Source organism: Trematomus bernacchii, unplaced genomic scaffold (assembly GCF_902827165.1).
Source record: "Trematomus bernacchii unplaced genomic scaffold, fTreBer1.1, whole genome shotgun sequence".
Classification (NCBI taxonomy): Eukaryota; Metazoa; Chordata; class Actinopteri; order Perciformes; family Nototheniidae; genus Trematomus; species Trematomus bernacchii.
In genome coordinates this window covers 1,091,416-1,235,594 of record NW_022987620.1, presented here as the reverse complement: position 1 = coordinate 1,235,594, position 144,179 = coordinate 1,091,416, and the positions used below count along the sequence as shown (strand labels likewise).

The window sequence follows — 144,179 nt, the reverse complement described above, 5'->3', positions numbered from 1 at the left end:
ACTTGGAGGAGTGTGAAAAAATGCACATTTAGGTGTTCATTTTGCCATCTTTGTCTACTTGTGTAAGTTAGCAATAAAGATTGCTTCATTTACATATTCAAACACAACATTAAAACAAAATGTATGTTAGTCATCCAAGGGAAAAGCCTATTACCTGTAATGTTTTGCAAAATGTATGATATTTTCAAACTAAATGTTCTCATACTCTGAGCCATCTCCACTTCTGTAGCACTAAAGCCAACGATCTGAGGGTTTTAAAAGGGGGTTTGTTCATTTATCATACATAATGTTATATCATATTTTATTCCTAAAAGCATTGTGAACTGATTTTCAAAATATGAACCTGAAAAAGAGCATAAGATGTCCTCTTTAAAATAATTGTAATAATGTAAAGCACCCTATTGAAAAGCAATTAAAGATACACATGTGATTCAGATTGTATCCCTCCAGATTGTGTATTCATGTTTTATTATGAGAAGATAACTCTGTCATCATAAACCTTGGAGACTTCATAAATGAAAACAGAAATTAGTTTATTTCTAATTTTCAGTTTCCTGAAGAAATCAAATAATATTACTTTTTTATAACAAAATAGCAATTCTTTATCACCCAACAGCATTAAGTGCTTAAATTGGTGTCCAATAATCCACCCTAAAGTCTTTGCCAAGTTGTGGCGTTAACTTTCTTTTTTTGAGCGAATGTCAGATGTACTTCTCTGCTTTGTGCTCTACTTTTCTTTTAACTGGAGCCAACAAACAATGTCATTTTGATTTAGCATGCATGTCAGTTTTAATCACACCTTACAGAACATAGCCCGACATGACAGAGGCTCCTTTAAAAATCCGATCCAGATCTGCAAGTAAATCAATTCAACGCGTTCATCTGGTGATTGATATGTGAATTGACGGGTTACTCCTGTCCGCTGTCTGTCTGACTCTCCCTGAGCCTATACCCTTGTCTGTTGGTATATCGGGCTGCAGAAGCCATCAAGTTAATGCCCTCTATCAACACCTTATTATCTGACGCCGCCATGCTCCCTGCAGCAGATGAGAACCATTTCAGTTGTGCCTAATGCCTGTGAGTGGAGGCTATCTGCATGGCCAGACAGGCTTAACAGGGACAGGTAGCATTTAACACCCAGTCCACACAAACACTACATCCCTGCTCTTTATGGCTACAGTATGCTGCCACGTTACGAGCCAAAGAGCGGCGATTGGATCGGAAATTAAAACCCTTTCAACCCCAGCAGATGGAGCTGGGGACAAAATGAGAGATGGCTGGGAAAGCATTACCACTGTGTGTGTGTGAATGGGTGAAGAGGGGGGTGTTCCCAATACTGCCCTCCCGCCGCCACCTTGATTTCAATGCCAATAAAAGCATGGCGGGCTTGGGCACACACAAAGCCAAGGTTAACACAAAGATGGAGGGGGCCGATACGGTCACTCACGCTCGGATGAAAGGGAACCCTGATGACTTTTCATTTCCAATGTTCATCTTGTTATCTGTAATTGTTAAAAGGAATGAGGGTCTTTATAGTCTGAGTGTTAACCGCCACGCAAAAATTGATGCTCGAGGTTGGAAGTGGAAAGGGACGACGGACGTGTGTGTGGGAGGTAGGGAAGGAATTTTTCACACCCTGAAGTGTATCGTAGGGTGATGGGGGTGCGACATGATTAGGAAAATGGCCCTTACGTCATGCCCTTTTTTTTCTTCCAGCATGATGAATATATGTGCTGCTGATGAGGCACAGGGATGGAAATGAAGATAACGTAGAGACAGGGTTCGTTCCAGATTCATGTGTTTACACTCACATGTAGATGGGGACGCATGGGTTTGAACACGAGATAGGTAATGAACAGAATATTGATTTAAGAATTTACTCTTGCATCTCCCAGCCTAGCCATTAATATAATTATTGCAGATGAGCCGCAAAGCCAAATGCTGTTAACATTCATCTCTGGGGATTGTCCCTGCAATCATTAACAGGTTGGGTTGAGTCAGTGAGCAATATCACAGAAAATTGCTTTGTTCAGCACTGATTGGAATTCAGCTTTTACTCTTATTCAGCAGTATTAACCTTACTTTTAAAAAAATTGACAAGCAATGCAATTAAACAATGGCTTTGACAGGCTTTTCCTCAACCAAAGTTTTAAGACTATAGAAGACCCTAAGATCCTGACGCTTTTATATCATCTCCAGGGGAGCATCATCAACCCTAAACAATGAGATCACTGTATTTAGTTGTGAAAAATTGAGGTATGATTCCATTTTGTGGTTAACTGTCACTTGGCCTGTCTTGTCTACCTCTTTATAAGGATTGCCTCCATTTCCTAAAATGTCTTAAGATAATTCCTATGAAAAACAGCTCTGCTGCTGCTTTCTTCAATGATACAGTGATATCTTTATTAAAAACATTATAAGTAGGACTTTAAAATGTAAGACTTTGCTGTGGAAGGCTTTGAAACAAGTAAAAAGCCATGCTAGCAGATATTCTTCATCTCCATGTTGTTTGGACTCAATGCTATCAATGCTATCATTTGGGCAGGAACTTATTTGAGGTAAAGGGACTTGATAGGCTGAAAACCAGTTTATTTCTCCTGTGAAGTTGGACATTTAAACACATCGCGTTTGGAGCCAGCCTCAAGTGGTCATTTGCAGAACTGCAGTTTTTGGTATTTCCGCCTCTGCTTTTCAGCATTGGAGGTTACTTGTAGAATGAACTGATATAATTTTCACAGTAAACTTTAGAAAATCAATTACATATATCAAAATAATAATATAGCAGAAAACCAAATAAGCCATATGATGGAGGAATTGTAATTGTACAACAAGCTGAATGTCAAGAAAGTGATGGACCTGTCTTAGATGTTTTTGCTTATAAACCCTTTGGACATATATTAAAGTGGACCTATCATGCTATATTTAAATGATATATTGTAGGGCCATACCTATATAAGGTATATTTATACGTTTCTGTTTTCAAAATACCAAACAGATCATGCATTTTAGCCATGCCTCATTTCGCTCTATGTGCTGTTTGCTGTCTACGGGTCTGATTCTGCTGACCACGCCCCCCTGCAGGAGAGGTGAGCCATGATCTGATCAGCTGCTGGGCTGTCAGAAGAGGGGGAGAAAAAGAGATCTCCGTCCTCCGTGTTTTATTATATAGAGTCGTTATTCATTTGTTTTAAAGCTCAATAAATAACAAAGAAGACCTTTGACCGGCACTTTTCTAATTTTGTCCGGAAGATTTAAACTTTAACGGACATCTTGACCGGCGAAAGAAACTGAAACTGAAACTCTGCCGCACGGTCCCCTCGTTCCTTGGAAGAGGCGGAGAGGTGGGTGTTTGTCATCTGCTGGTGGACTAACCGGAGAGAATTACAGTGCTTGCCTCGACGGGGAGGGATTGCATTGAGCAATCCCTCCCCGTCAGGGATTGCTCAATCCCTGACGGGGAAAAAAAGCCACAGCGGAGAATAAACAGAAGGGTAACCATGGTAACTATGGGCGGGAAGTCTTCTTCGCTGCTTTTGTGGCAGACTACAGCGCCACTTACAGGCCTGGCATATGTACTACAGCGTCTCCAGCGCTTTCGAGCGGCAATGGCCGGCCGTGGCCCAACCCCACATTCCCCTGATAGGTGGAGAGTTGGCCCAATAGCCGTAGCGCCACCGTCCTGACGTCAGTAACGTGTTCAAATCTGGATCAGTTTTTATCAGATCCGTTGCAGCCCCTTTTTTAGAGATTTGGGTATGGAGGAAAATAGAGAGGGTTGTGTTTTCTGACACTTGGTGAGTTCCCTGGAACACCGGGGACACATATTCATGTATAAAAGACGTACAAAAGTGCATTTTGCATGATAGGTCCCCTTTAAGTTTGACCTGATGATGGTGGTAAAAGGCAAAGTCTGGTGGTTAATAAAGTTATTAGTTATAGTTTTTCTTACAGAGACAAAATGTCATGGCAATCCATTCAATAGCTGATGATATATTTCAGTTTGGACTAAAGTGAAAAGCCCAGAGCCATGCTGCTAACATGATTAAAAACACACTATGGCACACTGTGTGGTTATACATGAGCTAATTTCACTACATATGCCATACTGATTTGCACCAGGACTGTCTAATATGTCAACAAGGAAACCATTTGCAGTCAGAACTTAAGGGTGTTCTGTAATGGATTTCTCCCTGTTGTATAGCTGAATGTTAGTACAATGTGGTGATGCTGCAAATAAGCCACTGTTCTTGAAGCTAAACAACCAGTGACGTTTCAAAAACCCTGAATCTTCTATTGCCAAATCACTTTGTACTACGATGGACATACAAGTAAGTAACATAAATATCTATACGGTAATTGTTAAGCCAGCTATTAAAGTGTGTTGTGTATATCCACAAGATACATTATTTGAAAGTGGTCTAATCATCCTAAATCTGATCAAATTTGTTAAACAGACCCATTTTTACAGAACACACTAACATGCTACCATTCTAATAAAAGTTCAATTCAGTACAATTTCATTGCCTCCTAGAAGTCTTTATGATAGGTCGTTAGGTGTTGTAATGAAAATACATTTGCTCACTCCCATTGACTCACCCATGCAGAGAAAAGAGAGTACACATTATATTAATATATGCACTTTTATCATCTTAGCTATTGGAAGGTTTAGCCAGTACATGTCTTAGAGGCCATTCGGTTAGCGTTACCAGAAGAAGTGAACCGATTCACTTCCTCCTGGTCTCAGGTGTAACACTAGTATCCATGTTAACCAAGGGGAAAGGTTGTTCCATCTCACACAGGCTCCACCCTCTACTGGACTCTATGGGTACTATTCTCATCAATGATACGCGAGCGTTCACACACTGAAGTTGTATAAACGTAGCGGGCCAATCAGGGCGAGCCTACCTGAATGCGCGGCCAGGCTCACAGTAAGGCAGCTACACCTCCTGACTGTCATCCTTTTCTCTTCAGCGAGCAGGACAACACCTGAGAAAAGTATTCGAAACATGAGGGATTTGGCGGCAGACCAGTCTTTAGCCAACCGCTTATGAAGCGTTTTTTGCAGGGGATCAGGAGACAGCGCCCAGTGGTGCATGTCTACACCACGCAATAAGAACTGCCATTGGTGCTCGAGGCTTTGGTTACAGAACCATTTGAGCCTCTGGAGCTCTTCTCCCTGAAAGGTTATACAGCTAGACGGCTTTAGTCTTCCACCCCATACAGGGGTGGAGGGCTCTCCCCGCCTGCCTGTGGGCGGGTGGGGAGAGCCTTTCCCCACTGGGGTCCGTGCACACTCTACACGTGGTGTGGCTGTGTCGACAGCCTTGTTCGACGGCGTGAGTGTAGAGGACATATGTACGGCGGCGTCTTGGTCTACGGCGCCGTCTTGGTCTACGCCAAGCCCGTTCATACGGTTCTATCTCTTGGACATGTCTGGCTCCTTCTCAGCTTGCTGGGGCAACACAGGACTGGTGAAAAGAGGGGGGCTGTGGGTCGGTAAGCTGTATCTGACCCCCTGGGACATAATACACTTACGTTTTCCCATGCTCCTTAGGGACCTGGGAAACGTGGTGCGCAGTAAGCCCAATACAGGGCTGGAAGACTCTCCCCGCCTGCCTATGGGCGGGGAGAGCCTTCCCCACTGAGGTCCGTGCACACTCTACACGAGGTAAGCGTGTGAGTGTGGAAGACATAGTACACTTACGTTTTCCCATGCTCCTTAGGGACCTGGGAAACGTGGTGCGCAGTGTGTAGTCACTTGCGCTGGCACCTGCAGGGTGGAGCTATGGGCTTATTCAGACCAATTAGGCTCTACCCAGCCAAGTAAGCTGCGGCCCCGACTTCTCCACGGTCACAACCGGGTGATAGGAAGTTGGGGTGCGATGGCTGTTAACCAAAGGCCGGTCAGGGGCAGTGTGGTGGGGCAGTGTGGTGGGTCGATGTGTGGGGCGACAAGGCGTTTATTCATCGGGGCTCCACCCACTGTACCCATAGAGTCCAGTAGAGGGCGGAGCCTGTGTGAGATAGAACGGGGGGTTACGTATTGTAACCCTAGTTCTATAAGCACAGGCGGAGCCCTCTACCTAAGGGCCCTGTCTTCCCTATGCCGCTCGCTGAAGAGGGTGTTGGTAGACAGTCAGGAGGTGTAGCTGCCTTATATACTGTGAGCCTGCGCGTGCATTCAGGTAGGCTCGCCCTGATTGGCCGGCTACGTTTATACAACTTCAGTGTGTGAACGCTCGCATATCATTGATGAGAGTAGAATATAGAGTCCAGTAGAGAGCTCCGCCTGTGCTTATAGAACTAGGGTTACAATACGTAACCCCCCATTTTAAGCAACACACAAACTGCAAGGGTCTCAAAGTGGGATGGAAGTGCTGCTCATGAAAAGTGCAAAGTTACTGTGTGTGTGTGTGTGTCGGTGTAGAGATTGTGTGCATGGGGTGTGGAGAAATTGCCTCGTTATATCAAAAAATCAAATCAACACGAATAATTCGGTACCTGGAGATTACCACTTTACTTTTGTGGATTAGTGTAGTCTTCCATGATCAAGTGTTGCTTGAAACATCACAGAGAAGATTTGATTTAATCTCTGCCACCCTTTGAAAATTGAGAAGCAAAGTAGCACATAGTGCCTTTTAACTTTTAATTCAGTCTTCTAGAGTTCTGGGATGTAGTTCTGAAGACATTATCTGTGGTAGGAAGAGACATTTTAAATATGTTTTTATATGAAATTAAACACCAAAGAGACATAAAGCATGTGCAAAATGATCCGATGAAAACGTTTTTGTACAGAACTAATTTGTTCTAAACCCAATAAAAAGAGCTGTCATTACTTTTTCATAAATGTCTTGAGTTGAAGGTCATTCGGCAGTTTGTCAATAGCCTTAGTGAATTTACATATGGTTATAGTTTATAAATGACTATACGTCACATGATGTATGCAGCTAGTACATGCTTGGTGTTGCCATGATTTTGGACTCATAAAGTTGTTGAAGTTGGGTTACCCATTCAATTAAAGCATTTGCCATTTGCTAATTTTTCAACTGCCAATGTAAATAACCTTGCTACGTGCTCCTCCTCGTGTTCTCTCTCTCCTCTACTCTTTGCTCCCTTAGCTCAGGTGCTTCTGATTTGATCCTGGTTCAGCCTTGCTCAGGTGATCCAGATCTGTTCCAATCACCCATATAAGGAAGGCTGGAGGAGTGGGATCTTGTTTTGCTGCCTGACTGATCAGTCCTCAGTGAACTTTGGTTCAAAATTGTTTGCATTTTCTTTCTTCTTGAGTATGGAGGACCTGGCAGTCCAGAGACCTGTACTACGAAGCCGGATTTTCGCTTAGCGTGGTAACTTCAGGGTTAACTCTGGGTTTCTGGTCCTACGGCGCTGGTTCACTTCTTACCGGGGTAGATCTCCATGGTAACTTATGCTGAACGGCAAACCTGGGGCCTATACTACGAATCAAGATTTTCGTTTAGCAAGCTAACTTCAGGGGTTTCCGGTCCTACGAAGCTGGTTCACTTTTTAGCAGGCTAGATAACTTATTCTGAACGGCTAGCCTCCGGAGCAGGATAGGTTCCAGGATAAAAGCACTGCCTGCTGACCAATCAGAGCTCAGTGTGCGGAGTTTAAAGCGATCAATTCATATGACAGGAGGAGAAAGGAAATACAGTTTAAACTGCCGTTGCAGGAAAGACGGCCGGCCAAAATCACCGACTGTGTGAACGTGAAAATGAATAGAATATCCCCTCCCATCTTCAGAGCAATCTGGCTATTATAACATTAGCGTTAAGAAAGCTTACTTAAATATCTGCCACAACATAAGTAACCGGATCAAAGTAACATTACGTAGCCTACAGTCCGCGGCACTGTGAGTGCAGACGGCGATGTGTCCCATTATCATTCATATCACATCATATCACATCATAATGTATCATATATTTCCTTATCTGAGTCAGCTTCTTGAGCCGTATCTGGCGTGCAACACTCACAGTGTCACATACTGTATGCAGAAGTATTATTTTAAGCAACACATTAAGTTGACGAAACACTCGAGTCAAATGTAATTAAAGTCAGATCCACTCGTGTCTTAGACGGGGCAGCAGTGATATCATAAAACTGTTAATGAACGTATTCAAACACTTTTTCTTTTACCAGCAGTATTCACCTTGCAGCTGCAACTATGTGGCTTTCATCCTGGATAAAGTGTTTAAGTCATGGATGTTTAAACTTTAACTTCTTCATATTTGTCTAATATTATAGTTTACTTTTCATCCAGGAAGTATGACGCGCTGCGCTGTCAGTACGCTTGTCTATGTTTGTGATTGGTCAAATGTTGCTAACCCCACCCCTTTCATGTGAACGCGCACTCAGCCGGACAGAGAAACCCTGGCTTGAGTTACCGAGTTGATAACCAGCGTCGTAGGACCGCTTAGCGAGATCGCGTTTGTTTTGGGTTAGTTAAGCCAGATAACTCAAACATATCCAGGGTATGTTGAACTGGATTCGTAGTACAGGCCTCAGTTCTCGTGGCTTTGTTTCTTAGTTTAGTTAATGCGTTTTAGTTTAGGGGGGAAGTTCTGGATCCGACGGCCCATTGTGTGGCTGGCCCAGACGTCCCCCATATTTTTGTTATTTTTGGCTGATCCTTCAGACTTACATGGCTCCATTTAAATGATTAAACACATTTTTCATTTATAAACAATCAACCGAGTTTGGCCTTTGGATTTATATGATGTGCCCAATTATTATCATTACTCATCATGGTGTGTCTAGATATTATCATTATTCAACTGCCAATTGTAAAAATCTGAGCAAAAAAAGTATGCTAACACGTTAAATGAAGATGTTTAGCATATTAAACATGATAGCAAATGTTAGCATTGCCATAGTGTTCATGTTAGTAAGCAGTTGAAAGATGTCTTAGGTTATAGGCAAAATCCAAAATATATTGTCTAATTTTCCCTAGGAGGTTTATGTTGGTGGCCTCTATTTTGAAATGTAGTCAAGGATTTGTTTTCATTCTGGTGATGAAAAGCTCATAGAAGCGGAGTACGCTGCTCCAGGCCATGAGGAATAATACAGTACACTGTACAGTAGCAGATGTTGACCAGGGAGGGAGACACTTAAGCTGTCATGGCCTGTCAAAAAAGAACAGCCTGCGATGATGAATGATGGTCCCTCATGCATCATTATGTTATATGACATGATGGTGGTTGTGTTTTATTTTTAAAAGCCATGTGTGGTTTATTGTCTATTTGTAGTACTGTGTCACACTAAGAAACACGTGAGAAAATGTAGATATGAGGCTGGTAAAGATTAGTTTCTAAATTCTGGAATATTACATTGTATTCATTACCATATTTTTTTTAAATAGGCAAAACAGCTTAGGTTATCATTTTCCATGTTACATTTTGGTCCATGTATTTTTTCTAAATATATGGGTCGATTCATTTAATAATGATTAAAAGTTATAATGGGGAAATAAAGACACAAATGCAAAATAAACAAAATCACACAAATGTATTTAAATATAATTACTGTTTTTGCAGTACATGAACGTAATTCTTTTTTTCTAAGATGACTCTTACCCTAGACTGTACGCAGTGGATGACTTTGCTTGATGAAATTGCCTTTTTTTGTAATGGTTAATACAGAACTTTGTCGCATCTTAACAACCATGATAGCACCCATTTAAACCTGGTCTGTCACACAGGCAACATCTCATTGGTCTACAATGTGTAGTCCATCAAATCCCAAGCATAAGATTTTATATTTCAAACATCTGACAAATTGTACACAACTCTCATTAGTCCACATGAAACGCCAGATACAGATCGTGCCACCAGTATAGGACAATAGAGAAGACTCACCTGTCATTGTATTACCAAGCCTGCAGTTCTGTCTTAACTCAGCAGTTTAAATCAATGCAGCTGCATTTCAGACGTTAAGATCACCGTATCGATTTGAATCAGTAAATCATTATACCACTAAAAGGTTCTTGGCTGAAAGAAGAGCCTGTAGTTTCAGCTTTAAGTGAATTATATTTGAGCTGTCTAATAAAAAGGTAATGAAACACCATTTAATAATTACATTGATGGTGGATGTTTCTAGAATATCTACTGTAATTTCAATATAACAGAGTGAGCATTGACCACAAGCTTAAAAGTAAACCATATGAAACAATTGCAGACATCGTTGTTTCCATTATTGGATTTCACGGCTTGCTGAGAAAAAACATCCAGATAATATTGAATACTCAGTTATGACCACATTATAATGACCCTTACCCTTATGTATTCCTATTCACGTCCAGTTTGTTGGGATATCATTAAATCCCATTGTGTGAACAAAGTCAACTTTCTTTCTTTCTTTTTTTTACCAATGCATACATCAAAGTGAAAACCACCATTTTATCTTTGACCTTGTTTGTTGCTATTCTTCGCCTCCTGCGAACATCAGCCCTCCAACTTCAGCGGCGCTTTATTTGTTTATCAAGGCTTTCGACCTGAAGCAGCCAGTTTGTTGTCATAGAAAACTCTTTATTTTTCCTCCATTGAAAATCATGACACTTGACATTTGTGTACACAGCTTTGCATTTAATCTCCCAGTAGTCTACTGCCAGAAAACGATTCTACCCATTTCAAATAGTGACTTTGTTGCCCTTTAGCATAAAGCCCATTTTAAGAAGTGAGTCTTTTGAAATAAGTACTCTTTTGATTATTTGGCATTAAAACAGAGCGGTTTACAAGCACAACGGTGTTGTTAACACTTGACTTTTGGTGGGTTGCTCTTTTGGATGAAAATGCTATGCTGTCAGAAACATTAAGATGTACACATACAACAAGCTTCTCCAGCGGCAGTCATGATTGACTTTTGGCAAGAACACAGAACAGAGAGCATGGAGGGAGAGGCAGGGCTCGCTGATTATTTTGGTGTGTGTGTGTGTGTGTGTGTGTGTGTGTGTGTGTGTGTGTGTGTGTGTGTGTGTGTGTGTGTGTGTGTGTGTGTGTGTTTTAAGAATCCCTGCATGTCAGTAAGCAGCTGTGCACTTTTTTTTCTGCCCTTCACATTGGGAGCTCAGTTCATGAATAGAAAACAGCTCATTTTTGATGTGGCTATTTCTTATAAATGGCCCTTGAATCCGTGAACAACACTTCAGTTTTCTCCCCAGTGAATGAGAAATCTATTTCTCTCTTTATCTGTCTTTCTGCGTCTTTATCCCCCCTCTCTCACACCCTGATCCAAAACCTTGAAATGGAGTGTGTGTATGTGTGTGTTGGTGCGTGTGCGTGCGTTACAAACACTCTCCCACTGTGACAAAGTGGTGTGACAGGCCATGTCACATGGTGGACAAGTGGTGGATGGGAGCTCACCAACACACGATAAAGCCTGTCAATCTCCAAGGCAACGTTACTAGCCATGCTGCCTGATGTGTGGCCACACACACACACACACACACACACACACACACACACACACACACACACACACACACACACACACACACACACACACACACACACACACACACACACACACACACACACACACACACACACACACACACACACACACACACACACACACACACACACACACACACACACACACACACACACACACACACACGCAGAAACACACAGAAAAGAAAAAACCTGTCTTAACCCCACATCACCCTCAGTTGTATTTCTTAGCCTGCAGGCCTCCTCACGCCAGACTTGCAGGTTAGAGAAAGTTCTCTCCCCAAACACACACAGCTGACACTTTGACTGCAACATATCCTTCTTCAGACCATCTTCCTCCACCTACACACACATTCTAATCTCCAACAAGCTACAAAATGGTCCCTGTAGATAGCAAATTGTCTGGGATGCCCACAATATGAAAATGCATAGGATATAGTGTGAGGAAATGTATTCCCCAAAGGATGAGCTATAATGACTTTGGTGAAGTGCCACCTTTTAAAGATCCACTACTTTAGTTTATAACCAGGATGTCTATCCACAAAACATATTCAGCCTCAGCTGTACTGTGTGCTTAGTGCAATTTTGAAGTCTGTGAAATTAAATATATCGACATGGTCAAATATGACTCTTATCTATTATTGTTTTTGGATGATCCATTGAGGTTTGATATTTTCAGATCTTTCTTTGAGTGATTTCAAAAATATGTGATGTCAGTGCAATGTATTGATTGTGTGAATTTGGGGGCGAGGCCAGCAGGAGAAACACTACTGTGCATAATGAGTGGGCCAGATAACCAGCAAGCTAACTGGGAAGATAGTAACTTTTGGCATTTGCACCAGGAAAGCAATTCTCATTGGGCTAAATAGGCCATATTTGGGTCTAGGATCCAGATCTTAAAATGTATCCATAACATGATTAGAAATGTAACTGCAATACTCTTCTTCTTTTTTTTATTAACCTGAGACAAAATAATTCCTTATTGACCTAGGAACATAGTTTTAAGGATACTAGGCTCTGCACTGAAATGTCTGATTAAGTTTGCTTACAGACTTTCTCTACACCATTATCCTGTAAAGTTAGACAAAAGTTCAGTAAATGTTACAGAGGTGAAAATGAATGTTGTTTAATGCTGTTGAATGTGGCGTTGAAGGTGAGAAAGCTACCAGCGTGACCACTTGGACTTGGCTTGATAGCAGACATTTTAGAGGAAGCCCGTGACCTGAAAGTGAGTTTGTGGGAATATCCTGTCAAGGAGAGAAAATTAAAAATTGGGGCAAGTGAATAAAGTACTGCAATGCCTTCCCTCTCACCACCACTAACATGCCTCTAGGCAGTGGGGGCTGCCAGCAGCAGCAGACTTGGGGCAGCTCCCAGTTCTAATCACGTGAATGAGTTTGAAGTCGAAGGTTGCTGGAAAAGACCTCCATCAGCCGGGCTTCCTTTGCATAAATAAGGTAAAAACGGTGAGCCTTCCCCTCTCCTGCTCTATTATACCTTCCTCCTTTTGTGCTCAAAGGCAGCAGCACGCCCATTAACATTTAACTATACACAGTTAATGATGCCATCCTCCTGTAAGTTTAATCCCTCTGCTTGTTTCATGGGCACATCATCTAACGACTGATCTGCGATGCAACACACAGTAAGAAGAGCACACACACACTTTAAAACACAGTTTTGACAAGAGTCCTATTAAACAGGCTTGTAAAATTATCTCTGAACCCTCCCTATCCTGCTTTCAAACTGCTTCCATTCAGTGGATCTTAACAACTGAGGAAATAAGGAGAGTGTGAAGTGAGAGCGCATTTTATGTCTACACTTAGTGTTAATTCATTAAATCTGTGAATGCGCTGTGAACGTCGGTCACTGCACTATAATTGTCTCTGTAATTGGGACAAATAAAGCAACCCTGAATTTTGAAACACACACACACACACACACACACACACACACACACACACACACACACACACACACACACACACACCTCACACACACACACACACACACCCCACACACACACACACACACACACACACACACACACACACACACACACACACACACACACACACACACACACACACACACACACACACACACACACACACACACACACGCAAGTGTGCGTTCCCTGCTGACAAGGTCATTTAATATTCGGAGAAGAAAACAGATAACAAGGGTGACAGCTAGAGACAATGAGAGGCGAGAGAGACAGAAGGAAAGTGGGAGACTAAGACAAGAGGGAGGCAAAAACAGAAACAAAAGCTCCAAAAAGGCCGTTACTGCCCTGGAGCAAAAATACCTCCACTAATTAGAGACCCTCCTACCTCGCAATTCACACAAACAAACACATAGGAACCCCCTGTCCTTACCTCCTTCCTCATCATATTTCTACCCCCAGACCTTTAAGAAAACATTCTACCAAACTGTCAAATTGCACCCCAACAAATGAGAAGAACTGCCTGAACTGGTGGAAAGGATTAGCCATCTTTACATTTTGTAACGGATATTATTTGTATTTTTCCTCAGTAAATGTTGTTGTTTGTGGGAGGAATACTATTAACTTCATCAGATTGTTTTTATGTAACTGAACACCACCCTATTTAATTGCTGATCATCATGGAAACACGCATGTAACCTTGGTTTTTACCTGCTTCTTACCTCACTGGACCAACAAGTTAGAGTCATTTAATTCATTTGAACAGATACTTGTGTTACATCGGCAGCATGACTAATGCAAAATACACAGTAAACATAACAAAACACCTAGCATTTCCTGTGGCTGGTCCACAATGGTAGCCAGTCTTTTGCTAGCCAAACACATTTAATGTGCAGCAGTAGCAGTTTGGATTATTAAAAACAAAAAACAAAGCAACAAGGCTGATTTCAATGAGATAAGCATTAGCGTATCATTTAAATTAATCATTTCCTGTGAACTCCATCTTCAGGCCAGCACCAGAAATAATAAGAAATACTTCCTAGAGAAAACGTTACAGAAAGAAAATGCATTGAACGCCAAACATTAAGAAGATTAACTTTTCACTTTTTGAAATGAGTATAGTTGCCATTTGTTTGTTTTTTAAGTAGCATTTCTAATTATTTACTGTAGTGAAAACCAGAGATATTGTACTGCACAATACTTTCTAGTGTTCAACTTGGCGATAAACAAGGTATCTCTCATTGTGAAGCAATCACATGAAACCAATGTTACCAGTGAGGTTTACACCATCATTCATCCAAAGTGTGCCTGAGCCCCAGGCAGTTGCCTACCTTGCCTGATGGCAAGGCAAGCATTTGAGGTAAATTTGCATTTATTGTGTTTTTCTGACTACATATTTCCCAACTTGATCCTACGGCTGTTTAAACAAGAAGATATCTTGAGAAATAATTTCTAAAAAACTTTCTCCTCAGCTCCCATCCTGAGTAAATTAGAAGGATGAGAAACTATTTCTGTCTGTGCTCTAGGGTCTTTAATAGCAGCTGATATCTGCCGTCTTGTCAGCCTTTTGTCATACCATTGTTTTCTTTTGTCGCTCTCACTAATCCACATCAAAAAAGAAAGCCCTCCAAGCATCGTGTCATTACTCTGCTTGTCACGCGCTGCTTCAAAATCCGTTTTATTCTTCAGTGTCGCTCATTTGTACCATGCGTCGTTGTGCAGAATTGGACACTTCAATCCATTTGTCTGTTTACGAGGAGAACGTTTTCCTGTTTGCTTTTGTCGAAGTGGTGCCATAAATGTAATATATTGGACTCCTTCAAACAGAGCAAGGTGTTGACAAAATTATCAACAAAATCACTCTGAACGGAGATCTGATAAACATACCGATCAATGCTCCTTATTGACTCTTCAAAGAGGACGGTGCAGCGGTTGATGTGGGAAGGTTTGCAGAAAGTGAGATTTGATGGGATGAACGTGACTTGGGTCGTATTTATTTAGTAATAACAAGGCACATAACGTGGTTGGATAAATGCTTTGCAAATTGTTTAGACTTGTGTGTCCTTGCTTGATTTTGATGCTTCCAACCTCTTGCTTTCACCGACCTCTCTTGGCAGCCACAGTCAAAGGCTTAGTTCAACCGAACAACAGCGTCCAATTCCTCCTGCTGCAGGTTCAAGGTGTTTGTTGCAACATTTATCCCGTAATCTTTGCCTCCCTTTTATTCTCCATCGCTCCCATCACCACCTCCCCCCTCCCTGTTTCTCTCCAGAGGGCTTGTGACAGCTGTAAAATCTTGTATCAAGGCGTTGACCTACAGCGTTCTGCCCCCTCGCCCCCTCCTCCCTCCCTCTACGTTTCGCCCCTTCGACACTTTCCTGAAGTGTAACCGCCCCCCCTTCCCCTCCTTCTCAGCTCCGGTTGCCCGCTCTGCCACTGCAACGTAGCTATCTGCAGCTGATGCTGTGGAGCTGATAACAGTCTCTTTTATCTGTCGCTTAGCAGCACAAAGGGACCTGGGCATTGATCAAATGCCAGCAGACTGATGGCTGCTCAACAGGCGGCTTTTTACGCCCGTGACACTGCCTAGGGGACAGAGGGAGGAAGAGGAGAATTCAACTAGAGCTGAAAGTACAAGGCCTAAACTGACAGCCTGATTCCATGGTATGGTGTATTAGATAATAGACTGTATTAAACATGGCTGTAGTCTCTGTAACATCACCGATTGGTTTCTCAAGAGCCGTCGTGAAGCGCCGCGAAAACCTGGAACCAGTTTTTTTCCAATGCTCTTTTGGTATTGACCATAGACTGTATTCAATATGGACAGTATTCTGAGCCACTGTGAAGCCCGATGTGGTTGTCTCTGGTCGAAACCATCTTGGCGGTGCCGACTCCGCCTTACTCTGTGCCTGTTTGGGACACAAGAAGAAGTACATCTCCCTGCCCTGCTGTGGTAAAGGAATACAACAGGAATATGGGTGGGGTTGATCTGCTTGGCTCACTGATTGCACTGTGCTGGAACAAAATCAGATCAAAGAAGTGGTACCACCAGCTGGTGTTCCAATTCCCAGATATGATTACCGTTACCACCTGGCTGCTGTTCTGAAGAGATTCTGAAGGCACAGGCATGAGCAAATGGTAAGAAAATCAAGCGGTATTCATTTAAGTCATACATTGCTGAAGGCCGATGTCAAAGTGAAAAGAGTCAGTCGTGCCAGAAACGTTGTCCCAGTTTCACAATTGCTAATGAGTAGGAGAATGTTGTTGGCCCTTCTGATGATAATGGCTGCAAAGAAAGAGGGATGCAAGGTACCACGGTTCTTTTACACCAAAAGGCAAGAGCCGGAGCAGAAGTGTCCACCTCTGCTTCACAATCATCAGAAACTAGTTCCTATTCAAATGGATCCTCGATACTCCTCAATGTTCCTGTCCATTAAAATAAAAGGACAATTCCAATGAAGAGGTTTTTGTCAGAGGTTGGAGAAACAAACGATTTGTGTCAAAGCACTGCCGATGAACTGTTCTCAACATACTTTTGAAGGAAATTATAATTGCATGACATTTTTAAGAAATGCTTTCAAAAGTGATTGACCTGCAAAGTCGTTACTAAGTGATAAGTGCCCCAGAAATACAAACTCATTATCGAAACACGATTTTTCAAATATGAAAACACATTATTTGTGGACACCATGATGATTTGAATGGATAAGCACTAAATCAACATCGCTGACCATCTGAAGAAAGAATTATCAAAAAAAATATGGAAATCAACTACAAGCCAGTTCCTGGTATTTTTTACAATTTTTTACAGCAAAACATTCCAAGTTCAACAAAAATATCACTTTTGTATTATTAAACCTCACTCCGACAGCTCGATACTTGGCTGTTATCTTGTCAGGAGATCCTTTCACACCTCTTCCTATTATTAGAGGGAGATGCCTGTGCATTCATGCATATTAAACTCGCAAAACCAGTATTAAAACCTTGTTGAATTTGATGTAATGTTACAGTGTCACATTAGTTCCTTTTTGGGATTTACACAAAATTGTGAGCTTTTGTGAAACAACACATTCCACTTCTCTGAACAAAGCTCGACATGTGGGAAATCCCTGCAGCAGTCTCGGCTAAGAATAGAGATACATAATGACATTTTAATTTTGTGCTGCTAACAAACCCGCTGCTTCCCTTCCCCCCGATTTTTGTGTGAACTACCGAAGCTTCAACATTGATGCTTCCAGAGTTAAACAGAGGGTGTCAAACAGCAGATTGTGAGAGTAACATTACATTCTTGGACTAAAATGTGATTGTTTTCTGGCTAATGCTCAAAAAGACTCTGCTCCAACTAAATAATGGTGGATGGTGGTCTATTGGTGTGTCTCTTTGTGATTGAAGCCAGCAGAAGCCTTGATGATTCTGATACTTTTCTGACAATTTGAAGTATTCAACTGCATTCTGTCCCCAAAGGGTGACCTACAGCCTTGCAGGTAGTTCTGGTTTTATCTGCAGTGGTTTGGAGATATTAGTTTTTTTGAGTTTTTCGACTGCCCCTCGAACACAATGGAGGTGAAATTGAATCAAATTGATTTTTTTAAAGCTCTGAACAGCTCAAACTAAATCCAATTCACCTCAATCAGGGTGTTGGCAGAACTTTAAGAATTGGATATCTCAAAACCATAGCAAGCTAAACCTACACTGAGTGGGTTTGGCCTTACTACGAGGTAAATGTATTTCACTGGCTTTTATGTGTAGTAATTCTGGTCTTTAAAGCTGCTATAATCAATAATTCAATATTGAATTAAATGATTACATGTAATGTGAAAGGCATCGCTCCTAGTGACAAAATCAGTTAAATTACCAACTGATTCTGCAGTTTTCTTACATTACACTGCACCAAAAATGGCAGCTACTAAAGAAGTTAGCGTATGCTGCAATAACTTCAGATATGTCAGAACCGGAGGGCAATGAAAAAAGAGCAAAACATGTTTTTTCTCAAAGAAAAAAGTTGATTTTGCTCTTCTCCTGGATAGATAATAATTGACAAACATGTCTGCAATGGGTAAGGACAACCATCATCCAATGAAATATATCTTTTAAAATAAGTGCTCTTTTCCTAACAGATTCTGATGGTTCTGTAAAACAAGCTGTCATGGTGTGTCAGGTTATGCCTCGGCTCTACAGGACGTTTAGGATCTTTCAGGTGATTGAAAGATCACCTGATCCCCCCTCTCTGGTGCTGAAAGATGCACAACAGCAGCGACATTCCAACAGTTTTCTTATTGGTATTGTTCATGTTCTAATTAATAAAATGATTAAAATCTAACTTAAATACTCATTAAATGTTGTATCTGGCATTCTCAACAACCACAACTATTGACATTTTATTCACATTGGTGCCCCTCAAGTATAGGCAATATGGATAATCCTGCACGAATAATGATTACATTTCTGGTCATTAAAAGGTCCGATATTCTTTGCAATATAATCTGCCATGTTGAACATGATTCCCTGTTTATATTCCAATGGATTTTCTTAGGTCGTGAGTTATTCTATTTTATTAAATTGCTCTGAATGTGTTCCCAACAATAGTTACCACTGCTGTTGTGATTGTAGTTGTGTTGTGGTATCAACTACGCCAACTACTTCAGTTGGATAAAAAAATATATGTATATATATATATATCATTCTCATCATAGTTTTGGTTCTTGGTATGGATGGCCCTTAAGCCTTTGCTGTCACTATGTGTGGCACTCACTCTCTGTGGTGTGAATGTTGTGCTCTACCCAGACATCACTTGTCAATCAAACAGTCGTTGGCCAATACTGCCACCTCTATATTATGTCCTTGGACTGTCTGCTGTTGCAGTATTGGTTTCTGTTAAATCATGCTTTGTGCCAAAAACAGGACAATTCCTGTTTACTACAAGCTTTTTTTGTATTAAATTAAATACAAATAATTTGTGCACTTAAATCGGGGTTCAAGCTTTAATTGGGTGAATGTTTGGTATTGCATCTAATAAGGTTGCGTCCCTATTGATTGTTTGACCAAAACATTTTTGAATAAACTGGATTTATTTTTGATTTAAAATGAATCTAACTCAAACCTACATGTCAAGAGCTACATAATTAAAATTAAATTTTAAATTTTAAATTTTTTAATAATTTCTTCACATTTTCAGGTAGCATTCTGACTTCATTCCCTTCTCTTTTCCTCAATTCCTTCATCAGTGTTGAAAACAGAACTAAACACAGTTATTATCTGTGACAATATGCTGCACACTATTTACAGGTAATTCTAGCTCTGATGCTGTTCTGACGTAAACACAGCAGCTGTTGTTTTTTTACTGGTTTTCTGTCCACCACATTACAGAGATGGAGTACTCGAGTCCTGGACTCGGACTGGAGTCGGACTCGAGTGCCGATTTTCGGGACTCGTGACTCGACTCGGACTCACACACTGATTGACGCGACTCGGACTTGGGCTGCGTTTCACTTCTCTTATTTTTCATTTCCTCGCTCCTCGGTCTCGGTCTCACCGGAAGTTGATTTGTCTGCGCCATCTTGAGTAGCGTCCCAATGGCCTTATTTTTGCCGGAGGACCGAGGAGCGAGGAGCGAGGAGCGATAATGGAGGAGCTATAATCGAGGAACCACCAGACCATCCTTCGATGAAATCCTCAGACACTCGCCCCGCCCCCTTACTGTGTATCGCTCACTGATTGGACGATGCAGCGCATGCAATGATCTGATGCTTCTTGACATGAGAGCAGTTTCCCAGCGGAGTGAAGAAAACACATGAAACTCACGGGACTCACTCCTCAGTTCATACTGTGTTTTGTTTCAATGCATGCATCATTTAGTTACCAATATGTGATATATCTGAACAACAAAGTGGACAAAAATCATTTCATTCATTTATTGGAAACATTTTCGTGATCGCTTTTTTCGTTTTACATTTTCATTTATTGTCATTTCCATTCAGTCAGTCATTAAGTGCTATTTAACATGTTAATTTGCTACATATCCACACAAACAAACTAAGTGTGCAATCCAATTAATGTTAATCTAACTGGGTTTTGATAGATAACATATCTCTTTTTCTTCTCTCAATTCTTTTATTTATATTGTGCACTCTAATCAATATTAATCAAACTAATATTCGTTTATACATTTTAAGAATGGCGTTTATCTTTTTTGAGAATTAGTTCTTATTTGATTTTATTTATTTGGGTCTACAACAGATGATACAAATGTTTGTGTCAGTAAATGTGTACTAACAGAGGCGGGGGTGTTTGTGAAAATAACGGGGACAGAGCTGGCTGCTGTCAGACGATCAGCTGTGCGGCGTCATCACAAACGGACGTTGCTTCACGTGACGCTCCGGAGGAAAGGACGTCCCATTGCTCTTAAAACTCATTTACCTGCTTCTCGTGGTTTCCTTGCGTCTCTCCATGCTTCCCTGGTGGGAGGGACTAGTCGCAGGGAAACGACGCAAGTGAGGGATGCAAGGAATCCATTTAACCGAAGTGAAACGCAGCCTTGGACTCGTGAATTCTCGCGCACGATGACTTGGACTCAGACTCGGACTCGTGAATTATCGCTGACTTGGGTTGCATTCGAATAGTCCATTTAGCTTAGGAACCTTCCTAACGGAGTGAAATGACCCGGAAGTCCCTCAGTGGCAGCCATGATAAGTGCCGTTCGAATTCTCTAAATTAAAAGGAAAGGAGGTTTCAAACTTCCTTTATAACCTCCTTTAGCCTAGGAACCACTGGACCTCCCTAACCGAAAGGAGAGGAGAAAATGCTGCCCCACAATGCCTTGCGGCCGCAGCATTTGCCGTCACTAGTGATGGGAATTATGGCTCTTTGAAGGGAGCCGGATCTTATGGCTCCGTTCCTTTCAAAGAGCCGTTCAAAAGAGCCGTTCAAAAGAGCCGTTTTTTTAAAAAGGGGGCGGGGTTACTAGGTTTATCTGCGAAATAATCACCAGGATAATGATTGACTGCATTGCCAGACCTAATGTCAATAATCTGCATTGTAAACATGACACAAGGTGGCGCCATATCCATGTCATTCATGTCAGTGAATGTACTTTGAATTTACCCTCTGCATGTGTTAAGTAAATAAAGTTGCCTTGCCTTGAATGAAATTCACGCAACTCTTAATATTAGTAGTGTGTTTTTAAGTGGCGATGGAGATTATTTGTTGACCCTGCTTTAAAGGATATTTTGCCTTTACAAATGGTGCGCTTTATCACTGCCTGGGTTTTGGTTGAAGTGCATCCAAATGCTGCTGCGTTTTCGCGTTTGGCTCATTTTACATCCGAAAAACACGTCGTCTATCTGTCCAGTACCACTTGTTATGACTTCTCTCTCTCGCGTATTCCGTTAAGACCCACCCCACCTAACTCCTCGTGCTGAAACCTACAAATCAGAGTAGGGGCGGGTCTTCACAGAATACGTTTGGGGAACAAAATCAAGCTTTTTAAAAGGCGAGTGAATTTTGGCAGGCAGTGAGTGCGGACCAACTTTGATTGAACGATAAGAAGAACGGCTCTCACCAAGTACGACTCGGTTCCCCTCGTTCGTACCAAAGAGCCGTTCAAAAGAATCGGCTCGTTCGCGACCGACACATCACTAGCCGTCACACAACAGTCGGCCGTTCACGGAAACAACCGATTATGAACGAGAAATGATATCGGTATAAAGTTACGGTGCTTATTAAGCATTTTAAAACGTATGTGGTAAGTTGCCAAAGTGCTTTGTTTTGAACGTTCATCAGTATTATAATCAAAAAGAGAAATATGAACGTTAGTTTTTACTGAAATGATCAAATAAAGTCAACATTTCAGTCTTTACTGAGCTGTGTGGGGTTTGTTCAACTTTTAAAAGATGTTTGAATGGTGATATACACAGTGATAGATGTTAAGGACTAACGTTTATAATAAATACATTTGTATTGATTTTAAGATCTTTTCATACAATCATACGTATTGGGATCATTTGTATTAATGTGGACCGGAGGGAGAGGGTGACGAGCATAAGTTTCACTTTCCTTTTTTATTTCAATTCCAACTTTGGTCATGAAGAATATGTTTCTCTGTTGTCCCTGTTCATAAAGCATAAAACAACAGCATCAGAGCACGGTGCAGAGTCTCTAGATGAGTTTACAGTAGTCCCTCGTTCTTATTAAACATCCATGTTGTAGTCCGCTGTATAGAAAACTGTAGTTTCCATAGTTTCCCCACAGCAGCAGGCGCACATTTATGACCTCCGCTGGCGCATCATAAACACGTCGGATAGTGAAAGTGCAGTCGGATTCTCTAAAGTGCCGCAGTCTCTTCTCCTAAATCCTTTTGAATTCTCCTATCCACTATCCCTTAACCCCATGACGTTTCACTCCGAGGTCAAGGAATAGACGATAGGGTTAGAACTTAGGAGCTGTTTTTTTGGAGTATTCGAACGCAACCCTGGACTCGGACTCGGACTCGTGAATTTTTCCCCCCATGATAACTCGGACTCGACTTGTACATTGACGCTCCGACTTGGACTCGGACTCGGACTCGAGCAAGTTTTCTATGGAGTCTGATGGCCTCTATCCTGGCGTGTGCACCGGCTGCGAGGCGAGTTCACGTACTGGGCCCCGCTATTCCAGTCTAAAGATGTCTAGAGACACACCCCGCATCGTGCTGTATGCTTTCACACATTCTGCTTCCACATTGAAAAAGAGCAGCGCAAAATGCTCTGTGGAAACAATATTGAAGAGAAGGCTCCGTAACACATTACTCTAAACATCGAGTTCAGACATATAGGCTGTCTTGAACACTATCATCAGAGTAACGTGATCTAATCAATAAATAAAGATTCAGCCGATAACACGAAAGCATATGGCTACTTAACATGCAGAATGACGTCATTTTGCATGCTAAGTAGCCATGTGCTTTCTGGGGCTAAATCTTTATCAGTAAACCGATTTAACCGGTAAAAGTTCCTTCAAAATAAGAGTCCCGATCTTATTACTATCAAAATAAAAGTGCAAAACGAAAACTTTACCATAGGAAAATATTGGCATACAAATATAATCACTTCTCTAAAAGGTAACTAATTTTAAACATAGTTTATTTATATATAATAATAATAATAATAATAATAATATTAATATTAGTAATAAGCTTTATATTTGTATAGCACCTATTACAAGAATTGTAGCCAAACTGGCTTCACAGCAGTTCAATAGACAGATTAGTATAACATGACAGGATAAAAGCAATGTAGAGGAGCAGCTACATTTCAACACATATATCCACGAAGATTAATACATGAAGACTTGTGACTCGGACTTGACTTGGACTCGGACTCGAACACAGGTAATGATGACTCGGACTCGGACTTGACTCGGACACTCCTTGGGTGACTCGGACTTGACTCGGACTCGAACACAGGTAATGATGACTCGGACTCGGACTCGACTCGGACATTCCTTTGGTGAGTCGGACTTGGACTCGGACTCGACTACGACTCTCCCTTGGTGACTCGGACTTGGACTCGGACTCGAAGAGTGGTGACTCGAGAGTGACTTGGACTCGTGAATTGGTGACTTGACTACAACACTGCCACATTATACCTGTCACAGTCACAGTGGTGATAATTCGCACAAGTATTCAGACATACTACATGCTCCTAAAGGCACGGTCACACACTCCACATGTCCCTACATTATTCTCTCTGATATGAATCAATACATGCCAATACGTGTTTAAGCAGGGGTTGGTAGGTTATGGAAAGCAAAGAATGCTTCAATTAACCCGCTACTGTATCAACACGCCACTACTTCCTCCTCCCACCCTTCTTCCAAAATGTATCCATCCATCTTTTGAGTTCCCTTTTTCTTTCTTCCTTCAAAGTGACAATGGTCCTCATTTGTCATACCATCATTGACACCACTGTAAATCTAAGCTCTGAGATGATTGGGAAAAAAACTTGTTTCAGCTGATTTATGAAACCTGCCTAACTATTGATACAAGTGGAAAAAATCCAATGTGAAAGGTAGCCCGGTGACATTTGTCAGAGAGCCAGGCAGTGGGTACAGTCTGGTTTCCCAATGAAAAGAGAAATAGGCCATCTTTGTTGTTTGCGAGGCTCGAGCTGAGGCTTTCCTTTGAAATAGTTTAGTTAATTCACCAAAGGCTATTCCATTCAAAGGGGATATGTGCTGTGACGGGAAAATACTCCCTCGGAATACAAATGTGTGATACTGGAGGTTGGCGTTTCTTGCATTAAGACAACTATTATAGCTTATTTTGGACATTCAGATTTAATGCAAGGTGGACACTTACAATGCTAGCTTAATTCAAATGGTACATTTTATAGATGCCTCTGTCTCGCTCTTCTCCCTTTGACTTCTTTCCAAATAAAGGTAAAAATAACACAAGGAGATGTGTACCCACTTGCCTCATGAGTATTCAGCTATCATTGCTAATTCCAGAATATTGCAGCCACTTCAGCCCGACGCTGCTCCCCATGCCACAAGTGGCTCTTACAGGCCTTTTTCATGGAAATTCAAGGAGGGTTTTCTGGCTTTTCGGTATCACACAGGTGCAGAGACAAAGAGCAATTATTCCAACCTTTTCACAAAAAGCCATGTTGGGACGTGGGTTGTGGAAACAGGCTGTGTAATTTTCTGCCCTCCAAAATAAAGGATGCATATCAAACCCTCAGAGGCTCTGAAGCCCTGTGAGGACACGAGTTAAGGTTCAGTAGATGCCTTATTTTAGGATACAATACTCTCGAGTATCCATTTGAAGCAGCAAAGTCAATGGAATATAAAGGCGGAAAGCTATTGCTGGAATAAATTACATTTTGGATTCGTGCATTTATTTCCCATTGCAGATATGAGATGAAAAGAGTCAAATTTAATCACACGGTTTTAAGTACTCAATTTGTTGCCCTTTCTTTTCTCTTTACTTTGCGTTTAAAGAGTCATGACAACATGACACACAAAACTCGGCTTCAACTCTTGATATTTTCTAATTCATACACAGAAAAATGAACATAAAAGACAATTGTTTGACTCAGTATGTCTATTATTCAAGAAATGCATGTTTAATTTTGTATCTATTTTAGGAGAATGCTTGTTAATAATTACTTCTGATTAATATGGACAAATCCTAGAATGGGGTCACCTTAATATTTAATGAGGTTGCAAGAAAGTTGCTTAAAATAGAGATTTTGTTTCAGTATTAAAGGAGAGGTGTCATGCTTTTCCGGTTATTACCCGTCCCCTTGTGTGTTATGAAGGTTTTTATGCATGTAAACGGTGTGCAGAGTCAAAACCCTCAAAGTACACCCTGTAGCGAGTAAAACTCTAACACAGAAAATACCTCCCCAAAACGCCTCGTTGGAGATACGTCACTGCCCATTTGAGTCTTCCATTTCGTTCCGGGTACGGCATGATGTCAAGCGGTACCCGGAACCAAATGGACCAATCCCGAAGAGCCGTTACGTTACGTCCGCGGAGCCGTTACGTTAAGCCCCCGCTGATTGGTCCAAATTGACCGATCCACGGACTTCCTCACACACACATCTGTGTGCAGGGAGCAGGCAGCTCAGCTGATTTCTCCTCCCTGGCTGCAGGCTGACAGACAGTTGGGATCTCTAAATTCTCTCTGCAGACCCATTCTCACAGCGTTTATCAACCTTTTTCTTACTCAATATCAAGCCACACTTATTGTTTTTACTTCGGATGTGAGCTCAGGATGAATTTGGCTGTGTTTCGCTATGTATCCTAAACAAGGAAACAACACCTCCACGGAGCTCAGCGCGATTCACAACGTCCCGACCAATCAGAGCACACTGTGCTCACAGGGAGGGTGGGGGCTGGAGCTTTTGGAGCTACAACGAGCCGTTAAAGGCAGAGAGTGAAATTCAGTGAATACAAGTAGTTTACAGAGATGCTGTATGAGAAACCAATGTGAGTTTGGAAAAATGCACAGTATAAATCTATTTTAGTAGACCTCAACAATGGAATTATGATCAGTGGAAATGGCCATGACACCTCTCCTTTAAGACCATATACAGTTATTCATAATTAATTAACTTAATATTAAGTCAAAATTAAATTACGGCTGTGCAATATATCAATATTACGTCAATGTTGTTATACGAGCCTAGAAACTCTTCATTTGGAATATCGTAGTTTGGTCTTTTCCTTGTTTTAAAAGCTGCTCAAAGCAAAGCAATGGCATTTTCTGAATTTACCAGAATTTTACCAATTTAGTTTATAAATCCACATTCATTTTCAGTGTGTAAATATTCTGTGAAAGCATCAATTGTCCACATTACAATATCGTAACAATACTGATATTGAGGTATTTTGTCCCAAACCCTACTTTAAGTTAATTTTTTTAAAGTTTAGTTACAATTAGAAAAGGTAAAAATGATGTGTCATTATGCAACCTATCCTAGCATTAAGGAGTTGTATGCAAAGTCACTTTAAGTAAGGACAAAGTCAGCACAAAGTTTGAGTAGCTGACCCACCGAACTGAAACCTCCTTGGATCTGGTGTGTCGAACACTTGATTAACCCGATCGATCGATAAAAGGAGTTTTAATTTAGAGCAAGAGGCAATTACTCAAAGGTGGCTCTTAAATCAAAGTACCTTTCCAGGCCAGATGTAAGAGGAGCTGTGCACCCTCAACTGAACCCAATGGTTTGGTTCTGGATGACAAAGATAAAACCCTGTCATTCGGAAAAAACGTATCCAATGGCATTTCGCATTTTTGGCATTCACTGTTGGTCAAATCAAATGACCCTTACAAGAACAGTAATTGCACAATACACTTGTGTCCTGTGTGTGTTCTGCCAAATGTGCGATGCGTTTTTTTTAGCATTGCTTCTGTTTTTTAAATCAAAGGACATAATCGAGCAGCCCTAATGTGATGTGTCTTTTGCTTGTGTTTTTTTACTATCATCTTGTCACATTTCTATCAAATGTATCAGGCTATTTATCTTTTGTGATGCGATACATAATCCTGTTTACATGTAATCCATTACAACTCAACAGGTGTGGCAACCAAATCAATGTGAATTCCCATGAGGTTTTTTCTTTTCATTTTGTGGCAAAGAAACATGCCAACCAGATCATTTTTTGAGGATGTCTTCAACTTACTGCATAACTCAGGGGCGGATGCATTGAGTCAGGGGTAGATGAGCCCTATGAAGTATCATAGTATACATACATTGACAGGATTTAGAAGAATTGGTTCAAAAGGGTTAGAAAAAAAGCCATAGCTTCAATTGAAATATGGTAAGCAATATGAAGTGAATTTCTGAGAAAGCAACCACAGACACTAAGCCCAAATGTAGGTGGAAAAAAAACGGTACTCTTCAAAAGTCTGTTAACAATTTTTGTGTACAAACTGTTACAAAAACAAGGCCTCTAAAGAAAACGTATTTCACAGCTGTGCTGTTGTTTCTGCATTAGGAAAAAAAGAAAAAAACATTATTCTCCCTCTTGACTTGTTGTAGGCAGCCGGAGGAGTAAATGAAAAAGAAAGTGACACTTGTAGCTCTGCGCCATTATAACAGCTGAATAACTAATCTGCATCTGCCTGCTGTTTCAACAGTGTTATATTCCAGACACCCCCAAACAGGACTGGGGGGGGGAGGGGTGGTGCTGGGTTTTTGGAGATGTCTTACCTTGCAATCAGTCCCCGGCAGCACGTGGAGAGCTGCTGTAATTAAGGAGCAGCGTCCCCCAAGAATCTCATCCGTGAAGCAGGACTTTAATTCCCTGCTAATTGAGGCCAGGGCGGGGGGGGGGGGGGAGGCAGAGGGAGGGGTGAGGGAGGGTGAGGCATTTGAGGCTCCTGCCGGGCGGACCGACCACTGAGTTAGATGATTAGCCGAGGTGTAGCAAAGGTAACTAGGAAACTGAACCTCGGCAGCACAGCCAGACACACCTGCCCACCTCTACCCCCTCCCCCCCACACTCACACCCCACTGCTCTCCGAAGGATACCCGACCCCGAATGGAAGTAAACTTTCCCATTTTTAGCTCCACTCTAACGGCAGCTGTCTACCCTGCCGGTGGGAGGCACGTGGGTGGGAGGGGGAAGAGATGCTTTGATTGATTTGCTTCATTTGGATTTGTCAAAGGAGGATCATATAACTCCAGAGTACAGAAGAAAGGTGGGGATATATTTAGCGAATACTCCAGGCGCCTAATGAAAGGAGTAATTTGTGAGAAAAAAGGGGATTTCATTATCGCGTTGTATGTCAGAGGACTTATCTTATTCTATCCGTTTAACTTCACTGTAAACACACTAAAAGTGAGGTGGGGGAAGCCGTCATATCCGCTTGACTCCGGATTTGGGTGACAGTTTTTTTGTACCCGTAATGGTGCCTTTCACCTGCGATGCCTCCTTCACTTTCATGTGTGTACTTCACCAGAGGCGCTGGGTAAAAAAGCACTGAGAAGTTGGCTGAAAGGCACATTGTCACTGAAATCTGTCAGACTCCTTTTTCCCACTCCGTCTCTGTCGGTATTGAATATAAATCTTTCTACTTCTGACAGCCACAGACTCCGCAGCAGGGTTGAGATCTACCTGCAATTGTCACTATTGACTTAAGAAAAGTTATGGTATATAATGTATTCATACACAACTTCGCGTGCATGTTAACTCACGTGTCTGCTGCACGTGCACAATGTTAACCGTGGTAAATTGCTTCTGCTCGTGCCGTTTGAGACGTCACAAAACACCACCTTCAATGCCCGTTTCGTGGACAGTAAAGCTTGCATCTTGAAATCAGCAGACAGAAAACAGATGGACTGCTTTGGTGCCTTTTTAGACCAATTTTCTGAAGCTCCCTATAAACATTTTGCTTATGAGAGCTGAGTTGTTAAGGCAGACTTTGTCTAAACTCTTCTCGGCTTGAAGGATGATTTGTATGAACTTATTCTGATCCATTAAACTCACGTGCGAGGATCAACTCTGCGAAGGATCATTTTTGTCCTTTAACAATGATTCAGAACATCTTTTTCCATTGAGTTGAAATAGCCGCAGCGAGTAAAAGCGAATCTCTCTGTGAAATGACTTCAGAGGCATTTTGTTCAAGCGCAGGGCCTTTCACTTTCAAAATGCAATCTGTTCAGTCTCATAAAGGCTTCAATTAGATGAAAGTCTCGTTGAAGGCTGCCTGATGTGGAGGCTCTTCATCTACTATGTGTGCCACTCGATACAACAGAACATACCGTGGGAGGTCAAGTAACGGGGAGTGCTAGCCGGGCGGTGGTTATGTATGAAGACATCGGCAAATAAAGTATGTCTGAAAATAATGTATCTGCTCTAATGTGACCACTGCTGTGTCCTTGTTTGAAGCACCAGCCATGCTTTGATTTATCGAGGTTTGTAACCTTGGCCAATTACCTACAAACACGCTGTTTTTTGCACTGTGAAGGAGAACAATTCACCTGCCCCCCTTTTTCTACACTTTTGTTGCTTGCCTTGCACTAAAAGAAAAGTAGTATTTAATTGGTAGTAGTTCCGACCTTGTTTCTTTCCGTCTGATGATGTTTCCCATGTATTATTTGTAATTCAGCTTTGCCCTCAACGCACCGGAGAGCACTTTATTTAGGAAATCACTGGTGGTAAAAAAAAATCAACCCTGGCTTGTTTTCGCCCATTCATCTTTTTACCCGCGAGGGGTGTAAAATGAAGGATCACCTCAGAGATTTTGGCTGGCATTCCCGGACCAAAAAAAGTCTGAAAAATTGATAGGTTTGGAATTTAAATGTGCGTTGGGCAATGGTATTCCCTGTGGCCAGCGTGAGCTCGCAGTTCATCAATAAAATATGACTGTCTGAGAAACAAATACTGGAAATGCGCCTGTCAAAACTGAAGTTTGGGGAATGTGCACACAGTGGTGGTGCGGGGAAGTTAAACCAGACGACAGAGGTCAGAGAAGTCAATCTTTTTTGTTTGGTGGCAGCGAGGAAATCAAGGGAAATATATTTGCATTTGTCTTTGGTGTTACAGAGTGTGATTTATCTTGCTCGTCTTTGTTTATGTTGTCGTTTTCATTTACAATGTGGTTTAAAATGTGCAGGAGGGGGAAGATGAAAGCAACATCATGGTGGAATTATGAGTGAGCAGTGCCCTCTGGTGGACAGGACAGGAACTGAGGAGGGCTGGATCTCATTTCTGAAGCAGCTCCTGGAGCTAAAAAGCCTGCTTCATTGTCAAACACAGCAGGATGCCATTTCAAAGCCTCCGTGCACACTCATATACATGTTTATATATCTGTACTGTATATGACGTTATGAATAAATTGTGTCAAGCAAAGCAATTTGTCTCCAGGGACGAGGAGGAGGGACAAACACACTCCCCTGAGAAAAAAGAGCTCTCTGCCTTACATTGATCAAACCACATACACACTCAAATCTGAAAAGACACGAAGGGCAGACAGAGAGAGTGACAAGTGGGGCCCTTTGGCAGCGGGTGCGGTTTCCTCAAGGTCGGAGGGTTAACCAGCAGGGGGGCACGGCTGCAGCTGGTGTCGACGGGGGCCTCAAATCCTAATCAATTCTTACATTTCAGGGGGAAAATTATGAGAAACCGGCCGCTCAAAGCAAGATGGATGAGAGAGTGTCTCTGCAAACACACAGATCAATAATATTCATAGCCTCAAGGAGAAAATACGTTAAGCAAAAGCTTCTTTTTTTTGGATCTGAGCGGGGATGCTCAATGACGCAGCTGGTGTGTCCACCTTTATGCTCTAGACTAGAGAATGAGATTGTATGAGCAAAAGAGAGAATTATTTAACTGTCAAGGTGGGGAACATGGATATGTGCCGAGGGATAGGAGGGAAAAAGGCTTTGTAATGCTGGTTTCTTTATTTGTACATTTGTGTGGTCGATAGAAAATGAGCAGGTGGTGTGTCGTTCATAAGAGCAACCAAAAGGAATAGTGTTGCTTCACGTGCAGCATCGCACACAGGGTTGATGCAGAGTTCTTAGTGCAAAAAGTCATCAATAAAAAAAAGATTCTCCATCAAGAGTCAAATTGGTGAGGTCAAAAGGTAAATTATAAACTATTTCCACAACTGCCTTCCACATAACATCGACTGCAGACAGAAGAACAAACACAGGGTTATAAGGTGATATTGAAGCTCTAAAATCCGACAAACTTTTCAGAGTTTACAAAAACATAAACAAGAGGTATTGAGATGAAAGGAGTGCGGAAAAGGTGATGAGGGTTGCAGATATCAAAGTGGAGTAGGAGGACCATGGTACTTAGAAAAGGAGAGGTGAAAAACAGACGGAGATGATAAAGAAGGAAGGGATTGAAAGGAAAGTCGGGTGAATGTGATAGGCAAGGATTGAGGGCGAGGGTTCAGAAGAGTAGAAGAGGTTCAGTAAGGCGAAAACAAGATATCCACGGATCTTTACCCTGACTCTTAAATCACCCAGCGTGACAGAGACACAAAGGCTTGGTTTGACGGCGAGCTGTCAGTCGTCTTTTGAGCTTTTAATCGCGGAGATCTGCGCAGGCCAGATCTCTTAACGTTTGGAGAGGAGACGCCCGGCAGCAACAAATGAGTGACACTGTGACTCCCACACTACCTGAACACCTCTAAAGCCCCGCCGAGGCCCGGATCCACCTGCAATCACCCTGTAGCAAATCCCAGGGAGACATGTATTCTCTGTGTGAGGAAAAAGTCAGAGTAAAAGGGTTAGAGTGTGTGTGTTATCTTCTTTTTTATGTGTGGGCACGCTCACTGAAGTCTGGAGGGATGAGCCGGGTGAGGTGGCGTTGAAATATGACAGCTCTTACTTGTTCTGAAGCCTGCCCTCAGAGTAAGCCCGGCAAAAAATAGAGAGATCAGTCTCACTTTCTCTCAGTCCTCTATAACACACTCACACACACACACACACATTCCCTCAGTCCTCTAACACACACACTTAGATAAAGCTCAGTTAAGACGTGATTAGGCTGACTGTCAGTCGTGAAGGGCCCTATCAGGGTTCACTGAACGCACACAAACGGCCGCCTTAGTTGCCTGACATTCGGCTAGTAGAGGGATGTTGGAGCTGGAAATAACTGCCGGCCCTGACTTACACTTGGACCGACAACCATGGGTGCTTTGCCAAGTCGAAAATAAAAAAGATGGTCCTGGAGAGCATGTTGACAACAGTATAGAAATACCTGCATCGATCAGCCGGGGTGGGGAGGGTATTAAAAGAGACAGGACTATTTGGAGTTGACAGACCAGGGCATCTAGTTTGGCTCAGTCTGCACGTTGTGTATCCTGTTTCTGAAAAGGGTCAATTGGTGCACTTGTGTTTAAGACAAGCTTTTTTTATAGAAGGAAGTTGTTGAAAGATGAAAAATATGTAATGAAAAGAGTATTTTGAAGCTTAAGATCAGCTCTTTAAGGGGTATTGAGGCGCCACAGTGGTTTCAGCTAAATGCTAACGTTGGAATGCTAACATACTCCAACCCAGTCTCACGGCATTTCGTGTTATAGTCACGACATTTAATCTATTGATTCGTGTTCACCATCACAATTTTCCCCTTTTTTTCGTGTCACACAGAACGATTTTAAAAGCAATGTATTTCTATTGGTAGTGTGTTTCGTGCCTGCACCACGTCTTTTTGTCCGGTCCGGTCTTGGAAGACCGGAAGCTGTGTGGTTCATAAAAACATGTTCTTACTCAATATCAAGCCACGATTATTGTTTTTATTTTAAATCGTATAATGTCGGACTTTTTTTGCCGTCCGCGAGGAAATGGGGCACAGAGCCTCAGAATACTGAAATCTGTATTTTTTAAATCTTTTTTTGGTCCTAATTTGTTATTCTTTTATAAATAACACACAGTTATTTACTCTACAATAACACACAATTATCCTTGTATTTATTTATTTGTTTAATTCTATAATCTCGGGCCGTTCCTCAGGAACTGAATTTCAAAATAAAGTCACCGGAAACAGACGTAGGCCTATAAGGGACATTTCGAGCATCATTGCGATACACACCCACTGAACTGATTACCCAAGATCCTCAGCTATGGTTTAAGCTCGGTGATTGGATGTTTTAGCCGCAATGCGATATGAAATCCCAAAAACATTTAGGAGTTTAGGATGGCCGAAGACACTACACTACCCATAATCCTCAGCTATCGTTTGGGACTACAGTCCCGTTCTTTAAAAAATCCGTGATTAATCTTCAAGCTCTGGGATTGGATGTTGGAGTGGCAGTGTGCCAAGGTTACGCCGAGCGCCAGACAGCTCTTTGAAATGGAATGAAACCCACGGCAGACTATCCAAAACTGGACTTGAACGGGTCCAGCCCTGAGGAACGGCAAAGAAAGCCAGAGATTATAGAATTAAACAAATAAATAAAAACAAGGATAATTGTGTGTTATTGTTGAGTAAATAACAGTGTGTTATTTAGAAAAGAATAACAAATTAGAAGGAAAAAAAGATAAAACAAAATACAGATTTCAGTATTCTGAGGCCCATTTATTTTCCTCGCGGACGGCAAAAAAAGTCAGACATTATACGATTTAAAATAAAAACAATAATCGTGGCTTGATATTGAGTAAGAAAATGTTTTTATGAACCACACAGCTTCCGGTCTTCCAAGACCGGACCGGACAAAAAGACGTGGTGCAGGCACGAAACACACTACCAATAGAAATACATTGCTTTTAAAATCGTTCTGTATGACACGAAAAAAAAGGGGAAAATCGTGTTGGTGAACACAAATCAATAGATTAAATGTTGTGACTATAACATGAAATGCCGTGAGACTGGGTTGCATACTTATACCGTCAGGGCCTTCAAGGTATTCAGAGAATACCCTGAAACACTCAGATAAAACAAACAAAAAAATCGATTTATGATATAAATAAAAAGGTACAACATGTAAATAAAATGAATAAATGAGAATCGTATCTGCGTTGTTGATCTGTAATATTACAGTGTTACGTTGATTTGTTTGTCTTTTCTGGATTGACAGTTTGATCCACCAATCATATAAGGTCCGGTAGTGATAGACATGGTTCGCCACTGTAACATAGTCATAATGACAATGTTAACATGCTCTGAAGTGATGTTAAGCATTAGTTTTAAGCAGTGGCGGCTGGTGCATTTTTCTCCAGGGGGGGCTCTACCAACATTTGAGCAAACTTATACACAAACTCAAAACATGTCATATTACAACGCAGGGCTAGCTCAAAGGCACACAGCACTTGATACAGTCTATTATTGTAGTGCCTGTTTTTGTCAACCTCCTTATTATGCTTACTGATCCCTATGCTGTAGCCTTCATTGGACAGCTGTGTTTACTTTCCTAAACATGGCTAGTCGCATAGCATCATCCATGTGGACTCTAGTTTGTTCATGCTTTTTAGTTTTTTTCTGATATGTGCTTTAAGCAGAGTTGGGTGTAACGCGTTACTTTGTAACGCGTTACACCCAACTCTGCTTAAAGCAATAATATTACTTTTGTCGGTAACGGAGTAGTGTAACGCGTTACTTTTATAATTCAGTAATCACACTACAGTTACTAACATTGCCCCGACACGCGTTACTTCGTTACTTTTATAAAGTCAGTCATAATCACACTGACAGACAAGAGGGGTTTCCGCCGCAGGTTTCACATCTCCACGTGCAGTGCTGCATAAACATGGCTGAGTCAGCGATAACTTTCGAGGGGTGGAGGTATGCCCATTATTTTGAGTTCGTCCGAAGAATAGACAGGAATGTGACGGTGAGGTGCAAACTGTGTCCAGGCCAGAAGCTGTTATCCACTGCTGTAAACACCACGTCAAACCTCAACAAACACCTGCAAAGAACACATGCTAAGGTGAAGCTAATAGCTAAGGACCCCCGAACCCAGAGTGAGGATGTTGTGAGTCGCCGCCGCCGACTCCGAAGCAGCACAAATTAGAATTTGGAGGACCGGTAACCAAAGCAGAGATGGACAGGCTTGTAGCATCCTTCATAGTAGAGGTAATGTTGCCCATTTGCACAGTGGAATCACCATCGCATCGTTCAGAGATATACTGCGCAAAATACAGATAGCAGGAGACAGAGGACAGCCATAGTCAGAGCCAGGGGCGTCGCCTGGACCTGAAAACATTCGGGGCTTAGCCCACAGTGGCGGCGGCACTACAGTGGCATTTTTTACTGCAACATTCCCCACACGCACACACACAGTACACCCGCGACTGTTACAATGAAGGCTCGATAATCAGCTCACGGCATATAGGCAGGGGTAAAGTGGTATTTTTTATGAGTGGGGGGCTCACCTCCTCGTGGGGGGTCCGGGGGGATGCTCCCCCAGGAAGATTTTTTTTTTTAATATTGAAGTTAAATGCATCAATCTGGTGCACTTTGAGAGCAAAATAAAGAGATCTATGGATACCTCTCTCAACACCCATATGAAGCAGAACTGTAAACAGATGTACTTTTTCTTTATGGATATTTTACTAATCACTCCCCTTTTAAACTCTATTCTTGTTTTACTGCCATATAGTATTTCATAACTGTTTTTCCTTTATTCTCTTTTTTTTAATAACTATAATGATCATATGAAGGTGTGCCGCGGAAATAATCTTTTGAATAATTTGTGACCAAACCGTTTGAGACCCACTGAGATAACTTAGGCGCCGTTTACACGAGGAGAAAACTGCTTGTATCTGCATAGTTTCTCGTGCGTATAGCCCTATTATTTACACGAGGCCGATAGAAACTGACCCTACAAACGATAATGGGTCCCAAGGTGGATAGATTTGCAAACAAAACGCTCTGGGGGGTCAACCGAGTCCGTGTAATCACCTCTATACGAATATTTCCTGAAAAAATAGCGAAAAAATAAATAAATAGCACCTCTCCTGCTCATTGCTGTAGCAACTATCAAAAATAGCTGTGTTAATTAAACGCACAAGGGGTTCTTGAATGAAATAATATTATAAAAGGCAGACCAGAATAGTTAACGCCCAATATACTCCTTAAACAAAATAAACAGTCAGATTTCATGCATTGATCCATTATATTGACAAAGGAGGATCTCACCCGGTGTTTGTAGAGAATATCTCTCTTTCTGAGCGCGTCCTCTCCACGGAGACGTCGGTCGATGCAATATCCACAGATTCGGTTTCTTTCAGTTAACTTCCCCGTAGCATTTATCCATATGCTGAGGAAATTACTATATCCCGCTGAATACCAGCAATCACCACACACACTTCCTCCTGTCAGTAGCTACTGCTAGTGCTACTGCTACTGACCATGCTACAGATATTAGTGCAAAAATATACAGCTCCTCTACCACAACCATCAGCAACAAGTGGACATGGAGAATTACATGAACTACATGTTGCTAAATACACGGCGGGGCATGAACAGAAGGGTAGCCATGGCAACATTGCGGCGGGGGCTGCTCTTCTTCGCTGCTTTTGGTGTATTTTGGCGGAAGTTACAGCGCCACTTACAGTCCCGGCATATGTACTACAGCGTTTCCAGCGGCCTCGTTTGAACAGACACGTTAAATGAAACAAATGCATGTGAACGGAAGACTTTTTTAAATACGCATACTGTGCATAAACGCAAACGGTCCCGTGTGAGCGGGGCCTTAGACTAAAGTTAACTATCTAAACACTCAGAGAGTCCTTTAGCTCAGGGGTTCCCAACCCCCGGTCCGCGGACCGGTACCGGGCCGCAGAGGTGTTACTGCCGGGCCGCGAAATAGCTGTGAGTTTATCGTAATATTTGCAGAATTATAAATATATAAAAATATTTTATCATAATGTTTTTTTCAAAAAGTGTTTAATTTTCGCACCTATGCCACCAGTCATATTATTTCATCCAGTAGCTAGTTAATCTTTCACCAGAAAACCATTGAAAATGGCTTTTATGATGTTCCGAGGGATTCGGCGGCTCAGCCTAAGGTCTCAGCCTCTTGTGCGCACGAGCATGTTACCGGTGCGCCAAGTAGGAAGAGGAGCGCACAGGAGACAACCGTTTGATTGCAGACTGTTATGTTTATGTGGGGAAATGGTGGTGCATACATTATTTGAGATATATTTCAAAGTCGGACTTCATTTTAAGGACATGTCGGCCAGGGGTGTAGAGCTATTTGTTTAAGCACCGGATTGGCAAAACAGGAGAGTAAACCAGTCTGCCTTGATCTATGAATTAATGTCCGGGACTCTCACGGTATCTGCTGCCCGCAGCTGTTTTATAGAAGGAAACCCTCCTTCACTTCATGAAATGGCTGCAGCATAAGGAGGCAGCGGGACGTATACTCGGTAAAGAGCTGTGCCTTTTTACGCACCGCCTTCGCTGTGTTTAACTTAATCAGAACAGGTTAAAAGTGACTGCAGGCTGCTACGTGTTAACCACACACACATCTACACACATCGAACTGCCCGATTACTCCCCCTTTTATTAGTTTTATGAAGGAGATGCCAGTCAGTCACCAAGGCGCATGATGTGTGTGTGTATGTGCTCTGCTCAGCTCAGCTCTGTGTGTTCGGTGTGTTTGTGTCTGTCCGACACCGGCATATATGCGGCTGTTCCCAAAATAAATTAGTTTAATCTTAATCTCGATGTAGTGCTAAATGCTGTCGGGAGTGCACCGGAACGAACGACACTATCATAATATCTTCTGAAAACAAATGCCAGTGACACACGCGCGCACACACACACACACACACACACACACACACACACACACACACACACTTCATAATGCGCCTTCTCCTCGTTTTCCCAGCATTCACTGGATTATCCGTAAATCATACAAACAAAACCAAAACGTTGATTTATCTGTTTTCCCGTTTTGGTTTAAAAACTGAATAACGTCGGTTCTTTTTTAAACTTTGTTAATATGTTTTGGATGCATATTGTTCTAGTATTTGTTCAGGCTGTTACATACAATTAGCCTCTGTTGCTACCTGCTGGTGGTGAGTAAATATTAAAATCAGTTAAAATTGACAACCGGTCCGCGATTTTTTTTTAATGTATCTACCGGTCCTTGGCACAATAAAGGTTGGGAACCCCTGCTTTAGCTCACCTGAGTCTCTCAGTCTGAGAGGAGAGGACTCTCCTCCAGCTTGATGTGGAACAAACCGCTCCTTATGTCCGTTAGTGCAGCTAGCTAACCAGATGCTAACAACACGGTCCATGCTGACACCGGTCTCTCTCAGAGAGAGAGAGCAGAGAGAGAGAGCCGAGAGGAGCGAGCCGAGAGAGAGAGAGCGTCAGCGATCGTTAGCGAAGAGAGAGCGAGATAGAGCGAGAGATCTATATCTGATAGAGAGAGCTATAGGCAGAGATCGATCGATCGCTATGACGTCAGCATAGCAGCTCTAGCGAGCGCGAGCTCTAGAGCTATCTCTGCTCTCTCTCTATCGAGCTCACTCTCTCATCTCTCTCGATCTCTATCTCTCTCTCTCTCTCTCTCTCTCTCTCTCTCTCTCTCTCTCTCTCTCTCTCTCTCTCTCTCTCTCTCTCTCTCTCTCTCTCTCTCTCTCTCTCTCTCACATGCGCTATTGCCACACACACACAGAGCCGAGCTTGAATGACACACGTTTATTTCCATGCAACTCTCTGATTGGTCTGGTGTCATGCCTCTGTTGCATTCACTGAACACGGGAAATTACAGTGAACACGGGAAATTACAGTGCTGCCGTCCTCTCTTGTGTCATGATGAGGTTCACGTAAAGCACGGTTAATGTATTATATTATTGAGGGAGAATTGTCCGGGGCTACAGAAAAAACATTCGGGGCTAAAGCCCCGGATGCCCAGGCCAGGCGACGCCACTGGTCAGAGCTATCTGGATCAGTCTGCGACAATGGAAACTGAACTAAAGAGAACATTTGAAACTTTAGCAGTCTGCGTGATCTGCCTGTAGGGAGGGGCGGGCCGGCCCTGCGAGTAAAGTAACGAGTAAAGTAACGAGTTACTTTATGTAGAGAGAGTAACGAAGTAGTGTAATATATTACTTTTTTTTAAAAGTAATATGTAATATATTACTTTTTTTTAGTAACGACCCCATCTCTGGCTTTAAGTCACTCACATCTGTCTGGATCCATGCTGGGTCTGGTCCATAGACTGGTCTGATCCTGACATTTGAAAAAGGAGGGAGGGGAAGCAAAATATAGCTTGGTGTTGCTACAGGTAGTTAGCCCAGCCTTCTTGCAAAACGCTCTTTGAAAGAGCACATATACTGCCTTCCTCTGTCCTTTACTTTCAGCTTTCCCTCCAGTGTCCTCCTCTCAAAGGGTGTTTCTTTAAGTGATTAAACATAATTAGACGAGAATAGCCGATCGCAGCCGGGGGAGGTCTCAAAAAGCTCGCCTGAAGTCGGACAGCTCGGAGTCGGCTTCTTCCTCTTCTTCTTCTTCTCTCGGTTTTTTGGCGGATTGCAAACAACTTTAAGGTGCATACCGCCACCTCCGGAGTCGGCTTGACTCGGTTTGCATTTATAAAGAATGCACAAATGTGTTTAATCGTTAATGTCAGATATGTACTAAGTAAATACATTTGTTCCTGCTCAAGATTAGATTCAACTTTATTGTTATTGCACAGATTACAGGTACTGAGACAACGAAATGCAGTTTAGCTTCTAACCAGGAGTGCATAACGCAGTAAAGTGAAAAGTAATGTACACAATCTACAGAATAAAATATAGAATGAATTGAATGATGAAAAAACAGTGAGGGGTATGAATACACTATATACACAGTAGCCTAGCCTAGTATGAACAGTGTGTTGTATGAATATGCTAAGATATATAAAGTATGACAACGGTAAGCAGTGCAAGTATAGTATAAAATATATAGATATATATAGCCAATGGAGAGTTTCATCACCAGCACGGGGTAAAAACCACCAATGAGCGCTCAGCTCGAGATACCAGCGAGTCGTTTCCCATCAAGCATTTCGCTTGATGGGCGTCTTTGTCCCGCGAGATTTCAACGTCTCATGTAGGCGAGCCTCCAGAGCAAGTCGGGCAAAATGACTAACCATCATGCAACGCACTAGCAAGACGTTGATCGCAATTGCGCAGGTCTGCGCAGGTCTCGCTTGTCTCAAACAAGCCTACTGTGTCCGAGCGGCCCTGCACCCTAAGGATTCCCGCCATAGCTGCCACTGGAGCCTTCGTTTGGAGTGGCTGCCGCCACGTCGCCTCCACACACTGCCAGATATCTGGCAACGGGGGCGAAACGAAGGCCGGCTGCGGCGATATCCTGTTCCTCCATTTCCACCACCTCGAAGTCCTGGTCCTCCGCCTCCTCCAGCGAGACATAAAAGTGCTCCAGACGGCGCCGGCAGCTAAGTCGTGGGAGTATACGGCAGGCATTTCAGACGGAGACTGGGTCAGGCCGTCCGCGGTGTGGTTAGGCCCCAGACACTCAAAACAGAGGCGGTGGGGATCGGCACCTGCGTTTATAGATATCTCAGTAGGTGAATGCTTGCATAGTATGGTTGAGAGGTAGTACCCCAGTGACGTGCGGTGAGGTTCGTGGCTGGTGAGGCACTGACTCTTTCAGAGTCAGATTTACAAATATTATATTTTGACCTTAATCGAAATATTCGGTTATTTTCAAAAGCTCTTTTAGTCTGATGCTTCGATTCATTTTAAACAGACCGTTCAACAAAAGGATACCCAAAATCTAAATATTGGATTCTTCTTTCTTAGTAAGATCCCATGTTCATTACAATTGTGGTCTTACCTTGACTTGAAGATGAAGTCCATGCTATCCTTCTGGACAACAATCTCCATTACTTTTTTGTAAAAGTCCTCCTTATCTTCCTGTAGTTTCTAAAGTCTAGTTTGTTGTTACGTCTACCGTCTCTGCGTAGAATAACAGTAGCAACAAGAACCTGTGGGCTCACGTGCGCCCCCTTCAGTGCGGCAGAGGTTATGGCTGCCTCCCCTGGTGCGTTTTTCATTGCCGTTGTACGATGAGACCAGCGAGCCTAAATATCATATATACGTGAAATAAGTTATTTAGAGACTATGGATGGCGAGGATAAATGTAATAAAGGGATCTACAAACATTACATTGGTGACATACAGTGAGATGGTAACAGGCATGCGCTTAGGGCCCGCTTTCCAGCCAGTTTCTGTGGGGTGACGCATTCTGAGGTGTGGCAGATCTCATCTGTGCCTCACCTCAGCCCACAGTAAATGGCTTGAGCGCGCTCACAAAATAAGTGCCCGCGCTACATTAGTGCCCGCGCTCCAGCCAGTTACTGTGGGCTTACGTGAGGCAGAGCTCGTCCCTGCCTCACTCCCATGTAGTTGTAGCGGAGCTCGGCCAATTTGCTGATTTTGACTATAAAAAGCGATTTGAATCATACAGAAATCACACTTACAACACAGATCAGTGGAGACATTTTATTATTATTACTATTTAGTTTTTCTTTAGTTGTTTTTCTGTTACATTGGAGTATGACAGGTGAGGCTCTGCCTCCCCTGCCTCCCCTAACTGCACGTCGCTGTAGTACCCATAGAGTCCAGTAGAGGGCAGAGCCTGTGTAAGATATAACCTCCTGTCTCTTTATTCCAGTCTTGGTCTCTCTGCTGCAGTAATGCTTGGTGTTGATGCGGCTCCCTCTGCTTGGATAATCAAAATATGTCATTATGAACCAATATGGTTGGGGGATATCGAGTCCCATCTGGAAATCAAAGCAATAGTTGAGAAATAGAAATTGTTACATCAGCTCAGCAGTGAAATTGCTGCCCCACTGAGAGATAGGCAGCATAAGCTGGGCTGTAGGAACATACCGTATGCATTGTGCGCGCGCGTGCACACACACACACACACACACACACACCTACAAGGCATGTATTCATCCATTGCAATGGGAAAAGATGCATGCACGCTCAAATTGCACTAAGCATGTATTCATCCATTGCAATGGGAAAAGATGCATGCACGCTCAAATTGCACTAAGCATGCTCTCACCCACACACATTACAACATACCTTCCTATACAGCCATCCTGATGCTCAGTGAACACGTTATATTTGTGTATATGCCTAGCCGACATGATTGTTGTGTGTGCGTGGGCCCCAGCTTGTGGTGTCTGGCTCACAGCGTGCCGGTAAACAGCATGCAGCCGAGACGATGGGGGGACTCCAGGCGCCATGATTCATGCAGACGGGTTGATTAAAGAGCAATCGCTGCCCCCGCGGCGCGAGAAAGGGTGGCATAATCACCGTAAGAAAACACTGTTTTGGGAGCACACGCTTTATGTTATGAAAGTTTATGAGGGGGGAAAAAAGTTATCGAATGTCTAACATTGACAAAAAGCCCAATTATGAGTGGCTTTTGGTTACATTTTTGTCATATCTGTTTTTACTTCCCGATTTGTCTGTTTTCCTGCCTTTTCTGATTGTCAGTCTTGGCCTTTTTAGTTTCACCTGTTCCCCATCAGCCCTGCAATGACCTGACCTCTTGAACACCTGCACTTCATCTCTTCATCAGTTCCGCTTGTGTTTAAGTCCTGGTTTGTTGGTTATCTGAAAGTGCTGTTCTGTTCTGCCGCTGGGAAAAGCCTGAAAGGAAGGCTAAAAGTTCCTGTTCCCTGCATTTGGGTCCACCCTGATCCACTTGCTGTGACACATTTTGTTACCTGCTTTTTAAATCGACAACATTGTTTCTTGGAACATGAAGAATATTCTAAGATTTTCTTCTGATTTAATATTTTTATGACCAGGTTGTTGGTGTGGATGAGTCAAGTAAAGCCTTTAAGCCATTGTTCTGCGAGTCTGGTTTTAAAAGTGGCATTGTCATTGCTCTTCTGAAGTCCTCCAGCCAAACTCCTTCACACTGTGAAGAGCAAACCTACACTGTTCTCTCTCAACAAAGCAGAACCTCGCACTATCTAGACTGCACCATGCACGCAAGCTCTGCATCATCCTCTCCTCTCCCCCTTTTCCACATCATTCCTTTAAGAAACTGGTACTGGCCTCCCATGCTGTGATTTGATCTAGTCATTCACACTCAGGACATTGTTAAACCATACACTCCAACATGTGCATTTCGGTATGAATTGGTCACTGCGAGTTGGGCCCATGTATCCGTCAACAACATGATCTCTGACCCCAACCATGTTCAGCAGGGAATATGTATTCTTACCATCATATCGGAGATATGGGGTCTCACAATTTAATAGGTTGGACTGAAGTACTCCTTTGTGCGTCACTCAATCCTCCATGCATTATTTCAGGGGATAAATCCCAGATTAAATGTACGTTAGAGGGTCTTGATCATCTTCTCTTCAGTGAATCTCGTCTTGCTGTTTGTCTGTGTTCATGTGGCAAGCAGAGCTGCTGAGATGCAATAAAAATGTCAACCTTGGTCTGACAATAAAATATGATCCTATCGTATCGTATGGCTTGTTTGCCATCATGGCTAAGAAATGGTGGAATGGCTCCTCATTAATTGAAAAACCCCCACCCTGACCCTAAACCCTACATTGGCCGATAATTAAAAAGCAGTTTGAAACCATTGCAGTAGCACTTATAAAAGGTTTGGCTAATTGAAAGCTAATGTATTTACAGGATTTTCGCAGTTTTTAGTTTGTATCTTTGTTTGATTGTGCTTATTGTAAGTTGCTTTGTCATGTAAAATTCCCCTCCAATGCTGCTGTGATCCATCAAAAAGAAAGGAAAGACAAAGTAGATTATCAAGTTGTATTACCATAACCGTACAGCAGAGCGACCACTTACAACGTGACTGGATAAAATGTTTGACGTACACAGATATTTTCATAGCGTTAACATGAATGGAATGTACAGGAAAAAGTGTTCTCCAGCTTGTTCCAAATGATTCAGCAGCAGTAAACTTAACAAGCGGAGAGTATGTGAGGGGAGAAGGAAGTGCAGAAGGCATATGACCATTGATTACTAATGCCTCAAATAAAATCTCATAAAAACGTGGATCCAAGGGTGACTGGCACAATCCTATAGTATATCCAAACATCGAAATAACATGTCACAGATCCACTGTACACCTGACAAAAATGTAAAATCATAATATTATAATAACTTAAATAAAGGCTTTTGAAACCAGATGCCTTTAAAAATACAACATGTAAGCAGGCTAAAACGCTATTGTCCTTTCCTGTTCTCTTGATGGCTTGTAGCTTTAGAGGTTTCAAAAGGAGAACACTCAACAAAACAACAACATATATATATATTACAACAAGTCTTTCTTTTGCGTTGTCTTTCCAGTTACAATGTGGTCATTGAAATGATGACTTTGACAGTTCATGCCATGGACTCATGGTCCATGATTTCTCTCTTTCTCTTCTTTTTCGAAATTCATTAGTCAAGTACTCCAGGAAGAAAACACACAAGTGTGGAGCACAGTTCTGTGTGTTGTGAGTAATCGCCCCCAAAGGGCCTCTGTGGTGGTGTATTCCTCCGAGGCCTGAAGCCACAGAGGTAACGGAGCTCTACTGGCTCTTGCTGGCACAGGACTTGCAGCACTGCTGTCCGTAGAACTTGTGGTTACACACGCCGTGCTGGGGAACCAGGTGACACCAGCTGAAGTGGTCCACGCAGTGTTCGTCTGCTAAGAAAACAAAATAGATAAGGCACATTTAAGAAGCAGTTTAAACCAAAATTAATCTTTAATTATTTTTATTTTTTTTTAATTGATTGATAAATAGTTCTGCCAAAAAATAATGTCCCAGAAACCAGAGGTAAATATTTAAATTGGTTATTTCATACAACCTTTAGTCTAATACCAAAGCATACTTTGTGTACAATGATATCAGGGTATATGCAGGAATCCTGAAGTCAAATGTAATACCTTTTAAGACCTTTTTTAAGACCCTTTTCATACATTTTAAGACCTCATGAATGTCTGAGGTCAGGCCGGTTAAAACTCGACAGGCAGTCGAGTTTTAACCGGTTACATTGGCGACAGACTTTACCTCACATTATACAGTATTGATTGTCCTTCCTCCTTATCTTCCAACCATTTGGACGCAAACTTGCATTTCCCCATAACGATGTTGTTTAACAACCGGCGTAAACGGGCCCTCGCGCTATCAAGCAGTGAGCGTGCGATGTCCTGCTCAGATGACGTCAAATCCAACGGGATGCCATAAATAAACTACACAGAATCACACTACACACCTACACAATGATTACATTCAGGCAAACTTTAGAATACAACCTCTTTGGACAATTTATATACTTATTGAAAACAAGCTACAAAATGTAATACCTTGGAAAATGCAGTTTAATACTTTCTAATAGCCTTAATTTTCGCTAAATTGATTTATCAACTTGTAATACTTTTTAAGACCCCGCGGACACCCTGGATATACAAACCAGTGGTACATATTAAACATACATAACCTGAATTCTTTCAGCATTTTTTTTACTTGAATAATTACCTTGAGGATTGATTTTTAGTGTCTTTGAATCATCATTTACTGAACTAATCATTTCAAAACTAGTTTAAGGAAGTATAAGGAAGTATAAAAAAGACAAACATCTTTGCTCAGTTTATTATGGTGTGGCTCGAAATGGAAGTGAAGCGACAACAATAATGGTAGCACTAGTATCTTTGCATCTAGCACCTTTATTTGGTTTTAAAAGAACCTGTTTGTTGTAATTGTATGTATTTAATTTCAGGGATCCCATCGGTATGACAGGCAGTTGATTTGTTGTAATTCATTAATACACTTCTATTACATTTAAGGGGCCCTGGCATTATATTAGTTTGAAAAAGTGGAACTTGGAGTAGAAAGGTTTGAGAACTACTGGTGTTACACAATCTGAGGCTGTTCTTTGTGCTGAATGCTAATCTTAGCAGGCTATCAAGCTCACAGTGCCAATGCTAACAGGCAGACATTTAGACATAAGGTTTAGCAAGTTCATCATCTTGGTAATGCCAAGTTCAAATAGGCACTCAACCAGAAAACTAATAAATATCCTATTATCCTCAGCTATTCTGTGTTATCTGGAGCTAAAGGAAAAAAGGGTGGCTGTTGAGTGCAGCTGGACAAGTCAACCAATATATGCAAACACATACTGTACAAATGTAAAATGTACTCTTAAAGATCAACTTGAGCTTCTTCTGATTGTACTACAGGAAAAATGTATTAAAAAAAAAAGAGCAGAAAACCCACCAAACAACCAGGAATTCAAACTCCCAGCAGAACTCTAGTTTCACAGTCAAAAAGAAATTACACTGGAATGATTCTTTTAATATCCCCTCAGAGGCATTTACCTTTCAGTGTTGATCCAGCAGCTGCCACCCGGCTTGGGCGCTGTGCTGTAGCGGGGGGAGCAGCGGGGCAGAAGTGTGTGTTGCACGCCCTGGAAGTGACAGGCCTCTGGTGGGGCAGGCAGCCGGCTGCGGGGCGGCCCTGCCGGAGACACTGGATGGACCGGGTCTGGACCCCCCCGCCACAGGAAACAGAACACTGAGACAGAAACAAATAATACAACATGAGAATAACGCAAAGAGATATAGAGTAGGAGATCAAGCTTTAAAAAGCTTGTAGGAAGAGGAATTGTCATGAAAAGGAGCAGTCGAGGGATGGAGGAAAAGTCGAGGGGTGGACAAAGAAGAGATGAAGAAAACAAACATCCCATCCAGCATGTACATGCCCTCCAGCGAGCTGTCAGGAGATATCTTCTCTGGTGGAAACATACACAGATCACAAGCCCCAGATCAAGCAGAATACGTCACTGTGCTATAAGAGGTTGCCCTCAAGACTTTTTTGCAAAATAGATAATATAACCCATAGCCACACAACCTGCCCCGATTGACAGAATGGAGCTTTTGGACTGCATCTGAGTCCCATTCCACACACAAGAACGATGCTATGCCTGTGAACTAACACCCTCTACACTGTTCATTCTGCCTCTGAGGTATGTTGGGACATGAGAAGACCCAACCATAGTTACATATGTTGTATTGATTGATTGTTTTAACCTAGAAGTTGTATTGCCTCGCTCATGATGCCGGGGCCTCCCAGAGAGAGGGGGCCTGGAAAACTAAAATCAATGAAGCAAGTGATGGTGTGAGGTGGAAAATAAATGAAACTCTTTATTTAGTAGATGTGATAGTTTAGAGGCAACTGTTGGCACAATAGGAGGATTTTATAGCAGTTTCTTCCTCTTTACAGGTAAAGAGTCGGGAGTATAAAATGAATCCTCGGAGTCCAATGCTCTGTTAGTGTAGGAACAGGTTTAAGTGGGCATTTCCCTAGCTGGTTTATGTAAACCCCATGTGGTTCAGTCCAATGTGGTACCCCTACTAGTGGTTTAGTCCAATAATGGCGGGGACTATAGGAGGATGTTTGTTGGAAGCAGCTTGTATTTTCTGCTCTTTGGATGTTTCTTAATTTTCTCTGTTTTCATTTTCATTCTTGGTTAACAAAACCAACATACTTCTGTGCCATCCCTTAAGTCAACATTTTTGTTCTACTTAACACCAGTCCCTCCTAAAATGAATACCAGTAATGGTACTGTGTCTTTCATTTCAAACAGAGGTAGTCAAAAAGGCTTCTCGTTTGCTATTTCTACTTTCAAACACAGCTCTTTGTGACAGAGTTTGTTGGCCGTTGCTAGCTAGTTGACATTATTAGTTGATTTAGTTTCATTGGTTGAACATTCCTTCCCTGGCTGAATACCTCCAGCTAAATCAAATAGTTGTTCAATGGGATACTGAATATGTAGCAATATATTGCTAAAAGAAGATCAAACCTCACCTCCAAAATCCAATAAATACATTGCTGCTAACCAGAAAACGAATGCAGTACATTGATGATATGCTGCTTGACTTTTAAAGCAACCATCAGTATATGTACAATAGTGATAAAACAAAAAAAATCTGATTTGATATACTAAAAAAAACCATATATATGTTAATTATGTAGATTGAAAAAGTCTACTGTGTTACGATATCCGATAGGACCCAAACGCAGGACACGGCAGAGTGTTGGAAAAAGGTTTATTGTGAGGTGGAGGAGCGTGGAGAGTAATCCTGTAGGAATGAAGACTGGTGAGTGTGGAGAGTAATCCGGTTGGAATGATGACTGGTGGCGGCAGGTGATGGTAACAAGGCGGCTGGATAGTGATCCTGGAGCATAAGAGAAACAGATGAGAAAAGTATTCCGTGTACAGAGAAATAGTTTTAAATCGGCTAAGAAGGCTGAGAGTTACCACTGGGGATTAAACAACGATCTGGCGCTGACATGTTGTGGAGCCTCCGCTGATATACCATTAGTAAATGGCTGAATGGGAATCAGGTGTGTAAAGCTGATTGCACCAGGTGGAGATTTGCAGCAGGTGGAGATTGAGCCGGGAGCCAGGAGTGACAGCCACCACGCCCACACAGACAGGGAAAGGGAACACACACTCACAAGGGAGGTGGCTGAAGAGTAGAGCCACCACAGTACCCCCCCTCTTAAGGGACGCCTCCAGGCGGTCTACCAGGTCTACCAGGTCTACCAGGGTTATCCCGGTGGAAGTCCCGAACCAGGGACGCGCCCACGATGTTTCGCCGGGGAACCCAAGACCTCTCCTCTGGACCATAGCCCTCCCAATCCACAAAATATTGGAATCCCCTTCCACGGCGACGAACGTCCAACAATCGCCTGACGGTGTAGGTTGGGTGATCATTGATGATGCGGGGGGGGTGGGGGAACACTCACTGGAGGAGACAAGGGGCTGCTGGCAACAGGTTTTAACAGAGAAACATGAAATGTCGGATGAACCTTCATGTGTGGGGGAAGCTTGAGTTTTACTGCAGATGGGTTGATAACTGAGTCGATGATGAAGGGGCCGACATAACGTGGCGTGAGTTTCTTCGACTCTGTCTTGAGTGGGAGATCTTTGGAGGAAAGCCAAACACTCTGACCTGGTAAGTAGTTGGGAGCCGGGGTCCTGTGGCGGTCTGCGATGAGGCAGTTGCGGGCAGCGGAGCGGAGCAGGGCGGCTCGGGTATCCCTCCACACCTTATGACAGCGACGAAGGTGGGTCTGAACGGAAGGAACAGCAACCTCCTCTTCCTGGGATGGAAACAGGGGTGGTTGGAAACCCATGGCACAATGAAAGGGTGAAATACCTGTGGCTGCATTTGGCAGGGAGTTGTGGGCATATTCGATCCATGGCAGATGTGGGCACCATGACGAAGGGTTCCTGAAAGCCACACAGCGAAGAGCCGCCCCCAGATCCTGGTTGGCCCGTTCCGTTTGCCCGTTCGTCTGAGGATGATATCCAGATGACAGGCTCACTGATGCTCCCAGAGCCTGACAGAAGGCTTTCCAAACGTGGGAAATGAACTGGGGACCCCGGTCAGAGACGATGTCGGTGGGAATCCCATGGAGTCGAACAACATGATTGACCAGAAGATCTGCAGTCTCTCGGGCTGTGGGAAGCTTGGGAAGAGCAACAAAGTGTACCATCTTGGAAAATCTGTCCACAATAGTTAGGATGATGGTATTTCCTTGTGACAGTGGAAGTCCAGTGACAAAATCCAAGGCCACATGCGACCAAGGACGCCTAGGTACCGGCAGCGGCCGAAGCAGGCCAGAGGGAGATTGGTGGGAGGACTTGGCGCGGGCACATACTGTACAGGCAGCAACAAAGGCCCTGGTGTCTTGAGCCATGGAAGGCCACCAGAACCGTTGTTTTAGAATAAACAGTGTGCGATGGACACCAGGATGACAGGAGAGACGGGAGGCGTGTGCCCACTGCAGGACCTTGGAGCGAACAGGGGTAGGCACAAAAAGACTATTAGCTGGGCAGTTACCTGGGTTAGGTTGCGCCCGCTGAGCCTCCTTAACCAATGACTCAATCTCCCAGGTAACAGCCGCCACCACGCAGGAGGCAGGCAGGATAGTGTCTGGATTGGCAGCTGGTCCTTCGGAAGCGAACTGGCGAGAGAGAGCGTCCGGCTTGAGGTTCCGTGACCCTGGACGGTAGGTAAGGGTGAATGAGAAGCGGCCGAAATACAGGGCCCATCGAGCCTGACGAGAGTTAAGGCGCTTGGCAGATTGGATGTACGCCAAGTTTTTGTGGTCTGTCCATACAATAAAAGGGAGCTCGGCTCCCTCCAGCCAGTGCCTCCACTCCTCTAGGGCAAGTTTGACAGCCAGCAGCTCTCTGTTACCCACGTCATAGTTCTTCTCAGCTGGAGTGAGGCGGCGAGAGAAAAATGCACATGGATGTAATTTTTGGTCTCGTTCCGAGCGCTGGGAAAGAACTGCCCCTACCCCGGTGTTGGAGGCATCGACCTCCACCACAAACTGGCGAGAGGAATCAGGGTGGATGAGCACAGGGGCAGTGGTGAAAAGTCTCTTTAGCTCCGAGAAGGCTGCATCGCACTCTGGAGTCCAGAAAAAACCAGTTGTAGGGGAAGTGAGTCTGGTTAAAGGGCCCGCCACTCTGCTGTAGTCTCTGATGAAGCGCCGATAAAAATTGGCGAAACCAAGAAACTGTTGAAGCAGTTTAACTGAGGTTGGTTTGGGCCACCCCGCCACCGCTTGGATCTTCTCAGGGTCGGTCCTAATCTTTCCTTCCTCAACGATGTAGCCCAGGAATGAGACTGTGTTGACATGGAATTCGCATTTCTCCGCCTTCACAAAGAGTCTGTTTTCAAGGAGTCTCTGCAGCACCTGCCTGACATGGATAATGTGCTCCTCCTTGTTACGGGAGAAAATGAGAATGTCATCCAAGTAGACAAAGACTGACCGGTTGAGGAGGTCACGGAGTACATCGTTCACCATTGACTGAAAAACTGCTGGGGCATTCGTCAGTCCAAAAGGCATCACCAGATACTCAAAGTGACCGAGTGGTGTGTTAAAGGCAGTCTTCCACTCGTCCCCTTCACGGATTCTGACGAGGTGGTAGGCATTGCGGAGGTCCAGTTTGGAAAAGATGGTGGCTTCCTGGAGGGGTTCAAAGGCGGAGTTAATGAGGGGTAATGGATATTTGTTTTTTATAGTGATGGCATTGAGACCCCTGTAATCAATGCAGGGCCGCAGTGAGCGGTCCTTCTTGGACACGAAGAAGAACCCAGCACCGACCGGGGAGGAGGATGGGCGGATGACACCAGCAGCCAGGGAGTCATGGATGTAACTCTCCATGGATTTTCTCTCAGGGCGAGACAGGTTGAACAGACGTGAGGAAGGCAGAGGGGCCCCGGGAAGGAGGTCAATGGGACAGTCGTAGGGTCGATGAGGAGGAAGAGAAAGAGCTCGCTGTTTACTGAACACCTCTCCTAATCTATGATATTCCATGGGGACAGATAACAGGTCAGGCGGCTCGATCTTGGGTGGTGGAGCGGCGGCCTCTGCTGGCGGTAGGGCAGACTGCAGGCATGAGGATAAACAAAAACAACTCCAACTAATGATTTTGCCAGTTATCCAATCAATCTGGGGGTTGTGTGTTCTTAACCAGGGATGACCCAACACTATGGGAGCATGAGGTGAGGAAATAAGGTGAAACTGAATAAACTCACGATGGTTTCCAGACAGAATGAGGTTTACTGGCTTGGTGCGGTGAGTGACTTGGGCCAGGAATTGTCCATTAAGAGCATTGGCATTAAGAGGTGAATCCAACACTTCGCAGGGAATTCCTGCCTGAGCTGCGATGTCAATGTCCAAAAAATTCTCGTCTGCCCCCGAGTCCACTAAGGCGAGCAGGGGTAGTGACTGTTGGTTGCAGCAAAGAACGGCTTCTAGCTGCGTTCTGGGTCGGGGGTTGAGAGAGGAGGAAGGGCTCGCCAGAATCCCCACAGCTACTGACGAGCCTGACCTTTTGGCAGATTAGGACAGGAGGAAACTAGATGACTGGTTTGGCTGCAATAAACACATTCCCCAGCCTGGATCCTTCTAGCCCGCTCAGATGGTGAGAGGTGGGCCCTTCCCACTTGCATGGGCTCATCTTCGGGGGGTGAAACCGAGAAAGGAGTCGGAAAGGATCTGGAGATTGGGGCAGTGGCAGTGCCAATTCGGGGATCAAGTGAGGAGTAGCTGGGATTGGGGTGACGGCTATTCCTATCCCTGCGTCTCTCTCTGAGGCGATTATCAATCTTGATAGCTGTGGCAATTAAATTATCCAAGCTAACTGGATCATCCCTAGCAGCTAGCTCGTCTTTAATTGCTTCGTTCAGCCCTTGAAGAAAAACATCTTGCAATGACTCGTTATTCCAGCCTGAGTCAGCAGCAACTGTTCTAAACTCAACTGAAAATTCGGCTACACTACGGGAGCCCTGCCGGAGAGAAAGAAGGCGCCTAGAAGCGTCCCTCCCCCGTACCGGGTGATCAAAAACTTTTTTCATTTCGGAAATGAAAGTATCAAATGATGAGCAAATGTGTGGCTGGCTCTCCCTAACGGCTGTAGCCCAATCTAGAGCACTCCCCCTCAACAGACTCATTACATATGCTACCCTAGCCCCATCTGTGTGATAAGTACTAGGCTGCTGCTCAAAGACTAACGAACACTGGAACAAAAAGGCTCTACAAATACCCAAATCTCCAGCGTATCGCTCCGGTGTAGGAATAACAGCCTCTCGTAGCTGATGGAGAGGTACGGCAGGAGCGGGGGGAGGAGCTGTCGGCTGTGCAGCGGGCTGCGGGGGAGAAAACTGGGAGGTGAGCAGTTCCACTTGTGTGCCGATCCTTTGCACGTTAGTGGAGAGGTTCCGGAGAGTCTCCACAACCTCACGGAGAACCACGTCGTGATGCCCCACGAGAGCACCTTGATTGGCCAGGGCTTGGCTGAGTTCGTCCGCAGTCTTGGACTGGTGGCCTGTGTCCGCTGAGTCCATACTGGCCAGATCGTTCTGTTACGATATCCGATAGGACCCAAACGCAGGACACGGCAGAGTGTTGGAAAAAGGTTTATTGTGAGGTGGAGGAGCGTGGAGAGTAATCCTGTAGGAATGAAGACTGGTGAGTGTGGAGAGTAATCCGGTTGGAATGATGACTGGTGGCGGCAGGTGATGGTAACAAGGCGGCTGGATAGTGATCCTGGAGCATAAGAGAAACAGATGAGAAAAGTATTCCGTGTACAGAGAAATAGTTTTAAATCGGCTAAGAAGGCTGAGAGTTACCACTGGGGATTAAACAACGATCTGGCGCTGACATGTTGTGGAGCCTCCGCTGATATACCATTAGTAAATGGCTGAATGGGAATCAGGTGTGTAAAGCTGATTGCACCAGGTGGAGATTTGCAGCAGGTGGAGATTGAGCCGGGAGCCAGGAGTGACAGCCACCACGCCCACACAGACAGGGAAAGGGAACACACACTCACAAGGGAGGTGGCTGAAGAGTAGAGCCACCACATACTGTTTGTATAAACTACTATAAATGTATTATGTACAAGCAAGCAAGACTTGTTTTTCTAATGAATTCAAAACATGTATAACATTCAAAGACTGTTCAAACCACAGCTTTTTTAAATTATCCAACTTTTACTGTTAAATCTTTTATTATATCAGGGGTGCAATGGTTTCTTATTCATTGAGGGGGAAAGATCTTTTTCAACTCACACTTTAATCTAGTATTTTTGCAAACACCAAAGTTAACGGCTATCATTTTCCACTTTGCAATTAAATTGGAAGAAAGAAAATAAATAGTTTGCTGTCTGGCAAAATGTATATTTTTAAGGAAAAACTGCACAATGTCTTTTGTTATAAGCAAGGCAAACACTGTTTGAATTGTTGTTTTGTTTGGGGTTATAGGAAGAATTGCAAGAAAGACCCTCCACAGTAAATGCAGAGTATCTCTCTCACTAGGACTCTGTAGTGAGACTTGGAGGCATACAACGTTTTTAATAACTTCAGCCACATTCTATTTACACGTACATTTTTCCTTAGCTAAGTGTCTTCATGGCTGTTGAGGACAATTTCAAGTTCTCCGCTTGTTCAATTTTCTAACTATCATCTGTGCAGTAATACTACAGCGCAATGTGTGGGAGGAAAGCTACACATTGGAAGAGTGTCAGCTGGAAAGCATGTGTAGCACTAAAAGTCTCTCAGGTAAACAGATTAGGATCAAAGCCTGAGCAAAAACATACCTGTTGCCAGGGAGAGGAGTACCAGCCGAGGACCACAGGGCCACTCCTGCCGGCGATCACCCGAGGGACCTCCGGGCAGGGGCCTCGGTTGCAGCCCTGCTGGAGATCCACTAGGGGTTTGGCCATGTTTCTGCACCTCCGTATGGGGAACTCCACATACCTGAATGGCAGAGGAGAGGTTAAAGCAGTCTGAAAAACAGTTAACTACTGCTGTGTCTCATATCGCGTAATGCTGTACTTATATGCTTTGTCTTAAAAGCATAAGTGTGCCCCAATGTGAAGGATAGCAAAATATTGGCTACGTAAAGGAAGTTTTGTAATTAAAAGCTACAATTTGGAAGTGTCAGCAGGAAGGCATGTGTTGCTCTAAAAGGGGAGTCCAGTGGTTGGCTTCTAGACACAATTGCTCCAGTGAACACAACAATATACAAATAAAAGTTATACATGTGGGTTTTATTTTCGCAATGTAATACTGTGTATTACATGTGTACTGGATACTGGTGTCAAAAAGAAGTCGTCGTTATTTTTATTGGGTTAAGCAGTCTGTAGCCTAATGATTTGTAAAAATCCAAACAAAAATGTTGCTAGCTAGCTAACTAGCCAACAGAAGCTAGCAGCATCGTCGCTTCTGGTGAGGTCACAGCAGCGATTGTGGGATTCAAAACCAAGACCACTGGAAATTCACACACAAATGTTTATAGAGTACAACATGGCAGTGTACTTTGGGAAGTATTCAAATTGAGACACAGCTATACGTGCAGATCCATTAAAGTGTCTCAGGGTTGCCAACTTTGGGTACCTGGCTGGAGTGAGATTTTGATATCATGGGTTTAATTACACATGCGCACTAAATGACTGCTATCGTGTCAGTAGCGGGACCTTAGCATATATATACAATATATACAAATACACAATATTGGACACAGACTATAAAGGGCACAAAGTTTCATTCACTAATGAAAGTCAAACATGTTTGTTTCCACTGTTTTATTGTGTGCCTGTCGCGATAAGCAATTAATTGACTTATCGTACGATAAATAAAAATGAACTCCATAACTTTTCTGACCTCGATAAATTGCCATTTACATGAGGATGTGACTAGCAGTTTGAAAGGATGTACTTGAATTATTATTATATATTATCATTATGTCAGTGGTCTAAAATGGTCATACAACGGTGCCGACAATATTATCGTTTATCGCAATAATTTCCTGGAAAATGTATCCAACAAAATTAATTATCGTGAGAGGCCTATACATGAAACACAGACACAAACAAATCTACAGACTTACTCCAAACTGCCAAATATATGAATTAACACACTCTCACTCTCATATACTCTTTGACTCTATTTTGGCCTAGTAGAACAATAAGCAGCAGACTTTTACTTTTTATCATTTCTACTGGATCTTAGATCTGCGCATGCGCAATACGGGTCGGGGATTGACCAACTGGCTCCCACTGCTCTGCTGTCTGTTAACGTTGTTAAGAGTGGTGGGGGGGGGGAGGGAGCAGATCGACAGCTTGAGCAGCTGTCAACTCAACATTGTAAATAACCAACCAAAAACGATCGCCAGTTCATCTTGTTTTTGGCGTGAGAATAGTTTGGGCAGCGTGAGAGCGTGAGATTGAGAGTGAAAGCGTGTGTCACACGCCAGATGCGTGAGAGTTGGCAACCCTGGTGTCTTAATGTGCAGTTAGCGGAACATACCCTCCCTGTGAGTCTCTTTCCCCGCAGCGAAGCTCTCTCTTCTGGGTGCCTGAGCCACAAGACCTGGAGCACTGAAACAGAGGTCAGGCGAAAGGGAACATTTTAGTGCAATACTACGAGATACCAAAGCAGGAGACACTACAAGAGTAAAAAGTGCTCTACTGTGTATTTACCAGTCATTTTATGTGATGAGCAGACATGTTATATGTGTGAGCATCTTGTCCGTGTCTGGCTCTTTTTTTATAAATCCATAACCACTGATCTGGGAGCTTAGTATCTTCTTATCTTGCTAGTCTTGTACTGCAACCTCACCCTTACACTAACCTTCATTCATTCCATATTCAGCAACATTCAGCCTGTAACCGATTGCCCTCTATCTCACTCAAACTGCTGTACTTAACAGAAAGGAATATGAATATACAGCACAGAGGCAGGTAAAAGTTCAAAAATCTTTGCCACAAACACAAAGAGAATAAATGATGAGGCCGTCAAATACGTGTAGCGGGTCGTAATCATTTAAAAAAAAAGACTTGTGACACACGTCCCAGTTTTTTTCAAGGATGTTGATAAGCTTTGGAGAGAGCGAACATGTCTTGAAAATTGTAAGCAAATCCTTTATGGAGTTTATTCTCTCAATTTTATTTGATGGCATGGAAGTATTTATAATCCCAGGAGTAAACTGGCAAGATGGCTGATCAAAGCATGGTACAAAGAGTGAACATTTCAGCAGACTTATCTGAATCCTCTCTACTATAAGATATAACCCCAAACCCTTGTCATATCTTGTTAAGAAAATTATCTTGTTACGTTAAATAATGGTAATGATAGGGATCATTTATTTGTCGTGGTGGCAGTTAAACACCTTCCATCACTACTCCTGCTAAGGCTTCATATCTCTTTCTTCCTACCTCTCCCCATTGAGTCGGGAGCCACTGCAGCCTATCGTTCTTGGGGCAGCGGCGCAGGACGCAGGTCTCCTGGGGTTTGGGTCTGTGGTGCTGTCTGCACATGCTGTCAGGCACCACCACCGCTTTGGCCCCGGGATCAGTGCTGCGGCAGAACACGGTCCGCTTCCTCAGGCCCCGGCCACAGGTCTTTGAGCACTGTGAGTGGACAAGAAGAAAGTAAAATATGTTACAGAAGTCTTCAACATACATAGGAGCATCAGAAGAAGATAAGTTATTCAATGGGCAAATGTTTAAATAAATAAAGTATTTTCTGCCACTAGGGGTCTCTCAAACATAACCATAAAATAAGATGTTGCTATTTCGTGAAGTAGCTTGGGATCATGGGATCAAAGGTTGATGATATTCGTTCTTCATTTTCCGACTCACCATTAGTCACCACTGGGTCACCAGTCCCACCGTTCACCCACACACTAACCTCCTTTTCCCCTCTCTCTCCAAGTGAGGTTCTTACCCTCATTACCTCTGCCCGTCCTACCACCTGTCCTTTGGACCCTATCCCCTCAAACCTCCTTCAGACTATCGCTCCTGATATATGACACTCAATTAATTTAGTCTTTTCCCCATTCTGAAACCCAGGTTGTCGCACGCATCTCTGCTTGTCTAGCTGACATCTCTCAGTGGATGTCTGCTCGCCACCTCAAGCTCAACCTTGACAAGACTGAACTGCTTTTTCTTCTGGGAAAAAATTGTCCCACTCTTGACCTAACAATCAACATCGGCCCCTCTGTTGTTTCCCTGACTCAGACTTCAAGGAATCTGGGTGTGACCCTAGATAACAAACTGTCCTTCACTGCAAACATCGCTGCAACAACCCGCTGCTGCTACAGATACACTCTTTACAACATCAGGAGGATACCAGAAAGCGACGCAGGTTCTGGCCCAGGCTCTCGTCATCTCACGCCTAGACTACTGCAACTCCCTCCTGGCTGGTCTACCTGCATGTGCCATCCGACCTCTGTAGCTCATCCAGAATGCAGCAGCTCATCTGGTCTTCAACCTTCCTAAATTCTCCCACACCACGCCGCTCCTCCGCTCCCTTCACTGGCTTCCAGTAACTGCTAGAATCCACTTCAAGACACTGGTACTTGCGTACCATGCTGTGAATGGTTCTGGCCCTTCCTACATCCAGGACATGGTTAAACCATACACCCCAGCACGTGCACTCGGCTCTGCATCAGCCAAACGGCTCGCTGCACCCTCACTGCGAGGGGGACCCAAGTTCCCATCAGCAAAAACACGTCGGTTTGCTATCCTGGCTCCAAAATGGTGGAATGAGCTCCCCATTGAAATCAGGACAGCAGAAAGCTTACACATCTTCCGGCGCAGACTAAAAACTCATATTTTTCGTCTCCACTTCGAGCAATAAAATTAATTTTTTTTAAAAAAAAAATTAAAAAAACGTAAAGTTAAAAATAACTTATGGGGCTTTCACACCAACGCAGTTCCAGGGCCGGTTCGGAGTTAGAGCCTGAAAGCACTGTTTTTTTCTGTTCACACCGCAGCGGAGCCTCAATACATGGGCTGCACAGGTTGTCATGTCCGACTATCACAAGTAGAATCATAATGAAAAATACGCCGGTAAAATGTGCCTGTAGCAAACGGCTTATGCCACAATAGGATAGCAACAACAAGTAGTCAAGATAGTCAGTTTAGCTTCGGTTGCTATGCTAACATCACCCATTTTATACCAGAGAAACTTTAATAACAGCGTTGTGATGCCAAACAGCGTCAATTCAGACTGACACACATTCACTTAAGGGGAACTGGGGATATGTATCAGCTGCTTGCGTGACAGTCAGACAGTGAATACTTTACAGCGGCCGCTGCCGTGTGAGCTAACCCGGAGCTAACGGGAGAATAAACTCCGGTGGAAAAGCAGCACTGCAGCGGTCGGTAAATGCCGCTGAAACACATTAATAAACAATGAACCACGGCACTCTGGAGAAAAGTATAAGGTTGGAGAAGTCGTTATTTAATTTAATCTGGCTTCGTATGATTAAAAGCAACACGATCATCGACCCGACGCAGTCCCCCATTGTTGTTGTTGTAGTGAGTGCCATAACGCCGTTGGGGAGAATATCAGCTACGTAAACGGTGACGTCGTGATGCAGAAGCGGCAGCACCAGTCGGGCTCTGGGCGGTGCTAACAAAACGGGGGCTGAAAATAAAAACCGGTTCCGGACCAGAAAAGCTCTAGCACGGAGCTAGAACGGGAACCGTGTTGGTGTGAAAGGGACATAAGATACTAACTAAGCACTTATATACTAACTAAGGACTGGCTTTTCTAAAGCCTGTTGAGTATCACTTGAAATTGTTTGGCTCTATGAAACCTAATGTACTTATATGATTCTGTTTTCTTCAAGTTTGTATCTTCTTGGTCGAATGCACTTATTGTAAGTCGCTTTGGATAAAAGCGTCAGCTAAATGAAATGTAATGTAATGTAATGAGATGTTGACTTTACTAACATTTGCATTGCAGTCATTAACTTAAATTAAGAAACAAAAATGAATAACGCGGTTTCATGTTAAGAATGGGTGTTTCTCCGGCACAGGTGTACACAGGTTAATTGAGGGAGCTGCGAGCTAATCACTAATACATGCTAACATGTTTCTCTAAAAACGTATGATCTGGGCGTTCAGGAGGTTTTTACCTGGAGCCAATAAGTCGGCATCAGTCCCTTCCTCTCAAAAACAAAGGGACGCAGACATTTAAACAGGAAATACAAATAAACAAGGTAGTTTTACGTTTAAAATGTGTGTTTCTCCGACTGTTTGGCGAACACTGAATTGAGGGTGCTGCGAGCTAAATGCTAACAATTGCCTAACTTGTTTCTCTAATAATTTAAGGTCCAAATGTCAATGTAAAATCCTCAGGTTGAAATATAGATGTAAAAAAAATCTAGATCTAAAAAGTGTCATAGAATGAGGCTTAAAACTAAATAAAAATGCAATATATGACGTATTCCTCAGGGTTTTTACAATTGTTGGAAAACATTTAGGATAAATTGCCATTCAGAAATGAACAAAATATATAAAATGGGTCTTGTATACACCACATAACCATTATCTCATTGATTCATACATGCATGCACATACACTGTAACTTAGCCTCTGACTTTGTTATTATTGCTTTAACCTTCACGTTTAGCAGAGGTTAAATCCTTGGCACGGGGACACTATAAATACATTTGTGATTCACCACATGGTGCACAAGCAAACAGAAGGTCACCACTTTGATGACAGCCCATTATGGCCTAACATTAAATACAATACACCAATAACTCGCAGATGAATGTGACCCCAACCCGTCCCAGTATCCACCAGAGCCGCTGTAAACTCCAGCTGAATGCAGAGGTGGACACCAGAGTTAAAGTGCTCCGCTGGGACTGACATGCCCAGACGTCAGGACACTTAATGTGACAATATAGCATCAATCTACGAGACAAAAGATGAATCTGCGTACAACCATGCAGTAACACACATCCCAGTTGTCTTTTTGTCACTGAAAGGTCCGATTGATCTTTTCAGTGGAGACTGGCGTCGCCTTTGTGTGACCGCTGACTGAACTCGGACCGCTGGGTAAAATACAGACCTAGCCCACAACCCAACGTCGTAAGAAAGATGGCTGAATGACAGCCGAGCGTCCAGAGTGCAGGTCCCAGGGGCTAATGATCAGATCTGCTGCCAGGATATTCATATTTTATACAGGACAATTAGCAAATAAAAGCCTGTCTGGTGTGTGATGCACTGTGGTTGCAGAGATAGTCGTGCCGGAAAATTATTAAAAGACCTTTGATTTAATAGCCTAATCGAATGTTGGCTTTGCAAAAACATTTTATACATTTTCCAAGACGGATTGATTGCAAACTTGACATACATCACATATTATAAAAGGTGGAATGTAACTAAGTTCACTTCAGTACACTTTTAAAATACTGGTCTTCGTTGGAGTATTTTCTGTGGCTTTCTGTTGCTGCACTTTTTTTTGGTGAACTGCATTACACTGACATATAGTCCTTTAAATGTATCCGACAGCCTAACTAGTGACCTTGATTTAGGAACTTTGCACAGACAACTTATGGAATGGTTTTTTTCTACAACAGCAACTTCTTTTTTGTTTTTATTTAAGTTGAAACGTTTAATGTCTGTATGGGTTCATTATTATTTAAGTATTTCCAAATATACATTTTATAATTGAGTTTTTGTTCATACAAAAGCATTTCATGGTTCTTTGTTCTGAGATTTGCTGATTTTATCTTTAAGCATTTTGCAATTTGACTTAAAACAAATGATCTGAAGACTTCTTTCACCCCTGCCTATAATATAATTGTTATGAGAATAACTGTGATTCATGCGAATACTTGGTGACTACATGCAAGTAGAGTTCATTCTTATTCAATTGTTTAATTTAGGAGTAAGTAGCACTTAGTAGCAAAATAAAGATGCCTGAGGATAAGAGTTGAATAGCCCTTCATGTTCTTCAAATGTCCAACAGAGGGCAGCAGAGTGTTTGTTTTAGCATGAGTGAAACATGACAGCAATTGGAGATGCTCTTCATTGTTTTAAGCAAACAAATTAATTATGACTGTACAGTGCATGCACGTAACCTGTAAAACTTTACAGCAAAAAATAACTATATTTTACATCGTATAAAGCAGAGTCAAAGGTAGATAAAAACACATTTTACTTTTAAATTGACCGTAAGCAGTTCTCTTATTCTCTATGCTTAAAAGGCACTAAACATAACTATAGTGCTTTATTCCTGTGTCACAAAAGCACAATGTAAAAATCCAATAAATATGGTTGAATTACATTTAGCTGTGTCAGTTTCAGGGTCCTGATATTGTGCCTTAATGCTGTTATACATTTACCTGAACACTCGAATGGAACAAAGCCACTGTTAAAGTGTCCTGATACAAGTAAATCATTTTTAGTTTAAATATTAAAGTTGAAATCGACAAGAAGTACACAAAATCAGCTGCACTCGAGTTAGAATGCAATTCCAGACAGGACATTGTGCTTATAGCTAAATAGATATAGCCCAGAGCCATAAGTTACTGTAGCTTCACTAACCAAAACAACATATTGATAATTGTATTATTAGTGTGTATTTACATTGGTAATAGACCCATAATCTAAGAAGAAACCAGAAGGAGAATTATAACAAGCCAAGGAGTCTACTGTCATGCTAGCGAATAATTAGCTAAATGCTAAAATCAGCAAGCTAACGTGCTAATGTTTACCTTGTTTGCCATCTTTATTTAGAGTGTTATCATGTTAACATTTAATAGTACAACTAAGGTTTATGTCATTAGTTGTTCAGCTTTTTGGTAAATAAAATGGAATACAAAATGTGACCTGACATGCTTAAGGGGTCATTAAAGTTTTCACAACTAGACAGTGCCAAATTCCCAAGAAGGCACTTCAAGACAAGACATTTTACTGAATATATTTCACATGCTGCCAAAAACCCACCTGTGACCAGGACCCGGTGCTCCACTCGGGGGGGCAGGCCTGGGTGTGGCAGGGCTGGACCTGGGCCGGGGAGATGACGGGGCAGAGGGAGTGCACCACCCCCTCCTCCCTCTGATAGGTCACTTTCCTCAGGCAGCGCAGCGCCCTGGTCTGCTGGCCTCCTCCACACGAGCGACTGCAGGCACCCCAGTCTCCAGTCGCCCAACTGTGGGGGGAAACGCCAAGAGAGACATGGTTAGGAGGGGGGGGCATTACAACAGTTATTTGTCTAAACCATTACAATACATGTCATTTATCTGCGGTTAAAACCAAGGTGACTTACAAACAGTTCTATAATATTCCTGCCTACGGAGGAATTTGGGGTTACGTTTCTTGCGTAAGGACAGTTCCAAATGTTGACTGTAGTTGTTGGGGATCGAACCACTGACCCTTTGATTGGTAGGCGCCAATTTAACCCTGAGCCACAGCTGTTCTATCAATCTTTACAGTAAGTTTAATGAAAACATTTAAAAAAAAAAACTGGGGCCTATTTTTGTCGACAAAACATCACATTAGACTTTGTGAAATTGGGGATGGACACTTTGGAACATTTGGGATGGATATATCTTTCTAGCTCTACTACTGATGAAAATCCTTTTGTGATTGGATATGCTAGAATCTATAGCCTTTTGCATATACTCACACTAAATTCAGTCTCTATCATCAGAATACCAACAACATGAGGCAACTCCTAACTCCTAGTCAATGTCTGCTGCACTTATTTTGGGCCTACTGAAAATTAGGAGTTTAAAATCGTCAGGTGGAGAACCGGGTTTTTATTGCTTTTCTTAAGAGTTATGATTCATGAAAACCTAGACCTTCTGCTTATGAATTACTTGTACTTTAACACATTGATCTTTATCATTGCACAAATTGGTAGTTAAGAGCAAACAAAGATATTACACAGACTGAAATAAATATCCATATCCATCCAAATCTCTCCGTACTATTCGGATCTGAAACTAAACACAACCACCATTTTGTATATACAACTCTCCATAACTGCTATCCCAGGTTTGCCAGGTCAACCACAATGTACAAAAAGTCTACGGACAGATGTGGACCACAATCCTTTTCTTTCTTTTGTCTTTTTCTTGATTTTTTTCACTATGTTTCTATTTTTTTCACCTGTCCAGCTATATTTTTCCGAATGTACTCTCTCCTGTCCTCTCTTTAATTTAAGCGTCTTTGAAATCCTGCTTCAACCCTGATGAAAGCCTACTGCTGCTTCTAAAATAGCTTCTGTCTTGGCATTGGGGCTGAAGGGGAGAGATTACAGCAAATGAGTGGTCTGACAACCACAGGGTTTAGAAGAGGGAGATGGAGAGATGGGCAGATGGCTCAGTCCGGTTCTGAGACGACACGCTAACCGCAAAGACCATTCCTCCACGCCGCCGACCTGCTTCTGGGGAAGAAAAATGCTTTCATTCCCTTTCAAACGCCACAGGAAAACGAAGCAGAAGGACTAAACTGTAATTGTTAGTGCTTCGCTGCAAACCACCACTGACCTAGCTGTAATTTGTATCTCTGAAATATTTCAATTACTGACATATTTTGGGGTAGAAGTAAGCAATACTGTTGAGGAGGTTCTGAGAAGCTCACCCATGCATTGGTATGGTGGTGCACCACCCATGAATGAATACCTATTCTTAAGTAAGAGCGAAGTCGTTCTGCCAAAATATATGACCATATCTGCCAAACAGGTGGCTCTACTCCTATTAAAACTCTTAACACGGTTTTTTTCTTAAACATAGGTTTATACCCTTTTACATTTGTGTGGCTTGGCGTACATCGACATTTCAAGACTTATTTTGCTTGCATAAACAATCATTTACGTCTTTGTCCTTGACGTTTTTGTCAGCATTTTAATCCAATATGGTCATCCAATGGTTCCAACAGTTGGATTTCTTTCTTTAAGTTTCTTAAAATGATGGTATTTGTACTAAAGTTCTTATCCAAACTTTTTACTGGATATAAGTGCACTCCATTTGGTCTTTTACACTGAGCCATGTTGAGAACACAGTGAGAAAAACAGGTGTTACTAATAAAATTAAGGATGGCTGAAATACCATTTAGCTGCTTCAGTTTCAAGGCCCTGGTATTGACTGGCTCACTGGCACCCTGCATTTGCTTACACTAACATTTACTAATACTAAATGTAACACTTTAAAATAGTTCTATTTATGAAATGTTCTCTTAAGCTCAAAAGATACATTTGATATCTGGTTAACAATATAATCCCTCTTTCTCTGACCCTATCTACTTAGAGTAGAATCTTTGGTCTTTATTATGTTAAGTTTCAGACAATTTCATATCATTTTAATCATTTATTGTACAGTTTCTACCTTTTTTATAAAAGGATTAAAATAAAGCAAACTTCCAAAAAGTCATCCCCCAGGCCCAGGTCAGTATCATGCACATATTTTACTGTACATCTTTCCTGGAACAGGCACAACATGTCTCACTTTGATCTGTCTATATATGCTGCTGCGTGATGCACAGAGGAATCCCCAACCTGTGGTAAGTGACTCTACAGATGGCCTTCAAACAGCACAGATACAACTATAGAGGAACAGAAGAGTGGAAGCTAGAAAGAGGTAAGAATTGGCAGCTGTGCGGTGGAGAAAGCAGAAAATAAACTGAGCATATATTTTCCGAACTGCACAATGGGTTTTGAGATTGAACAGTCTTCCTTATTTTAGTATTATCTAAGTATTCCTTATTTATGTTCAGGAACTACTGCTACCAATTGAAAATCAGAAGTTTTTCCTGACAGTCTAAGTGCAATTCTGGGAGTGAAGGTTTGGAGCAAAAAGGGGGTAGATGGGAGTGGAGGGATCGGGGGGGGAGTTTGACTGGCTCTGCATGGCTAGACTGGCCGGGCCCCGTGGGAATCCTGCCGTCTCTGCACAATAAAACATGGATAGGCCTGTCAGCACCCGAGATACACGCCGCAGAGATAAGCAGGCATTTTTACATTCCCCCTCCTGTCAAACACACACACCGCGCACATACATCCCACCTCATTGTCAATTTTTCTTTTCTCTGCTGGGCTCTTGAATGTGCACCCATACATCCTGGAGTTCTTAATGCAGTCATTAAAGCTTTCATGCTGCTCACTCAACTCAACTTTTCATCCTGTGCAGCGCCCATAAATTGGCCTAAACACACAACCAGCTGAGAAATGGTGTCAGCTACTGTATAATACGATCCACTGTAGTCAAACACTGCTTTTATTTTCATGAATGGACAACCATACCAAGGGCTATACAATCTTTTCACTCATACAAAGCAAGGGGGAAGGTTGGGACACGCATCGAGGCTGTTTAATACCTTTCGCCAAGATAAGAGAAATGGTATGCCCAAGATTAGGGGCAGGAAATGCCCTCTCGGGTGGTGGGAAACTTAGTGAGAAACAGAGGCTGTATGTTGGAAGTGTAACCGATAGCTGTCTGGCTTGTTCAATCCCTGACATGGGAGAAAGTTCAGTCCGGATTTGTTGTGGCACGGGGAATTGGTGGACAAAATGACAACATCCTTAACATCAAACAGAAGCAGCTTCTATTTTGGGCCTGGTTCCGAAATACATGATTTCAGCGTCATATATTCGGAAAATGTGTGCGCAACTGTAATTATGCATGCCCTGTGTGTGTGTGTGTACTCTCTTTGAACCCAGGACACGGTTCCCTGCCTGTTCTTTGGAGCAGCGCTGTAAATCAAGCTAGCTCCAGTTCCCCCAGCCAAAGGCCTACATACTGTAAGAGAGAGGCCATTTATTCAGCGCTGTTTCAACATGTTTCTCCACTGCACTTTAGCCTGGTTCCCTCCTTTTCTTGCGTCCCCAAAAGCACAGTCTGCTTTAAAAATTCATTCCATTAAGCACAATGTCTAGACAACGGAGATAAAATATGGGCAGGATCTTGCTACTGAGAAAGACAGTCGCTCTGGGCAGAGAATCTTTTAGAGAGTGATGATATGCACTGAAAGCAACAATCACTCTGAGTTGGCTTTTATGTCTCCCTCCCTTTCCCCAGCCTCGTCTTTCTTTATTTGTCTCTCTCTTTCTTATTCTCAAGTGTTCCTTGAAGAAAAAGGACCATTTCAAAACTTAGAAACATCATTAGGTTTTACTTCATGAAAAAACCCACCATTTGGTTTAATGTCGTTTCAGGGCCTGTGAAATGTTTGGGTGACAGTGATGTAGCCAGAACACCCACAGAATAAATGTTTGATTGTCCAAAAAACGAACTGTAAAAGTTTAAGGCATTTAAATGACAAAAGGCGATGCTAGAGGCTAGCCTTCCCCTAACCCCATCATTTCGTCAGGCTGAACCTAGGTACCCTTAGGTATGCTTTAAACAGCATGTTAATCTTGCCATGCTAACATGCTCACTGTGACAAACAAGCAGATAATTAGCACGTAAAATGTTTACTATGTTCACATATTGTTTTTTTTCCCATTAGCATGCTGACGTTAGCTAGTTTGCGCTAAACACAAAGTCAAACTGATACGGTTTGATATGTCTGGAGACACACATTTCCATAAAATTGTTTGTATTAGTGTAACTGGTTAATTGCATTTCCTTTTTTGCCTAATTTCAGTAAAATACCAGAATCTGCCTTAGAAATCCAACATACCTTGATTACATAAACTATAATCACAGAGTATGATATTCCTATAAATATTACTGAGGATATTGTTGACCTGCTTAGTAGCTACAACCTTGTTTTCTCAGCAGACGACAGAGCTGGGAACACACAGTGAAGTGTGCTTAAATAATCTACTCTTAAATGCAGTGTTCTTGTTAGGAATATGTATTGAAGTTGTGTTCCTATATTGGTTAAGTTACAAGGTCACATGATCATACGAGAATCCCTCTTGTCAGTCCTTAAGTAATGTGTTTCTTTCAGAACCAAAGTCTGATGGACCAATTAAAGTCCTGTGTGTAGCTACTGGTAGCTGGTTTAGGAGGTCAATACCACCAATGGTGGCTCCTATAAAGGTTACCATTGATGCAGAAATCGCATTTTAGAATTGGAGAATTCTTAATTGAAAGAACAAAAATGATAGTATTCTTTTATGGAAAAGATGGACGGTGATAGATAGATAGTTCATCCAATCACCTGCCAATAATTTGTGGAACGTGCCTCCGCAAACAGTTTCCAATTATGACTTTTTAGATGTCTCTGTGTAACAAGGCATCTGGCGTGTCAGGGTAGTGGACTTGGCAGGGTAGGACCATTCAGATTTAACCTAATGTTCTGCTTGTCATCCACCAGGAGCCTGTTGTCACCAAATTGTGGGGGTAAGCTCAACATAAGAAGGAAACATTACATGATTCTGTCAAGTATTGATATGCAGGTGGACATACAGCCGAGGAACACGCTGCAATGGAACAAGTATTAAAGAGTGATGCAAAATAACCGAATATCAAAAAAGGCATTCATGGACTTTTTTTAAATAAGAAAACAGAGTCGGGAGGAGGAGGGGGAGAGGAGAAGAACACAGGTTGAGCAGAGTAGTGGCGGACCGCAGCAAAGGGACCACAGGCAAGCTCTAGACTGCTCAACCACCGTGTGTATATGTGAGAGTCTGTAATAAAAACAGCGCCTAAGGTTGCTGAACATTTGGCAACATAACGACACTAGCCACATTTACCACGGCCAACTGTAAACCAAGAAATGCCCTTAAACACACACACACACACACACTTACTATGCAGGGCAGGGCTGTGTGTTGCAGAGATGGGAGCCCAGTGTTGGTCTGGTGTGGGGATTGCACATGGTGGAGTTGACCTGAACCTTCTGGTCCTGCAGACAGATGGCCTTGTTCGAGATACGACCTGACGGAGAGACGGAGAGTAGAGAGTTGTAAATCTTGCATAAAATCTGACAACTTTGGGATTTGAGCCTAAACTATGGAAATCTTAAAAGTTCAGTTTTGACTCTGTCATGGATCAAAAGTCTGTTAAGTCAGTGTGTCTGTGTGCAGCCTCTTGAAAAAGCTACAGGGAACACAGTCAGAACATTCACAGACACACACACACATTGAGCAGGGCCTTGTCTTAAGTCTTCTGGGACTGACAAAGTTTAAACTTCTCGGTTGACAAAGGTGCTTTTCATCATCCTATACACAAAACAATAGCACATTTACACAAACACAACATATACAAACATATGAATACATTCTTAGTCAAGTACACCCTTGAATAAGCAGGTATTACTAACGCTTTTTTAATGCCGATTGACTATTTGCTGTGTGCAGGCAACGCCCCCTTCATTTGCTGTTACATTTGTCACACAGACCATAAGGAGTCTACAATGTTAAATTAAATGTCGAGATTCTAAAAATGTTTGTGATAGTTTTCTTAATTTAGATAAAATAATAATCCTTGTTTTACATTATTACATATTCAGCTAAATGAAGACAATTGTGCTTGTATATACTTCACAGTACAATATAAAGATAAAAAAAGTGCTGCCACTTTCTAACGGCCAAAGTTTGTAACAGCCTTTGAGCTGTAGTCTCCGGCAAAGAGTCAACAACAATTTTGAAACCGTACACGTTATAATTTGAATCAAGTTATGGTTGCTAAGCTATTAAAGGACAACTGGTGTTAAAAGGGGAAAACTCTCTATTCATGAACCTGAAACAATGTCACACACTTCTAGATTCATCCTTCAAACACACATGTACAGGTCTAGTGTACAAACAAACACACACAGTCTCACCTCCAGCACAGGGAGCAGAGCAGTCGGAGCGCACCACGCCCCAGCTGTAGTCGGGTTTCCTCTCAGTGCGCGGCAGGGTGTACTCCCACACCACACCCGGGTTCTTTCCCTGCAGGAGGATCTGTCAGGCAAGAGCAGTCAGTCAGAAAGGTGTCACACGTGTAAATATAGTTATATAGAAAGCACACTGAGCATCAACACCCAGTTCAAATCTTTACATTAAACACGTTTCCTTCCCATTGTTCAAAGGGTTCAAACTAGCAACCTTTGTACAACATGAAACGAGGCTACTAGCAGAATATAAAATAGGAAATCGCAATATGTACATCAAGTAAAACAAATATAGTTAATTAATAACTATATATAGTTTTTTAATTTCATGTTTTATTTTGTAAAACAATCGATAGTTACGTATGTAACTACGGTTCTATGAGTCCTGGATGACCGCCAGAGGCGGTGCTTAGCACTGAATATCTTCTGTCTCGCTGTTTTGAGAGCGCACAGCCCCTTCTAGGACCACCGTAACACAGAAAGAGCTGTTCAGACTGACGTATGCCTGCGGTAGTCTGGACATCAGTGGCGAGCCGTGAGCTTTATACCTAGGCCCTCTGATCCCCACCCCACCCTCGAAAAAAGAAAAAAAAATAGTTATTACGTCACAGCGTATACTTCAGCGGAATATCAAAACAACGGCCCAGGGTGCAAAACGCATCAATGACAGCGACCCTCTACCACACAAAACAACACCTGTGAACCCAATTTGTGTTCTTTGACATTGAAAATGATATTGCATTGTGTTTCTTACTTTCGTTGCCGTTGTATGTCTTAAGTGTAATTTGGCATGCTTTTATTTTGAAGGCGAGTTCACGCTGTTGACAGGAAGTTGTTGTTGCTATGGAAACAATAAAAGTTTCACAGCGGGCGGAACTTGTCATAATGTCCGCGATAATAAAACCCACCCATTTAGAGGGAAGATATGATTGGTCAATTGTACTGTCATTTGACATTACTCTCTCGTTCAGTTACTATAGCGGGCCCTCTGTGAATCGCAGAGAGGGCCAGACAGCTTCTTTCATGTAACCCCTACATTCAAACAGAGAATGAACAGGCAGATTCGAAGGATTTATTTCTTTGGAAATGTTATTTTAAATACAATTAAATCAAGTTTTTTTTCGGTAAAACTAATGAAAAAGATAACAAAAATAATATTAAAAAAATATATATTTAAAAAAAATATTATTTTTTTTAATGTTTTTAAATATTATTTTTTGGAATATCTTAGGCCCTCACAGAGGGCCTAGAGGGCCCTGACGGCTCGCCACTGCTGGACATAAGCTCTAAGGGCCCGCACCGGGCATAGGAGTCTTGACCTCTCGTCCCCCACTCCTGATGGGGGGTCAAACCTTGCCAGCTGGATAGGCCGATTAAAATGAGAGCGTGCCAGCACCTTAAGGCGAGACACCCCAGGTGAATAGGGTAATTTTTTTTAACTTAAAGATATCAGCTAGAAATTTCTCCAGTTAATTACTTACAATAAGGCAATTGTTTTTTGTATTACAAGTTTTCTGAAATAGCATGTTTAAATATGCAAATGAACTATTATCTCATGAAATATGCGCATATTTTAACACATTTCAGGAACCGAAATCTGAACTTTGGATAAAGCCAGGATCAAAATTATTGTTTCATTTTGTAGTCATATTAGTATCTAAGGCTTTTACAGAAGGGATTTTGGATATCTCTTTGTATCACTCCATAAATCAGAAAATACTGTCAACAGCCCTAAAATATCAATTTTCACCATGTTTTTAGGTATAAAATGTTATATAATTCAGGCTATGAATGATATATGAACAAACCCTTCTGTAAAAGCCTTCATAATATTGATAGGAATATAACTGGAAGGTTTGGTGTATGTAACTGCTACTGAAGTGGAAATGTTCTACTCAGAGTAGGAGAAAAAACTCATTTTGAGAAAACGACCTTTAAAGATTGCAGTGTGACGCTAGCTAAACCCTCCTGTTATCTGGATGATAGCTTGCGCATCGACGCACTCTGTGAAGGTATTTCATGTTCGGGGTCATTTGTTTTTTGTATAACCTTGCTTTGTGCAAGTGACAATTGTTGTCGTCTTCTCTGTGAACGTTTTTTTCGCCGTTATTTTGCCATTTTCAGATTTTAATTTAGAGCGGAAAGCTAACCAGGAAGTGCTTTAGCACACCACGTGACGCATCTGAACGAATCACGTTGTCAGAAATTGACACCAGCCAATGAGATTTCGTTTCTTGGTTTAAGACCCCTTTGCACTTTCACGATTGGTTGCTGATACAAAGGAAATGACCATATTTGGATCCGATGAGATTGTGCAGGAGACACGGAGCTTTCCAACGATACCTCTGATGACATGGTGCAAACAGCGGTCGCGGTACTTTATGTTACGTTAGAATGCTAACTTTTGGTGAATTTAGGAGAAATCTACAGACGCAAATAGACAAAACTATAGTAAAATAAACACTTAAATGTGTATTTTGTACGTTTTCCTTCCAAAAGCCTGAAAGAAAACATGTTATGGAATCAAAATAGCACAAAATCTCAAAATTGACCAGTGCAGGAAAAACGATGTTTTTGCCTGCCGTGTCTCGCCTTAAGGAGGAACGCTGTATTCGGCCACAAGGTGACACCTGAGCCATCTGAGTTCCACCTCAGACACGAGCTGTTCACGGACAAGGCCTGAAGCTCGCTTACACGCTTTGCTGAGGTCATGGCAAGAAGGAAAGCAGTCTTAGCTGAGAGCCACCTCAGTTCTGCCTGTGACAAGGGTTCAAAGGGAGGCGAGCATAGGGCATCCAGCACCAAGGGCAGGTCCCATGTAGGAGCCCTTGGGATGTTCGGGGGGCGAAGCCTCAGAGCTCCCCTTAAGAAGAGGGATACCAGCCTATGGCTCCCCACTGTGTTGTTGTCAACCCTTGCGCTGAGCTGATATAGCAGCCACATACACCCTGACGGTAGCGGGACACCGGCCGTCGTCCAGGAGGGACTGCAGGAACTCAAGGATAGTAGGCACCGAGCAATGTACTGGGTCCTCATTTCGCCCTTGGCACTAGTCAGAAAACACCTGTTTTCGTACTGCCTACGAGTAGATGGTGCTCTTGCATTGAGAATAGTCCTCCTGACAGGCTCTATGCAGTCGCTCAGCAGCGGGTCGGGCACTCCAGTGGCCAGACCCACAGCTGGAGGCGGCAGGGGCGGGGGTGCCACATCAGACCCTCCAGCTGAGACAAGAGGTCCTTCCTGTTGGGGAGACGCCAAGGCGTCCTGCAACAGAGTCTGTGCAGCAGAGAGAACCAAGTCCTGGCTGGCCAGAAGGGGGCCACCAGAAGAAGCCTGTGGCCCTGATGAAGCACTCTGAGGAGTTTTGGTAGGATCAGAGGAAGGGGTGGAAAGGCATAGAGAAGACACCTTGGCCATGAATGAGCCAGGGCGTCCTGACCCAAAGGGCTGGTCTTCTCCGTCAAGGAGAACCATAGGGGGCAGTGGGTCGACATCTTCGAGGCAAAGAGATCTACCTCTGCCCTGCCGAAGAGACCCCAGATGCTGGTCACCACCTCTGGATGAAGCCGCCACTCCCCCGGTGGAGGCTTGTGACGGGAGAGGAAGTCAGCGACTTGGTTCTGCTCTCCGGGTAGATACATTGCTGCCCAGGTCAGAGTCACCTCTAGCAAGCGTGCAGATTTGGTGCCCCCCTGGTGGTTTATGTGATACACTGTTGTAGTGTTGTCCGAGCGGACAAGCACATGCCTCCCCCTCAGGTATGGCAGGTGCCTGAGGGCTAGGTGCACAGCTCGTAGCTCTAGCACGTTGATGTGTTCTGTGCAGTCCTGAACAGACCACTGCCCACGAGCTGTCCTGTTTTGCCACACCGCACCCCTTCCCGAGAGGCTGGCATCCGTCGTAACGGTCTCTCTAACGTAGGTCGAGTAGAAGCTGTGAGATGGGGTCCACAGGCTCGATTGCACCCTTGGCAAGGAGGACTGACAGCTCCTGGTTTAGGGTGACATATTTTGCCGGCGTCGGAAGTGAAGCTTGTACCCTTGGGTTAAGGTGGAAACCACCCAGGGGTCTGAAGCTTGAGCTACCCAGTAGTTGAGCTGCTGCTGGGAGAAATAACCGACAGCCGGCCCCAGACCCTCAGTACCTTGCCCCCCGGCCTCTGGAGGCTCTGGGGGGGCGACGGTTAGGCACCGGATGCCGAGGCTGCCTTGGGGGCGAGTTAACAGGACCGCGCTGGTAGCGGGCCGCTGAACACGCTCTCTCCCTCACTCAATCTCTCTCTCTCTCTCCCTTTCTCTCCATCACTCAACCTCTCTCTCTCTCTCTCTCCACCTCTCCACCCTGTGTGCGCTCAAGTTTGCCTGTGTGCTTGCCCAAGTTGGCACAGCGTTACAAATGTGCCACAAAACCAACCAATGGATGTATAATAAGACCGTCAACACAGCCTTATGGCAACCTAAAACCCCTCTCTTTCCGTAACAACAATTCACAAGCGCCTACCCTCCCCCCCCCCCCCCGTTCAGATTTCCCGGGAAATGTAAGTGTCGGGGTGGGCCCGCCCTGGTAAATGAAATGCCCGCCCCCAGATGTATGTCTGCCGCCCGGTCTGCGAGGACTGAGTCCTTCGTTACGGGAAATTTCGAGGATGCACATGTGTATCCTCGGCGGTCTTAAAAGCCCCACAATGCTTTGCGCACAGACCAATTTCCAAAATCTTTGTAAGTACTAAATGTAAGTATGTAGTAAATGTGCACATGACTTGGGTTTAAAGTTTATAGTCCGTTTGAGTTTTGCCCGATCGAATGCAAACCGAACCTTCTGAAAAATGAAACAATGTAACAAACTGTCGTCTGGTGCGCACCAGAGAAGCGGACTATTAGGTGTGAATGAGACCTTAGAGCGTTTTGCACCTAAATAAATAATTAAAATTAACCTTGTTTTGACTTTGCCTCTTTTGTTGATATTTGTGGTTTATGCTACATGTGCACCAATATGTGTAAAAAGGTTTGCAGACATCAAGTATGATATGAATACAAATGTTATTATTGATTGGTGATGGTGATTTTATGATTTTCTTATGGCTGCTTATCCTCCAGGACATTTTTCAAGGCTGCAAACAGAAGGAGAACGTTTTATTTGTTTGGTGTATGTTTAGTGGTTCTGTCCTGGAGAGATGATCATTTTACAGAATACAGTTACTCAAGTACATCTTCAATCTTCGCAAATCAGATATGAGTCTTCAAACAAATCGCGCTCAATTTAAGGCGGGGCCTCTCATATGACGCACACCTGCACACTTGCTAGCCTGTTCCATTCTTCGTTCTCCGAATGCTAGGAAGGATTCTTGCCTAGCCTCTGAAGGACCTGACTCGGAAGACAGGGAAGCGTCCTTGACATTGAGAAACACCCAGTATGCCTGTCTCTGAAAATGTTCCCTTTTAGTCCGTCATCAATGTTCCTTAGTGTGGTCATGCCGTGTTTCCTGTCTGTGGTTGTTCCATGGATAATTCCTAGTGTTCCCCAGTTGATTTGCTTCATGTTTGTTGCTTGTATTGTTCCAGTTTTTGGAGCTTTCCAGCTTAACTTTAGCCTCGCCTTCAGTTGTACAGTATATACCTGCCTTGTTTGGACCTCAAGGTCAAATCTTCGAAGATGCCGTAAGAACAGTCCAAAATATTTGACAGTTAAAATGTAAAATCTTTACATTTGAGAGGCTGGAAACAGCATATATTTACTGACTGACAACCATGAAATATCTTCCCCCTCACACAGTATGATGTATATCTTCTATTGTTCTGAGAATCTATAAAGTAGTCCTATATTGTGCAGTGTAAGGAGAGCAGATATGAATGTTCCATCTGTTGTGGATCCCTCTGCAAAAAGTTTAAAGGTAAGACAACGTGGCAGAATAATTCCACCATTTATGTCCAACTGAGCTGTTACCCACTAATCAGAAGGCTCCAAAAACATTTGAGACTCTTGTCCAAACTGGCTGACCACAGTATTATAAGGTCATTTTGTTTGGACAGGACCGTGCACATATTAGTAACAATTTCCATTTTCCGTCGTGAGTAAGCGCTTTTTTTTAATACCACATTCTTTTTTACTGGCTGGTGATTCTAAGTTACCTTTTTCTGTAAGGGAGATTTATTTGTACATGGAAGTCAAGCAGAGACTGACGGATGAATGAAAGCAGACATACCCATTACAAGAGAAGCATCAGGCTATTATTAAACTGGTGAGGATTCACTGCCATGGTGAATAATTTAGTTTGAGGCACATTTACATACATAGCCAGCTCATAGTGCGTCATTTTAAACCATTTCAAGACACTGCCTTGGACTGTGTTCAATGTTTCTCTTTTACAGGCCAACTTGGTTTAGTTCAGGTTGGGTGGGTATTAATCCTTAATCCATTTGGCAAATTGTTTTAAATCCAACCCTCAGCAGCCATTCCAATGCCTGAAAAACGTGTCAAGTCTATCTAATAATGAGCTTTGACAAGTGTATTTTCTTTGGGGTATAACTTTAAGTATGAGGAATCTACCATCAACTATCCAGTTTAGACAGCCAAGCACCTCCTGGATTCGATCCATGTTCAACAGTCCCGGGGCGCATCCACTGACTGGACCAATCACCTTCTGAGCATGTTAACTGTTCCATGTGTACACTCGGCCCAAATCCAGACAGGAGGCAAAGGGAGGTATGAGTATATGTGGAGAGGAGCAAGGAGCTGTCTGTTGTCAGACAAACACATCTACAAATGTTGGTACTCTGTATACTGACAGCTGGAAGAACAGACAGGCACATTCAGGTGAATACTATATCCCACAAAATAATGGGAAGGAATGTCAAAAGTTGATCCCCTTTTCTGTTATTACCCGGTCAAATTTGAACACAAAGACATGTTTTTAGGTTCAGTGTGACTTAACTTTCAGTCGGTATCATTATCTCGATAAACGCCAATATATATTTTGCTTATAGATGCGCTTATTATAAATGAGCAAATACCTGGAATACACTATCTTATACTTTTTTGTCAGTGTCAAAGTAACTCAGTGAAAGGCAGTTTGGAACTTCTGTTGGCCAATTTTTGTATGTTTCCAATTTGTCCAAATGTCATAAAAACAGACTTACTAAACCATTTTTGGTTGTCAGACAAAGCTCAGCCAAAGCTTCAGTTTAAACACTGAATATTGTTCTGCACTAATGAGAGAAGTATATCTGGCTCTTAATCCAAGTGCAGAGATATTATGCTTGGATTTTGATCACAATACCAAGCATTGTTAATAGTTGATTATCTTCCAATGAAGAACCATTATAGATTATCATCAGTTACTACTAGCCACCAGATTCTGATATTTTCACAGATTATTACTTTTACCGACTCTCTTATAAACAAATATAAGTGTTAACCAGGTAAACCACAATTTTAATTAGTCCTAAAATTCACAAAGGTTCTGTTTGTGGTTTGTGCATTTATTTAGACCTGTCAGAGTGTTATCGGAGTGCTTAAGTTTAACACTTGCTGTCTCAAGGACGTCTTGCCTAAAATGTTGAAATGATGGCACTGGCGGATTTTAAACTGCATAAGATATGGCTGCACTTTAACACCCAAACCTCCTCTGCTAATGCTACCCACCCAAATCCATTGCCATGAAACAACTACCACCACTAACCACACCAGGATGTTGTGCCTATCCAAGTAAACCAACACTAACCAAAAACCCTTCCCAAACAACATCCAATCATGTAAACCAGCTGCTATAAAAAACATTTTGCAGGATTTCTTTTTAAATCTCTTTAGTAGAGAACCTCAACATCTCTGAAGCCTTGAAGCTTTCTAAATAGCTGATCTCTCTTCCCTAAACCATCCACAATGTTGAACACGCCCAACCAACCACAGAGTTAGGGTTGTCAAAGATATTTTAAGACTTATCCAAACCTGAATCATCTCCAGTCTGGGATCACTGCTGCCAAAGCTCATCCCCTGGCTGTTATTATTTATTTGGGTGTTTAGCTTCCAAAGAGAAATATAAATAAATAAAACCAAAATCCCCCAACCTCCTACAAATCAGTCCCAATAGCAACAATGAATGCATGCTTGCTCCCACTTCGTCAACAGAATGAACAGAACCCTTGTGAACTCTCCGGTAGTCAAAGCAAACCAACCACAGCAGTATAATACTGACTGATATTTGTCACAACACATATAAATCTACCAAAGCTCTACAGCCAATAAATCCATGAGCCTTATCTGGATTGACAGCACAAACTAAAATGAATTACATTTAGAGAAAGGGTGCAACAGTCATCACTCAGTCAATTAGTTTTATGCAATATAAAAACTGGATTTAACAGAATCAGAACATTGTTGGTGCCCATCTACAAATGCATCAGTGATATGGTGAGGGAAGGTGCCTGTGCAAAACAAAGCGAACGATAAACTAGTTCACACAACTTGATTTTGGCTAGACAATTCGTATTTTACCAGTTGGGAGGTGTTTTCCAGTCTTTATTGGCACTAAAAATTCAGTTTTTGAAGATATCCAAGATGTAACTTGACATAGAAGATGTTACGATACAATAGATTTGGGTTATCGTCACCAGGTCTTACTTCTGAGCAACTTTCCATCACTTAATCATGGCGGACATATCCAAATATAACAACACTAACGAGTTTTGAGTGCTGTTGCAATCAGAATAAGTGAGTCAGATGGGCCAATATTCAATTCAACTGCAAAAAGTTTTGTGTTTGCTGTTTCAAACTATTTAGCTGCGGGTTGTACTATCTGCTTTCCTCTATAAGATATTAGTTAGCATCCACACCCTGTTAGCAGCACTCATCATTTGAGGCTCTTTAAATTGGATGTTTATGGCCAAATTGCACCTTGGTAGTTGTATAAATATCTATGTCATAATATATATATATAAAAAACCTTTAATCAAGCTTTATATTTTAATTTCCAAAAGCCTTTCTCTTCGAATTATTACCAGAAAAGTCAGCTATTACTAGTACATTTGTATTTGGGAAATAAAAAACGAACAAAAAGTGAACGAAGTTAAAAAAAATGAATATTCCAAGACTCACTGTCTGTCAGTTAATATAACAAAGATGCATTATAAGAAGCATAAAATACCCTTAAAAAATGCCGATAAAGATAATCAATTACTCATTTGACCGAGTGATTTTCTTTTTGGGGTCTAAATATGAGAAATGTTCAACAATGGCATCTTTTTGCTCCCTCTGTGTTTTATTTCATATGGCTACTTCTTTTTACTGTTCTGTTGGTCGATAAAAAAAATCACATATATTGAAAGAGTTCACGTTGCGTGATTGATGCGAGTCCATCTTCCTACAGTACAACATCGTACCACAGAATGTCTTGGTTTTCCCAACCTAACCGCCACGCCACTCATCACGTCAGATGAGACGATGATGAATGAGAATGTGGCAGACCCAGATATCTATCTCACTTGTGGATCCAAAATGATTTGCCCTGGACTGGCATGACCTCGCCTCGCCATACCACAAGAATGTCAATTCAGGGGGAATAATACCACTTGGTGTCCATGGAGACCTCAGCCATATGTTCCTCCTGCTCTTGTTAGTTACTTCTTTCCTCTTTCCTTCCTCCCCCCTACCAGCTGAGCAGCTGTAGAGATGAGAACACCGTGTCACAGTTTGCGCTCACACTCCTCAACATTTATTTTCTTTGAGCGTTTCAAGCTGAGTAAGGGTATGTGAGTGATCGGTGTGCAGACCCTCCCCCATTTACTTTCTCCATGTTTTTTTCCGTGACAGCGGAAAGTTAAGTAGAATGTGTGAAACAGATGATCAGTAGTGAAAAAAAAAAAAAACGCTTTCCTTCATTTGGCTCTTTTCATTTGCAGTTAAAGTCCCCGTGCCCTGACCTTAACTTCTCACATCCAAAGAGTTCAATTGCAGAATTCTTAATCTTTTAATCTATCAGCCTCTTTCTCTTTTTTGTAATTACAGGACATACTTATAGAGATTATGCCCGTGTCATCTGTACATCCGCAGCAGATGTATGACCGAGACACAGACAGGCATGTGGAGCCTGTCAGACTTAGCAAAGACTCTGCTTCAAGGAATATTTGGCGTTAATACAACCTAGGTTCTGGCTTATTGTTACATTACATTACATGTTACTTAGACGCTTTTATCCAAAGCGACTTACATACTCAATACTGTGGACAATTCCCACAGGAGCAATTTGGGGTGAAGTGTCTTGCCCAGGGACACAACGACATGCTGACTGCAGTGGGGTTTGAACCTGTGACCCCCTGATCCCAACACCAACGCACAACGCACAACCCACTGCACCACACGCCTCCATTGTTCTGATGACACTAGACTCAGTGGTGGGGATGCAATGCTAATCTTCCCATTACGTTTAAAATGCAAGAAATGGACTGAAGGTCAAATTGATTTTAAGAAAACTTGCCTGATTATTCAAACCACTTTATTAGAAAAGTATGTACAGCTATGTGCTGTGCTTAGACAAAGTGTTTCTTTGAGATACTACTCACCACATTACGATTCTTTCTTTAGCGTGTTAGCATGCTACTACTACTTGTTTCATCATGAACCTAAAAGATGTGGGAAGCATAATTGTTTGCAGATAGCTAATCCATATATTTTAGAGATATTTATCGACATATATATAAAGTCATTGGATCTCCAAAGTCATTAGTGTTCATCGTCTCTGCAAAATGATATGGCTTACATGCTGTTTCCTTCCAGCCTACTGGCATTTACACTTGTAAAGCTAGAAAATATTTAAAATTAGAGTTCTGTTTTTTGAGAAAACTGAATTATCCCTAAGTATGACCATGCTAAGTGAAAGCAAGATTGTGGTATTGCAGAATTGTTTGCAAAGTTGGTCAGAAATAATCCTAAAATCCATCTTGCAACCTCTTCTACACTCTAAAAACGAATTCAGGGGACCTTTCACCTCCACTTAATTAAATGCATGGTTGCAAGATAAAAATGTGAGTTAATTGATTTAGATACACATTTTAAGTTGCAAACATTAATTTATAAGTTGTGTTGACGTAATAATGTTGGTAATTACATCAACTTCATATTGTGTGTAATTTTAACTCTGATTTCTGCGTTAATTGACTTAAAACAAAATTCAAGTTGTAGTAAGTAATGCAATTGGCTTGACAACTTAATTGTTCTACACCTTGAGTTAAGGATTTCAAGTCCACTCCCACTTAACATGCCTGGACAAGTTCCGACAGTTAAGACAAATAGAAATACTATACAAAGGAAATGTTAAGGTGAGTGTCATCTTTTGTCATTCAAATACAGTATAGCCTTTAGTTGCACTGTATAGGCAAATTGCTGTTTGACCAAAATTAGCAGCCTTTGAACTGTGAATAGTTCTGTGAGAGGATACAAAGTAGTAGAGGCTACTGTGAGTGTACAAATACTTTGGTTACTATTGTGATATCACTTTTTTATTAAAAATGAATCTTGGTGAAGCAGATCAAGGACATGCTTCTTGAGGTAGGATCATTATTTAGAGTTGTCATTGAAATGCAAGTTGTTGGCAGTCACCCATTCAGAATATATTAATTTAGGTAATTTCTCTTTTTTTCCTTTTTCAAAAATAGCACAATACAATTGAAGTACGCAGAGAACTATAGCCATCCGCTGCCTTGTCGTGTACCTTGGAGAAAAGGAAGAGGACCTTTTCAAGGAGTTTAGCGACGTAATTAAAAATCTTGAAATAAAATAAAATCCATGGGCACAGTGACTAAAGCACTGCTCTCTGTCAGTTACATTTTGAAGCATATTGCACTTTTGGCCACACCCCAATCAATAATATCTTAGCATGGATAGGTGTTGACAGCAATGGCATGGGAAAAGGATTGTGTAAAATGTGAAAAGTGGCTTCTGCTCTTCACTTAACCAGTTCAAATAGTGTATTGAACCTGCAAAAAAGATGACAAGGTACACTTAAACTTGCACGGTTGTGATTGACAAAATCTGTCCACATGCATTTAAACACTAGGCAAAGTACTCAAAACCACCTCTGTGTCTTCAGGACCACATTGCCATGATGACACACACATGCAGACTCAATAGGTGAAAACAATACCAGCGTTGCTTTAGCAGCTGGTAATAATGGCTCTGAATTAGCTAAGAGTGACAGTTTAAAAAGTATGCAATTACCTAATTCATTATCTCTTATGCGCTAACCTATTATTTAATGTGCTTCAAAAGGACATGAATATCGCCATCATCATTGACCGGTCCACCCCAGGATCTGACCATACGAGGGAAACAAATGAATGAGCAAGCATTCTGCGTTAAATGTGTTCATACTGTTTAAAATAATGACTCTCGGCAGTGTAAACATCTTTGTTACATCTTTTGTAAAATTGATGTGTGTGATCTGCAGATTGGTGGCCATTGAAAGTTTGTTACTGTAGTTTTACAAACACTTTACAGATTTTACATATTTGGCACTGGTTTTAAATATGCAAAGGCCTCTAACTTCGATGTGATGGCAGCATTTATTTGCTGTGTCCCCATTTCCCATGGTAATATGGCTAATGTGTTTATTTATTATTTGTGGGGCAATTTAAATTTGTGTTATTTATCTTTTTTTTCAAGATTTAAATGAAGCTCAGCGCAAGTTCTTTCAGGAAGACTGGGGGTGTTTCTCAATCGCGAGTAAAGCTGCTTCCGAGCCACTATTTCAAGCATACTACGTCATCGAGTGCCGCCGAAGTACTGTTCCAATCTCCAGTATACTTGGAAATCTACCAAGCCCGGCGTACTCCGTTTGGAGAAATATCGAGTGTGCACATGAGTAGACTTTGCGGCCTTAAAATCCCCACAATGCTTTGCGCACGGACCAATTTCCCCAAATCTGTGGCGGAAGATGTAAGGCGGGGCCTCTCATATGACACACACCTGCACACTTGCTAGCCTGTTCCACTCTTCGTTTTCCGAATGCCAGGAAGTATTCTTGCCTCGCTTCTGAAGCAAGATGCTCGGCAGACATGTGCTACCAAGCAAGCGTACTCGCGATTGAGAAACACCCTGGGTGTATATTACATTTCACCTCATTCTCCAGCAGCCAATCACTGTGCTGCAGCCAAACTATAAAATGGTTCTCCTCTCTCCTGCAGTCAGCTGTGATTTCAGGTGTTCATGCACCTTATCATATGGCATGTGTCAATAAATGTTCAAACAAAATGAATTCTCTCCTGATTGAAACATCATGTGTTGAAATAAACAACTGCAGTTCAAAATAAAAAATGAATTGCCTAATATTTTTGTTGTGGAATCAATTAATTTCTTTCTTTAAAGGCAAAAACATGAAAAAGCTAAAAAAAAACTATTGAATACAATATATTTGGAGCAACTTCATTTATAAATGGTTGTCAACTTAAAAACGTGTGTTCACAATGATGGTAATTAAGTACATACAACTTAAAATTCCTTTTAAATCATACGGTAAAACTAGTCGGAACAACTTAATCTTTTGAGTAATCAATTAAAAACTTGTGTTTGTGCTACCAATTATTAAGTAAGTGGTAATTAAAAACACCTCTGATTGTAGAGGAAAAGCCTTCTCCCCTAACTCAAATAACTTTGTTGCTTTAAGACAATTTCATTAGAAGTTGTCTTAACTCAATAAACATCGATGCAAACTGTTGCGTTGATTTTCTTTGTTGAGCCAAGGCATTTGTTTTTAGAGTGTAGGAAAGATAATATAAGATTTATTTTAAGTTGCTGGTCTGTATTCCCGCAATCATTCCTCTTGCAGAAGGAAACAACAATGGCTTTCCAACAACTACAGCAGCTACTCCTCTATACTGCCCACAAACAGTATAGCCTCTTTACTAAAATAGCTACTGAAACACTCAGACATTTCCTGATGGCCAAACAAGTAACCAGCCAAGCACTTTGGAAGTAGCACACTGGTATTCCTTCTGGATTCACAGGCGACTCATTCCTGCTTTAACCTCAGGACTTCAGTAGCCCAAGGGACTGAGGGTAGAGCAGCTTTTACATGACTAACAGGGAGCAGGAGGGGGTGGGGGAGGGGAAGTCTACTCATCACCTGGTTTCCACTTCTGTTTCCACGCCTAGGGTTCAGAGTTCAGGGGAAAATAAATGCTTTCGCTGACAAAGTTATGTGAGGAGAAAATCCCACACGTCCCACCACCGTTCACTTAAGCCTACAGAGTCGTACGGATAATGACTCAGCCACTTGTCCAATATTAATCTTGCTCTCGGGAGGATACGCCTGTCCAGCATCACATTCTGCTGCTTCAGGATGGGTAAAGACTCACCCTCCCCTCTAAGGTTTCTGACACACCACTGATTACAAACTTGGGTCCCACAATAAAAAAAAGTAATAAATCACCTCCCATACTATACAGAACATCTCACTCCAGAAAGCTGATTTTGTACTTTTCATCCGTGCCTCTGAAGGGCAGTTGACTTATTCGGATTGTATTTGCTCTATTAGCCACGAATCACATGGCTGCAACAAAGCACTTTTGAGATCAGTGGCCGTGGGGGCCACATCATGGCTTTGAGTGTGTGTACATGGACCAACACGTGACTGAGTTACACTGGAGCCAGCAGTACCAATAAACTGTACGGCATATAAACACGGGGCAGGCTTCTGCCATGTGAGACTGCTGAATGGTGAAAGTGGCACAAAGGCTGATTTAGACTAATTAAGCCACATGGACCTTTTTTTTATGTCCTAATTATTGCTTATATGATTGACAACCCATATCAAATATCTTACCATTACTCTTCAAATTATCAAACTACTTTCCGAATGGAATGATTTTCCTAGTTTCTAAGATCTATATCTTTCCACTGCTTCTGGGCATCTTAATTTTCTCATCTTAAAGGGGCCCTATTATGCTCATTTTCAGGTTTTAGGCAGGGAGGAAGGAGTGTGTGGGAGACAATGCCCCAAAAGCATAAAAGGGCCTCTTTAACTCAACCAGATGAGGGCTGTATCTGTGTTTTGTCAGTGTATGTAATGCTGTTTTATAATGTTGTATTTGTCTCAATAAGACCTCTTGTAAAATGAGATGCTACATCTCAATGGGCTATCCTTATAATAAATTAAAATATGTGTCTCTAAAATGTCTGCTGCCACCCACGCACAATGGAGAATAGCACTGAAATATTTAAACTGTGTTCAGACAGAATGGAAAGTGGATTTTAAAAGCAGTGTGATTGCATATCAGGAGTTTGGCCCATGGTGGCACAGATTTAGGGGAAGAGGTGATTATTGAGCTTTCTGTCTTAAACTCACTTTTACAGTTTGTGCCCGGAGAACCAACCCTTTAACCTGTTAAGCCCTGAGCCTGTTTTTCAGGTCTCAGGCTCGAAAATGACATTCCCAGAACAAATGACCATATCTTCCCTTCTAAAAGGGTTAAATTAATAATCTTTTTTCTCAAAGTAATGATAAACCTGTGAGTTGGATGTAGAAAAGTCAGAATCAGTATAGATGTTTTTTATTTTAAAGAAAATTCAGATTTTACATAGTAAAAAACTGTAAATTATAGTGTCCATCCAAAAATTATTTTTTACTTATAGTGTAAACCACCCTTGGATGATGGGTTAGTAGACTAAAAGCTTTAGGAATCCAAAGTACAACATATAATAAGTACCCTGTATCAAGATCGATGCAAAACAAGTGACATTTGACCTTTTTAGAGAGATTTAGCAAAAATAAACCACTTCTGGGGTCATTTGGGTGGATTTTCCATATCTCTGGCCCCCCTTGCTCGATTTTGATGGTTGACACCTCTTTCTGACCGTTAGAGCCAGTGGCGACTGGTCATTAGGGGCAGGTGGGGCACAGCCCCACCTAGTGTCAGCAGAAAGTATTACAAATAATGATTACAAAAATGCAAAAAAAAAAAAAAATATATATATAAAATATATTTTAAGATCATGTTTAATCATCTGATTCGTCTGTACATTGCTGTTTTAGTCTGTGTTCTTCTAATTAGTGTGTCTACAGTCACAGTGTGTGCCTATTGAGCTGTTTAGAGCCATGTGGGACAAAACCTGATTATGCCCCTTCCTCTCGCTGTGAAGTCAACGGTGACTGTAAAAACTTCACTGCGCATGCTCAGAGTATTTTGTAATGAAATGTGTGTGGCAAAAAAATAATGACCAGAGGGGCATGGAGCTACCATCCCCACCATACGTCATCTCAAATCATTCAGAGCTGATTGGCTGTAAGTACGTGTGCCGCGAAAAGTGTGCTGTGTGAAGAGGAGACGAGAGAGCTGCAGTGGCGCGTCCTAAAACCAGGAAGTAAGCACAAAAAAGCAATGAGATTTCTCCAGAGGATTTTAGAAAATAGCTCGAAATAAGATCTGTGGGAAACGTACCTGTTAGATAAATGCACGTTTTGATTAGCCGGATAATATCCACATGTCTACCCTACTTTTATAATTTTTTTATCATAAATCTATGGATTAGATTTATGATAGACTTTTGAAACTACAAGAACATAAGGAGGACTTTTACAAAAAAGTAATAGAAATGTTTGTCCAGAAGGATAGGCAAATGGACTTCATCTTCAAGTCAAGGTAAGACCGCCATTTTATTGAAAATGGGATCTTACTAAGAGAGAACAATTCAATATTTAAATGATAAAATGACATTTTTTGGGTATCCTTTTGTTGAACTGTCTGTTTAAAATTAATCGAAGCATCAGACAAAAAAAGCTTTTGAAAATAATATTATATTTTGGTTTAGGTCAAAATATAATATTTGTAAACCTGAAGAGTCAGTGCCAGTGCCTCACCAGCCATGAACCTCACTGCACGTCACTGCAGAAGCTTATATATAGACATCTAAGTTTTTTGTGCCCCACCACTTTTGTACATATAAAAACGCCACTGGTTAGAGCCAATAGAATCGAAGGGGGAGTCCCCCACACACACACACGTTGTGAAGAGAAAAGGTGGGGGCTTCGCGCATGTAATTTTTAATCAGAGTGAACCTATCTCTAGCTTTGACATCTGGAAACGGAAAAGCAGTTTTAATGCTTATGGATTATCAGAAATCATTTCAAAGGGACACAGACACATTGGATTAACCTATGGATTAACTTCAGCAGCCTTTTTATCGTTTTAATGCCATTGAAGACCACTTTGGAGAGACTACAGAGCCAAGGTAAAAATGTTAGCATTTTTACCTACCTAGCGTCACCTGTTTTGATGTCCGTTTCTGCTTATAACGTCGCAAATACGTATAATTCAGTGGTAATGTCGGTGTCAATCGATTCTGTGTCACCTCACGATGTGAAACGATGTGTTGGATGTGGTGAAAAGATAAATAATAAGGTTTTGTGAGTGATTTTCGGTGCAGTAAGGTGTTAGCATTTTTCGCTCGTTGCTAATTCAGAGGCTCAGTGTTAGCATTGTGGGTTTTATTTTGAAAAAAATAATAAAAATGATCAGTTAGATGAGTTTCTTCCCGTTACATGGATATAAAACATTCATAGTTTTATTAAATGAACATGCCCTCAGACACTGTTTCCTGCAAGATGTTGCGGCAGTGCCCCGGTACCGGGGTCTCTCGGGTTTAACAGGTTAAACTGGCTTTGATTTGAACTAATCCTAGGTATGCCTTTAACCTATTTGTGTCTACTACCTTTAACTGTTCATTTCTATTTTCTTTCCCTCACAAAGAGCATATCTCTGCACAGGCCAGGCTGTTTGAACCCCCCTCTAGATTAGAGCCTTCCACGCCACCCACCCATCCCCAGATCATCCCTGACGTAACCAATCACCAATTAATACCCCACAGAAGCATCACATATTACAACCACCCCCGTTCTCCCTACCAACCAACTTTTTCATCTAAGCCTATTCATATCCAGACGTAAAATAGAAGAGAGGCGCGGCAGCTCTGCCAGGGCCCCTGTCACTGTCAATTGCCCCAAACGGACATCACCCAGCAGCGGCGGCTTACTTCAAACACCAGCGTCTCATTAGTAGGTCCAGCGGCATACAGGCTCTCCGGCTTGTTGAAAGAGCGCTGGTAGTCGAACACGGTCCCACCAAAGTGGAACTTCCCCGGCCAGTCCACCGTCCAGTCCCCGGTCAGGTAGTACTTCCTTTTCAGGGAGCGGGCGGCCAGGTAGCTGGTGGACACCTCCATTTCCTGAACGCGGATGCTTCGGGCCCCTGCTGGGACTGTTACCATGGAGTAGTACTCTAAGGGAAATTGAGGAGAAGGAAGAAAGTCAAGGCTGAAACATTCCTACATCTTTGTTTATTGCCGTTCCCTGACTCTTATTTTGTGTTTCATCATAAAAACCTGCTACCCATGATAGCATACCATAGGCTTCACGCAGAAAATTGTGTTATTCGCTGTTTGCGCACAAACTGAATGTAGAACTCGATGTCGATTTATTTTCTTATTATTTTAATACAAATAAAAATGTGGTTTATTTTGCGGAGACCTATGAGCGCCCATGTTCATAAAACAAAACCTCTAAATGGTAAAATATTAAGAGTGTTACAAGTAAATTGGACACCAGATCAGCAAGAGTAACTTATCACGTGAAGGTAGTAAAGTACAGTGGTCCGAAGAGAGATTTTGCGGGATTTGGTGTCAACGCAATTAGCAAAAGTACTTTTTCAGTATATCATTTTTATAATTAAACCCAATGCTAATTAAGAACATAATAACATTACTGAGGGTATTTTCAAACTTCCTTTGAAGCAAACTGATCCACTGTGTCAGAACTAATCCTAACCCCAAAGCATAGGTTCGACCGAAGAGGTCAGACACAGCTATCCAAAGGTAAAGATCAGAGTAAGCACTGTACATAAAATGAACGTCATTGACTATTATATATTTTTGTTATTAAAAGCAAGTTAGGAAAACGATGGCAAACTTTTCTCACTGTGGCATTCCTCACTGTAGCCCACCATGCACTCAACTTTATTTGTGTCATGTTTGTTAGTGGATGAAGTGAATCAGTGGATGAAGTGAATCAGTCCATTATGAAGTGGGATTAGATGCATTTGTCTGTGCATTTCCTCTGTCCTTGTTAGTGGGCTTAAGTCTCCCTTTGTCTTGCAGGAGGACTAAGTTTATGCCCACATGCACAGACACACTACAAACAAAGACAGGCTTACCGTTGGCCCTGTGTTGAAGGGTGTATTGGCCCTTGAAGAACTTGCAAGTGGAGTTGTCTCCCTTACAGGCCCCGCAGGCGTCCAGAGAGGCCTTTGAGCCCAGAATCTGGTCACAGCCTACTGCCTGCACACACACACACACACACACACACACAAACACAAACATGTCATCAATGCTGAATAGAATTAAGAGGAATAAACTTATGTATTTAGACAATCCAAGGCTAACGTTAACTCCATCTGTGTTGACATTGGGTGTTTCAAGTAACTAATGCCCTTGACAACAGAACAATATAACCATTGTTAGGTGATGCAGCATTACTTTTAAGATGAGATGAAGTGTAGGAAAAAAATCAGTATGTATTAGATGTAGTTATGTAGGTCCCAAGCATTTAACTGCGAAAAAAAAAAAAAAGGTAAGAGGTAAATTCATTCTTGGACCCACAAAAAAACTAAATGTTTTCTTTATTATAAGCTCTCATGCATTGTATAAGCAATTGGATTATATATTGGCAAGAATATCTCCTTTAAGGGCTGCAAGTATGGCAAACAACGTGACGTTTTAAACAAAGGTCCAGTTTAACCCAATATGTACCTCACACACTCCATCAATGCACAAATCTCCTTTGTGGTCGGAGCAGGAGGTGCCATCTTTGACCTTGCTGGCCATGGCGAAGAAGAAGTCGAAGTCTTCAGCGATGCAGTACAGCTTACAGATGTCTTCATCTGCACATAGAGCAAACATTAGTATCATTGAAAAAGGTCAACTTTAAGGGAATGTCACTTAAATTATTTTATAACCTGGTAAATATAAAGTTACCATAGCTGATGTTCTGCAACCTGTTACGCACATAATGTAAATGTCCTGGTGAGGCTGAATTGGAAAGGACAGGAATCTGAATATGAAGGCACCCAGGGGTATTCATGTGGAGTTGCAGTTTTATTTTGCGGTTCAGATCAGTTATCACAGACAAGTCTCTACCGCCGCCTTTGATTAAAATAAATGACGGTGAAGGTGACTTGGCCCAAGGTCCCAGAAGGCAGTTCAGAGTCTGTTCCTCTGTACATCGCCTCCCATTCATCAACAGCTTAAATAGGCCTGGGACGACGGCCAAATGCACCGCTCTCCTTCAGTGCACTCTCTCTCTCTCTCTCTCTCTCTCTGTGTAACGAAGCTGGCCCGTAGGCTTCCTTTTTAAATCTATCCCCACCGAGGGGTGCAGGTGGCTACATGTCTCCCGTGCACATTACACAGTGATAGTTTCCTCCAGCTTTTTGGCTCTAATCACTGCAGCAGTAAATAGTTTGGCATTACAGAAACACTTTATCAAAAAAAGATTAGGACTAGCAGGCGTACAGAATGAAAAGATCTACGGAATTAAGACGAGAAAAGGCTTGCCATGAGCACTGTGCAATCCTCTGTGTGTTTAACAGAGCTGCTCTGAACAATGAGATTTGAATATCCCTAAAGGGTGCTGCATGAGTCCTAAACCTTGAAATTAGTTATCCGTTTAGCACTTCCTGGTTCCTTCACATCAATGTTATTTGAATGAAGTTTTGATAAGGAATTAGGTTTGTGGTAAATACAAGCTTACGTTGGTTGCTAACAAGTGGCCAACAAGTTGCTAACAAGTGGCTAAATGAGACCACTAAACATCATTAGCCAATGACGTCAACATCATTTAAAAAAACATTAGCCACCTTTTAGCTTAGCAGTTTTGAGTTGAAGTCATGTGACAGTCATGTAGTCCGTTATATATGTATGTGTATAGGCTAACGTTAGATTTTTACACCTGGTGATTGCACTTTAAAATTGTGGAGATTATCTTGCTAAACAAAAAGTGTAAATATCATAAACGTGTGTTTGCCACAGAGCTTATTTCCTGCAGTATCCCAAAATCCAATGGAACAATCCCATTTATTTGAGTCGAGGGAGCCCTTGTGATGCTAACTTCTGGATCAGCCTACAAAAATATGTAATTACTGCAACACTCTACAACGGATGCATTAAATATAAAATACTTATTGGGTCTAAGACAATTGATAACCTTACCGTCCACTTTGGTGTAGGGCTTCCACTTGTAGTACCAGCCCCTGAATGGCTTGCTGTTGTACTCGGCGCACTGCTGGGCCCGAAAGTCCACAGCGCTGAGCGGGCACGGCCGAGTGTTACACAGCTGGTTGAGGCGGCTGGAGCCTGAGCAAAATTTACCGTTGTTCTGTGGCCTGGGTGGAAGACAAGACAAGACCCAGAAAAAGAGACAATGAAAAAAAAGGGTTTAGTCATGGAGATATTCTGCTTGTTTTATGATCACACTTTAACCAATGCATTAACACGACAATCACAACTCATTAGCTAAAATGTGGACTGTGTATTGAGACTGCATCACAAGACAAGTACACTTATATAGTGGTTGTAACTAACCTGTGTTCATTAATTATTTGAGCAGATTTAATATCATGTTCCCCTCTAGGTAATTTTCCTTTAGTTTTGCAGATGTATGGAAAGTATGCATAAAGTATGCAAACACTTGCCATATTAATATCCTAAAAATAAGTGTTTTTACAGGTTTTTAAGACCTGAAGGAAACACACAATTTGTTTAGTTGAGAAACACAGACAACACCATGAGACTTCCCAAATTTGTTTTCCTTCCAAGAAGCAAAAAAGCCCCGACTCAATACCACCCGGTGCATAGAACAACATGTTTTTGCCTGTTTTTCTCGCCTGAATGTATGTTACTTTTGTCTTCTCATAAGAAAATTAAACAGGGCAGCTTTAATCCTTCACAAGGCAACTTGGCCCATCTCTGAATGAGTGACAGAAACGCCCAAAAAATATATTCTCAGAGCATATTACATCAAATGTGTTCTCTAAAATGGCACCATCTTATCTGTCAGTGTAGTGTTAGCCCTGATGAAAGCAAACATGAGTGGACTAAATGTCACATTGATTTAAAACAGGAATATCAAAGAGAAGTTTGCATGCCATGATATTTACACACCACACCAAATCGACACTCATCTAACCACACAGGAAGAGCTGACACAAAATATAAACAGGTAATGAAGCTTTAATATGCCATTCAAATCATAAAAGCCATCACCACTTGTTAGATGAAGAAAAACAGAGTCTTGAAATGTCTGAATTCTCATGTTTTCTAAACTCATGCCAGGCATTCCAACGCTACCACCAGCAGAGACAATTGGGTTACGGTATTTACCAAAGTGTCTCATTACACACAGAGAGACTGGGAAACCCTGCTGATCAAACATGTCCAATAAAAGCATATCCCTTAGTGTTGCAACGTAATGAAACTTTGGAAAAGGAACAAAAAAAGAGAAGTAAACACCATGAGACTGCAACTATTTATTTTGAAATTCTTTCGCCAATGCAACTGTCTGCAACAATCAGAAAAATGTTCCCCTCCATTCAGACCTGGACTCAATCAAACTGTGACTCAGCTGCCAAGAGTGATGGAGCTCCTCAAGGTGTGTGTGTGTGTGTGTGTGTGTGTGTGTGTGTGTGTGTGTGTGTGTGTGTGTGTGTGTGTGTGTGTGTGTGTGTGTGTGTGTGTGTGTGTGTGTGTGTGTGTGTGTGTGTGTGTGTGTGTGTGTGTGTGTGTGTGTGTGTGTGTGTGTGTGTGTGAATCTGTGAATCTGTTCAGTGCCGATCTCGCTTCCCTTGGCGAGGGGGGGAATTGGCCCAGGTTTTCGTAGGCCTGATCCTATTAGGACTTAGCGGCAGACAAATGCAGCCCATATGGTAATGTGCTTACGGCAGGCCAGTGGGGAACTGTACCGCATACTGTGTCGTATAGTCAAGGCCTTCTGATCAGAGGCAAGTGTAGAAAACGGGACAGTTTTCTTGAGAAAGTTGAAAGCAGTTCGCGGATTATGGACCGTCTGGCCCTGAATTTCACAACCCTTCTGGTTTCTTAACCTCTTTTCTTCTTCGCTTCTGTCCCTAGATCCTCCAGTATCATTGGAACTGTAAATCGACTTCCAATAACAGGATAGAAACCAGATCTGACAACGTTTTCACTTTTTGTTTCAGCCATTCCTCTTCTGTCTCTACACCCTGACTCCAACGCAACCCTCAGGAACGTTAAGGGATCTTTAAAGTCCCGGGAGCCTGGTAAATCTGCCTAGTGACAGAAACTATAGGTCATAGGTCATCTTGTTTAGTCTTGTCTTCTTGAGTCACCTGCTTCCTCTCCTTCTGCCTGTCAAACAACTTCTTACATAGATCCACAATCTGAGGCTCTGCTTAAGGCATAAACCCAGAAAGAAAACCTCTACTGACCAAACAAGGTTCATTCTAAGCACCGTGCCCCCCCCCCCTCGTACTATGCCCCCAACTCCCTTTAAATCGAGTGTGTGACAAAATGTGCTCCCTACAAAACCAGGTCAAGATCGTGAACCTAATCTTCTAGGCTTGTTGGTGAGGATTAAGTTGACTGTGTTTGATCTGGCAGGTGGTCTACGGGGAACGGAGGGGTGAGGCGGGAGGGACGGGGAGAAGATTCATTTTCTGTCTAGGAGTAACTATTTGATGGGATGGCTTTAATCGGATGATCCCATAGAACTATTTTACAAGACTCAAAAGATACACGATGGCCTCATAAAGTGGATGTGCAGAATCAAATTAATTATGTTTTAAGACTCTTCCTCGCTGTGTGAAGATTGTTTAGGAGGGTAGAGGTGAAAATCTACAAACGCTGATATAGTTGTATGGTCACATTGGTCACAACATGGGATGTCTGGAGGATTCGATTTTTGCCGAGAGTTTAAGATATTGATTAACATATGGATGCATTTACATGTAATGCATATGTATATATACTGTATATATCTATATTTGTTGTATTAAGTTTTCTGAAATGTTATGGAAATGTGAACATTACAAATTATAATTCATTTTGTTGACATATTTGATAAAAACGTTTTTACTAAAGCAATTTTAAATATATTTGTTTTACATTTCACATCAGAAAATACTGCTTATTAAATTAAAAAAAATGTCAGCATGTTTTTATAAATGAAATGTATAAATCCGGCTAGAAATGATACAGTATATGAACAAACCCCACGTTAAAATCTGTTTCTGATTAATGAAACTGCAAAGTGTCTTGTAATGAAGTACTTCTTACATGGAGATTTCTGGCTAAGAGTATGGGGAAAAATATGATTTTAAATAGATACGCAAGAAAACCCAAGTTGATAACCTAAATGAACACAATTCTTTATTGTAATACAAGTTTTATGAAATTATACTGTTAAATAAGCAATTGAAGCATTATGGAAACTGTTTGTGAATTTTGGAGAACTTTACTGTCACAAATGGACAAAGTCAGTAAAATAAACACCTAGATATGGATTTTGGATGTTTCGATGTAGCACAAATAATTTGAAATGTCTAAATTTACCAGCTAATGGCAATTTTGCTCATAGTGTCTGGCTTTTTAGGAGGAGTGCCCAGACAGGTCAGTTTAGGGGTGAAGAGGACATTAGAGACAAGCAGTCAGATTCAGGCTAATCCATATTCTGCTCAGATTAGGAGCAGAAGGGCCCTTTTTAAATAATCTTAGAGATTACATGGGAAAAAACACACTCTGAGTCAGGGACTAGATCGTGACTCAGGAGTACACTGTGGGATACAACGTTTATCAAATTATTTTTCCTGGAGGTATCTGTTAAGAATAGTTGAGAAAGTAAAATAGACACTATGAGACATACACCAGACTCATTGTATTGTCTTAACATGAGAGTTCTAAGGAATCTGGCCACTTTTGGAAATGGTATCATGACATTTGTTGGATTAATGTTTAACCCTCCCCATCTTTCCAACCACTTTCTCTCCCACTGACCCCCTAACTCACTGTTTAGCTGCACCAACCCCATGTTTCAGCGGCTGCTGCTACAAAGCACTCTTAAGTGCCACAGGAATGATAAACGGATGTGACAGTTAACCTGGTTTAAAGGGCTCTGCGGCCCTTTTTGGCCTACCAGTTCTGGTGTATAATGTGTATCATATGAGGGCCGTTCTGCTTCTGAAACCTTTTGGTCTTTGATCCCTTGTGGGGATTAAGAGACGAGTCGACTATGACAGACGGAATAGTCACATCAGTGTCTGTCCGGCTGTTAAGTAAGCATTGAGGAAGCCAGTGGATTGAAGAGCACCATATACAATAGTAGAAGTTTCTGGTATCTAAAATTGTTTGTTGGTATTATGTTTCCCATGTAAAACTACAAAAAGCCTACATTTTCTCCAAGCCTTTAGCAATAAAAAGGGCGTTTTAACTTTTGAAAAGGGTGGAATACAGAAACAGTTGAAGTCATAGTTGTAGTGGCAGACAATAAACAATAACTGAAATCATTTTAACATTCAGTTTAAGTGTTAGTACTGATTAAAGTTGAAAATACTCACTATAAATGTACGCCTTGAGCCTTTGAGTTTAATCAGTTGGGGTGAAGGTGCTAATAGGAGTTGAGGATTTAAATATAGCAATGAAAAGAGTTGATCATAAATGTACTGGAAAGTCTCAGTTGGCATTCTAAGATAATACTAGTCAAACTGTCAGCTGAAATAAGTTAAATTGTGTATTAACAGACAACGTTGTAGGGTGTAAAAAGAGCTCAAGACTTTTGTTTAGTTTGATTTGTATATATCAGTTAAAGTGTAATCTCGGAAAGAACTCAGATAAAGAATTAGAAATCAAAGCAGTGACACTGTCAGTTGACAACTGCTGAACATGTAATTGTAATTGTCAGTTGTACATTAGGGAAAAAGGGAGTTGTAAGGTTATAATACTTGTGCACAGGGTCGTCTTTGAACATGAGGGGTCGCGCATTTATTCAGCTTTGCGGGTATTGGGAAAAGTTATAATGTATTACAAATTAAAGACTAAAATGTTTGTCTGTGTGTTTCTCCCCCCTCCCCCTCTCCGCTGATTGCCTCCCTCCAGGTGCTGCCTCTCTGCCTCTCCCAGGTGAGACCAATCCCTGATCAGGGCCTGCTTAAAAGGCTGAGGAAACCTGTGGCACCTCTTTTTTTCTGTCTGAATAGGGTGTGCTGTGTTGCAACGTCTCTCAATTGTGTTGGTTAGGGGTAGTGATGGCGAGATGAAGCCTTATGAAGCTTTGAGGCTTTCCAGCCAATTGGTTCGCAAAAGGGTTCATCTCATGAGGCTTCATCATGGGCTTCATTTGAACACAAACCCCCTGTTGGTCAAAGTGTGTAAAACAGGCAGATTGGACATCTCAACAGTGTGCTCTATCTCATACCGAGTTCCCAATGAGTAAAGCCTTAGAATAACTCTAAACAACGAACATAAAATCATATTTTCATGTTAACAATATTGTATTTATTCCAGTTGAATGATTGTGATTGAAAAGCCTAAGGAGGCTGGTAAACATTGCAAAGAGGGATTTGTATTCCTTAATAATATTCATAAACTTAACCATGTTGTAGCCTGAGAAAGGCTAAACCATATCAAAGAATACATTTATTAACTACATTATCTCATTTAGCTGTAGCTTTTATAAACAAAAAAAAAGACTTATCGTCGTTGAACCAGTGACCCTGCAGTCGTGAGTCAACTGCTTTCCAGCTGAGCCACAGCCCACACACTGAATCTATCTGAAAACACTGCACCCTATGTATTCATTTATTGATGTTTTTATTCCTCTATATAAGTGAGGGTCTGAGCTCTCTTAATTCCATCGTGTCACCGGGCCCGGGTACAGGAGGGGTAATATCGTTCGATGTATAATAAATACATCCTGATCCTGACCATGGGTATTATGAGCGTTATGGTTCAACCGATCTGAAGCGCTTCCTGAAGCAGTCACGTGGTATCGACAGGCAGCGAGGCTTCGTTTGTCATCGGTGACGTCACTGGCCCAAAACGATACAAGCCTCGATACATGCTTCACAAAAAGCTTCGGGGATTACTCGACACACGCTCCGAAGCCTCGGCGCAATACGTAACATCACTAATGAACAACATTTAACCAGTTGTTGGCTTGTAACTTTCCTTATTTCATTGATCTGGTTGACCCATTTCCACCCTCTGTTTGTTTAAAGAAAGTGTTCCTTATCTTAACTTTTGTATCGGCTGGTGAACATTTTTTATTTCAGAGGTTTTAAACAAAGTATTTTGGTTTTACAATTCAGTTACCTCCTGTTCTTTTGCCCTGGGTTATTTGTTTACCAATATTTTTGTTACAATTTAGTTTTCCAGAAAAGGACGTTATACATTTTCTAGTATTCAAAAGAATGAAGGGGGAATAACATAACAAAAAACATGTATGTAAATGGACATGTTAACAGTGATTTACAAAGCAAGAAGCTTTATACGATAAAATCATATCCTGCATACTAAGTAGGCTTTCTTTATTGCAAAGGTTAATTTCTCTAAATCCAGACGAGGAGATTTTTTTTTAACCACTGACTCCCCGGGGTATTTCATCTTTTGTTACCGCCCTTGTCAGCTAGCGTTTGGGAAACGTTACAATCCATTAAGGTTAGAGGCCTAGACCTCAACTTTAGGCATATGATGAACCAACGGGAACCCTCTTTTCTTAAATGCATCACTGCAACCAGACTGCATTACCCATTGGCTTATAGAGGCAATGAGTTGGGAGCGTGGACATAACAGACCTTTTGGACACTGTTGGTACCATTGGCTATGAATGCAATTCAAGGTAAAACACTAAAGACAGCCCATGAGTTTCATTTCATTTCAAACCTTTATTTAACCAGGTGGTCCCATTGAGATCATCGATCTCTTTTTCAAGGGAGACCTGCAGCAAGTAGGTTACGACATGAAACATAAAACAACCTGCACCAAGTAGGTTACAACATGAAACATAAAACAACAGAAAACAATAAAGGACATCATACATCATATTTACACGGCTACATTTACATACCTATCGGCATTGACAAGTACCAACAGTATCAAATAGCATTGCACCTATCCGAGCTTTAAAAACATGCAGTGGAACCAATTTGCTCAGTTTCAAAACTTTTTTAAGACTGTTCCAAGCAAAAGGAGCTGCGCACATACCTAAGTCAGTCCTTGCACTTGGCACATGTAACAAGACCACATCCTGGGATCTCAGGCAATAGCTACGTGCAACTCTCCGTGTGATCAGAGAGCAGATGTAAGATGGGAGTTTACCCAACATGGCTTTATAGATGAACATGTACCAATGACTATCCTCCGTACAGTTAGTGAAGGCAAACCTGCCCTGGCATACAGGGTACAGTGATGAGTAAGTGCTTTACAATTAGTAACAAATCTCAGTGCACTGTGATAGGCGGCATCTAACTTGTTCAGGTAATGGGCAGGTGCATTCATATAGATCAGTCCAGCACAGGTAAAAAGGTCACAGTGACTAGCCTTTTTCTGGCCTCAAGTGAGAAACAGGACTTGTTTCTGAAAAAGAAACCTAGCTTCAACCTCAGTAAGCAGTTGAAATGTCAGTTGGTTCATGAGCACTGACTGTTTTAATTAAACTATAATTTCTTGAGGCTGTGTATCAAATAGACATTTTGACATGTCACAACAGGAAGAGCACACGTGTAAATATTGGAATGAATCATGGGCTGAATTCCATTTAGCTGCTTCAGGTTAATTTGTTCATGCTTTGCTTTTTTGTCACTCGCTGGAACATTTGAATAAAACAACGGCATCATTAGTGTTATTAATAACACATGCTTTTCCAAATATGATCAGTCAAAGATTATTCAGCTACACCTTTTATTTTGTCCTACGTTGACTCTGTGCAGGCTCCTTTGTGTTTGATTAACAACCATTTCTGTTTTGTTAATGACAACAGGATGGTATGAAGTCATTCTAATATTCAAGTCCGACATGTCAACTCTAATTTGCTAAAAGACAGTACTCAAGGGCAGCAGTTATTAAGAGAGCAAATGTGTCCCTAGTATCCTTGTCATCTCACCTGCACAACACAAATGTAGGATTAAATGTGACATGCCTCCATGATCTAACCTGCTATGACTAATTTCTCAATGACAGCGTCATTAACAGTACAACCCAAACAGCAGATTGGTTGAGATGAAGTCACTCCGCCAATCAGGTGGTGCAGTGGCCTTGGATGTAAGCCATTAGTCATGATCCTTTTTAGTGTGGTATAAGAGTCTGCTTATATTCTAACAACTTTTCCATTTAAAGCACTTTTTAAGCATTCCAAGAAGAATTCTCAAGGTTTCCCAGCAACTTACAACTGTGGTAAACTGCAACATGTTTATACAGTATATATGGTATACTGATTATTTCATCCCATTGAAGAATAATTATTGTGCTAGAAACAACCAACATTATGTTTCGTACTGCTTTCTTCAGATGGGTGGACTTGACCATTTTAAGCAGTTTGAAGCACTGCCTTCAAAATCCAAGCACCTTTTTAAAAAAATAAACTAAAAAAAACAACATTAAATTATAGGATTTCACGCCCCTATTGTATGTGTGCTTATGGATTCAATAAAACCTTAATAACACACTACAGGAAAAGGGAAATCCCCAAAAAGCATAATAGGGCCCCTTTTGAATATCAGCTCTGCGTAAGTGGCAATAGTTCATCAGAACTAAAGAGTTCTGATGAACTAAGCACTGGGAACTAAGTACGGCAAAGTACTTGGTGTGAAAGCGCCTATTGCTGTCCTCAAACTGTTGTGGAGCCATTGACAAATTTGTCATGAAATATGCTTTACAATAGACACCTTGCTAATTAAAAGATCAATTCAACCTCACTTAAATGTGAAATATCAAGAGTGCTAAAATCCTCTTGACAACTGGCTAGAAACACAAATTAGTAATACTCTAGAGGTGGTATTTAGGAATTTCTGTGGACATTTCTTCTTTTTGATTGGCCATGGCACAGCTAATTGGTTCCACCATCCACTTCAGGACTGTTTGAGTTACAGTATGGAGCGAATGGCTAGCGTAAAATCATTCCTCAAGGACTTTAAACCCTTAATGCCGACAAAACTTGTTCAAACAATGCATTCCATTTAATGTCAGTCTGTCCAAGAATCTCTGTATAAGGCTGACTTTGGCGTCTGGTTTACACATAGGACATATTTAATGCAGAAGGGACTGAAATTGATCCGAAAATTAATCTTTTCTCTAAATATCCAATTGCAAAAATCTTGCTTTTCCTGTATTACATTTAAAGGGCCAGTGTTGGGGCACACTGACTTACCGGGACAATACATCGGTTGATTGTAGATTTGTGACATAACAATAAATCTAGTTACCAATTGTAAGAAAGTAAAATAAAGTCCTAAAAACATCTAATAAATCAGCCGAAGTGTTCTAGGGAACAACAGTAGGGGTTGTACGTATGCTAGGAAACATTAAAACTAATGCTGTATCAGACGCCTGTCATGACAGGCACAGAGCCCTTCAGCAACAAATAGATATTCACTGTGGGATCTGCTTCTGCAGAATTATGCAGTTATGTTTATGTGAGTGAGCCGCGATAGGGGACGTTTGCTGACCGTCTTGGCAGCTTTCAGAGTAAAGCATGCTATTAGGAGGGTTTCCTCGTCTGGAGCACGGGGAGAGATAGTCTGTCTGGGCTGTCAGTCTGACTGATGAGAGCTGTTATCAGGCACATGATATCTAACAGATATCTGGCAGACAGCGCTTTCAGGTGTTCACTAAGGAAAAATTTTTGGGACTTTAAAGAAATGCTTTCTGGCCCAAAAGCACTACTCAGGTTTTCACAGTAGAAGCAGACACATGACAAAATGAATCACTTTGTCGTCTGTTTGGCAAGTCAAAGAATACTATACTCACAAAATCATCATTTGTATATAAATTACTCGCCTTGTGTTACCTTGAATTCTTTAAGAAGACTTTGTTTTATCGCATGCCTCCACGACCAGTAACGATTACAAAAACTGAGAAAATTGTTGACAATTTCAAGTAAATGGAGGACTCGTATAACTACAGACATCCGGTTCTCACACAAATGATGCACTATAGTCCAAGTCTCATTTAGTATTTGCACGGACAGGTAAGCAGGCCTGCACAATTGTGAAACAGTTAATAAGGAAGTGTTTTAAAAATGTATTATACTGGATAAATAGGATTTGAAAAAGATGATATGAGGAAAAACATTTTATTTACAAATGAAAGACAACACAGGGAAACCAATATTTAGATGGTCATTTTAGGGATGTATTATCCCCTGAATAGCATTTTAAAAAGGAGGTGTTGAACAATGAGATAATGGAGTGGTGTCTTGACAACATATTTTTGTAGTCAGACCCAGAAGTTAGCATCGAAGGGATCCCTGAAGAAAAAACCTAATGGGATTTTACCATTGGATTTCGGCATGTTGCAGAAAATCAAAATCTGTGGCAAAAACAAGTTTATGATACTTGCATGTTTTGTTCAGCAGGATAATCTCCACATACTAAAAGCACTTTTATGATTTCTGAAGCCTAAGAGCAATCGCCAGAAGTAAAATGCTAACGTTAGGCTAACATCACTGCTGAATGACACGTGATGTTAGCTTTCACGTCAACAACGCTAAGCTAAAGGTGGCCAATGTTTGGTGTGAGTGAGTCATTTGTTAGCATCCCCATTTTTAAGAGACATAACGGCTTTGTACATTCACCAGTACTCCATTTACTGACGTATTCTGTCAAAATATTTTAAGCTTGCATTAACCGTTAAAGACCTTATTTTAGGCATCCAACCAAAAATGCTTTAAACAACCATTGAATTTGAGACAAGAGAAATGGATGTGGGAACATACCTACTCATTCCCGTGTTTTAGGACTCATTCCTGCACCACTATGTAAGTGTTTGTGAGTGTGTATACCTCGGGCTGTTGCAGGAGCGCTCCCTGTACATGATCCCTCGTCCACAGGTCCTGGAGCAGTCGGACCACTGAGACCAGGTCGACCACTGGCCGTGGACCGCCCTAGGGCCGTGCTCCCCTTGTTTAACACACTGCCCTCGCCGACACCACTGGAGAGAAACGGAGAGAGAATTAAATGAATGAAGAGGAAAGAAAAGACGTGCAGGAATAGTTTTCTTATCAGAAGCATTGGAGTTTCCTGGTTTGGACAAATGCCCAGCACCACACCTGGACAGTGGACACCCATACTCTCCAGCTACAGCCCACACACACACACGCACGCACGCACGCACGCACGCATGGTTGAATCAGGAAGTCTGTCTTTAAACTGTGATGATTGTTTCCATCTGATAGTTTAGGGCAGTGGTTCTCAAATGGGGGTACGCGGACCCCTAGGGGTACGTTGGAGTGCTGCAGGGGGTACGTGAGATTTATTTTATGTTAATGAAAACAAATAATAATAATTAAAAAATATAAATATACCAATTTTAAAAAACGAAGTTTGAGCAGTGTGGGTTTTATATTAATAGACTAGAGTTACACATATTTCAAAACGCGAAGTGTAATAACTGCAGTTTGCCTCCCTGTCAGAATGACAAAGATCCTCAGTGAAGCACAAGCCCATGTTTCTCACTAAATTGTAAGTACAACTTATTAAAAAGATCAGCTCAATGCAACTAATGTCGTCTTAGTGTTATTGCATGATGTTAAAATTGGTTTGCCATGCATTTAGTGATGGATTGTAAACATTTGAAATGTAGCATTTAAGTGTTTCTCAGTTACAAGGTTGTTGTTTTAATAAATCAGACACTGATGGTGCAAGGCTCAGGCTGTACTGTACCTCTTTATATAGGCATTTTTTCCCTAACAAATAGTTTTTGCGCTGATCAGGGGGTACTTGGCTGAATTCTTTTTTCAAAGGGGGTACATTATTGAAAAAATCACTGGTTTAGGGTTACATTTATGGTTTGTCCTCATTTCCTCTTGAATTTTTCTGAAGGGGGAAGTTTGGTCCATCCATCCATCGTCAACTGCTTATCCCGAGTCAAGTCGCGGGGGAAACAGTTCCAGCAGAGGGCCCCAAACTTCCCTTTCCCTGGCCACAACAACCAGCTCTGACTGGGGGATTCCAAGGTGCTCCCAGGCCAGCATGGAGATACTGGCCGTTTCTCAATGTCGAGTATACCTGCTGCAGAGCCACTATTTCAAGTATACTACGTCATCGAGTGGCGCCGAATGCTGGGCATTTAACATGCATTCCTTTGGCGCCACTCGATGACGTAGTATACTTGAAATAGTGGCTCTGCAGCAGGTATACTCGACATTGAGAAACGGCCACTGTGTATTGCCTCCACCCGTTCCTGGGTCTGCCACTCGGTCTCCTCCCAGCTGGACGTGCCTTGAAGACCTTCCTAGGGTTGCCAGCTGGCATCCTTACCAGGTCCGTGAATCACCTCAACTGGCTGCTTTCTACACGAAGAAGCTGCGGCTCTACTCAGAGTCCCTCCTGGATGACTGAACTAATCTTAACCTTAAGGGTTATGCCAGCCACGTTCCAGAGAAAACCCATTTCGGCCCCTTGTATTTGGTCATGACCATGTAGGAACTAAGATGGAGCAGTAGTTTGAAGGAGTTCAAGTTTCTCTGGAAGTTACAAAATTTAGGGGGAAATTATCTTTTTTGCTAAAATGTATATGATAACTTTGATTCCACTCTCATATCTATACAGTAAATATAAAGCTACCATATGTAGTCTGCTAGCTTAGCGTAGCAGAAAGATTCAAATCTATGTGTAAACAGTTATCATGGCTCTGTCTAACTTTATGTTAATGAACACCTCTAAAGCTCATTAATCAAGTTAACCAATCAAAAGTATAATAACTAGACAATGTGATGGGTGGCCTGAGTATTTCTAATTCCTTGAATGGCAGTAGTAGTCATAGGTGGCATCAACCTTCTTGCAAACTTTCTGAAAGTAAGCATAGCTAAGTGTATTTTTCAAAATGTTGTTAGGTGCTGTTTTTGGTCAAAAAAAGGTTGAGGTGCTCAATGTGATCTTCAAACTCCTTGACCGATTGAGTAACGACCAAGCGAATATTAACTCACATGACTGATCAGCTGTTTCTACCATCTGCATCTCTTAAATATTCAAAGGTTTTTGCCCCATTTTCTTTTGTATTTGTATATATAATGAGACGGTGATTAAAAGTGCAGGAAGTAGAATGAGTGGCTGCTGTGGAGCAAGAAGACAATTCCTCACCATGTCAGGGCCACAGCTGGTGCCTTCTGCAGCAGGCATGAACTTGGTCTCGCACCGGTGCCCTGTGCGATGGCACCACAGCGACTTGCAGATGTCCTGTCAAACAAGTCAAACACACACACAGTATGAGATGTCTTATCAGATATGGTATTTTGTATCTTATGACTGTAGTCTGACAGCCTCTTGGCACCGTGTAACTCCCCTTCCTTGACCCGCGAGCACCTGCTTCCTGCCAGGACCACCATCACGCTGGTAAGCTTCTCCACAAAGCCCCGGTGTCAAATCTAATCACTGTACTTCTTTAATGAAACGGCCTATAATTGTATGTGTCATCTGACCCAACAATACAGAGACAGAGCGAGCGAGTGAGCACAGAGGGAGAGCCGGGGTCGAAAGACAGGCGGCAGAGTCTGGCAACCCGCCCAACAGCAACTGGCAACGGGAGAGAAACTAGAAAGGAGGGAGGGGGAAAGGCCGGAGGGACCGCTCTGGTGTGTGTTTGAGTCTTTGTCCCCATTCTCTGATCCAAAGCAGGTGGTTGACAGCCATACCAGCATGCTTTAAAAATCATTCTACATGAGCCTATCATGGACAATAAAAACAATTGTGAAAAGCAGCCTAAATCCACAGTTAACTAGCGTGTAGGTTAATTTACCACCCACAGTCCTAAGAAATGCAGATGTAGTATTTGATCTTCTCTTAAGGGAAACATAGCCGGGAGTTAGGGACGTCGTCAATAGCCAGGGCGATGTCATGTGTGCTAATACGTAATATATACGATTCGGTAAAGTCGATTTCCCAGCAATTATATCCCAGAATGGTATACCCCTAGTATTTTAAAGAGCATTTACATGTGAATCAACATCATTCAATGCACCCAACATAAAGGGTTATACCAAGACCCAGAGGGCTTCTGTTGGGGGGAGGGGGGGGGGGCTTGGGATTCCCATTCAATTCATGGAATGCATTTCAATGGTGGGTCAAATGTGAGGGGGGTTCGAGGTGGTTGTGCAAAGATCATGCTAATTAATAAAGTGCCAATTTAGCACTGCATCGTTAGCGCTGTAAAGGGTGCTCCGTCTCATTAGTGCAGGCTCATCTAGTGCGTCTTGGTTTAGGTAAAGGGACATGTGAACAATGCTTGACTTAGGAATGTTGGAGTTCATGTTAAACCAGGACTGCAAGCTGCTGCAGCCAAAATATTATCAATAAGAGCAGTGACATTGAACCGAAACAGAACTGTAGGCAGCTAACCATATTTAATTGCATTGTTTTGGTTTAAGGTTTTAGAAAAGCTCTGCATAGCTTCATGGCAGTACAGAGTCAGATAATGATTTGTCAATAATGAACCCTTTTCCATTGTTAATGTAGAAATGTATGACAATAGCAGCTTTAAATCATGCTAATAATGCATTAACTGAATATCTCACCTTGACAAAATCAAGGCTACACAGTTTGGCCTTGGAGCCAAACTGCCACTTGCACTGCGTGTCTGCGTTGTACAGCTGCCCAGGAAGTTGTTCTGGGTATTTGTACTGACCAATCTGCCTCGGCTCGTCTACCAGACAGGATGCCTGGGCTGTTCTGGTGAAAACAACAAATCACCCGTGTCAGTCAGGAAGAGAGCAACGACAGCCGACTAAAACATTTTTTTATTTGTTTGTGCACTTGCGCAAGGCAGTAAAGGCCTACCCAAGAAAGCGGCTGAGGTACTGTCGACTGCAGGTGGACCAGAAGAAGACCCCGTTGTTTCCCGCCAGAGTGGGAGACATGATGTTGCCTTCTGTCTTGCGACAAGGGTTCCCCTCACCATCATGGATCATCCCAAAACTAGATAAAATAATGTAAAGAATTGTAATGTCATTTTAATTTTCATGTTTTGCTCTTTGGCAAATGAAGGTTAAACAAAAAAATATAATTCAGAATTTCTTTTAATGTTACGGAGCCCCTAAAGGTTCATGGAAAAAAAAAGTATCTTGTGCGAACGATATACTTTCTCGTGCGCAAGATATACTTTCTCGTTCGCACGAGATACTTTCTTATGGTTAGACACATCGAACTGCCCGATTATTACGCCATATTATTAGTTTTATGAAGAAGATGTCCGTGCGTGCGTGCGTGCGTGCGTGCGTGCATTTGTTTATGATAATGTCGACGAATGTCTTTCACTTGGGAATACACATATAGCCTACCTATGGAGAACCAGATGTGTGTAAATTACTGTTCATGGTCATTTGAAAACAAATGCCGGTGTCGGACACACACGAACACACCGAACACACACACAGAGCGGAGCCGAGCACAAACACACACACATCATGCGCCCTGGTGACCGGACATCTCCTGCATAAAACGAGTAATAGGGGGAATAATCGGGCAGTTCGATGTGTGTAGAGGTGTGTGTGGTTAAACTTAGCAGCCTCGATCTCTATTTAGCTGTTGTAATGAAGGGAAACACAGTGAAGTAAACAGTAAAAGGCACAGCTCTTTGCAGCTGGTGCTGCTCTTCTCAGATTCTGCTGAGTTACACGTTACTGCCTCCAGTGCCCTGTACGACGAAGCCAGTTCAACAGACCCTGGATATGTTTGAGTTACCCGGCTTAACTAACCCTAACAAACGCGATCTCGCTAAGCGGTCCTACGAAGCTGGTTATCAACTCACTAAATCAACCAGGGTTTCTCTGTCCGGCTGAGAGCGCGTTCACGTGAAAGGGGCGGGGTTAGCAATATTTGACCAATCACAAACATGGAGAAGCCTGCTGACAGCGCAGCGTCATACTTCATGAATGAATAGTAAATAGCAAATCCTGCTTCGTAGTACAGGCCACTGGTGCCGCAGAGATTTCATGAAGTGAAGGAGGTTTTCTTTCTATAAAACAGCTGTGGGCAGCAGATACTGTGAGAGTCACGGACAGGAATTCATAGATCAAAGCAGACTGGTTTACAGACTCTTCTGTTTTGCGAATCCGATGCTTAAACAAATAGCTCTAAACCCCTGGCTAAAATGTCCCTAAATGAAGTCTGAGTTTGAAATATATCTCAAATAATGTATGCACTGCCATTTCTCCACATAAACATAACAGTCTGCAATGAAACGGTTGTCTCCTCTGTGCTCCACTTCCTACTTGGCGCACCGGTAACTTTGTCGTGCGCACGAGAAAGTATTTTGTGCGAACGAGAAAGTATATCGTGCGCACAAGATACTTTTTTTTTTCTCCATGAACCTTTAGGGGCTCCGTAAAATGTATTTCGACAGCAATAATAATAATAATAATAATGAAATATGTGTTGTTGAAAATGCTCGAGATGATGAAAAATAATAGAAATGCAAGTGGTTTTTTTGTACTTTTGTTAAGAATGCTACTGCTTTTTTTTTCATTACCATAGTTATCAGCAATAACTTGCCTCGACTATGCCATGTCGGGTCCTTGAATTCGAGGAATTTTGGTTATTTGCATATTATGGATATTCTTACATATTAACTGGTTTGAGTAAAAACAGTTGTTCCAAGTATGTGTCAAAAGCATGCCAGAGAAATGAAAATCAACATGAAAATCCCCCAAATATAAAAAAATAAACAGGTCTCCTATCTCAATGGAAACATCTAAATACAAACACAGACTCATGAGGCCTGAGGCAGTTACCATTATTCCATCATGAAGTGACAGAGATGGATGAGGTAGTGCTCTAACGTAATGCTCTGATTTCAGCGTATATTTGTGTAAATCAGACCACATTTATTTCATTTAATATAGATTCATTCTCACAGCACAGAGCCAATATAGTGACTGGTATACTGTTCTGCTCAGAAATGACACTAAAGTCTGACATAAGGTCCTCTGTTCAAATCTGTGTGGCCTGATGTGGTGTTTTTAAGATTGATTCGATGCACATTTTTGTTGAACATACTTGTGTCCGGACTCGTGAGCGATGGTGAAGGCCAAGCCCAGTCCTGTATCCTCATTGATGGTACAACTCCTGTACTTGCTGCACATACCACTGATGGGTGCAAAACCTTCATAGAAAAACAAAGACAAAGAGAGATAATGTCTTAGAAGTAGAAGATTACAAAATCTACACTCAAATCTGTCACATAAAAATGCATTATCTTTTTCTTTGTGTTGCAACGGAGAACATTCTTTCTGTCAACACCTTTGACAGTTTTGGCAGGCAACAAATGTCTATCATATTGCGTACGTGAATGCAGAGAGGGGGATTTCACACCAGGTGCAAACTCACAAGCCCTTGCCAACTTAACTTAAAGTTCCCTCCAGACGAAGGCAAATACTTGCTGTAATTAATATTTAGCTTGACATGGTTTTTCCCAGAACAAATAACTCGTTGTATTAAAGGTGCTGGAAGCAGATCAACTATTTTTACGTTGAGAAATTCTTGATCTATGAATTGTGAAATTTGCAAATATCACAGGCCTAGTGCAACGCCAATCAACACTGCTCGCACTACGTTGAGAAGATGGTATCAAAATGGCGGAAATCCGGAGCATTGATTTTCAACACTTAGATGTTTCTTCTATAGGAGAAGAGAACACAAGGAGATTCGCCCTACACGTGTGATTCAGATGAGGAGTCTATAGGAATAATGTGAGTGGAGTTAGCATTGTCTGTATGTTTCATACACTACTGTCAGCTCCTGCCAGTTTCAAGCTACTGTTTCAATGTCTAGTGGGATTTTTTGGTAGATTGTGAAATTAAGCACACTTGCCTGGGAATAATCAATTCTCCACATTCCATGTTTTACTGTTAAAACGTTCACTATGCTAATGATAACTCTCACTCTCTGCAATGAAACATCAGAGAGATATGCCCATAGATGTTGGATTCAGCTGATGAGTCTGAAGCTACAAAATCGGCGCCTAGCTGATGTATCTGAAAACTGCAAAGTGTAGTTTGTTTGTTTGTTTGTAGCCTTTATTTATCCAGGTTAGAAAATCCCATTGAGATCAACGATCTCTTTTACAAGGGAGACCTGCGGCACATTTAGTTACACATATAAAAACAAACAGAAAACAAAAGGACATCACAACATAATTACAGGGGTATACATTAGCAACCTATTTACATTTACAGGTATCCAGGTAGTTAGCATTGTTGATTCTGTTTCTAGCTTGAAATCAATGAATGATACAATGTCTTGTGGGATTTTTGGGAGATTGTGAAAGGATGCACACAGGCCTGGTTTACACTCTACACATTCCATGTTTTACTGTCAAAACTTCCAAAATGCTAATGCTATCAGACACAATGTAGATTCGATTGAATGTTTAAGCTTGTTTCTAGACTTTGATTGACAATGACTTTAAAGGGGGATTCTGTTGATGGTGGACCTTGAAAGCATTAGGAAAAAGATAAATGATGTGGGATTTTCTATAACTGACAAATTAAAATATTCTGTGATCCCTGTTTTTTCTCACTGTCTTTTCTGGCCGTATATTCTCTCAATGGACCCAAAAACTTAAGACATGCACAGTAGAAACATCAATATAGTTGATGAATGCGCCTGAAAATCCAGATGTTACACTTTAACAACACAAGTAGAAATACAGTAGTTCTATAGTTAATAAATAGTTATGATTGTGGGTCACCTTTCACCTTTTTTACCTCATGTGGCTAATGAGATAATGTGCTGCCCTGAGATTACTAACACTTAGTGGTGTGAAAGCAATATGATTATGGTATTAGTCGAGCTTAGTTGGCTTCGTATATGTTGTTCAAGCTGCCTGTTGTTCATACAAGCATTAAGATGTAAACTGTACATAATATCCTTATCTTAAAGTGCAAGGCTGGTTAGATGCAGTGAAGCGTTATTCTTTGCCATATGTTGATTTTGCTTTTCCAGACTTCTATGTTTTACACATACGTTTTTTGCACAATGGCAGAAATCTTTTCAATTCTTTTTTTTTGTGATGCTCTGGGACTTAAGATGTATTATTACGAACAACTACAATGTAACTATGTTGCATATGACACATTTCAATCTAGAATCTTAAAAACAAAAAAAATGCTTGGGTTTACAACAGTGTTTAAATACTGCAATAAAAGGTAGCATTTGGTCACAGTGACAAATGAGTGTCAGTCTTCCCTGTCATACTTCCTTCACTGCTTGTTGTAATGTCCACACAGTCTCAACGTTATGCCTGATTAGATGCCCAAAACTACAATATTCATTGTTAACCAAGGGATTCTTAGTTATCACCACAGACAATAACTCCCAGTGTTCCACACTGTCTTCCCATTTGCCTAAAAAATAAGCAGTTCATTAGCATACTTACCCAAGGTGTCACAGGGCTCATTCTTCCAGGAACAGATGTCCAGTCCGGTCAGGAGAACAGCATGATCATGTCGTTTTCCACCTTTCCCCACTAGACCTGACTGCCACTGACAGAAACTGTTGAGGGACTGGTCAGCATGGTGATTGATGGTCAAGCCCAGCTGGAAATGAAAGTAAAGACATAGAGACACAGAGCAAGAGTCAATCAACAGTTGCCAAGTGCTAAACAACACATTTTCTGACTAATTGTAGTCTTGATCCACTCACCGGGTCCTGTTCAAGTAGCAACAAGCTAACCACCACAATGTTGATGTCTGACCCAATCGTGCCATCTTTGAAAAGACTGGAAACCTGCAAAAAGAGTGGAAAATAATCAGATATTTCTGGTTTTCTAATTATCCTAAGCTCCCCTATTTAGCCTTAAGTAGGACGCATATTACTTTTATCTGGGTTAGCTTACATGTAGAAGAGCAGAAGAGGTTCCCCTTCCTAGATCATAGACATGTTTTGAACTAAAAAAATGGGAGTTAAAGTCAAACTCTGTATGTGCCTACACCGATTTTAAGACAATTCAGTAGCCTAGCTAGGTGTTTTACTTGTATCTTTTGTAGAAAATAGTTAAACGTTTTGATAACAACCATGCCATTTTTTTTAATTAAAAACTACTTTAAACCAAAGGGCTAACATTCTCCTCAATGTGACATGTTATCCAAGCATAGCTAGCTAGCCTAACTTTTGCTAACCAGCAGTCACATGGCAAAGTTAGCCATTACAATATGACAGGCTAAAATGTAGCGCAGCAGAAGAGAGGGGTTACAAAGTCAGCTAGCTGACTCAATAATGTGTGTGATCAACCCAGTCTCACGGCATTTCGTGTTATAGTCACGACATTTAATCTATTTATTCGTGTTCACCAACACGATTTTCCCCTTTTTTTCGTGTCACACAGAACGATTTTAAAACCACGTATTTCTATTGGTAGTGTGTTTCTTGCCTGCAACACGTCTTTTTGTCCGGTCGGGTCTTGGAAGCTGTGTGGTTCATAAAAACATGTTCTTACTCAATATCAAGCCACGATTATTGTTTTTATTTTAAATCGTATAATGTCGGACTTTGTTTGCCGTCCGCGAGGAAAGTAAATGGGCCTCAGAGCCTCAGAATACTGAAATCTGTATTTTTTTTATCTTTTTTTCCTTCTTATTTGTTATTCTTTTCTAAATAACACACTGTTATTTACTCAACAATAACACACAATTATCCTTGTTTTTATTTATTTGTTTAATTCTATAATCTCGGGCTTTTTTGGCGTCCGTCAGGAACTGAATTTCAAAATAAAATAACCGGAAACAGACGTAGGCCTATATCGGACATTTCGAGCATCATTGCAATACACACCGGGGCTGAAGTCAAATAGTCCATTTAGCTTAGGAACCTTCCTAACGGAGTGAAATGACCCAGAAGTCCCTCAGTGGCAGCCATGATAAGTGCCGTTCGAATTCTCTAGATGAAAGGAAAGGAGGTTTCAAACTTCCTTTATAACCTCCTTTAGCTTAGGAACCACTGGACCTCCCTAACCGAAAGGAGAGGAGAAAATGCTGCCCCACAATGCCTTGCAGCCGCAGCATTTGCCGTCACACAACAGTCGGCCGTTCACGGAAACAACCGATTATGAACGAGAAATGATATCATGAAAGTTACGGTGCTTATTAAGCATTTTAAAACGTATGTGGTAACTTGCCAAAGTGCTTTGTTTTGAACGATCATCAGTATTATAATCAAAAAGAGAAATATGAACGTTAGTTTTTACTGAAATGATCAAATAAAGTCAACATTTCAGTCTTTACTGAGCTGTGTGGGGTTTGTTCAACTTTTAAAAGATGTTTGAATGGTGATATACACAGTGATAGATGTTAAGGACTAACGTTTATAATAAATACATTTGTAGGCCTATTTATTTTTAAGATCTTTTCATAGTTCATACAATCATACGTATTGGGATCATTTGTATTAATGTGGACCGGAGGGAGAGGGTGACGAGCATAAGTTTCACTTTCCTTTTTTATTTAAATTCCAACTTTGGTCATGAAGAATATGTTTCTCTGTTGTCCACGTTCATAAAGCATAAAACAACAGCATCAGAGCACGGTGCAGAGTCTCTAGATGAGTTTACAGTAGTCCCTCGTTCTTATTAAACATCCATGTTGTAGTCCGCTGTATAGAAAACTGTAGTTTCCATAGTTTCCCCACAGCAGCAGACACACATTTATGACGTCCGCTGGCGCATCATAAACACGTCGGATAGTGAAAGTGCAGTCGGATTCTCTAAAGTACCGCAGTCTCTTCTCCTAAATCCTTTTGAATTCTCCTATCCACTATCCCTTAACCCCATGACGTTTCACTCAGAGGTCAAGGAATAGACGATAGGGTTAGACGTTAGGAGCTGATTTTTGGACTATTCGACTGCAACCCATGATACACACCCACTGAACTGATTACCCAAGATCAGCTATGGTCAGTGGCGGCTCCAGAGTATTTTTGTTGGGCTATGGTAGGGCTAACCCATACAGTGGTGGGGCTCAAGTCAGTATTTGCAATGTAATTACATACACGCTATATCGCCCCCCTTGACAGTGAAACGCCACGCGTGAGGTTTAGATTATTTCCCTGTCTCAATCCAAATTGAACTGTAGTAAATAAAAAGGGCGACCTGGAGCCAATCCTGCAATTTCCCCACAGGTGAAAGAGTTGACATGCTGAAAACCCGACCCCTGCAGGGGGGTCTGGGGGGATTCTCCCCCAGGGGATTTTTTGAAATCCTAACATAAAATACACATTCTGGTACTCTCTTGAGAAGAAAAATAAATAAATCTATTACTACACATTTAAAAATATGAATGCCATTTTTGTTTTTTGTGACTTTGTTCTGAAAGCTGAACCTGCTGCTCCTCACAGAGAGAAGAGGGAAGAGGCTGTGAATTACTTTACATTGTGGATAAGGGTGGATAGCCCCCATTGTTCTGTGTGTCAAAATGAAAGACAGCCCACACACCTATCAATCATCAAACCGTGGGTTCTTATTTCATTACGTGTTGATTTCTATCAACACGTAATGTTGTATCGATGTATAGGCTATAGAGATGTACTACAGCAAAAGTATTCTCCGTCGGGACTTCCTGCAACAACACCACGCCGTTATCGTGATTCTGATTGGCCAGAAGACATTATCAAAGATGTTTTATTGAGAAGACGATCACTACGTGACAAATGTTTTCAAAACCGTTTCTAGTCTTCGGTATTTCCAGACAAGTGGCTACTGAAATCAATCTTACTAACTGCTGTCTGTGCAATTTACTCCGCGCGAGTTGGCGGACTTTATTTTGCTTACTTTAACATCATTTTTCATGGTGGGGCTAAGGTGGGGCTAAGCCATTTCTTGGTATGGCTGTAGCCTACCCTAGCCATACCCTGGCGCCGCCACTGGCTATGGTTTAAGCTTGGTGATTGTATGTTTTAGCCGCAATGCACGTTGGGATATGGTGTTAATGCGATATGAAATCCGAAAAACATTTCGGAGTTTAGAATGGCCGAAGACACTACACTACCCATAATCCTCAGCTATCGTTTGGGACTACAGTCCCTTTGCTTGAAAAACCCCGTGATTAATCTTCAAGCTCTGGGATTGGATGTTGGAGTTGCAGTGCGCCAAGGTTACGCCGAGCGTCAAACAGCTCCCTGAAATGGAACGAAACCGCCACAGGCTATCCAAAACTGGATTTGAATCATAATTCATATGTATAATATCAGTTAAAATAAGTGCTTCAACACAGTTAACATTGCAGGAAAGCAATATATTAGACGTTAAGTACTTTGTCAGGCTTAATATTTATCTGTAGATACCCCCAAAGCTTTTTTCTTATTTAAAAGAAGACCTTAACCTAAAGTATTCTTTAATGTTTAAATAAAGGGTAATTCGTTTTTCTGTTTTGCACATCCTCCTATTAATATCTTTGTACATCCGGCACTAAACTGTTTTATTGTAGAGATCACTTACAGTATCTTCTTGATTTTTTATATTCTATATTTCCATCATTGACCTTCTACTTTCCCCCTATGTATGTATGTATGTATGTACTCTTAATATTTTTTTCATCAAATATAACATATTAAAAAGATAATTCAATAACGTGCTTTAACCACTAGGCGGTGCACAGAAGGTACACACAGCATACAATACCATAACACTTATGTATGTATAACATCTGAAGATATGTAGTTTTATTCATGTTTTCACATAATTTTACAGGATATTGCTATATTATTTCACATGTTTTACCTCTACACATTAATATCTGATTTGTAAAACATCACAGACGGAAAGGTATATCCGTCATTTAATGGTAAGCTATTGAAATTCTGAATCCATAGATGTGTCTCCCATCACCCAAAACCCCTGACTATTCTCTCAACTCAGTATTTACATTCTTATATTCAAAGAAAAGGGTTAGGATTAGGGGTAAGTCCTAAAAGTCCTTTTATATCAGCTGTGCACCGTTATGGGGTAAATCTACCAATTGTATCAAATATAAAAGTCAGCCGAATTAGTATTGATACTGCAAGGAGACGTATTGTGTGAAGACAAATGTAAGATGTTGTTTAATTGCTGATATATTTATGATCCACGTCACGTATTCAGTTTCGGCGGCAGTGCTTCCTGTTTGTCTAGAAGTCTTCTAATCAGGGCTCTATAAATAAATAACTACGGCAGATGTGTAATATTTAATGCAGCCGAACCGTGTATTACAATGCCGTTATGTGATGACTTTCAAAGAGAAAAGCAAGTACACTCGGATTAAAGTATTATTATATTTTTATTTTTTTATGTTTTTCTGATTTCATATCGCATTTACACCATATCCCAACGTGCATTGCGGCTAAACAATCCAATCACCGAGCTTCAACCATAGCTGAGGATCTTGGGTAATCAGTTCAGTGGGTGTGTATCTGTTTCCGGTTATTTTATTTTTAAATTCAGTTCCTGACGGACGCCAAAAAAGCCAGAGATTATAGAATTAAACAAATAAATAAAAACAAGGATAAGTGTGTGTTATTGTTGAGTAAATAACAGTGTGTTATAACAAATTTGAAGGAAAAAAAGATTTAAAAAAATACAGATTTCAGTATTCTGAGGCTCTGAGCCCCATTTATTTTCCTCACTGACGGCAAAAAGAGTCCAACATTATACGATTTAAAATAAAAAACAATAATCGTGGCTTGATATTGAGTAAGAACATGTTTTTATGAACCACACAGCTTCCGGTCTTCCAAGACCCGACCGGACAGAAAGACGTGATGCAGGCACGAAACACACTACCAATAGAAATACATTGCTTTTAAAATAGTTCTGTGACACGAAAAAAAGGGGAAAATCGAGTTGGTGAACACGAATCGATAGATTAAATGTCGTGACTATAACCAGTTAGACCAGTTAAGCAATAGCAGCAAAAGTATTCAGTGAATGAAAAATTAGCTAGCCTGCGTTCAAATGCTTTTGAAGTCGACTTTTTACTTCTAAAATAATGAAAAAGCTATTTCTTCTTGTAACATATTCTGGCTTTAAGGATTCCTTTAATGTTAATTACTTTGCATTTAATTTAATGGCTAACGAAAAATGCTAGCTAGCGTTAGAACTAGCTCTGCAACCCATGGCCAAGGGTTAGGTGACCCTAGCCTTGAAGTTTGTTATTGTCTGTTTACTCTCCCATGTTAGAACAAATGGAAAAGATCTGGCATACTTTTTTCTTTTTCCCACATGTGTTTGAGCCATCATTATCTCATATGTTACACTTCCTTCATTCCTTCTCCTCCCTTCTCTCGCCCTCACCATATTCATGACAGTGAGGACGTAGGTGGTGACGTTGTCCCTGCCATGTTTCTCCAGCATCTTCCTGTCTGCCACCACCAGGGTCTCCACATTCAGACCCCCCACCCTGTTGGTGTTAATGGGTGATCTCTTTGCCCTTCCCGGCCCTTCCACCTCGGGTATCGCAAACTCGTCAGGCATTATGAAACTGTCGTCAGCGGGAGGCTTGGGAGCATCTAGGAGGGCAGAAAGGGAAGGACAGAAGGGAGGAGAGATGGAGAGAGTGGGAGAGAAAGAGATGGCTGTGAGGGTCAAATTAATGAACTGTCTTTTTCCTGGCTCGTGCCGGGTGATAGGAGTACAAGCTCTGGTGTTGAAAAGACAGGAAATGCACTCCCCACGCTGCTTTCTACCTCTCACCACAAGAATGGAAGATACAACTTTAAACTGGCCTGTGGGCCAAGTAGCCTCAGGCTGATGTAGCTGTATTACACTGGACTAAACGCACTTAAAAACATTTAATACAGACATTAATCTTCATAATGTATGTGGACATATCCAGCAACCTCAGAGTTATAGGGTTCACTGCTTTATTAAAAATACAAAATGTCCACTTTCATGTAATGATAATGTGATAAAGCTGCGAAAATGCTTTATGTTTCAGAACTGTTTTTAGGTCAGGCTCACATTTTTCTTGTAATGGTCTATGCCCTTTCATAATATAATTTTTTGAATTGTAATTTGTGTAAAAGAATGGCCAAAATATTTTTAATTGAAGATGGATAGATTCAAGACAAAAATAGAAATCAATGACCAGTCAAAAACGATTACCTTTTGGTTTCAATGTATATCAGAATGATCCTTTTTTTTGTATTGAATATTTTATAATCATTAAAGGCTTTTAAATATGAATATAATGTTATATAAAGCTTTAGGATTTACTTTGAATATTTATTATATTAGTATTTCTAATTTATATTACATCCTATAGTTTTATGACACATGGTTTCATGAATGGTGCTGGTAAAAAACTGGAGAAAATGAATATTAGGTGCCCTTACATACATTGCTTGCGGCGTCCGCAGAAGTGTTGCCTCTGCAGCTTTCCATGCTGATAGTCGTGGTGATCATGCTGCTGATGATGATGGTTAAGATACGGGTTGTCAGGTGTTGCAGAACTGGTGTTGTATGGCCCGCTTGATCTTCTGTGGACTATGTGTTCCGCTGAGCGTTTGTAGACCACATGCGGGTGGTGACCATCGGGGGCGCTGTAGTTGTGTTGTTGAGCCAGATGTTGGGGCAGGGGGGCGATCAAGAACTCCTCCTGAGACACACGGATCAAACCTGACTGGAAGAAACACAAACAAGAGATGTGGACATTTAGTGAAAAATACTTACAAAAAACACAACACATATTTTCCAGCAGAAGGTATTGTTAGATTTTATCTTTGACATTATTTGACTACTGACCATGGCATAATTTTTTCAAATAGTCCAGTTACCTCGGCCAAGGAGGAAATGTTTTCTGCTTGGTTTGTCTGACCGCCAGCAGATTTATGGAACAATTACTGGCCCTTTTCACACAAAACTTGGTCAATGGAAGTAGCATGGGCGAAGGAAGAACCAATCACATTTTGGTGACGATGTTAACCATGTTTAACTTATTTTACTTGGCAATATATGGCGCTTGAACGAAATATATACAAAAATGTATTACAAGCAGAAAAATGAAGTGAAGGCCCCCTACAGTAGCAACAACAAAGCGATCAACATGTTGAGCAATAAATAAATAAAATGTTAGCGTCTATGTTGTTTCCACATTAAAGCTCATAAACACACCGAAATCAGAAGTACTACTCCACAACTTGCAGTAAGAGGACCATCCGAGGGGCATGTGAATACAACATTGGCCTTGGCAGAGGACTGAAGGTTCCTTGAGTGCCTTTCAAGTTTCAAATGTATTTAGAGCCCAAACAAAGTGCAAATATGCCAACTATTTGGAGGTTGTGCTAAATGTTTGTGCCTTGTATTTGTTTCTTTGTAAGTTTTGGTACAAAGGATTCTTCCTTGTGTATCTAATTATCAAAGGTTGGTCCTCCTGTACCTTGCCTTAGAAATAACATAGTTATTTGACAGGTAAATGTACAATATCACAGACATTGATCTATGATTCTTCTTTGATTCTGACCCTTGGAGCAGCATGACTGTCCTCATATGCTAACAGGCCTACTGCATTTGGAAATGTGCCTCAAAATATGTATTGCACCTGCTGTACATCATTCTATCTTTGGTTATTGACATACCAGCCTACATACACACATTTGCCGTCATTTCCATTCACAAATTGTACAAAAAAACACCTCCACCATGGCACTTGCTTGGAAGGAGCTATCAAGTCTCCACTGCCTGGCCTAGACGGAGCTACAGTGCAGCTGAGGTAGCTGTTAAATGAAGCAATGATTCCTCCTCTCACAAGAGCTCACACACATTTCATTTCTAGATCAGCCCCACCTACGCTTATCAATTATCTCTCCTAACATCAGGCAGATGTGCACATGCGAGAGCATACAGCTGTTAAGGGGAGGATATGTCTCATTTAGTTGGAAGACAGTATAGCGTGAAATCAGTATTTTCCTGGAGAGCTGAGATTTGTATTTAATTGATTTTATCTAAAATGTGTGTGCAACTAGAATGGTTTCAATCCTAGTAATGGCTGTTCTTCTTCTTTTGTCATAGCAGCTGACTGGTGTTTTGTGTCTCACTTTAACTCGAGTTGCCTTAGCTGCCCTCTGAACTGAGATACTGAGCTACTGAACCTTAAACATTCTGTCTGACCACGGAATTCAACCTAATTCACGAATGCACACAAAATAGCTGTGCAATCACACACATACACACACAAACTTCCATGAGGGCACACGCTCACTGACTTTATCAAAAACATACACCCATTGACCCAGTGCCCTCTGACCTTTTTGCGAATGTGTGTCATCTACTTCACCAGCAACCTACTGAAGTGTGTGTGTGTGCGTGTGCGTGCGTGCGTGCGTGCGTGCGTGCGTGCGTGCGCGCGCATGTTAGGACCCCTTGCTCCTGTTAAGCTGACCCCATTCACCCCAGAGTAGCAGGTGGCAAAATAAACAGAAGGAAGACAAAAGAGAAGTCATGGCGAGGCTCCTGTTGTCAAAACATTGCCTGGTTACATGGCAGGCTGCCCCATCCATCCATTCATCCATCCTTTCATCCATCCATCCATCCATCCGTATATCCATCTATCTATCTATCCATCCATCTATCCATCCATCCTTATATCCATCCCTTCCAGCTGCCAACACATCTTTCGTCTCTTCATAAATCATCTTCCCTATCTCCTTCCATCAATCTTCCATGGTGCGATGGCAAGTTTTACAGGAAGTTAACTGTCAAACTTCATTATTTTGAATACATGTAAAGTCCACATGGTCTAGTGCTTGGCAGTTTTGTTCTGCAGCATCAATGGTTTGAACCCCAGCACATCAATACCTGCCAAAACAGCCTTGAGCTAGATACTTCACAGCTACCTGCTCCCACTGAAAGTCTCAACCTGCAAGTATTGGAAAGAAAACGTCCCTGTGGGCCATGAATAAAACATATCAAATCAAAGACTCAATTTTAAGAAAGAAAAGGTCCTTGGCAAAAGTGACTGCAGATTCCCAAAATACATCGGAATTCAAAACAGAGCTTAAGGAGGTCAAAGGAGGTGTCTCCCGTCAGCACACACTGCTGTCGCCTCTTATTTGCCCATCTTTTCATCTGTCGTTCTGTCTGGCCTTTGCATCAGACCTGACCTGTAAAAACATACACCTCATCATCACATATTCTTCTTTTGAGGATGTCACGCTTTTAATTTTTTCTTTATTTTTCGACAGCTTCTTCTGTTAAACAATATCAGTGTGAAATTCAGGAAACAACGTATTTTAGAAGAATACACTGAGCTTATTAACCTGTTAAGCCCTGAGCCTGTTTTTCAGGTCTCAGGCTCGAAAATGACATTCCCAGAACAAATGACTATATCTTCACTTCTAAAAGGGGTAAATTAATAATCTTTTATCTCAAAGCAATGATAAACCTGTGAGTTGGATGTAGAAAAGTCAGAATCAATATAGATGTTTTTATTTTAAAGTAAATTCAGATTGAACATAGTAAAACAATTTAAATTATAGTTTCCGTCCAGAAAAACCCCATTACTTATAGTGAAAACCACCCTTGAATGATGGGATAGTAGACTAAAAGCTTTAGGAATCCAAAATATAACATAAAATAAGTACCCTGTATCAAGATTGATGCAAAACAAGTGAAATTTGACCTTTTTAGAGAGGTTTAGAAAAAGAAAACACCTCTGGGGTCATTTGGGTGTATTTGCCATATCTCTGGAACCCATTGGTCGATGTTGATGATTGACACCACTTTTGAACCGTTGAGCGAATAGAATCGAGAGGGAGTTCCTAAATCCACCTAAACATTACCATTGAGGATTGAGAGTGCGCAGCCAGCATGCCCAAAACCGGAAGCTCTCATACACTCTATATGAAAACTCTGTTTAATGCCATAAATGTTATGATGGATTATCAGTAATCATTTCAAAGTGACACAGAGACACTGGATTAACCTTCAGCAGCGTTTATATGCGTTTTAATGCCCTTGAACACAACTTTTGATCAGAAAACAGCAAAGGTAAGACGTATTTGCCGTTTTGGCCACGTAAAGGGAAATTGTGTGTTGTCTTTGCTTGCCTTCCCTGCCGTGAGTTTTGGTCACACAGTGATGATACTTATACCATTGGCATCTGTGGAATATCAGCTTTCATATGATATCTTGTTTGTGCAGATCCGATGAAGTATAAAAGATCGCTACCGTGAGTTATGTGCTAAGTGCGTTAGCACTCTTTCGCTTAGAGCTAATTCAGACGCTTGGCATTAGAGTTGTGTTTTGTTTCGGTAAAAATTGTTCATATCGTCAGTTAGCTGAGTTTCTTCCCGTTAAGTGGGAATGACACATTAATAGGTTGTTAAATGTTAAGAAGCCCTGTGACACAGTTTCGTGAAAATGTCATGAAAAGCCCCTGCGGGTGAGGGGTTGCTACTAGAACCTGTTTACATGTTTCTTTTCTTTCATAAACTCACTGTCTGAATCACATCACACAGCCACAGACAACCAAAAACTGCCTGGGTTGGCATTCCATACACCCACATTTATGTTCACAAGCTGACAAAGTGAGTATTTCATGATGAGGCCAATTCAATATATTACATTTTACTGACTGTGCGCAGCATATATCATATATAAGATGGTGTAATTAGTGGCAACCTGCCTATCCACCACTGCATTCCATCAATTACACTTTGAAAGCTCCAAACGTCTGAAGCTACTTCATTAACTTTAAGCTTACATCCATAATCTCTCCCCACCTCTCTTCATTTATCTATTTTGCTTCTTCACCATATCTGCCAGATTTTCCCTTTCTTTTGTAGCAGTTAGCAGTTCTGTGACAATATTGATGAAAATGTATTCCATCTGCGTTGTGTAATGTACGTTTTAGTGAACCCAGAAGACAAAAAAAAACATACAACTAGACAATTATCTGTCCTGAGATGGAGCTTCAATGAACCCCTATGACTATTAAGCTCCATGCAGATAATGCATATAAAACATTTTTCCATCTGTCAATTGGTGCCTTTGGCCTATAAATGTAATGACGTGAGATGAAATAGATAGATGATGAGTCGTATAGAGTTTCACAGGCGTCCCTCCGCAGACACCAGAGAAAGGCCAGCTGTAGCGTTGATACCTCAAGTTATCTCCCCACATTAACACTTGTAAGACTTGGCTAGATTAAAGGGATGCACGCTCTCTGCTAAACACCACTTTACTTTCCTCCCACGTTTACTTGCAGACTTACTCATTTCTCTGACTCTCACACACAAATTCACCCGGTCAGATTACAGGTTAAACCAGGCCACTTCCAATCAGCAATAGTGCGAAAAACGCCCTCAGAACGTTTCTCTTTCCTCGTCTAAAAGTCAATCCAAGCCCCTCCAACAAACAGCTTTCTCTCTTTGACAACATAATGGTTTGTGTCATGGAAGAGAGTCTTTAGCTTCTCTCTTTATAAACTCTATTCTCTTTTAAGGTTTCTTACCGTGATATTATAAGGCAAATGAGTAAGTGCTTACATGCTGTTAAAGACTAGTGCTGAGCCGCGAGAAGCCCCAAGCTGGTGATTACCGAGCTCTAAAGCACATCTGCACTCCAGCTCAGCGGAAAATCACGTGAACGGTGCTCCTGTATGATTTTTTTCCCCCTCACCACACAGAGAGGCCCCTCAGGCATCAAACTTATTCAATAGAATCACAATCTGAGTAATTACAGTTTGCTTGAGTGAATTATGTGTCTTTAAAAAGGGCTAATGACTGGGTAGAGGAGAAATGGTAATGTTGGATCTTGGATCAGAGGAAGATGGTACAGTAAAGAAGCGCCAAGCAGCAATGACAGGGTAATGCCCTCTCCTTGCATCCGTTTAATTTTTCCTTCTTTGACTTCAAATAATTGCCTTTCACAGCTCAGACAAGCTGGGATTGAAAAACAACACAGCCTTTTTCACAAATGCACTATATTCCTGAATTGTATCTTGACATTACCAGAAGAAGCTGTAGGTGAGACAGCAAATGTGCAAATTATTCAAAGCGGGTATTAAACAGACTTTACCCTGTCATCGGCCTTAGAACTGAAGTCTGTATAATATTCAATTGAACCCATATGTAAATACAGCTCCCTGTTGTCTAAACTGTAGAATTCACAGTGAGTGAGTGAGCATGTTCATGATGTTTACTTGTAAAACTGAAAGAAAACAACATTCAAGATTGAAGAAGAAGGGTCATTTACACGAAGACAGAAACAAAATATCTGGCGAGGCGACAAGATTTGGGGACTTGTCGTTTATGGCGCCAACCGCCAGTCAAATGTAAGGAATAGCTGGAGATTGGGTTTTCATGACCGCAGTGTTTTCGTGTTATGTCCTGCCTTCTGTAAGTTCTACCAGGCGCGAATTACCATAAGCTCAGAATGCGTCCTTTACTGTCAATCTCTTTTTTCTGCTTCATGTCTGAAAGGGCAACTGCGAAAGCCAATCAGGATTCGTGAACTGCAGCTAGGCCGTTTACAACCACCCCATTAGTGGTATTATGTCTAGATAACCCTCATCCTGTACGACTGATTAGTCTCACAATGTGTCAATAGCCCGGAGTCTTGCAGTCCCTGTTTAGGCTCACTAATTGTCTTTGAACAACCTACTGACACCCTCTAAGCATGTCTAGGGAACAGAGCGAAGGTGGGCACACACAAAGAGAGAAATTGATGGTGTTGCGTGAGTCTTTTGTCATTTGGAACCATTGGGCACGGCCCCACTTGCTATCCCGTGTAGACACCACAGGGAACTCCCACACCAGCCCTTACAAATGGAAATGTCCTCCTTTAAAGTGCTCTTAATTGCTCTTTAACTACGTAAGAGTGCAGCCCTAACACATTTATTGAGTTAGAAATACATTGCTGCTGTGATGCAAATTATGTAATTTAAGGCCCCGGCTCCACGAGAACACATACGGCAAAACGCATCGGAGTAACGCAAATGCAACCGCAAAAAACCTTCCGTCCCCACGCAATATACACCGGATTGTGTCAAGCTCCACGAGACGGCTCCGTTTACATCCAAACGCTGGAAAAGCTGCAGTACATATGCCGAACCTGTACGTGGCGCTGTAACTTCCTCCACAAAAGCAGCAACTTCCTCCACAAAAGCAGCGAAGAAGAATGGTTGTCATGGCTGCCCTTCTGTTTATTCCATGGGTGGGGGCCGAGGGATCCGCGCAGAGTTTTTCGCCAGTCAACGTGTGTTAAAGTTTAAATCTTCCGGACAAAATTATAAAAGTGCCGGTCAAAGGTCTTCATTGTTATTTATTGAGCTTTAAAACAAATGAATAACGACGATATAATGATATATAATCATCAAATACACGGAGCCTGTCTCTTTTTCCTCTCTTGTGACAGCGTCAGTGTCTGTCTCATGCAGCAGCTGATCCTGTAATGAGTGACCCGACAGTAAAAATGAACATATTTATAATTAGTTTAGGTAGTTTGAGAGGTAATTAAAATAGCTAAGGGTGATGATCTGACTTGAAGTGTGTGTTTTGCTCCCGCTGCATCACAGCGGCAGGACCTGCGTGTCTCCGTCCTGTCAGATTAGACTTCACTCGCGTTTATGTCCATATCGAGATAAAGATAAATAATCTGAATTCAAGGAGGAGCTCCTGTAGATGTTGCACAAAGAACTGTAGCATGGTCAGTAGCGACTGGAGCACGATAGCAACCCTGCGATCCGCCATTGTTGTTGTTAACGAAACACATCAGCAATGATGCGGGGTTCGCGGAGAGGTGGGAAGAGGTGGGAAGAGGCGGGGAGAGGCGGGGCTATGAAAACGAATGACCGTATAGGCGACTCCACGGCCCCGTTGGACCCCCCAGAGCGCTCCGTTCCCAGATCTATCCACCTTTGGACCCGTTGTCGTTTGCGGGGTCTGTTTCTACGTTTCCCTTACGGCGTCGTCGAGCTTAGAGGGCTATACGCATGAGAAATATGCGGATTCAACCCGTTTTCGTCCTCGTGGAGCCGGGGCCTAAATGAACTTAGAGTAAGGCTGTCATTTGTTTGAATCACACCTAAATACCCAGAGGAGCAGAATGCACTGAAAGTTGAAAAGGTTCTCAGTTAAACAAAGGTCTGATATTGATCGGCTTTTCTATAAAAAGGTGTTAACTTCAAACGTCCATTACAAAGAACAACTATAAGGCTGAACATTCTGTTAATGGGCTTCTAGTCCGCTACCAACACAATACAGCAGCTTCGAGACAGGAAGGCAGCCGAAGGTTCACGAGAAACATAGTTTTATTTCACCCTTGGTTTAATTTCAGAGGGCTTATTTATGTGTTTCAGTAGAACAAATATTTGCAATGTACATTTTGAAAAAAGTTAAGTTAGAAGAGTTCAGCTTGCCCCCATATTGTTTGTTTTCAAACATGACAAACTCTTGACAACAGAGGTGGCAATTTCCAAATTAGCATCGCCCATTTTCAGAATAGCCAATTATGAGCATCAGACCCAGATTGAAAAACCCATTAAGCTGGCTGGGTAAAATAGGCATCTCGTAAGAGCCCGACATTCTCTGTAAACAGTTTTTTCCAAATTACTTGTTATTTTCCTCACCGCACCATTACCCTTAGTGTCTGCACTGATTGAGGTTATTTCCAAAATCTGGATCAAATGCTCAACAGCAGTTGCAACATGCTGATAGAAGATCTCTTCCTCCACATCCATCCCATGTTTCCAAATAAAACTCTCACAACTTAATGAAATTAACTGCACACAATTAAACATTTACTGCTTATTGGCCTTGTGTACCAATGACTTCTAATGTTTATAACGATTGAAATCACATTGAACCTTCACAGTTCGTCACTACTTTTTTGGAAACATTATAACACTATTTCGTAAAGACTAGACATCCATCTTTCTACAGCAACCATTAGTTTACCCTCTGCCACACAGAAGCCACTACGGTTGTGTTAATTTACCCAAGGTCCTGCTATCTTTACTAACTTGTCATATACGCAACACTAACAGTTAGGGGATTCTGAAAGACAATGTAGCCCATGTAGACAATTGTAATGACAACCTCCTTTCGACACATCCACGTTAACAACACCACCAGCGACAACGGCAACTGCCCCTCTAGCTATACAACTGGTTGAGGATACTTTCACTCTTTCTAAAAAGAAGACACATTTTGACCCCTCTCCGTATTTTCCAGTTTTTGCTATACCAGAAACTGAGATAAAGACAACATGGATTTCACTATAATGTGATTCAGTATTAAAGGCTGTCAAACGCCAGCTGAGGACTTGGTATTTCACAATCAACTGCTCTGCATTTTATTTAAAGGAGAGGTGTCATGCTTTTCCGGTTATTACCCGTCCCCTTGTGTGTTATGAAGGTTTTTATGCATGTAAACGGTGTGCAGAGTCAAAACCCTCAAAGTACACCCTGTAGCGAGTAAAACTCTAACACAGAAAATACCTCCCCAAAACGCCTCGTTGGAGATACGTCACTGCCCATTTGATTCTTCCGGGTACCGCATGATGTCATGCGGTACCCGGAACAAAATGGACCAATCCGGAAGAGCTATGGCCACACCCAGCGGCGCTGGCCGCACCCTCTGCCAGCCTAACATTTACTGTTGGAAGCTCTGGTTCAGTTCACAATCGATCCAGTCATGCCAAGGACCTGTTTCCTGAAATGTGAGGAGAAATCTGAGCTGTTTGTCCTACCGACGGAAGAAGCATGACGAAGTCAGTGGTTGAAATTTCTTTTTAACACTGTTCCTTCAGCGGTTCGAAGAACGTTACTGTGTGCGCGGCATTTCACAGACGAAAGCTTCCAAAACATTGCCCAGTTTGAGGCCGGATATGCACAGCATTTGAAACTGAAGGACGATGCTATTCCTAGTTTGTTTGGACCGTTTGGAGCAGGGGAAGATTCGGGTAAACAACCTGTAAGTTTGCATTGTTATTTGTGTATTTATCAAACAAGACTGTTTAAATGTGTAAACTGTGTGGGACTGCTAAGCCATTGACACAGTGCTAACTGTGCTAACTAAGTTGCTAGCGTTTCCATATATCAACTCTAATATTAGCAGATGGCCTTACATACATGTATCTCATAGCAGGAGAATGTCTGCATTCACACACGAAATACTCATAGACAGTATACTCCGGGTGATTTACCGTACGGTCAGTCGCGAAACGTAATTACATTATAGCTGGCGTAGCGTGTATGCTACCGAGCTAACCAACGGAGCTAGACATGGGTTTGCTCGGGAAAACATTGTTGTTATGCCAGCTACAATGAATGTAGCAGACTACCCGTATAAGATTGCAATTGTAAACACGTTCTTGCTAGCCTAATATGAACCACTAGCTTTTGTTCATAGTAGTTGTATTACACTACATTATAGTTGCCGTTACTCCGAGCTACCGTTCATATCGTGTTTGCTACCAAGGTAAACAAGAAAGCTAGGTTAGCATATTAGCTGGCAAGCTTACTGTGTTGATTAGATAGATGGATTAGATAGATCCACACTCCTACCACAACTACTACTAACGAATCTAAAACAACTAAGTTTCTCTAATATTTTGTGATTTGCATTTGATTTCGTCCAGCCAGATCCTGGCGGACAATACATGACGGGGACGGGACTACCACAGTGATGCCTCGTCCTAAAAAGCCCCGGCTGCGATAGGCAAGATGCCGACAACGGGGAGGAATGGATGATATACCGTGTATATATGTATATTGATGTTCATTTTGTACATTTCTAAAAATAAAGTTTGATGGAAATACTTAGTAGGCCTATCCTTTCTTCCCTGAATTATTTGCTCCTATAACATATCATCACATATATTGATTTCTCATCAAACAGTAGTAGTTTATTACAGGTAAAAATAACTTACTCTTCTATAACAACAGTTGTAGGTACAGTTCGGTTAGTTAGCGTATAAAATATACGGCTGTACCGACACCATTATAAGACTGATGTTCCGCTCAGATCGAGCCGAAAAAAGCACTGTTAGACATGGGCGGAGCCTCTCTGGTGGTTGACTAATCAGAACAGAGTGGCCGAGCTGACCAATCGGAGCACACTAGGCTCACAGGGAGGGGGGGGGCAAGAGCTCCAACGAGCCGTTTAGTGGAGAGAGTGAATACTGCTGAATACACATACTTTACAGAGATGCTGTATGCGAAACCAATGTGAGTTTGGAAAATTGCACAGTATAAATCTATTTTAGTATACCTCAACAATGTAATTATGATCAGTGGAAATGGCCATGACACCTGTCCTTTAAAACACCTACTGAGCTGATGTTTCATCCAAGGCAACACAGACTAAAAATAAGCCAAGTAACATATATGATACTCCTTATCAACCTGGCAGTACTTGGCACTTTACTGCAAGTCTGGACTGTTTACCACAGCACCAGCGAATGTAATATAGTGATGACAATAGTGGGCCAGATTTGATGTATGGGCTCTGTTTGTTGAACTTGCAGCATCCACTTGAGGACTTCAACACCAGCCATTAGTCTTGTGTGAGAAAGACCTTGCACAGACTAGAAAGGACGTACAAGCACCCACACATACACCAAGACTTTCTGTTTTTTCTCTCCCTTTCACACACACAACATCCCACACCCATGCTGAGTCTGACCCCCCCTCTCTCCTGCTGGCATCTAACAGTGGGCACTACATCACTGTCAGCATCCAAACCACCAGGGAACGGCTCCGGGCCACTCTCCTCTTGTAGCGCCAAGCTCTGAGCTCCTCCGTGGAACGGCCCAGTGGCTGAGTTATGGCCAAGTCATAGAGGCATATTGTAGCAGGGAGACGTTCCAATTTCTTTGCCTTTACAGAAAACAGACAGGTACAAATGGCCCAAGTGCTGGCTGGAAATCGGTCATTCAAGTGTCATTTTAACCCTGCTAAAGCCTAAGGGATTTGGAGTACACTGACAAATGCACACACATCATATGATGCCCATGTTCCCAGCCCTGAGGTTGAGTAATCATATATTGTCTCAGTTCCACAAGGAGTCTAATGGGATTACAACATCTACACATGTTACATATTCAAACAGAACAAGTGTGTGTATAAATATACGCCTTTTTGGCCAACTTGTTTTATTTTCCAGATGTACTGCACGGACACTTTGTCAGAATGACATTTCAAAATCCCATGCTGTAGTTTTGGAGTGTTACTGACAAATCTACATATTCAATGTTACAAATAACTTAAGAGGCTTTGAAGGCTTTGGATGTCACATTTTCCCAACAAATAATGGAGCTCGACCTCTCATATATTCACAGGGTGATGTGTTCTACGACCAAAAGCCTTCTACAGTACACGCAGCATCAATAACAAGGCCCGGGAAAAGAGCAACAACATTCTTCACACTCCAGGGAGCCCGTTGACTGGTAGAGACAGACAGTCGTAGGTCGTAGGTTGAGCTCCACTCTCACAATATTCATTTGTGGTTGCCACAACATGCGGCATCGTGTCAACGACGGCCGTCAGACAGGTTTGATCTGAGCGGCCAGAAAAGATGAAGGGGAGAATGAGGAGGAGGAGGAGGAGGAGGGGTGTATTGACACTTTCTCCGTTTTTTTTTCTTTCACACATGGGTGTGCAAACACACATTTAAGCTGTAAACTGTAATACCTGGGGGTTGCTGGGTCATTAGGCCAACTCAAAACCGACAACCTATAAGTCTCCCGAGCCCATCCGAAAACATACCATTGTAGGAATCCTCACCACCAAGTGTTATGAGTTCATAACATTTACGAAGAGTATAAAATAATTATCTGAGCTCCTAATAATGTAAATATATGATTCAATTGAAATGTTAATAGAGGGAAATGAACAGTAGAATTAGAACTTTTGACACAAAATCTAAACTGTTGCACGGTATACAGTTTCAAGAAAGCTTTTGAAATACACTGCTGTTAAAACATTAAATACCCTATTGTATTAGTTTTGGTACTTTACGAATGATTGTGTTTTAATAAGAGCCTAATTTATGAGTTGCGTCAATGTAACCTAAGCCTATAAGGTTTATTAAAAGTGAAATAATTACTTAATCTTCTCACAACTGGATAAAGCACACTGAAAACTTATTAAAAGACAGCACGGAGGGTGCACCAAACTTACTGTAGGACTTAGGAAGTTCTATAGGAAGAGGAAAAGGGATCCCTTTAATTGCAGCTAATGGTCACTCTTGAACTAGGAGCTCAGTTTACTAAGAGTCTAACCTGTCTCTGACCTGGCCTGCAGGGGCTTGGGAAAGGTCATGGTCGGCTAGGCCACAACGTGAAAAGCCACCCTGGTGTAGGGTGTATCCAACGCTCAAATGTTTCAGTAATGAAGGCATGTCAGGATGTTATTTAAAGGAGTCACGTTAAAAAATGCTGCAGCAAGTGTATTTCTTAGAGTTTGCATACAGTTTTGACTGCAGTGCACAGACCCTAACATAAACCATTAGTCTTAGAAGTAGCATCATAGCTAACCTGTAACACAATAAAAAGGACACATTCAAATGCAGACAATACTAAGGTATTTATGATTATGTTTAAAGTGCAAGGCACTTCAATATTCCCTCAATATGTTGCATGCAATATATCCTACAATAGAATATCCAGGGCTGTAATGATTAACAATTGAACATATCTGCGATTAAAACTATAGGGCATACCAAAAATCCAATTTCAATAATTTGTGATGGGAATATTGTCACTAGTTGCTGATATTGTGTGGCCCAATCATAATATAATTCATCAAAATAATTGACATATTCAACAAACTAATTTCTCAGAGTTGTGCCAATCCTAAGGTTTATTTTCATTTATTTTTCAGTCATTAATTCACAAGCTACAAACAAGTGTCAAAGTTCTGATTATTCTGAGGCTATATGGTGTGACTTTGTTTCTCACGGGCACCAGCCCAGACCCGGACATGCCCAGGTCACCCCAGAGAGAAGAAACCTATCCTGGGAAGGGGTTGGAAGGACAGAGGGGAGCAGTAAATCACTTCTCTTCTCTGAATTCACACGAGTGGTGAGCCTTCACTACATACTAAGAACCTGTTAGAGTCCAGGCTGACACCCCCACCTCAACCACCCACATATACACGAGCAGAGAGGATTGGGGTCAACCAGAAAAGCGACGTCAGATGAGAAACCCTTGAAAGAAGAAAGAGAGAGGAGCCTCCCCCCTCTCCACTTCTCTTTCAAATCAGAGAGCATTACATCTGAACAACATCCTTTCATCTCTCGTGCAAAAGAGTCGGACAACTTCATTTCACTGGAGCGTGATGCTCGATAAGGACACAGAGAGTAATTAAAAAGCAACAAATAACACCACGTTTAATTAATGGGGATTTACAGTAGAAAATCCGTCTTTGACCAGTGATCCATTCGGCCCTGCTCTTAATACCATCTCGCCCTGGTCTTCATTTAAACAGATGAATCCGGCTTCCATCTGCTTGGCCTGGGCCAGGGTGCATGTTTAAATTAAGTTGTGAAGCTGGTGCTGACACCTCTGCTGGTATTATTAAGCAGGGTCAAGTCCAAAAATCGTATTCCAAACACTTTCTTTTCCCCTTTCTCCTCTTTCCTCTGTTGAAATGAGACAATGACGTGAAGTACGAGGGCTTCATTTCCCCTCCAAATCCCTTTGATATAAAACAGTCCATCTTTCCAACTCTCTATAAAGAGACCATCCATCCTCCCTGGGAGCTTTCACCCCAGACAATGAATTCACATTATTCTTCCACAACACTGTCTTTCTCTTGTGTTTCCCTGGATTTCCCCGTCTTCTTCCTTTTTTTCTTCTGACGTCTTCTTCTTTACCATTGCTTTTAATCCCACCGTAATCTTTTTCTTGAGCCTGTCGTTGCATCAGGAAGGCTTGAATGGCTCGTTCCCCATTTGTACTTAATCCAAATATTCTTGGTGAAGGCCTAGATGAACAGCAAGGGTCAACTGCTTTCGATGATCTAAGCCAGTCGAACAAACGGACACAGTGATGCCCAAAAAAAGAGAAGCGAGAAAGGCCTAGAGTTCCCTTTCGATATACACTTGTCATGTTGGCTCACTTTAAGCGTTTTATTTTTCAAACAGTGTTCCCTAGAGAGAGAGATATAACAACATGAGTCTATTCAACAGGCTGAGAGGACATCCCAACAACGGGCCGAGTGGACATCCTAACAACGATGGCCCCAGGGTTGCACTTGGGAAGAGAAGGAAAGAAAAGTAGGCAAAGGCTTGCGAGGAGTGAAAATGAGATCAAAGTGTTTGTTGCAGCCCATTCAAATGCAATCACGACCCAATCATTGTGTTCTCGCAGAGCTTTTAAGAGGATGGGTCAATGGTGTTTTATTGTGAATGGGAGCTAGCCTAATGAAAGGGACAATGCGAAGATTAGCAGTGCCAGCCAGGCGGCTCAAACTTCACCCTGGCTTTAATTGCTGCAAACAAGAGGAGATGTTGAGGCAGGGCAAATAGGGGACAAATGGGCAGGGCAAGCGCAGAAGGAGGCAAGAGGAGCGATGAAGGCTGGATGATGAATGGAGGTATGGCTTTTATGGAGGTGTAGTGTGTCCATCTGGTCCAGGCTGGTGGGAGATGTGTCAAGGAATGCGTGTGTGCTGGTGGGCCAGGCACCTCATAAACCACAAATGAAAGCAGAAGATCCTGTAATTACTCAGTCCTTATGGTGGAAAGACACAAATCAACCAAAGTTCATAACAGTAGCAGCATCAGTGATATCATTAATTCTCTGTTTTGGATTTGCTCAGAATTGAAGTCAACTTTGTGGGTTATTTTAATTGATTCAAGTCCAAGACAAAGAGCCCTAACATCAATCTTATGTTTGTGCCATAGACTATAAGGAGTGGAAGTAGTCACCATGTCTTCACCCATTGGTTAAATGACTGTTTTCAAGTCTTGAGTTCGGCAATTTGGCCTGCAGCATCTTGGTTTTTAGGAACCAGAAGTGACACAAAACAGTGAAGCAAAAGAGAACCAAACGAAGACAAAGTCATTTTTTTGGCGACCAAAATGTTACATTTAACTTTCCCGAACTAAAACATTAGGTCCAACTTTTAAGATAAAAACATGTCCAGACTGGACAACATCATGTGGTTGTGACCAATAAACCATACGGTAGCCACGCCCTAATGCATACCTTGCTTTACCATCGATGTTCACATGAATGGGGGCATAATTTACTAAATGAACACCATACTATATTGAAGAAGAGATTAAATGAGCATTTGTGACCATCAACTCATTAGGAAAATGTCTGGTGAGATAATTAATCAAGTAAGAAGTAGAATCCTTTTCTCATAGACTTCTATACAATTCAACTTACTTTGCAACCACTAGAGTCACACCCTGTTGGCTATTAGAAATAATTCAGGCTTAAGGCAATTCCACATTGGCTTCACCTTTCAGGCACACAGGTTGCCGCTTGGTCGTTTGTTGTAGTAAATGTTGAGTTATTTTTCTAATAGTCACCAAACCCACTGGTCTACTGTGTATGAGTAAGAAAACTGGAAATAGTAGTGACCAAAACTTAGCATAGATACATAAACAAAAGCTCTGACATGGAAAATGGGATGAAGACACTTGTCCTGTCACCTCCAATAGATGCATGGTGACAAGTGAGCTCCCGCAGGAATTACATATGGTGAGAGAATCAGTTGTTCTTGTCTGCCTAAGATGGCCCTCAGTGATCTACGGGTTTATTTATATTGCGTGCTGGCACTGCAAAAAACACTGCAACTGAATAATGGCCCTTTTTTATGTGCTGGGCTGTCGTGTATTATTTTTCTCCTTGCCAGCTCTCATCCCTTCATACTTCCATTCTCTTTATTCCACTCCTCCCAACATTCAGAGAAGTGGTTCACATAGCACAAGAAGAAACTGATGCTTACACTCATGGGTAATGATGTCATGTTACAGTTCATCCATATTGCCAAGGACTGCATTGTGCAGACACTGACACGTCAAAACAGTCAGGTCATTGAAGGACAGAAGTATTGTAGGGCAGTCATGAAGCTTGAGGTAGGAGTGCAGCATAAAATCTTTTTTTTCAAATGTCCTCTTAACTATCAGAAAATGAAAAACATTCCTCCATGCATGTTTGAAATACTGGTTTGGAAATGTTTCTCAGACCACGTAGAAACCATGAAATCCGGTTAAGAATATAACCATATCATCAATTCCAAACAAATGATTACAATGCTTCAAGGACAAAGTAGTTGTGTCAAGTTCACACTACACAATTTTATCCCTGACTGATAGCAATGTCTGAATTTAAAAGACTTGTTCTGAGAGATGTGCCCAAGGGATATGTAGTAAATTAAATATCTGGAACATGAGACACTTTCTGTTGGGTAAAAAAAAGGTTTGACTGGCTATGATAAAACAATGACACAAAGCCAATACGAGCTCAAAATATCAGGAAAAAAAAGAATGACATTCAGAGGCAACAGACCTCCGCCACAGCTAATAATACATTTGCATGCTCCTTGCATGGTCCCGTTTCCCGAGCTGGGAATTTGCTTTACCAAATCTAATGTGGAAACAACATGGCTGCTATAAAGAAGATTTTTATATATAGTTTTTCCGACTTGAAAGGGTTTTCACATGAATTTATGAATATTCCAATACCACCGGAATGCAGCACAGATACCCTATATGCTGATGTTGAAAAATGTGAAAAATACAAACTGTTGAGAACTATTGACGCAAAAGAGGGCTTTTCAGGTTTTTAACCTAAAAAAACAAATCAAACACTGACTTACTGGCTTTTCCTTTCCAAAGTATGTCAATAGGAAAATGTTTTTTTGGGCCCAATGGCATGAAGTGGCGGACACGGAAGTTGTAAATTCCTTTGTTGGTTGACTTAACATAGTTTGGTGAGCAGACAACTTGAGAGCAATTTCTCTTGGGGATAATAATGTTTGGGCTTCTGCTGCTGATCTCTCAAGTTATGTGAAAACCACAACTTCAGCATACCCCATTATGAGACAGATAGTGTTTTAATGTGATCAGTATAGTGTGTCACTTACCAGTCCAGAGCACGTAGATATGGCTGCCGAGGAGGCCGACAGGTTACGGATAAATCCCTGATAGAAGCAGTTGTGAAACCCTACATCATCCATCACCGTGGCAATGCCGTTCGAACCCAGGGTCTGCACTGTGAACCCCGGGCCGACAACAGTAGATGGTTGCAGGTCCAGGTACATGTCCTGCCCAAAGGCCGAGAGCCGATAGTGCAGAGAAGAAGAGAGGGACCTCTTGCTGCGATGGCTTCGCCTGGTCAGATCGTGGGTCAGGTATCCTCCATCAGAGTCCACCTCAACGGGGGTTACAAACACGTAGTCTGAGGAAAAGAGGGATGGAGAGGAAGTCACATGATAGCAGTCAAATAAGATTCTGCTCCAGGGGTTCAATTGAGAGTCATTTGTGTTTAATGGCATATATCCTGATTCATCTCCTTATAAATCTTCTGCCTAGAATATTAGGCCAAGAGACCATTTGCATTAAGCCATGCTTATACGTGTCAGGGGAAAGAGTGAAAGTTGCTTCCAATTACTTTTGACAGTTGATAAATGTGGTTTTAAAGCAAAGATGCGATCAAAACACATGGGGTCACATTTAGCCACTTTTATCAAGAAATGCACCCAGAAACATGACATTCATGACCAACGTCTACACAGAACTGTCAATATAGAAATCAAAGCCAGGCGTTAAAATTACAGCGCTTGTGTGGAGTGAAAGGGTTCAACACTCAGCTGTTGCTCAGAGCGCAGCACTGCATATGGATCACAGATGGCTTTTGACAGAAGCCATAACTCCAACAACATCATACTTCCATGCATGTCACATATAGGTCAACACTTCAGAACCAGGGGTTGTGCATTTGTAATGTTCTGATGTCATGGGGTGCCAGTCATTTTAAAGGCTTAGGCTTTTTCACTGTCCTTTCATTGTTGTAATTTTGACACATTTTGACTTTCTGCATTTTTCTTCATCTGAAACATTCACTAGTGTACTGCTCAGAGCAAACGGATGCTTTCTTTACAACCAGAGAAATAACTTACTTATTTTGCCAATAAATCAAACTAGGAAAAGTAAATCATTTCAACTTGCTTTCTTAGATCATATGGGTCAAAGCAGCCAATGGGGGAATCCCTGCACTCCAGCAGCACATTCTTAAGACTTAAGAGGGGTTCCCAAAAAATGTATAACCAAATAAGCCCCAAATGTAACAAGGAAAAAGTTATATTCCTAACAGGTTAATCCAAAGATATGTTACTGGCTCAATAACTCAGCCTGTCACTGCTTTATATTTCACTACATGCAGATTCTTTCTGGAAGAAACATCCAGAGATGTCAGAAGAAAAAACACTCACCGTGATTTAATCCGTGGCTGTCGCTGGAAGAATAGCTGGCCGTAACGGTATGGGAGGTGTGGGAGCAGTAAATGTGCAGCGTCTGCAACAAAAAGTATAATCATAAAGGAGCAGGTAGCAACAGGTTGCAAGATCTGGGAGAAGAAAAAAAGAAAGCCAAACGATGTTGAAACATGAGTTGCACTCTTTGGGATGACAATCACTTGTCTTACTTTTCACCTCAATCAATTTTACTGACATAAATCATGCAGAAAGAGACAAATGTTTGTTTGTTTGGCTACAAAACTAGATTGATTTATTTAAGAGTGAATTCGTGTTGACTGAAATGCCACATGCCTTGATAATATTCCAGGACAAGAGGGTGGACAGGAGCTTGACTGGGGTGCAGCCGACCAGCGGGATGGGTAAAGTCCATATCAGAAGAAAAAGGCAATCCATGGTGATGACATGCACGCTTACACCTCCACCGTTACCTCCTAAAAGAGCCCAAAAGTTGTAATAACCTGCGGTGTCGCATAATGCAATATGCACGCATTGTTTTAGAGGTTTTTCTTTGCTCGTTCAGGTGAAGTCGGCAGGATGCAGCAGCCGGGGGTGCGCACTGAAGCAAGGCGCACTCATGAGTGTGTGTGTGTGCGCAAATGTGTGTATGTGTGAGGAGCAGCGGTGTCGGCGAGGAACACCGGGAGTAGTCAGCCCCGGCTCTGTCTGAGAGGCAGCCAGCAGGATGGACCACAAGTCAGCGGCCAGCAGCCAATCAGCGCGTAGCATCATTTACCACGCGTAGATAAAAGAGAAGAAGAAGAAAAAGAGATTCTCCTCTTGGCAGCGGAACGACTGGTGATGCCTTCACATGCCGCTCGTTTATCTGACAACTTTGTGAGCTGACATGTAACTTCCTTGTGGTTTTATGATGCTTTCTTTACATTTGGCATGTGACTACCTCAGTAAAATATAAAACGGTATTACACCTAATCCGAACAATAATGAAAAAAGAAAGACTTTGTTAGTTTTAATTGTATTTGATTTATGGTGAAAATGTGCAGTAATAGAACATGTGGACATGTCTCCGGTACTTTCTCTTTACTTGAATATTTAAATGTTATGCTAAGCTACATGATACTTCTGCTTTTCACTACATTTCAAAGGGAAAATTGTGTAGGCCTACTCCACTACAGTTGTCTGACAAATGTTATGGTGATTTTAGCATTTTACACAAAAATAAGCATGTGTCAGCTTAAAGGTAGGGTAGGTAAGTTTGAGAAACCGGCTCGAGATACACTTTTTGTTATATTGCATGGAATGCTCTTAAAGGTAGGGTAGGTAAGTTTGAGAAACCGGCTCGAGATCGCTAGAATTTGAAAATACACAACCGGAGAAAATCTGCCACTTCCTTATAGAGCCCCTCCTCCAACACACACGAACGCGCACATGACCAATGAGGGCACGAGATAAGTTTGTGCACAGATGGAAGGCTGACAGGCAGGTAGGCCATCCATTTATTTTAGCCGGGCCGGCTAAAATGATTGGTCGTACTTTTTACAGTATTACAGCTTCCACAGATGACATTTTTTTATGGATTTTTTGTCAAAGCACTTAAGATATTCATTGCTATCGGGATGTTAAGAGCATTCCATGGAATATAACAAAAAGTGTATCTCGAGCCGGTTTCTCAAACTTACCTACCCCACCTTTAACATCCCCATAGCAATGAATATCTTAAGTGCTTTGACAAAAAATCCATAAAAAAATGTCATCTGTGGAAGCCGTAATACTGTAAAAAGCACGACCAATCATTTTAGCCGGCCCGGCTAAAATAACTGGATGGCCTACCTGCCTGTCAGCCTTCCATCTGTGCACAAACTTATCTCGTGCCCTCATTGGTCATGTGCGCTTTCGTGTGTGTTGGAGGAGGGGCTCTATAAGGAAGTGGCAGATTTTCTCCGGTTGTGTATTTTCAAATTCTAGCGATCTCGAGCCGGTTTCTCAAACTTACCTACCCTACCTTTAAGAAACACGTTTTAAATTGAAGAGTTTCCTGTGTTTTGTCTTGTAAGCTATTTCAAATAAAGAAGCAACACATTAAATCAGTGGGGACCAATGCCACATTTTGTCATTGTTGTTTTGAGTAGTTTTACTTAAGTGAATTAATTTCCTCCACAAATACTTTAAAGTGGACCTATCATGCTATATTTAAATGCTATATTGTAGGGCCATACCTATATAAGGTATATTTATACGTTTCTGTTTTCAAAATACCAAACAGATCATGCATTTTAGCCATGCCTCATTTCGCTCTATGTGCTGTTTCCTGTCTACGGGTCTGATTCTGCTGACCACGCCCCCCTGCAGGAGAGGGTAGCCATGCTCTGATCAGCTGCTGGGCTGTCAGAAGAGGGGGAGAAAAATAAATCTCCGTCCTCCGTGTTTTATTATATAGAGTCGTTATTCATTCGTTTTAAAGCTCAATAAATAACAAAGAAGACCTTTGACCGGCACTTTTCTAATTTTGTCCGGAAGATTTCAACTTTAACGGACATCTTGACCGGCGAAAGAAACTGAAACTGAAACTCTGTCGCACGGTCCCCTCGTTCCTTGGAAGAGGCGGAGAGGTGGGTGTTTGTCATCTGCTGGTGGACTAACCGGAAAGAATTACAGTGCTTGCCTCGACGGGGAGGGATTGCATTGAATTAAAGCAGCGGGAGCAAACGCTTGCCTCGGGGAGGGAGAAAAAAAGCCACAGCGGAGAATAAACAGAAGGGTAACCATGGTAACTATGGGCGGGAAGTCTTCTTCGCTGCTTTTGTGGCAGACTACAGCGCCTCCAGCGCTTTCGAGCGGCAATAGAGTGGCGAAGTCACGCCCATCTACTTCCGCCCCATGGGACCTTATTTCGGAAAAATGATGTATTGAAGTCAATGGAGAGAGAAAACTTATCTTTCGATCCCGTTTGAATTGTGCCATGAATTACACATATGATGTTTGTCAATCTTAAAAAATAATTTCCATGTCATAAAAGTCACAGTTTGTCGTAAAACTGTTGAAATATAAGACTATGAAAAATACGTAACTAGAAAGACTACAAATCCCAGAGTCGCGTAAGTGATGTCACAATTGTTTTCCTCCACTAAGAGATAGCTAAGATCAGCGCCATATAGATATAATCTATCTATATGGCGCTGGCTAAGATAAGATAACTTTAACAAGATGACTGTGTGCTTAGTACCAGGTTGTTATTATACCAGCAATGGGTCTTGCTCGTTCTTTCGCTTCCCGTCTGATGAAAGGACCAGGAGTATCTGGATCAAGCTAGCTAGTAGCTAGCACGTTAGTTAGCATTACAGCCTTGTCATTTTTATTAGCCTTAACATGAAGTAACATTAAGTAACCCAAAATGTTAAACAGTAAGAGTAGTAGTCATATTTCGTGAACCCTTTGAAGAGTACTGTCACCGGTGTGATCATTCTATAATACACCATTTAAGCCCGGGGGAGAAATGCTAACGCTAACGCTAGCATCGACGATCTTCTCTACTTCATGCTATCTGCACAAATGGTTGACATTAAACATTAAAACGACCAGGCAGTTCAGAGAGAATCAAAGGAAGGCAGGCAGGCAGCTTTGCATGACATTCTTCAGGACGTGTTTCATTGTGGTGATAGTGAGGGTAGTCAATCGTTTTGTTGACAAGACAGTAGTGACGGCCATCTTGGTGACGTGTGTTGTTGACCAGAGATGTAGTTCATTGAGCGTTTCACACAAACAAATGTGTTACTTCACAGTTTTACGACACATTTTTTTTTTTTTTGACTTGCAAAATTATCTTTTAAATTGACAAACATCATATGTGTAATTCGTGGCACAATTCAAACGGGATCGAAAGATAATCTTTCTCTCTCCATTGACTTCAATACATAATTTTTCCGAAATAAGGTCCCATGGAGGTCCACCGGAAGGGGAGGGACTTCGCCACTCTATGGCCGGCCGTGACCCAACCCCACATTCCCCTGATAGGTGGAGAGTTGGCCCAATAGCCGTAGCGCCACTTCTGTGACGACATAGAAGTGTTCAAATCTGGATCAGTTTTTATCAGATCCGTTGCAGCCCCTTTTTTAGAGATTTGGGTATGGAGGAAAATAGAGAGGGTTGTGTTTTCTGACACTTGGTGAGTTCCCTGGAACACCGGGGACACGTATTCATGTATAAAAGACGTACAAAAGTGCATTTTGCATGATAGGTCCCCTTTAAGTTTGATATTAGACAAATATGTTTGGCTCCTGACAAAAAACATACATATTCCCCAGATGGTGGTGCTATAACAAGGCAATATGTGTTGCCAAGAGGTTTAGCAGCACAACCTCTTTGATCTTAACTTATGAAGTTCACATTCATTAGCTCAACACAAATACAATAGACACATTGTTGTCAGCAGGGACCTTTCTCACATGCGAAGTTGATTTGATTTTGAACTTTGTAGAAAAATAAAACAACACTTTAAAACAAGCTTTAATACTGGTATCAGAGATGGCAGGGTTGGTGCAACAGTACCTGGCACCTAGCTACTCAGTTTACACATTATATTGATATGTGTAATGTGAAATGCAGGTCTCCCTTGAAAAAGAGATCGTTGATCTCAATGGGATTTTTTAACCTGGTTAAATAAAGGCTACAAACAAACAAACAAACAAAATGCAGATTTTGGTGCAGACACTTTTTATGGAATTTTTTCAAAAACATATTAGAGCTATTTTCTTGCTACTTAAAGCAAATACAGACTGATCAAAAGAAAGATTACACATATAGAAATTTCTCTCACCATCAGACCTATCAATCTCTTGCATCACTATCATCAAACATGGAGATTTAGCACCTGGTCAAAAAAGTCCTGAAGTGTAAAAAACAGGAAGCCAGTTGAGGTGCTCTTCAGATTAATCACTGATCAGAACTAAACAGAAGGAAAAAAAAGAGTCTGACGAACTTCAAAGGCTTAAAAAAATAACAATGCCTTTACTGAATCCTGGCTGGATGCCAAAATATTTCCACTTCAAGACAAATCTTCATCAGGGCATGTCACATCTACACATTATTTCTCAGTCTATGTGCAACTTTCGTTTTTATGGTCTCCACACAATTTTACACGGAGGATATATTTCATTTTTTCTTTGTATTGCAGAGATTTTCTTGTAGTGGTTAGGCTGCACATAAACAACTTTCAGCTCAGATGCACAAACAACAAAGGATGCAGATTTTTGTAATGCTGCTTGAGGCTCAATATTGTTTTATCATAGCATGATCATTTGCAGGATGAAGGATGTCAGCCAGGCAACGTTTCATCTGCAAATATGGAACTGTCAGCAACATTTGTTATTTTATGGTGACAAATACCATTGTGTTTTCATCCCATTGTATCAATACACCAAAACACTATGATCTGCCAAAACTTGAACAAATGTGCAGGATATAAACAAATACAGACCTTATTTTAATTTAAAAAAAGGAAAGACATTTTATTTAGGGCTTGTAGAAAATGTAGTCAACTAAAGTTGTTCTAAAATGTTAAAATTGACTGCACATAAAATAGTTTTCTACAGTGCCAAAAATTAATTCTGACATGTTTTCTGTATGTGTGTCTGTATTTTTTCTGACAGCATTCAAAGGTAGCATTGTGGTTCTTAGCACTTGTGTCAGTATTAACAACTTGTCAATTGTACATCCAAATGGAGGCACACTGGTAAGGTGTTTGTTGAAATATGTCATGTTGAAGTTATAGGTTTCACACACTTAAATGGCTCGTATTGTTAAACACGTGTGTTATCTTATAGTTGTGAAAAGGTGGTCCTTGAGAAACCTTTTCCATTCCGGTGGCCGGCTAACACCTTGACAGATGGAAGGAATGCACCGACAGACACACAGCTGAAGAGTACAAGCCAGCTCACTATGCCGATATTCACACTCCACCGAGTATATTACATTTTTATTTTCATTAGCATAATAAGGCTTCTCAAAGCTCTTGCCAGCTTTTCTGGCAGGGCACTGAGCGCTACCCGATTAAAACATCACGTTTTATAACAAGTAATATCCTCATGGGAGTCATGCATGTCTGAGCTCCTCAAACATGTGTTCAGAGTATACTTACGAAATCATCCTACATGGCCTTTTGACATCATATTGATATTAGACCTTCAATTAGAACAGGTAGTGACAATTATTTCGTACTTTGCTAAATTCAATGGTAGTGCAGGGTTAATCCTGGAAGGATTTTTATCCCCATTGCATGCTTAATAAAACAGAGTTGAGATGATCACCCAACACATGCCTCATTGGGGTGCCAGACTTTAGAATCCCAATCCAGCAACCGGCAAAATCTAAATGCTACAATTTTAGGCCTATACCGGCTAACAAACCTACCAAGTCATATTTTTCACACCCTTCTTGGTCACATATCAACGCAGCAGGCACTATTTGGCGTCCGTATGCTTAAACGGTTAGATTCACAAGTTAGCTTTTGTAACGTATTTGAATTATCCAACATACCTACCTGAAACAACAGTTCCATTTGATCCAAACTTTGATCTTTTCCTTTGCCTAACCAAGTCATTTTAATCCCAAACGTAAGTGTTGTCAAGGGGTACCGTTTGCGCTAAAATGTGACGCCAAGGGGTCCTGACCAAACATATGCAAAGATGTGGTAATGAAAACAGGGTTGCCTAACAACATGGAGTCTTGTTTTATCCTGAGCTAACAAGCAAGTGTGGTAGCATAATTAAGCTGTAACCACATTCAAGGCAATTAAACAGCAAACTTTTCCCAATTGAGGTGGGCCACTTTGTATTGCTTAGCTACCAGCAAAAAAAAAAAGTCCCACTCCTCCCCTGAATGGACATGCTGTTCATTGTAGTAACAGGCAAACAGTTGCTGTAAGCATCCCAAAGGAGCTTTACATTCCTCCCAGCATGCCAAAGCATGCAATATACATAATCAAAGAAAACATTTTTGGCAGCATTGTTATGGCAAGTTAATTGGAAATTACATGAATTATTCATTGCTAGTGACTTCAAATACTTGAAGTCAAAGGTACCTCCCAACAACCTCAAACTGTTTCATTGTAATAATTTATTCTGCTCCAAAAGAGATGGGCAATGTTCCTACATCACAAAAAAATAAAGAAAGCTGAGCAAAGTGACACTTTAAAAACGGCTCTTTATTCTTTAGTCCACTTTTAAGCATGAACGATACTAGCCAATCATGCTGAGAAAATGGAAATGTTGCATTAACTTGAGTGGTGGCGAAGTCCATAGGGACTTGGCTTGGCAACTGGAAGGTCACCAGAGGCCTGTACTACGAAGCTGGATTTTCGCTTAGCCGGCTAAATTCAGGGAAATCTCGGGCTTTCCGGTCCTACGACGCTGGTTCTCTTTTTAGCAGGCTAGATTTCCATGGTAACTTATGCTGAGCGGCAAACCTGCTCCGGAGCAGGTTAGGTGGCAGGCTAAGAGATCAACTCAGTGAAAGCACTGCCTGCTGACCAATCAGAGCTCCGTGTGCGGAGTTTAAAGCGATCAATTCATATGACAGGAGGAGAAAGGAAATACAGTTTAAACTGCCGTTGCAGGAAAGACGACCAGCCAAAATCAACTGACTGTGTGAACGTGAAAATTAATAGAATATCCCCTCCCATCTTCAGAGCAATCTGACTATTATAACATTAGCGTTAAGAAAGCTTACTTAAATATCTGCCACGACATAAGTAACCGGATCAGAGTAACATTAAGTACAGTCCGCGGCACTGTGAGTGCAGACGTAGATGTGTCCCATTATCATTCATATCATATCACATCATAATGTATCATATATTTCCTTATTTGAGTCAGCTTCTTGAGCCGTATCTGGCCGTGCAACACTCACAGTGTCACATACTGTATGCAGAAGTATTATTTTAAGCAACACATTAAGTTGACGAAACACTCGAGTCAAATGTAATTAAAGTCAGATCCACTCGTGTCTTGGACGGGGCAGTGATTTCATAAACCTGTTAATGTACGCTTTCAAACACTTTTTCTTTTACCAGCTGTATTCACCTTGCAGGTGCAGCTATGTGGCTT

The 144,179-nt window shown here is 41.7% G+C and overlaps 1 protein-coding gene across 1 annotated transcript; it reads right to left on the bottom strand.

The window, feature by feature from the left end:
• Window positions 1–44,106: 44,106 nt before the first annotated feature.
• On the bottom strand, window positions 44,107–136,515 carry adamts18 (ADAM metallopeptidase with thrombospondin type 1 motif, 18). The gene is made up of 24 exons (XM_034132752.1): window positions 136,414–136,515; window positions 136,078–136,159; window positions 134,731–135,044; window positions 117,024–117,306; window positions 115,980–116,194; window positions 110,366–110,449; window positions 110,100–110,259; window positions 107,720–107,825; window positions 105,503–105,640; window positions 105,241–105,394; window positions 103,811–103,906; window positions 101,512–101,660; window positions 90,699–90,871; window positions 89,241–89,371; window positions 88,646–88,769; window positions 87,471–87,715; window positions 69,405–69,525; window positions 68,389–68,515; window positions 62,634–62,838; window positions 57,099–57,293; window positions 56,191–56,261; window positions 54,480–54,639; window positions 46,675–46,870; window positions 44,107–45,000 (listed from the first exon to the last, which is right to left on the bottom strand). Exons 1-24 carry the CDS (start codon window positions 136,513–136,515, stop codon window positions 44,885–44,887), a joined length of 3,747 nt encoding a protein of 1,248 aa, XP_033988643.1. The 3' UTR covers window positions 44,107–44,884.
• Between the last annotated feature and the right edge of the window lie 7,664 nt (window positions 136,516–144,179).

Bases quoted from the DNA above. Each gene is read 5' to 3' on its own strand.
- adamts18 (XM_034132752.1), bottom strand. From the start codon at position 136,515: ATGGATTGCCTTTTTCTTCTGATATGGACTTTACCCATCCCGCTGGTC. The intron at 62,839-68,388 runs GTAAGTGTGTGT...TTCCCCCCACAG, and splicing joins ACACAGCCCTGCCCTGCATA to TTGGGCGACTGGAGACTGGG. The intron at 56,262-57,098 runs GTAGGAAGAAAG...CCTCTGTTTCAG, and splicing joins TCCCGACTCAATGGGGAGAG to TGCTCCAGGTCTTGTGGCTC.